The sequence below is a fragment of the Gossypium hirsutum genome, chromosome D09 (genome assembly GCF_007990345.1).
Source record: "Gossypium hirsutum isolate 1008001.06 chromosome D09, Gossypium_hirsutum_v2.1, whole genome shotgun sequence".
NCBI lineage: Eukaryota > Viridiplantae > Streptophyta > Magnoliopsida > Malvales > Malvaceae > Gossypium > Gossypium hirsutum.
Genome location: NC_053445.1, coordinates 38,186,616 through 38,330,794, shown reverse-complemented (window position 1 = coordinate 38,330,794; position 144,179 = coordinate 38,186,616). Strand labels below are relative to the sequence as shown.

The 144,179-nt window shown below is 33.3% G+C and overlaps 12 protein-coding genes across 22 annotated transcripts; 4 read left to right on the top strand and 8 right to left on the bottom strand.

Moving 5' to 3' along the window:
- The first annotated feature begins 1,795 nt into the window (after positions 1-1,795).
- On the top strand, positions 1,796-3,866 carry LOC107891573 (uncharacterized protein At1g08160). 3 transcript variants are annotated; one of them, XM_016816419.2, is made up of 3 exons: positions 1,796-1,943; positions 2,049-2,745; positions 3,635-3,866. In XM_016816419.2, the coding sequence occupies exons 1-2, from the start codon at positions 1,810-1,812 to the stop codon at positions 2,737-2,739; spliced, it is 825 nt and encodes a 274-aa protein (XP_016671908.1). In that variant the 5' UTR covers positions 1,796-1,809; the 3' UTR covers positions 2,740-2,745; positions 3,635-3,866. The 3 variants fall into 3 exon arrangements, with proteins under 3 accessions (XP_016671908.1, XP_016671907.1, XP_040956498.1); XM_016816418.2 differs by having other exon boundaries at positions 2,031-2,745; XM_041100564.1 differs by having other exon boundaries at positions 2,031-2,745; positions 2,911-3,698.
- Positions 3,867-4,631: 765 nt separating this feature from the next.
- Positions 4,632-5,986, top strand: LOC107891574 (NDR1/HIN1-like protein 12). Its single transcript, XM_016816420.2, has 2 exons — positions 4,632-4,761; positions 4,952-5,986. Exon 2 carries the CDS (start codon positions 4,988-4,990, stop codon positions 5,618-5,620), a length of 633 nt encoding a protein of 210 aa, XP_016671909.1. The 5' UTR covers positions 4,632-4,761; positions 4,952-4,987; the 3' UTR covers positions 5,621-5,986.
- Positions 5,987-40,207: 34,221 nt separating this feature from the next.
- LOC107891571 (transcription factor E2FB) lies at positions 40,208-46,321 on the top strand. Of its 6 annotated transcripts, none has more exons than XM_041100557.1 (15): positions 40,210-40,939; positions 42,506-42,689; positions 42,877-42,933; positions 43,092-43,177; positions 43,250-43,338; positions 43,429-43,483; positions 43,621-43,632; positions 44,122-44,174; positions 44,260-44,310; positions 44,388-44,436; positions 44,554-44,619; positions 44,701-44,780; positions 44,927-45,152; positions 45,560-45,626; positions 45,712-46,321. In XM_041100557.1, the coding sequence occupies exons 1-15, from the start codon at positions 40,832-40,834 to the stop codon at positions 45,840-45,842; spliced, it is 1,314 nt and encodes a 437-aa protein (XP_040956491.1). In that variant the 5' UTR covers positions 40,210-40,831; the 3' UTR covers positions 45,843-46,321. The 6 variants fall into 6 exon arrangements, with proteins under 6 accessions (XP_040956495.1, XP_040956491.1, XP_040956492.1 ...); XM_041100558.1 differs by having other exon boundaries at positions 40,211-40,939; positions 44,704-44,780; XM_041100561.1 differs by lacking the exon at positions 42,877-42,933 and having other exon boundaries at positions 40,208-40,939.
- A 195-nt stretch (positions 46,322-46,516) lies between these two features.
- LOC107891572 (uncharacterized) lies at positions 46,517-48,023 on the bottom strand. Its single transcript, XM_041100563.1, has 3 exons — positions 47,383-48,023; positions 46,941-47,120; positions 46,517-46,815 (listed from the first exon to the last, which is right to left on the bottom strand). The coding sequence occupies exons 1-3, from the start codon at positions 47,623-47,625 to the stop codon at positions 46,657-46,659; spliced, it is 582 nt and encodes a 193-aa protein (XP_040956497.1). The 5' UTR covers positions 47,626-48,023; the 3' UTR covers positions 46,517-46,656.
- An 8,997-nt stretch (positions 48,024-57,020) lies between these two features.
- LOC107891568 (probable CCR4-associated factor 1 homolog 9) lies at positions 57,021-58,207 on the bottom strand. Its single transcript, XM_016816409.2, has one exon. It carries the CDS (start codon positions 57,893-57,895, stop codon positions 57,050-57,052), a length of 846 nt encoding a protein of 281 aa, XP_016671898.1. The 5' UTR covers positions 57,896-58,207; the 3' UTR covers positions 57,021-57,049.
- Positions 58,208-71,671: 13,464 nt separating this feature from the next.
- LOC107891539 (protein GL2-INTERACTING REPRESSOR 1) lies at positions 71,672-72,585 on the bottom strand. The gene has a single exon (XM_016816374.2). The coding sequence runs from the start codon at positions 72,283-72,285 to the stop codon at positions 71,944-71,946; it is 342 nt and encodes a 113-aa protein (XP_016671863.1). The 5' UTR covers positions 72,286-72,585; the 3' UTR covers positions 71,672-71,943.
- Positions 72,586-89,045: 16,460 nt separating this feature from the next.
- LOC107891538 (uncharacterized) lies at positions 89,046-91,255 on the bottom strand. 2 transcript variants are annotated; one of them, XM_016816372.2, is made up of 3 exons: positions 90,896-91,255; positions 90,105-90,287; positions 89,046-89,556 (listed from the first exon to the last, which is right to left on the bottom strand). In XM_016816372.2, the coding sequence occupies exons 2-3, from the start codon at positions 90,261-90,263 to the stop codon at positions 89,389-89,391; spliced, it is 327 nt and encodes a 108-aa protein (XP_016671861.1). In that variant the 5' UTR covers positions 90,264-90,287; positions 90,896-91,255; the 3' UTR covers positions 89,046-89,388. The 2 variants fall into 2 exon arrangements, with proteins under 2 accessions (XP_016671861.1, XP_016671862.1); XM_016816373.2 differs by having other exon boundaries at positions 90,105-90,293; positions 90,896-91,074.
- A 5,903-nt stretch (positions 91,256-97,158) lies between these two features.
- Positions 97,159-98,669, bottom strand: LOC107891537 (NAC domain-containing protein 89-like). The gene is given in 4 exon segments (NM_001326787.1): positions 97,159-97,547; positions 97,641-97,940; positions 98,035-98,288; positions 98,443-98,669. Coding segments are annotated over 4 exon segments (1,116 nt in total). The 5' UTR covers positions 98,642-98,669; the 3' UTR covers positions 97,159-97,184.
- Positions 98,670-99,971: 1,302 nt separating this feature from the next.
- Positions 99,972-105,099, bottom strand: LOC107891536 (ruvB-like protein 1). Its single transcript, XM_016816368.2, has 12 exons — positions 104,617-105,099; positions 103,842-104,030; positions 103,590-103,721; positions 103,338-103,487; positions 102,974-103,129; positions 102,407-102,541; positions 101,674-101,739; positions 101,395-101,501; positions 100,638-100,737; positions 100,442-100,533; positions 100,289-100,358; positions 99,972-100,191 (listed from the first exon to the last, which is right to left on the bottom strand). Exons 1-12 carry the CDS (start codon positions 104,704-104,706, stop codon positions 100,102-100,104), a joined length of 1,377 nt encoding a protein of 458 aa, XP_016671857.1. The 5' UTR covers positions 104,707-105,099; the 3' UTR covers positions 99,972-100,101.
- A 1,979-nt stretch (positions 105,100-107,078) lies between these two features.
- LOC107891535 (nicalin-1) lies at positions 107,079-114,411 on the top strand. The gene is made up of 14 exons (XM_041100556.1): positions 107,079-107,520; positions 107,602-107,759; positions 108,755-108,858; positions 109,505-109,571; positions 110,582-110,674; positions 110,754-110,918; positions 111,046-111,186; positions 111,281-111,358; positions 112,254-112,366; positions 112,470-112,530; positions 112,978-113,145; positions 113,606-113,707; positions 113,900-113,989; positions 114,139-114,411. Exons 1-14 carry the CDS (start codon positions 107,235-107,237, stop codon positions 114,199-114,201), a joined length of 1,689 nt encoding a protein of 562 aa, XP_040956490.1. The 5' UTR covers positions 107,079-107,234; the 3' UTR covers positions 114,202-114,411.
- Positions 114,412-118,661: 4,250 nt separating this feature from the next.
- Positions 118,662-124,266, bottom strand: LOC107891534 (OVARIAN TUMOR DOMAIN-containing deubiquitinating enzyme 6). 3 transcript variants are annotated; one of them, XM_041100553.1, is made up of 9 exons: positions 123,957-124,266; positions 122,585-123,580; positions 122,010-122,171; positions 120,470-120,547; positions 120,009-120,087; positions 119,769-119,914; positions 119,493-119,558; positions 119,221-119,395; positions 118,662-119,118 (listed from the first exon to the last, which is right to left on the bottom strand). In XM_041100553.1, exons 2-9 carry the CDS (start codon positions 123,269-123,271, stop codon positions 118,877-118,879), a joined length of 1,635 nt encoding a protein of 544 aa, XP_040956487.1. In that variant the 5' UTR covers positions 123,272-123,580; positions 123,957-124,266; the 3' UTR covers positions 118,662-118,876. The 3 variants fall into 3 exon arrangements, with proteins under 3 accessions (XP_040956487.1, XP_040956488.1, XP_040956489.1); XM_041100554.1 differs by having other exon boundaries at positions 122,585-123,468; positions 123,957-124,244; XM_041100555.1 differs by having other exon boundaries at positions 122,585-123,458; positions 123,957-124,173.
- Positions 124,267-134,976: 10,710 nt separating this feature from the next.
- Positions 134,977-136,588, bottom strand: LOC107892904 (capsanthin/capsorubin synthase, chromoplastic). Its single transcript, XM_016817923.2, has one exon. The coding sequence runs from the start codon at positions 136,531-136,533 to the stop codon at positions 135,040-135,042; it is 1,494 nt and encodes a 497-aa protein (XP_016673412.1). The 5' UTR covers positions 136,534-136,588; the 3' UTR covers positions 134,977-135,039.
- Between the last annotated feature and the right edge of the window lie 7,591 nt (positions 136,589-144,179).

The window sequence follows — 144,179 nt, the reverse complement described above, 5'->3', positions numbered from 1 at the left end:
ACCAAACTGAACTAAGAGCGCTTTCTTATCATAATAAATAATACAGTAAAAAAGAGGATTCTTTTATTTTGTAACCCCAATACATTGCACGCACCTATACTATCATATATCATATATAATATGAGAAAATGATAGATTATGTATGCTTATAATTTTAATCAATCTAAAACAACTCTCTCTTTACTGCTCAAAGGAGAAGTAATAGGTAGGGATGACAAGACTTGAACCCGTGACATGTTGAACCCAAAACAAACCCACTACCAAGTTGCGCTACATCCCTTTCAATTTGCCTACAATGTCATTGTAGAGAATCCATATCTTGTTTTCCACACCCTTATTTCATCTATTGATATACAAAAATGATCTTTCCATTTCCTCTTTTTGATCTCATATCATATAACAATCATATAATGAATAATAAATGAATATTTTTAACGGGAATTCTCAAGCGAAAAAGGACCTAATTTGTTTTGTTGTTTTAAAAAAGGGAAAATCTTATCTATTGAATCATTGTACATTTAAATTTGATTTTTGAATTAGGAATTTTGGGTACAAATAGACAAATCCAAGTGGGCTTTAACCACACATACATACGATTAAATATGTATTACCATAATGTAATACGATAAAGAAGGAGGATTTTAAATGCGAGATCTAAAAACATATCTTTCCGTAGCACTGGTACTAAGTACTCTCCAATTCGGTTCTTTAGCGGGTTTATTAATAGAGATCAATCATTTCTTCTCGGATGCGTTAACATTCCCTTCTTTTTTAATTCTAGTTATTGCCGCGGGAAGGGGCGAAAAAGATTAGATCGAGATACAATCAAAATTCAAGCAAGCAGAGTCTTAAGTGAAATTATTTTATTTGTACTGAAAAGGTAGTTAGTTAGTTTATCAGGCTTTGACTTTGTGACAAAAAATGAAATTGTCGAAAAATAAATTATGTGGATGAGTAAACCTCTAGCAACAAGATAAAAAGTGAATTTTCCCTTCTGTGAAATGAAACTCGAATTTGGAGAGACAAATAAAACGAATTTTATCTTCCTCTATTATATAGAGTTTTGCATCTTTCTATATCTCCCGAAAATTCTATTTTTACTAATAATTCTAGTTCTTGGATCGGATTTATGGGCAACCCCTACCACTCTTTATTGTTCTTTTTTTTTGTGAATTACAATAACAAGGTAAAACCCGAACAACAAACGCGACCAGCGTGACTTGAACCCAAACCACACCTAGGACAGTGAACACCCTTGACCATCAGACTGTCACATAGTGTCTCTTTATTGTTCTATTACAGATAGAAAACCGTGCACTTAATTTTCAATACTTGGAATTTATTTAATAAATAGATATCAAAATTTATTTTATACATAGGTATCAATATATATAAGGATATTCTCATTAACTAATTAGTAAATAAGAATACTGATAAATAAAATTCCATAAGTTTTAATTAAAATATGTCATAAATTCCTATACTATTTAAAAATTTAGAATTTAATCCTTTTACTTTTTAGATTTTAAAAATTAAGTAATTGTTAACAAAGTTAAATTATTATTAAAGAATATTCACTTAGTAGCCATGTAACTAAAAAAAAGATATTATAATAAATTTGGATTTAACAAAGTAATTTTAACATTGTTAAAAATTGCACTTGAATTATGAAATCCGAAAAATAAAAACTGAACTTTAAAAAGTTCAAATAGTATAGGGACTTATGGCAAAATATAACCTAATTAAAATATGAAATTTGAAGTTTAAGTAATATTTAGAAAATGGTATTTTCTGTTCCGCGTATTTTCCATGGAAATTGAAGACATAAGCATGAATTTCAACGTCACTTCTTCCCAAATTCATAAGATCTTTACTTTGGTTTTACCTAAAGTCCATTTTTTTCAATTTTCTACCTCGTTGAATTCACGCAATCTCTACATTAGGTAATTTCTTGTTAATACCCATTAAGTTTAACCCACTAATTTAGTTTTTCCTGAAGTCTTGATTTTTTATTTTATATATATAAAAAGAATGCAAGATTCTTCCAGGCCTGTAATCGGCTACCCAGTTCACAACGTTAATGGCTGCGCTCCGCCACCACCCGCCACCTCCGCTACTGCCTGCCCTTACGTTCACCCCAACCCATACCCTTACTACCAACCGCCTCCGCCTCAAAACCAACGTCCCACCTTCTTCCGCCTCTTCATCATCGCCATGGCCATCCTCTTGTTCATATTCGGCATCACACTCCTCATATTCTGGCTCGTCCTCCGCCCTCACCTCCCCGATTTCTCAATACAATCCCTTTCCCTCTCCAACTTCAACGCCTCCAACCAGCGCGTGACCGCCACCTGGAACGCTCAGTTCCAAGTCTCCAATCCCAACAAGAAACTCTCCATCACCTATGCGGACGTCGTTTCGTCAGTTTTCCACAAGGACTACTTCTTGACCGAGACGAGGATCGAGCCCTTCTCGCAGGGCACGGGCGACGTGAGAACGTTGGACGCGAGCTTTTCCCTGGCGGATTCTTTCGTGGAGGGGAAAGTGGTGGATGCGATGAATGGGGAGAGGACTCGCGGCGAGGTCAAGTTCAACGTCGGGATGGTGGCGGACGTGGCGTTTCGATACTCTGGGTGGAGAGGACGGCGGAGGGTTCTTAGGGTTTGGTGCGGTGACGTAACGCTAGCCGTTTCGTCAGGGAGGATGACCGGTGGACCCAAAAGTTGCCTCGTTGGTTGATTTACGGTGAGTTTTTACGTTTAGTTTAATTTTATTTGAATATTATGGTACTAGAGCGTTGTATGTGTAGTGTTTTGAACCTTTAACCATTTCATTGCTTTGAGAGTGACCAAAATCCCACCAAATTGGTTGCTAATGCCCGATTCTTGTTTGACTTGTTTCCAATGGTAGAAGCCAATATTTGTAGGGGCCCTTGTTGTTGATAATGAACTGATGTTACCCTTGATCCCGGATGGCCAAAAAGCTGGGATATTTGGAAGGATTTAGTTAAAAATATTGGATGAATCCGGACTCGGTATTTTTACTCTTTTTCATGCATAAATTCGAGCAAATCTAGTCAACCCAGTCATTGATTTAGTGTTCTTGTTGTCAAGTCTCCGATTGAAACTTGGTCTCAGTGCAAATACTGGACAACTCCTGCCTATTCCAGATAGTTTAGGTAACATTTTTACATACTGGATTGGGTTTGGGCACTCATAACTTACATGATTCTAGTAGTTTTATCCTTTTTTCTTTGCTTGTTCGATTGTTGGACCTTGTCTTGATTTCCATATTTACCAAGGAAACCATAGTCCGATCATATTTGAACATTAATACTAATAAGAAAGCTGCTCTTCTTTCTCTGTTTTACTAGTGTATGTTGACTTAGATATGTCTCTCCAGCCCTAGGTACCTTGTTTAAAATCTTTCATAGGCAATTCAATTTTCAATACTAGGAACACTTTGCTTCTTTCTACTCTTTTAGCTATACTTTCTTGGTTTTATCTTCCTCTGGTTTATGTTTTTGGCTTTAACTCCCTATCATGGTAGTTTAGTTCGTAAAACTTATAGACAGGACGATGATGGATATGCCGTAATATCATCTTTTTTCACAATTTGGGTTTGGATTGTGCAGGAGAATGCTGGTACAGTCATACAAACTATACCTAAACTCTACTGCAGATACTTGTTGAGAGAAGGAAGAAATAGTAGTTAGAAACTGAAGCAATTGATTTGGGCAGATATTACTAATCTGCACTCTCCATACTCTTATAAGTTTTCTTATGAATGGATTTGAATAAGCGGTTTGTTTATAATGAAAAAGCTATCTATTTTTTTATAGAAATGAAATGGTAACTTTTTATTAATTTATCCTTCATTTTGACATTAAATTTACCACTCTTCCCTTAAACACGCAATTGCACTGGATGATTTTGAGAAACTGAATCAAAAGACTTAGTAAGGCTTACTTATAAATCAACAGCACAAGAAAAGATTTATTCTGCGGAATTAATTCATCATCTACAAGAACATCTCAACATGTACCCTTTCATGAATTGATCAGTCAACTAATTTTATTCTACCTCATAAACCATCACATGCGGCTGTGCTTAGTGTACCTTTCCACATTCTTCTGTCTACACTTTCCAAGCATCAAGAGACAAATCAAACAATATGAAGATGCACGTACCTTACTTTCCATTCAATTACCCGGTTTTCATCTCTCGAAACCAACAAGCATGCCTTTTTTCCAGTCACCTATGTTTGTTTTTCTCGTCTTCCTTTTTGTGACTCCTTACCCCATTACTGGAATCAATTACTTTGAAATTCAAAATCTGGCCCAATCTTGGAATTGCATGTACAATACATCATTGATGCAAACCCTCAAGAGCAGGTTTGAAAACAAAATTAGATTATCTATTTGTTGCTGATAGAAAAACAAAAACCAATAATATCAATTGTTTTGGAATATTGGAATCAATTTTGCATATGAATTATTGACAAAATATTTTATCTACAGCCACAAAATTCATGTTCAAACTGCACATCATAATTACTAATTAATCATCATGCCTACTCCAGATTGTTATTTAATGTGCCCCGCGAGCCAAGATTTTTTTTATTAAAAAAATTGAGAGTGAAAACTATCTTACCCCAGTAGAAATCAGCATATTTCTGCTTCCAAGAATTGGATTCACGATGGGTCCTAATGGGACAATTGCCTTGAAGTTGTAGAAAGAGTCATGCACCCACCAAGATAAGGTACACACTCTCATATCCCTCATTTTGCACCACCCATCATATCCCCATTTCACTTTAATGTCCAATTCCCAATCATACACATAGCCCAAATCTATTTGCTACCACATTAAATTAGCGTCACTCCATCAAAACCCATACCTTAACACCCATCTAACGTCCATTGTACTTTTGCTTCCCTCTCTTGCTAAAGCTTTCTTCAGCTGCTGCTGGAGTACCACCGGAAACCATGGCTGATGACTGCGGCCGCCACGACGACAAGCAGCAGCTCGCAAAGCGTGTAGCGGTAGCCATTTTCGGGTTCTTAATCGTCTTTGCCATCGTTGTTTTCCTTGTTTGGGCAATTCTGCACCCTACCCAACCCCATTTCATTCTCCAAGATGTAACCATCTATGCTTTCAACCTTACAGCTCCCAACTACCTCACTTCAAACATGCAGATCACTTTAGTTTCGAGGAACCCCAACGAAAGGATCGGCATTTACTACCACAAACTCGATGTCTTGGCATCATACCGTAACCAGCAGATAACTTTACCGACGTTGATCCCCAGAACCTACCAGGGCCACCAGGACGTCACTGTTTGGTCCCCATTATTGTACGGCAATGCGGTGCCTGTGGCTCCATTTCTTGAGGTCGGGTTGAACCAGGACATGAATGCTGGGATGGTGCTGCTCAACGTCAAAGCCTTCGGCCAATTGAAATGGAAGGTGGGGACTTGGATTTCAGGTCGGTATCAAATAAACATTAACTGTCCAGTTCATATTTCCTTTACCGGTCCAACTAAGGCCATCCAAGTTGGTGTAGCTATGAAGTATCAGCTTGTTCAAAGTTGCAGTGTCGACATTTCTCTACTTAACTAGTTAATTATTATTGTTTATATGACTCTTTCAGCATATAATCACATTCTGGTATTCAGTACTTTTACATTAGTCTTTGCCCACAACGTTTTGGGGTACCATATCTGGCCATATAATCTCTATATTCTAGATTTTGGATATCGAGGAATTGGACTCAGGTTTTGTAAGGTTAAATTAAACAGTAAAAATTGGGAAACTCATTCAGTTGAGTTGAGAAACATTGTTCATATTCTGGGGGATTACCCCGTAAGACCAATTCCAGGTCCCAGCAATGTTCTTCAACTGTAAAACATTTGTCAATACGTGTCAGATGCAGTTATTGTATGTCTTGGGACATACTAATGAAAAATGATTACTTCACCTGCTTTACATAGCTTTGGATTTATTGTGGTTTGGTATAGTTGGAACAAGTCCCTCATTGCTACTGTTATGTTGAGAACAAGAAATTCCAATACTTATGAATCCCATTTAAAAAATTTTAACAATTATCACTACCAAAATTTGAGGCAACAGTGACAGACAAAGATGCACTAAATCTGTCACTGTTGATTTAGAGACGGAAATTTCTGTCACTATACCCCCTCACTATAACATCAAGGATGACAAATCCGTCACTAAATTTCTGATGAAATTTCCATCACAATTTGTTTATAATTTCCGTCACTGAAATTTGTTAAATTAAGCTAAATTCTGTTACAATTTTAAATTTTTGTTACAAAAATTTTGTCCCAATTTTGTCTCCTATAATTTATGTTACTTTTTTGTTACATAATCAATCACATTTTAAATTTTTTTTCAGTTATTCTATCTCGGTTTTTATATCTACCTTAACATTTCAAAAAAAAATTCAATAAATAATCTAAGTTGTAAAAAAAACTAAAATACTCATTAATAGATATTTTTAGATAAGATATAAAAATAAATAAATAATATTATTAAATTTAAATATCAAGTTTACATAGTCAATGTAACACCCCATACCCGACCCGATCGTCGGGTTCAAGTTATAGGATGTCACATCTGTTGCCAAAGCAACTACGATCATTTGCAATTAAAATTATACTATTAGATAATTAAATTCAACCAAAACATGCATTTAATACGACATACAATCATTTTCGAGTCTTACACGAGCTTACGAAAGCCCTAAAGCTAACCCAAGATAGAAATAAAACCTAATTGTAAAGAATTCAAAATACAGGATTGATGTCATGGCATTGCCAACAGTTTGTCACATCACAACGTCAGCCACTCGACGTCGTGATGTCACTTACTGTGTTGGCCCTGTCGAGACAATGGGGTTCCTCGTCTCGCTGTGACATTACAGGTCATTCCTCATCGCGATGTCACATAGTGTTTTTGCAATTCATATTGAAAATCAATCTCCAATTTCTTTCCAAACATTCTCTATACATATTCATCTCTTAGGCCGACAATTTACATATCCTTCAAGTATCAATTCAAGCATATTAATCCAATATCTATCAATATGCCTATGCCTTAATACCTAAAAACTATCTAACACATTTCATTCAAAATATGTATACATACATGTTATCCACAAATACCATTTACTAAGGCATCTTTTATACTTTACAAAACCATATAATAAACTCACATACTAACTTTGTATTCATATGATTAAATCCAATGTCAGACATTAAAATTCAACATCATTAAGCATAGCAAAATACCAAATGACTTTACTAGGTACATGTCATTTACTAACAAAAGAGGTTTACAAACATTGTTTAGTTCAAGATTCTGACGGGATATTGAAGTTCATGCTCGAGATCTTGATTTGTACCTAACCTACGTATGGAAAACAAAATTGTACGCTGAGCGGTAAAGCTTAGTGATATTTCAATAATTCAAAACAAGTTAACACACGATATAGTCAATTGCATACCAAAATTTCAATGCTTAATGAATTACATAAATACCTACTTATAACAAATAATCATGCAACCTTTCATTATCAAGTCAAATGATTCATCCCAAACCTTACAGAATTAACTTTTTGACTTGTTATTCATTTTGCGTAATCTTTTACATACCTCGACATTTAATGTCATATATAAGTGCTTATAAATCACCTTAGTAGCATATAATCAATTCCAATCATCATTCAACCAATTCGCAATATATATGCATAATATTATTCCCCTATTAACTTGACTCAGACTTCAACAGATATACGGATCCAACCAACATACCAATTTGACACTTAGTGCTTCATCGAAAAATCTGAAGTAAACAAATTGCACCCAACGCTCATTGGTATAACTGAAGTACAAATTATGCCCAATACTCATCGACATATAGTCGAAGTAACCCGTACTCAATCTATCCTATGACATACCAACTATATCCGACTCTATCCGAATAGTTAATAGGGTAACCAACTACTCAATTTCTCATACAAGTCAATTCACATTTCGTCATTTTCAATTAATCAATCTATTCATCATTTCATCATATAAAATAACACATTTCAGCCCAATTCAATGCCAATTTCATATAATCATTGAGTTACACTATTTTCCATTCATTTCAATTTAGTCCTGTAACACCCCGAACCCGAGACCGACACCGGAGTCGGACACGAGATGTTAACAAACTTTGAAAAATTTCCTTCCAGACACTGCCTAGTCTGAGTACTAGTTGCTTCAAAATCATATCTTGAGTTTCACAACTCGAAAATCAGTTTGGTGATTTTTCCCTGAAACTAGACTCATGTCCCCACCTATGTATTTTTTTCTAGAATTTTTGGTCGGGCCAATTAGTACAGTTTATTAGTCAAAGTCTCCCATGTTACAGGGGTCGACTACACTGACCTTTTCCCATTACGACTTGGATATCTCTCTACACAGAGCTTCAATACTGATGCCGTTTGTTTCTATGGAAACTAGACTCAGAGAGGAATCCATACATATATGGTATGACCCCTAATTATCTCTGGTAAATTTATAGTGAATTTCCAAAGGCGGAACAGGGAATCCAGAAACTGTTCTGGCCCTGTTCCACAAGAACCCGAATATCTCTTACTGTACTGTCCATATGATTGTTTCGTTACTTTCCTATGAAAGTAGATTCTTCAAGGTTTGTTTACATAATTTATTCACTATTTAATTCCATTCCTACTATTTTTAGTGATTTTCCAAATCTACGTCACTGCTGTTGTCAGCATCTACCTTTAAGGTAGGCTTTACCTATTTCATGGTTCAACTAGCCCTTTTTGCATACATAGCACAATTTATGAAAGTGATTAACCATCCCCGTGGCCAATCCTTGTCAAGCATATCCACACTAAATGATTATAACATTATACTTAAACACATATAAGCCATTTTCACATGGCTATCCAAAACTTATACATCACATAAAGTACTCGAAAAACAACAATGGGTCGTCCTATACATGCCATATCAAAATTCAACCAAAAGAGTACCCATAAGAGCCTTTGATAGTGTGGGCGACTTCGACGTCAAGATCCCGAGTCCGATAGCTGGAGAACCAAAAAAATCTATAAAACAGAGGAGCAATGGAACGAAGTAAGCAATTTATGCTTAGTAAGTTTTGAGCAAGAAATTCCAGCATAAACTAAGAATAACACACATTTAGCTAAATGGAATATTTCATAATACGCAATTTACCGATATCAAACTTGCTTCACAACATTCACAACCCTTATGTACATACACAATAGACTAACTTAGCCGAAGGCCGGTAGCTCGTTTATCAACTGAGCGAACATTTATTTGTAAGGGCTCGATTAAATTCAACACATACGTAACATATCCCCATATTGGGATGTTTTTCGAGTATTCGCTGGAATTTTACAGCAAGCTCATTCATTACCAAATCACGTACCTTCGGGATTTAACCGGATATAGCTCCTCGTTCAAATGCCTTCGGGACATAGCCCGGTTTTAGTAACTCACACAATGCCTTCGGGACATAACCCGGATTTAACAACTCGCACGAATGCCTTCGGGACTTAACCCGGATTTAATAACTCGCACGAATGCCTTCGGGACTTAACCCGGATTTAGTATCTCGCACAAAGGCCTTCGGATCTTAGTCCGGATATATTCACTTAGCACAAAGCCTTCGGGACTTAGCCCGGACAGCATTCAATTAATCATGCACATTCATATTTCATTTTCATTTGCGAAACTCAAACACAAGGCACATATCGTCCTTGCACATTCGGCTCAATAGCCACACATAGAGCATGATTTAATCACATTGTAATTTAAGCTCTCTTACTCAAGAACTTACCTCGGGTGTTGTCGAACGATTCCGCTAGCTATTCAACCACTTTTTCCTTCCCTTTATCGGATTTATTTCCCCTTTGCTCTTGAGCTTAATCAAACAAATAAATTGATTTCATCATTTAGGCATCAAAAAGATGAACACAAGGCACTTAGCCCATATTTATACATTAGACATTAAAGTCTCATACATGCAAAAATCATGCATCAACACAACATATTAGCTAATTTCTTTCCCCTTGGCCGAATATGCATGTCTATTTTTGGGGTCGATCTCAACACTTAATACACACATATACACACACTAGTAAAGCATCCTCCCCCTTTTCATCGATTTAACACATGCATTGCTCATCAACATGCAAAGTTACATTCGGCCTTAGCACACATCTTGCTAGCCGATTCTTCTCCATTTAGCAACCAATGCACATATGTGCTCACACAAAAATGCTAAAAAGGAGGTTCAAGAATCATCAAGCCATCATCACATGCATCATTAACAAGCCTCATATTTTGCATGCAATGGCATTAACACAACCTCCACCTAGGCCGAATCTTAACTCATCCTCATGCCTCATCACCACAACATCAAACACCAACCAAGAATGATGCATCCATGGTCAAGTGCCAATTCCATCACATAGCAAGATTTAGACCATGGCCCAAGTAGAACTCAAGCTAACAACTAAAACATGCATGCATCTCATGGAACATCATCAAACATACCTTAGCCTAGCTACATGCATGGCCGAATCTCTTCACCTTTCTTCTTCTTTCCTCCTTAAAATTTTGGCCAAGGATGAACCAAAGGATGAGAAAATTTTTCTTTGTTTTTTTTCTTTCTAGTTTCGGCAAGCATGAAGGTGAGAAAAGGATGAACAAAATTCTCTCCTTTCTCTTCTTTAGCTCACGGCAATGGGGGGGACAAACAACTACACACACATTTTTTTTTGTATTCTCCATACTCCTTTTTATTATTTTATTTGTTTTATCCCAACATTTTATGACACAAATTAACATATCTTATTTGTGCCATACTCATGCCATAATTTCCATAAAATAAATTGCACACTTGTGCATCATGCCCATCATGGCCGGCCACTACTAGTAGGGGGGAAATTTGACATGCAAGTCCCCCCCTTTGTCCACATGCACTAATAGGTCCTCACACATTGACCTATCACATTTTAGAATTTTCTCACATAAGTCCTATTAACTAAATTCACATGAAATCAACCAAATTGAAGCTTGAAATTTTCACACATTCATAATTACATATTCTAGACAATAAGTATCACATTCAAACATTTTGGTGACTCGGTTTAGCGGTCCCGAAACCACTTCCCGACTAGGGTCAACTTTGGGCTGTCACAAGTCCTCTATTCGATAATCAATCTCAAACATAGCATTTCAAAATAAATTAATTATTTTCAACTTACCATGATATTATACCATGCAAAACAGAGTAAATATGCAACAATTATGATGTTTCAAAGTATAGAAATACAAATTGAAAGTTCGAGTTACTCATCATTGATTATTGTCTTTCCTTTCCCTCTCAACATCCCCATGTCATCTTTAGCTACGTATTATAATCCAAAAATACATAATATTAGATTCCATCTCAAATCACAATCAATTACAAAGTCACACATATTTTACAATTTATTCAATTTAGTCCCTAAAACTGAGACTAGCATAACTTTCAATTTAAAAATAAAAATAAAAATCCGATTCAACTATTATTAATTAGGGGTCTCCTATTTCTTATTTCAATATTCAATTTTACATTTCATTCAGTTTGGTCCCTAATGTATGAAACTATCAATTAAGTTTTACAATTTAGTCCCTTTTTCACTTCTAAGCTTAAAATCTATCAATTTAACACATAAAACTTCAAGAACTCAACAATAAAAACTTATTAAAACTTTAAAAATTTTACAAATTGGTAAATGGGCTAGCTAAATCAAGCTCACCTCAAATCTATAAAAATCAAAGGAAAATGGTTAAGGACTTACTTGAATTTAAGGTTAAAAGTTTGAAACCCTTTAACCATGGTGAGGAGATCCTTTTTCTTTCTCACATTCGGTTGAAGAAGGTGGAATTCTCTTTCCAACCACCAAATTTGGTCTTTTATAGTAGGATTATTAGGTTAATTAAGTTAATTAATCTTAGTTTAATTAAATAAAGTTTATTTTAATCATGTTTATGACTATATAACCTTACCGTCCACCAACTCATGATTATGCATGGTCTAATTGTTATTTTAGACCTTGGTTAATTGCAATTTAAGTCTCCATGTCATTTCCTAATTAAAAATCTATAGCAATTGGACTTTACAATATAGTTCTTAGGCTCACAATTTTGGCTAAATTGACTATCTAAAATTCAATTCACCTATGTAATAACTCCATAAATATTTTTATTTAATATTTATGGACTCGATTTATGGAAACGAGATCCCGAAACTGCATTTTTTGATACCATTGGAAACTGGATCGTTACAGTCAAGGTTACAATAATAATATGTTTAAATAGATAGTACATTATAATATTTACGGACATGCAAAAATAAATCATCAATACCAATAGTTCCAACTTCCTAATTTTCATCTCCTGCACATTCAAATAAAAAATTTATATGTTAATTTAGAAGAAAAAAAAATCTTCTTTAAATTTCCAAATACATTATATGTTAATCAAGAAAAAAAATAAACTTTAAAAATTACAATTCCTCTCTACATTAAACATGATCACCTTTGATAAGATGGAGAAAATGTTGCACATTAAACAAAACAAAAAAGGCATACATCATTGTTTGTGTTACTTCAATGTTCAAAAACAACCCTTTTATAACACAAGTTTTGCACTCAAACATACTTGAACGAGAACTAAAACCAAAATTAGGTTTCTTTTATTAGTTTTTGGTTAATGAAGGAAGCCAAATTGAAACATATGGCCATGGCTTTTTCCAACCAAATTCAGTAGTAGCTTATACAATGGTTTTGCACTCAGCAAAATTGACTTGTTAGCAAGGAAAATAGGGGATGATCATTCCAATATCAGCCTTGAGGCGTAATAAAGCTCAACATGAAAGAAAAAAACCATGCAATGCAATTGACTTGTTTTGCCACTCTCAGTCTCTGAGACAATATTAAAAAGATGATCAAAAGTATAGTTACTGGTGTTCAAGATCAATCAACACTCCATTGGAGTAGTCAATGTCCAAAAAAGCTTATTGTAATGACCTAAAATTCATGGGCATCAAAAAAGTACATTATCAGGCCTTCGTCTTAATGAAATGAGTTCGTAAATAATTATTAGAAATATTTATGAGTCTAGTAGTGTGTTTAATTAGGTTTTAATTGAGTGAATTTAGCTTAATTAAGGGTAATTAGGAGAAAGGACTGAATTGGATAAAGGGAAAAAGTCGAATTATAGATTAAAAGAAAATATAAAGGACCAAAATGACAATTATGCCATTTGTCCTAATTGAGGCGGCATAAGATTGTAAAAATCTTTTTTACATGATTTAATTTTATAAATATATAAATTAATTATAAAGTATATTATTAAATTAATTATATTACAAATATTATATTAAGAAATAAATTGAATTATGACAAATGTAGGGTGATGATAAAACACATGTGTAATAATTATATTTGTACAATTGTAATATATTTGTTTAATTAATTTTTATTTAAGTAAATAGATTTTTATTATATTAAAATATTAAATTAATAAAAATAAATAAACTAAGGACAATTGGATGGTGACGATAATAGACAAGTGTATGGTAATAATAATTGCATGTGTAAAAATAATATACATATATATTAATAAAACATGTGTTACTTATTATTTAAGTATATATGTATAATATTATATTATTATAATAATAACTAAAATAATAAACAAAATAAATGAAACAGAGAACGAAACAGGGAGAAAAGAAAGGAAAGAACGAAAAGAAAGAAAGAAAGGAAAAACTAGAGTTTGAAGGTTTAAAGCTTTAATAGGTAAGCCAATTAAGTCATTTTCTCTTAATTTTGATGTTTTAGAAGCTTTAGAACAAGGTTTTGTTGAATTTAAGTTGAATTTTTGAAAGTTCTTAGGTTTTTGAATATAATTTATGTTGAACAAAATGTTGAATTAGGGGTTTGATTGATAGAATTTCTAATTAGACTTGATAAAAGGGATTAAATTGTAAAAGAAGTTATAATTTTTGTGTTATAGGGATTAAATTGTAAAAAGTTTTAAATTAGGGTTTTATTATGAATATTGAATAGTTCGAGGAGTAATCGAACAAATCCGGGTTTGTATTACTATAATTCAACTTACTTATTATTAAATGCTATATTTAAATTTATATGTATGGTAAGTGAAATATAAGGTAAGTATTATTATTAAGTTCAAAGAAATTCAATTGAATGATGAATATATGTGAGGAATTGAAATGAATATTGACTTGAAAATGGAAAAGTGAATTTTGAATTGAATTGTGATTGAAAGTGAAAAAGTGAAATTGAATTGAATTGTGAATTTGGAGACCCTATTAACTAATCAGGCTAAGTCGGATATAGTTGGCATGCCATAGGATTGGAAGAGTTTAGGGATACTTTGACCTTGAGTCGATGAGACACCAGGTGTCACTTTATTTCTTCGGATAGATCCGATGAGGTACTGGGTACCAACTTTCTTCGGCTTTGCCGATGAGACACTGGGTGTCAACTATTGCTTCGAACTATCCGATAAGGCACTGGGTGCCATATTGGAGTGTCTGGCTGGATCCGTGTATTCGCCAAGGTCCGGGTTTTGTTAATAGGGGTAAATAATGAAACGGTAAACCGAATGAGTTGATCAATCGAGCTACTGAAATGAGATGAAAAAGTTGAATTGTGAATTGAAATGTCATATGAGATTGAGGAATGAACCGAAGGTTCATGATGTGTCCAAGTTCAAATTGTGGATATATGATACCAATTGAAGAATTGTTATTGTTGAAATATGAAATTTGAGTTTAAATTTGTATGTATGATTTATGAATTACATGTTTATTATTGTTATAATTTGAATTATGGTAATACCACTGAGTATTAAATACTGAGCGTACGGTTGTTTCCGTGCGCAGGTCAATAGAAGTCAAAGGTCCCGGTTCAGCATCCAGATCAATCCCGACTATAGCATAACTTTGGTGATGTATTTTTCCTTTGGTAAATGTGGCATGTACTTCGATCTTATTAAAGAATCTTGTAAGTTTTGGTTGTAAAGAATTAGTCTTGAATCACTCCCAACTCGTATTTTGGGCCTCGAGGGTCCATCTAAGGGACTTAAAGATTACTTTGTATTATGTTTGATAATTAATTGTATCTTAATTGTAAATTGTCTGATATGTCCAGTAATGCCTCGTAACCCTGTTTCGGTGACTATTTAGGGTTAGAGATTATTACACTTATAAATTTTAGGGATGAGAATGGACCAATAAATTTTTTAGAATATTTATTTTAGAAGTTAAATCTTCCTATTTATGGGTTGTTCTAAGCATTGTGCCAAAATACCTTTAATATTTGTGATGGAATATAATTTTTGTTACATTTCTGTCACAAGCCTGTCACTAAATTTTGTCACAATAAATTATTGGGTTCTACATGTTATTTCTGTTAATAGTTCGTCACTGATCCGTTACTAACAAGCTATAATAGTGACAGAAAATTGTGATGGAAAAAAATTCTGTCACTGTTAAGACAATGAGAATTCATTTAAAACTTTAGAACTTTTAAGTTTTGAGGTGAAGTCTCTCCATTTAAATTTTATTTTAATTTAAATATAACAATGTATGAATTATATTCAGATATATTTTGATTTAAATCCAAATGTATTTCAATTATCATATTACTCATACTTTAAAATACTCCAAACTAATATAAAAACATGAATGGATAAAACTCAAATCGATTTAATGCTTAAATTATTTAAATTTTAAAATTTCAAATTTAGAATTATTCCAACAATAAAAAAATAGTCTACTCAAATCTAGTCGATTGTCACATCTAACTGCTACTTTGATTTTTTCTAAACTAATTTGATGTAATATACCTAAAATAAATAGCCTATAAAGTCATACTATGATATGAAAAAGGGAATAAATTGGATAAATTAAGATTAGAACATTGTTGCTAGTACCAAAAAAAAATTAATAAATGGTTTGGAGACATATTGTCAAGTTGCAAAAGCTTATCCAAACACACATCTGTCTTAAATTACACTAACACAAATTCGACCGTGTATCAATTTAGTGGAATTCTAATTTTTTTATGAATATTTTATCATGAATACTTTTCGAAGAAATAAATAATTAATCATAAAATATGATTCATTTCCAAATAACCATCAATCCACATTTCATAATTTCTGTTTCATGTGATGAGAAGCTACAAAGAGAGGGAATCTCTTCTCTCTCTATCTTTATGATTTCACATTTCAATCCAAACAACAAATTGACAAAAAGCAAGTAAAAAAAAGTGATTGAGGAGGAAAAGTAAATGCATTTGAGTTGAGGAGATTCAGTAGAAAATATAGTGAATTAAATGACATTTACTCCAACAAATGCTACAAGACAAAATCAACTTGTTATCATATTGCAATGTCATGTCATAATCTGTGGTACATCCAATTGATGCTTGCAATTTAGTGCCATTTTATACAAAAATCAATTATTTTTTTAGCAGAGCAGTTTAATGGGTTTCTTTGGTGATTTTCCATCCCGCATTTTGTTTTTATCTAAAACTCTTCCTATCACTGGATTACACTGTCTTTAAGGCTACCTACAATACTCAAATCAGAGATTTCACAGATCCATCACCTTACTGATATCATGGCCCTATGCTTATTTTATAATCAGAGATTTCACAAATCCATCACCTTACTGATATCGTGGCCCTATGCTTATTTTATGATGTGCTGGATGCATATAAATATGGCAAGCATAGATAATACTCTAAAGCTCATAGGAGATTTATATATACTTTTATTCAAATAAAAAAAGAGGGAAATTTAGAAATACATAGGTTTTGAAAACACACAGAAGTTTTTATTTTTAACCCGTTTTTCATCAATATTACAATCTTCCTCCTATTTATAGAGTTGTAACAACAAACTCTCAAACAATAAAGGCATACATTCTCAAAAAAGCAAATAATAAGGATTATTGACAGATAGGATTCTTGACACATTCTTTTTCTTTTTTGTTATCATGCATGTCTATTTTACAGTTTATATTCGGAGTTCATGACGATTCTTGACACATTCCAATAAAGTAAACAATAAGGATTCCTGACATTTTAACTGTAAAAGCACAAGATTGAAAGTACGAGGTCCCTAGTGAATGAATGTGAAAGCGGATTTTGATTTGATAAAGAATACTAAAAGATGTGAGCATTTAGGATGTTAGGGTTGATAGGGATTAAAATGAATAAAAGGCAATCAATGTTTAATTGATGTGTTTGTGTGTGTTTGTGTGAAACTAATACCATTTCTACAATCAAATTTATTGTGCGTAGCTAAAGATGACATCTAGATGTCGTGAGATAAGAGAGAGGCGAAGGCCATAGATGAATATCTCTATCCCGATTTGTGCTTTAATAATTTGATTTCAATACATAACTTACTATGAGTTAAATTAATTAAAGTAATGTTTAAATGTTGTGTCTCATGATAGGTGAGTATACTTGTGCTGATGAAAGTATATATGATGATCTGAATATGATGATTTGATGCAAAAAATATAAGTATGAATTTAATGTGATAATTAAAATGAGAAAGTATGATAATGTTTTGTAATGGTATGCTAATGATTTGAGTGTGATATGAATTTGCTATGTAATTGTTTGTAACATGTGAAACATATATGTTTTGAAACAATGAATACTCTATTAATGGTCTCGAATAGAGTTGGGTGTAGTTGGCATATCATAGGATTAGTATACGATATTTTACTTTGGTTTATACCAATGAAGTGAGGAATGCACATAATTTCAGATGTACCGATGAGGTGCTAGGCACACGCACCCATGCACGCGCGCACAAGCACACACACACATATTACTTCGATTTATGTCAATGAGGCGCAGAGCGCATATTACTTTGAACATACCGATGATCCACTGGATGCAAGTTATATTAGTATAATGGTTGATCAATTAGTGTATCCATTTTAAGTCCATGTCCAATTAATAGAGGCTATAAATTATGTAACAAATGATTGATCTTGATATTTGACATTGGATACTAATATAACATGTTCATTTGAGAAACTATACAAAGATGCTATAGTATTGAAAGGTAGCAGGTAAAAGAGTCGGGTACTTTTAAGCCTAGAGGGTTGACAAAATTATAAAATAATCAATGAATTTGATTGTGAAATAAGATATGAATGTGTAAATGAATTGCATTATAAATTATGTAATTAAATTGATATTATGATAAATTGATGCTTGAATTTAGTTATTGGTAAATGACATGTTATCACAAATCATGGAAACATGAAAGTAGAAAGCATGAGACAAGGATTCTACACAATGGTGATATATGTCTATATATGATTCCATAACTAACTTAAATGTTTAATTTAATTATGCTTTCAAATCATGTTAGCACTACTAAGTTTTATTATTCAGCGTATGATTTGATTTATTTCAGTGCGCAAGTGATGTTAGAACTCGAGGATTCAGGAAGTACCATAACATTTAGGACTCAATTTTCGGCTTAGCAAAATTTGTATAGCTTTTGGTATTTTTTGTTGCAAGTTGGCATTAGACCTATCCAAGGGTTGGGTAGCTGCTCAACCTGTTAGGCCCAATCCATCTAGGGCTAGGTTGGAAAAGAATTTTCATACCTTGTTTGACTTGAATTTAATTTAAATAATAAAATTAGTTTTTTAAATATCAATTAACAATATAATTTGATTATTTTATTACTTTTTAATAATGAAATGAGACGAGACTAAAAATTTTGATGATGAAGAAAGCAACTTCACAGGTACTGGAGTGTTAGCATTTAGGTGACCAAGGAACACTTTTCCGAATCCTCGCTCTCCGATCTCAGTCTCGAAGTTAGGAGATATCTCCCCTGTTAATTTACTTGAACTTAGGTTCCTGCACAGAGTCAACTAATAAGGAAGGAGAAAGTGGTACCATAGCCATCTAACAGTTTTGTATTGTTAAGACAAGCCATCAACTTGTCTTCAGTTTCTATAAATACTGTTTTGGATGCTTTGAAGAGAACTCACAATGAGATTATCCTTGGAGTAATGTCAAAACGACAGCTGAGACCACTCCATGAAGTCTCTTTAGGGTGTAACGGGTCAATTTTGACCTGGGTCTAAAGGCCCAAAACAGATAAAAAAATAATAAAGTCCAAATAATCGGCCTTAAATTCAAATAACAAACACCAATTACATGTCAGGTTTAGTACGACCTAAGATAACAAAACCCTAACCCAATTCAGCCCACAACCTAACTGCCCTAGTGCTCCATGTGCACCGCACTTCCCCTTCGTGTCTTTGCAGCTCACTCGTCGCCCGAAGCATGACAGGCATCAGTGGATTTACACCAAAATGGCCAGGGTTATCCCTCCAATGCCCGTTGACCTTGCCAAAATCTGCAAACGGGTACAAAGGAGACAGATACGGAAGCAAAAGCAAAAACAGACACAAACAGCATGTAAATCGACTACAAAAGGCCGCATTAACCATGTAATTTTTACACACGGACAATCGAATACTAAGAGAACAAAAATCAATCAAAAAATCCCAAAGGTTTATATCTATTGTCATTTTAGTTTTTGCTTCGTTTTGTAGTCTACTTTTATTTTATTTTATTTTTACATACGAAAATAAAATAAAAAGAAAAATGGAAGGAACTCACCTGTGTTCCGGTTTTTAACACCGCCAGGACAATCGAGGGAGCCACCTCCGAGGATAGGTGGCCGGAAACTAAAAGGTTTCTTGAGTTTTTTGGGGCTTTTGTTAATATTTTGGGGATTTTGAACCTAGATTTGGGTTTAGGGGGTTTGAAAAGACCGGGTAAGAGGTTTTCCTCTTTTCAGGCCACTGCATACGGCGGCGCCGTCGCCGGTGACCGACAACTGACACGGTGGCCCCTTTGACGGATTTCGGGTCGGTGCCTAGAGAAAAAAGGGGAGGTGAGAGCATTTCCTTAGTTTTTTCTTTGAAGGAGACAAAAAATGAAATTTTTTGAAGGGTTTTTGGCTTAAATAGCCTAGTGAAACGACGCCGTTTCACTTGGCCTCCACAGGCGCTAAAACGGCATCGTTTTGGGGAGGCCGACCCGAAACCGACCCGACCTAGGCAAGATTCGCATGTTTTTTAAGCGGAATGGATAGTTTTGCTTTCAGCCCTTTCGCTTTTTAATGTTTTTTCAATTAAGTATTTTTTTAATTTTTTTTAATTTTACCCCGTAATTTTACTACGATTTCAACTTGGTCCTTTCTGGAACGACGCCGTTTGGGGGAGAAGGGAAAATTTCTCTTTTAGTCCTTCCATATTATGCGAGCGCTCATGAAGGTCCCCTCTTTTATTTTTTCTATATATACATATATACATACGTATATTTTTTATAATCTATATATACATATATACATATGTATATTTTTATAATCTATATATACATAGATACGTACATATTTTTTATAACTTATATATGTACATATACGTACTCATATATATTTTTATACATATTTTATAATTTGTTTACATATCTATATATATATATCTATATACGTATTTTCATCTTCATAAACACATTAATACATACTCATATATATACTTTTTATACTTTATAATTTTAATATACATATATATACATACTCATATATCTTTTTATGTTTTTATAATTTTATTCATTTTCTTTATTCAATTATTTATTTACGTTTTTATTATTATTTTAAAAGAATGTTTTAATTTTATTTTCTTATATATTTGTTATTTTGCATGATATTGATTTATCCTTTTATTTATTTTATTTTGTTGCTATTGCTCATATTATTTATGCTCACATTATCGTATCCATAATTGTCATTTATCAATGCGGCATTTATTCGTACATCAAATTTAACATTACATCAATTTTTTTACCCGAATTCATAAAAAGAGAATTTTGAAAATAAAGGCAATACTCGGTATTTGGCATCTTCGAGAGGATTGAGCCCTAACGTATTGGGTTCTAATTTTCTTTGTTGAATCTAAATAATCGAGAATGCTCTTTAATCAAAAAACATAAATAAAAAGCTAATTGTCAGAAATTCAATACATTGTGTCCTAACGCATTGGATGTGAGACGTTGTTTTCTCGAGATGAGGATTTTTCTAAAAAATAATAAAGGCAATATTCAATGTTTAAGAATTTTGAGAAGTTGTGTCCTAACGTATTGGGCTGCGATTTCTTCATCTGACTTAAACAATTGAATATCCTTTTAAATTTTATTGCACGAGTTTTTTGGACAAGCTCATTTTTGAGGAGGTGAAATATAATGCCCTAACTCATTGGGTATGACATTTTCTCTCTCCGAAATGAGAGGGTCTTAACGGGTAATTTGATTTATACAATTTTTGTAAATACAAGGATCGTATTTTAAAATCTTTGCATATTTTTTATATTAAGACATTAATTAATCAATAAGGTACCAATTTTGGGTGTGTCGAGGGTGCTAACCCTTCCTCGTGCATAACCGACTCCCAAACCAGTTTTCTGGATTTTATAAGACCAAAAATTATCGTTTTAGTAAATCTAAATTTTTATTAAAATGATTTGATTATAAGGTGACCCGATCACACCTTATAAAAAAAATTGGTGGAGACTCATGTATTCGTTTTCTTTTTCAAAATCCAAGTCGACCCCGTTTTATTAAAAAAATAATGTCAACAGCTAGGCGACTCCACTGGGGAGAAACACGAGAGTCAAGCCATGAGTTGATTAATTTTTGTCTTTTTTTTTCGAAATTTGAAATTTTGATTTTTAACATATGATCCTCTCATTGCATTTCATCTGTTTTGAGTTATAGTTTTCATCATGTTTTGTGTTTTAATTTTTTTTATATATTTCTACACATTGCATTGCATGACCACTCGGTTATACCCTTTTAAGTGGGAGTGAGAAACTAGTCCTTCGTGAGGTCTTCACCTCCGCGCAGGATAGTAAATCACTTTTGGGATACATCTGTACCTATGTCTTCGTGAGATTTTCATCTCCGTGCAGCCATAGGGAAATGTATTCCCCTGAACTGAACTCGGTCCATATGATCCTATAATGGGTGAGGATTAAGAAATCTACTGGTTCAGGTACCTTTACTTTAGAACCGAACCGGATATAGTGAGCCCTAAGAGCCTACCCTATGTAAAACCACGTCAAACCCCTAGTGGTCACCCGAATAGGTGCTTTATTTTTTTTTCTTGCTTGCTTTTGTTTTGTACTAACCTATTTTCTTTTATTTTGGTTATAATTGCTTCGCATTCTCGTCATAGAAAAGACGTGTTGATTCAAATTTGAATGCTAAATAGAAAAGTTTGTCATAGAAAATGGGTTTCTTGATAAAGTGGAAAATAATACGGCTGTCCTAATATGTTCCGAGAAAACACAACAAGAGAAGGGTGATAGTTTAATGGAGGACTACACAACTTTGCTTCCTTGCTTGAGGATTCAAGTTGAAAAAGATTATTTGAGAGTCGTCAATATCTCGACCTTTTGAAAAGAAGCTAATGAGCATTAGGAGGATGAGTGAGCAATGAGTCGCGACCTGGATCAAGTAAAAAGGAGCAAGTAGAGGCATCCATTGAAAAATTCGCGAAATTCATTTTAAAATTCGGATGAAGAAAGGGATCGTTGTCTTCGCTTAGAATATGGGGGCGAAGCCGTATATATTCGTTTTATGTAAAGAGATTTATTTTCTAGTAAAGTTGTTCTAATAGAATTGAATCAAAATCAATGCCTCTTTTTGCATTCATCTATATTACATCATATGCATTAAACTTCACAAAAAGACTCTAATTAAAACGAGATTATTTTAGTTAATCTGGAAACCAACAAGAGTCAACCAACCGAACATCGTTACGATACCCTTCTCAAGATGAAAGCAATGGATCAGAGGTTAGAAAGATTAGAACAATTGCAAAAGGAGATGCAATATCAGATGCAGGAACAACTAGATAAAATTCAATAAGACATGCAAGAATCCCAAATGAGCTTGATGAGCTAGTTAGCGCAGTTATTGGCTAGAGATAAAAGGAAAAACCCTGTAGTCAATTCTGGGGATGAATATGAAGACCCTATCTATCCCCTAAGTTTTACCCCAATAAGCGTCCAGGCCCAACCCGACGCGCATCTACAAGGGGCGCCCGCTACTAACAGACCCCAATGATATCAGTCCGTACCTCGGTGCCAATGAACTATCTGATAGGCTCAGGTTCCAATCCAAGGAACGATTTAACCAATCTTGTAGTTCCTGATTTAGATGAAATGGCAAAAATAGAAAAAGTAAGGGTAGAACTACCAAAGCAACTCGAAGATCGGTGTAGGTGGTTGGAAGAAAAACTCAAAGCAATAGAGAATGCTGATTATCATTGCGGGGTTGATGCCATGTATCTAAGTTTGGTCCCAAATCTAGTACTCCCGCCTAAATTCAAGGCTCCAGAATTTGAAAAATATAATGGGACTAGTTGTCCTGAAGCTCACATCACGATGTTCTGTCGAAGAATGACAGGACATGTTGATAACGATCAACTGTTAATTCTTTGCTTCCAAGATAGTCTGATCGGGTCGGCTACCAAATGGTACAACCAGTTGAGCCGTGTCAATATTCATTCATGGAAGGACTTGGCACAGGCTTTCATGAAGCAATATGGCCACGTGACAGACATGGCACCTAATAGAATTACATTACAGAACATGGAAAAGAAGTAAAGTGAGAGCTTCAGGCAATATGCCTAAAGGTGGAGAGAGGTAGCGACACAAGTCCAGCCACCTCTTCTGGAGAAAAAAACCACGGTGCTTTTTATCAACACTCTGAAAGCGCCATTCATTAACCACATGTTAGGAAGCGCTACCATGAGCTTCTCAGATATGGTAATGTCTGGAGAGATAATTGAAAATGCCATAAGAAGTGGGAAGATAGATGCAGGGGAAGTTGTCAAAAGATTAACCCCAAAGAACAAAAAAAATGAAGTGAGTAACCTAAGCTTGTATAATAAAGGGTATTCAAAATCGGCCACTGTAGGCCAGCCAAGGACGGTAGCTGCTAGCTATCAAGGCCCCTCAAAGCAAGAATCTAACTCAAAGCCAAACACAGAAAGGCTCCAGTTTACACCCATCCCAATGACGAATAAAGAGTTATATCAGAATCTATTTGATGCGCATGTAGTAGCTCCGTTCTACTCAGAACCCATGCAACCTCCGTTCCCGAAATGGTATGATGCGAACGCCCAATGCGAATACCACGCGGGAACCAGGGGACACTCGATTGAAAATTGTGCTACATTTAAAAAGTTAGTTGAAATGTTCATCAAGATAGGCATCGTAAAATTTGACGATCCATCCGGACCTAATGTGGGAGGAAATCCGTTACCTAGTTATTCAAACCCAAGGGTAAACGGGATAATTGAAAATGGAGGGAAGAATACCAATGCCAATGTTGCAGAAGTAAAAACCCCACTGAAATGGGTTTTGAAACAAATGATAGACATGGGATTAATCATTCAGAATTTGGAGAAGAGACCAAAAGGGATGAGGAGCTACTGTGAGTTCCACGCTAAAGAAGGCCATGAAATCCAAGAGTGTGCAGAATTCAAAGCTTTGGTGCAAAGCCTGATGGATGGCAAAGAGTTGGAATTCTTTGAAGAGATCAAAAGCCCAGAAGGAATATTGGGGAATTTGAATGTTGACGCCGTATCCGGAGAGGGAGCCGGGGAAGAAAATTTATAAGGCATCTGCCCTTACATGCTTGGGAATGTTTTGAACAATGGGACTGTGGAAGAGATCCTATACTTTTTAGACCTAACTCGGAGTAATATCTAAAACACGCTTATTGCTCTAAGCCTAGGAGCAATAAGAATCCTTTTGTGAGATAGGCTTATGTTCAATATCTTTATTTCAATAAAATGCATCTTTGTTTCTCACTTCGAGCAAATATTCTTTTATTGTTTCCATTTCATTCATAATCACACTATACAGATAAATATTCTTAGATTCTTTTATTCTTTGGATTTACTTTTGTCCCTATAACAGGTCTCCGGATATCAATGATATAAGCGACATTACTATTGACTTAGAATCTCCTTTTGAGCAAGATATGTGTCCAAATGAGCCTCAGGACTTTAAAGATAACTGAGACTGTAGCTTATCCCTTGATTTGTTAAGGATGGTAGAACAAGATCCTACCTTACAAAGAATTAATGGAACCATGTCATTTCTCTATTTGGGCCAATCTCGCCTAAGGTTTTTGGCGATTATCAATTCATCTTTATGGTCGTCGATTACCTCGTTAAGTGGGCAGAAGCTGCTTCATATGACGATGTCACAAAGTCGATAGTCAAAAAATTCTTGAAAAGATCATATGTCAGTATGGAATGCTAAAAAAAGATCATATCTGACAATGCACTAAATTTGAACAACAGCTCGATATCAAAAGTTTGAAGTTTGTTCAATATTAACGTCATATCACCCTGAAAACAAGGCACAAAAAAAACTTTCACCGGGGAAACGCCTTTCTCTTTGGCTTATCGCGGTTTCACCCATTGAGGTCAAGATTTCCTTCTCTCTGAGTTTTTGGATCCAATCCCGATTCAGAAGAAAAAGCTTCAAAGTTATCCGTCATGGTCAAAAGTACCCAAAAAAAAGAGGAAGAAATTATGCAAGTTCACCAAAAGGTTCACCCCAAAGAATTCCATGATGGGGACTTAGTATCGAAGAAGATCCTCCCCATATAAAAAGGACTTTAGAGGAAAGTGGACACCAGACTAGAAAGTACCTTATGTGGAAGGCTCTATCTAGAGAAGCGTTGATTTTAACCAGAAGGGATGACAATGACCTGCCTAATCCTACGAATTCAGATTTAATCAAAGAATGTTTCATAAAAAATGAAAAAAAAGAAAAAAAAAAAGAAGAAAAAAGAAAAAGGAGATGCCAAGGTGAAAACCCGCAAAAGGCGCATTGAGACCAAATGGGTTTTGAATTAAAAACCCAAGAATGGGCAGTTCAAATTTTAATGGAAGGTGAGGCATGCGGTAGTCTTCCTCTCTGAATTAGCAAGAAGGTGAGATGCTACATCTTGGGGCATCAACAAAGTTTTCTAAGACTTCTGAACACATATCAAGCTCGAAAGGGTCCTCACGAAGTTTGGGGCAGAGAAGCTCATACTACGATGTCTGGGGGCACCTATTTCCATTTTATTCATTTTCGTATTTTGGAAAAATCTGCTTTCTTGATCAATTTATTCTTAGCAAAATTAGCTATCTCGATTGATTTATTCATTTTGAGCTTTGCTCTCAACAAAATTTCATCTTGTCCATTTTGATTATCTTTTTCAAGCATTTTTCATTTAAATAACGATTAATGAACTGAAAATATTCAAGTAAAAGGAGTTTTGCATATTACTCTGAAAGCTTCTAAATAATACAATGACCTGAAACAGGGCTATTATTTAGAACTAACCAAACCTAGGGGTTGGAAGCATTTGAGAAAGAATAGTCTAAGTTGTGACTATTTCTTTGGATTCTCTGTTGAATTTACCAGCTGATCAAGAAGGCATGGTGACACATCAGTAATAGAACCTTGACGAACAACGAGCAATGACAACCTAAACATTAAAAAGTGATCATTCTCGAAAAATGACATTCTGCATTCATGCAAATATCATACACACACATCTAGTTAGGAGCATTTGAGTCATTTTAATCATGACATCCTAAACACTGGGCATAAATAGGTCCATAAAATGGATTTTACAGGTCATGTTCCCTAGAGAACAGATCAATGAAGTTACCCATACCCCTGAAGTTGCAGTGGGATTGAGTGAAATCATTACGGCGAATCTTATCTTCCCAAAGTAGTAGGGAAGCAGATTTAAGCCACCAGCCTTATCTCCTTGAGCAGCAGTGGAGTAGGTTGAAAATTGCAGATCCTGTCTCCCTAAGCAGTAGTGGAGCAGATCGAAGACAGCGAATCTTATCTTCTCAAGGTAGTAGGGAAGCAGATTTAAGCCACTAGTCCTATCTCCCTGAGCAGCAGCGGAGTAGGTCAAAGATTGTAAATCTTGTCTTCCTATATTGGTAGTGAAGCAGATCGAAAGCACCAGCCTTATCTCCCTGAGCAGCAGTGGAGTAGGTTGAAAATTGCAGATCCTGTCTCCCTAAGCAGTAGTGGAGCTGATTGAAGACGGCAAATCTTATCTTCTCAAGGTAGTAGGGAAGCAGATTTAAGCCACCAGCCATATCTTCCTAAGCAGCAGCGGAGTAGGTCGAAGATTGTAGATCTTGTCTTCCTGTACTGGCAGTGAAGTAGATCGAAAGCACCAGCCTTATCTCTCTGAGCAGCAGTGGAGTAGGTTGAAAATTGCAGATCTTGTCTCCCTGAGCAGTAGTGGAGCAGATCGAAGACAGCGAATCTTATTTCCCTAACGTTGCAGTGGAACAGACTAAAACCAAAACCTCATCCCCTTGAAGTTGCAATGGAGTAAATCAAAGCAACAAGACGCGGTGGACTGGAAGGAAGCTACCCGAAGAAGAAAAACACCCAAAGAGACCAAGATTCGACAAAACCAGGCAAAATTGACCTTTCAAAAGTCTTTGCTCCATTCTCATTACACGACAACGAGCAAAGAGGGGCAGCTGTAACGGGTCAATTTTGACCTGGGTCTAAAGGCCCAAAACTGATGAAAAAATAATAAAGTCAAGATACTCGACCTGAAACTCAAATAACAAACACCAATTAAATGTCAGGCTTAGTACGGCCTAAGATAACAAAACCTTAACCCAATTCAGCCCACAACCTAACTACCCCAGTGCTCTATGTGCGCCGCACTTCCCCTTCGTGCCTTTGCAGCGCACTCGTCGCCTGAAGCATGACAGGCATCAGCGGCTTTACACCAAAATGGCTAGGGTTATCCCTCCAATGCCTGTTGACCTTGCCAAAATCTGCAAACAGGGTACAAAAGAGACAGATACGAAAGCAAAAGTAAAAACAGACACAAACAGCATGTAAATCGGCTATAAAAGCCGCATTAACCATGTAATTTTTACACACGGACAATCGAATACTAAGAGAACAAAAATCAATCGAAAAATCCCAAAGGTTTATATCTATTGCCATTTTAATTTTTGCTTCGTTTTGTAGTCTACTTTTATTTTATTTTATTTTATTTTTTTACATACGAAAATAAAATAAAAAGAAAAAGGGTAGGAACTCACCTGTGTTCGGGTTTTTAACGCCGCCGGGACAACTGAGGGAGCCACCTTCGAGGATAGGTGGCCCGAAACCGAAAGGTTTCTTGAGTTTTTCGGGGGTTTTGTTAATATTTTGGGGATTTTGAACCTAGATTTGAGTTTAGGGGGTTTGAAAAGACCGGGTCAGAGGTTTTTCTCTTTTTCAGCCACCGCATATAGCGGCGCCGTCGCCGGTGACCGGTGGCCAACACGATGGCCCCTTTGCCAGATTTTGGGTCGGTGCCCGAAGAAAAAAGGGGGGTGAGAGCATTTCCTTAGTTTTTTCTTTAAAGGAGAAAAAAATGAAAATTTTTGAAGGTTTTTTGGCTTAAATAGCCTAGTGAAACGACGCCGTTTCACTTGGCCTCCCCAGGCGCTAAAACGGCATCGTTTTGGGGAGGCCGACCCGAAACCAACCCGACCCAGGCAGGATTCGCGTGTTTTTTAAGCGGAAGGGATAATTTCGCTTTCAGCCCTTCCGCTTTTTAATGTTTTTTCAATTAAGTATTTTTAAAATTTTTTAATTTTACCCCGTAATTTTACTACGATTTCAACTTGGTCCTTTCTGGAACGACGCCGTTTGGGGGAAAAAGGAAAATTTCTCTTTTAGTCCCTCCATATTATGCTCACGTTCATGAAGGTCCCCTCTTTTATTTTATTTGCAGATTTGCCCCCAAAGCTCTGTTTCCAGTTCAAATTAGTCCTTTTTGTTTTATTTTTGCTATGAAACTAATTAATTTCAATAATATTATCATTATTTTTACTATCATTGTTTTTAATATTGTTATTGCTATTATCATGTTTATTATTTATACCTTTTTAATTTTAGACTTAATTATATACATATACATGCGTATCTTTGATTTATATATACTTATTTATATATTTTTATACTTTGTAATTTATATATACATATATACATACGTATATTTTTTATAATCTATATATACATACGTACATTTTTATAATCTATATATACATAGATATGTACATATTTTTTATAACTTATATATATGTACATATACGTACTCATATATTTTTTTATACATATTTTATAATTTGTTTACATATCTATATATATATATATATATATCTATATACGTATTTTCATCTTCATAAACACATTAATACATACTCATATATATAATTTTTATACTTTATAATTTTAATATACATATATATACATACTCATATATCTTTTTATGTTTTTATAATTTTATTCATTTTCTTTATTCAATTATTTATTTACGTTTTTATTATTATTTTAAAAGAATGTTTTAATTTTATTTGCTTATATATTTGTTATTTTGCATGATATTGATTTGGTCTTTTATTTATTTTATTTTTTTGCTATTGCTCGTGTTATTTATGCTCACATTATCGTATCCATAATTGTCACTTATCAATGCGGCATTTATTCGTACATTAAATTTAACATTACATCAATTTTTTTACCCGAAATCATAAAAAGAGAATTTTGAAAATAAAGGCAATACTCGGTATTTGGGATCTTCGAGAGGATTGAGCCCTAACGTATTGGGTTCTAATTTTCTTCGTTGAATCTAAATAATCGAGAATGCTCTTTAATCAAAAAACATAAATAAAAAGCTCATTATCGAGAATTCAATACGTTGTGTCCTAACGCATTGGATGTGAGACGTTGTTTTCTCGAGATGAGGATTTTTCTAAAAAATAATAAAGGCAATATTCAATGTTTAAGAATTTTGAGAAGTTGTGCCCTAACGTATTGGGCTGCGATTTCTTCATCTGACTTAAACAATTGAATATCCTTTTAAATTTTATTGCTCGAGTTTTTTGGACAAACTCATTTTTGAGGAGGTAAAATATCATGCCCTAACTCATTGGGTATGACATTTTCTCTCTTCGAAATAAGAGGGTCTTAACGGATAATTTGATTTATACAAGTTTTATAAATACAAGGATCGTATTTTAAAATCTTTGCACATTTTTATATTAAGACACTAATTAATCAATAAGGTACCAATTTTGGGCGTGTCGAGGGTGCTAACCCTTCCTCGTATGTAACTGACTCCCGAACCCGTTTTCTGGATTTTATAAGATAAAAAATTATCGTTTTAGTAAATCTAAATTTTTATTAAAATGATTTGATTATGAGGGGACCCGATCACACCTTATAAAAAAATATTGGTGGCGACTCCCGTATTCGTTTTCTTTTTTAAACTCTAAGTCGACCTCGTTTTATCAAAAAAATGGTGTCAACATAGGGATGCATGGGTCTCCTTGCCACTCATCTCTGTTTATGTTTTACGTTTGCTTGATGGACATGATTGCATCAAATATGATTGAATTGAGAATGAATAAAGAAATCCAAGTATTGTTAGCAAACCATATTTTCTTCAAAAAAGAAAAGGTACCATCTGATGGGTTGTAGCAGAAAGTGGGAATTGTTGAAGTTGGTAAAACTCAGGCGCATCTAGGATTGGAGGAAGGGCAGAGTCCATTGTTGCAGCACTAGCAATAGTAAAAGTAATTTCCACTTTAATTTTGTGGAAACTTATGGACAATGGCTTCAAGATTCCACGCTTTACACCATTCAAAGCTATGCTTATTTCTCTTACTTTATCTTCAAACTCCTCAACTTCAGCAAAGTGGAAGTAGACATTATATTTATAGTCAGAATTGAAAGAGAGAGAGCCCGTCGAGGAATTGGATGGTTGGACAGCTGTTCTCAACACCTCAGCTGGTAGTTTATACAAATTACCACTGCCTTGAATATCAATATTAGAAGAGGTATTAATTGGAACAGAACTTGGAAGTCGGAAAGAAAACCAGATACGGTCATAAATATACCTATTTAAGGAAGATGCATTAGCTTCAATACAATATACTCCTTCAGTTCAACACAAAACATCCATATTCCATGGTGGAAAAATGATTCATCACTCTCAACACAGAGTCATTTCAGAATGCCGAATGAGTTATTTAGTCCATCATCAAAGCATGCCATTGATGCTTACAAATCTGACTGTTAATCAGACTCACGAACCCTAGTGCTTACAAATGTGCTAATGAATTTTTAAACCTTTTCTTTTCAATTTTTTTAATATTTAACAATTTTTTTTCTTTTATTATTATTTAGTAAAATCAAATTCGAGTCAGGATACTATTCAATAAAGTTAACTTCAAATTCAAATTTAATTTAAATACTTAGAAAAAAGTCCACTTCTACTTCTTCCTTCGTATTTATTAAATTTTAAACTTAAAAAAATTTAACATATATTTAATATTTTACATTATAGTTTTATATATTTAACTTTTATATGATATAATATATATAAAGTCAAATAAGATAATACTTATAAAGTTAAATTTTGCTATTAGACCCTATACTTTTTTGTGGATTTAGTAACTTTATTTTAATTTGATCAAATTTAGTCTTTGTGCTTTTCGAATTTTTAAATTTTAATCTTGACCCAATGGTAACAGGTAAATATGTATGGTTAAATTCTATTATTAGTCATGTATTATGCGTAAAGTTTTAGATTTAGTCCACGCTTACCAATTGGATCATTCTTAGTGGTTATATATTTTGAATTTCAAAATATTGATCTTAATGCAAATGACAACGGTTAAATTTATTAACTAATTTTTTGTGAGTAATATATAAAAATAACAAGCAAACATAACATTATAGATATGATAATATGTTTGACATATCAAATTTCAAAAATAACAGAACTTAACTTAATGAATTTAATAATTATCATTTAGTTAGGACTAAAATTTTTAAATTCTAAAAATATAGGACTGAAAATAACCAGTATATGTATTAAATCCACAATCTATACAAAGTACAAGGTCTAATTGCAGAATTAGACCTATTTATAGAGTTGGAAATCAAACCCAAGCTCATACAGAATTTTTTTAAACCAAACTTATTTTTCAAATATAATATTGCTTATGAATAGGTCAAGGGTTTTGATGCTTGATGCTCTTAACAACTCTGTTTGTTGATAGATATAGTTCCTTGCTGTTTTTCCTTGGAAAATCCTAAGCCCTCGATGCCGGGTTTTGGGATCAGCTAGCTTACCTGACACCAAAGGGACCAATGTGGGCCCCAGGTTGTAAATCTCGACATAAGTTAGTTCCGACGAAGACCCATTTTCACAACAAGTGGAAATGTTTGAAGTAGGGGTGAACATTCGATCAAATTGAATCGAATCGAATCGAAAATTTTTGAGTTAATCGAGTTTTCGAATCTCATTTTATCATTCTAACTTTATTTGAAGTTTTCTCGAATCGAGTCAAGTGAGATGGAATTCGAATCGAATATATTTGTTCGAGTTAAATTTTAAAAAATAATTTTGGGTCCTTGTAACCATTGTCACCTATCGTAATAAAATTTGTCCACCTTAATCAAATTTTTTATTAACTTTCATCACTTCATAATTTATTTATTAATTTTTTATATATTGATTAGCTTCATTGCTTGCTTAGTTGTTTCAATTATCTTCAGATTCTTGTCACTATGTATTTTAGAATTAAAAATATATTAAATGAAAAAATATAATTTTTTAATAAAAGTTATTTTAAAAATAAAATGTGAAATTGATACCAATATAAAATTTTAACACAAATATTTTATGGCATGATTAATAATTCAATTTTAATATAAATATTCAATATGACTAAACAATTCAATAATATAAATAATATAAAATGTGAAATTTAATTTAATAATATAAATAGTAGATATAAATAAAATTATTACTATTTATGTTTAGTGATTTTTTTTGGATAATTTTTGTTGAGAAGTTAATGTAGTTAGTAGTTAGCAAAATTAGGCAGTTACAAGATTAGTTAGTTAGTTAAACAAATAGTCTATAAATGTAAACATACTCTGTGTATTAAACAAGTAAGTGAGAATATTCATTTCTTGGAATCTCCTGTTGCATGTCCATTAGGGTCACCAAGTGTTAGGCTTCCAAATGGGTCTTCAGTCTCCGTTACTCATACTGGCACTTGCACAATTTTACCTAACCTTTCATTGACAAAAGTTCTTTATGTTCCGAATTTTCGTTACAATTTACTTTCTGTTTCCAAACTTACCACCGATCTTCATTGTATGGTTTCTTTTTATCCTCATTTTTGCCTTATACAGGATCTCTCCAGTGGAAGGATGAGGGGGATTGGTAAAGCACGAGGTGGTCTTTATATCCTGGATCCGTCTCAACAGACTATGGTTTTACCTCCTTCTTTTGTTGCAATGGCTTCTACAGATTCATCCATTCTTTGGCACCATAGACTTGGTCATGCGTCGGTTTCGAGACTGAACAAGGTTCCTATTTTTCTTGTACAAAATCTGTTGTTGATAGTATTCATAAGTGTCCTGTTTGTCCACTAGCTAAACAAACCAGACTTCCATTTCCTATTCATAAGTCTCGTGCTAATACTACTTTTTCTCTTGTGCACATTGATTTGTGGGGACCTTATCGAGTTTCTACTCATAGTGGTCATAGGTTTTTTTAACGATTGTTGATGATTACACACGAATGACTTGGGTTTATTTGTTGCGCTCTAAGAGTGATGCTCTTATATGTCTCAAACAATTTTTTGTGTTGGTTAAAAATCAATTTTCTACTGTAATCAAAATTGTTCGTAGTGATAATGGGTATGAATTCTTTAAAAATGAATGTACTGAATTTTTTAATATGTCTGGAATTGTTCATCACAGTTCATGTGTTTATACTCCTCAACAAAATGGAGTTGCTGAACGAAAGCACAGACATTTACTAGAAGTCGCCCGATCCTTAAAATTTCAATCTCACGTGCTTAGCAAATTTTGGGGTGAGTGCGTTTTAACTGCCTATTTTTTGATTAATCGTCTTCCTACGCCTATTTTAAGCTGGAAATGTCCTTTTGAGCTATTGTATCATAAGTCACCTGATTTTTCTCGATTAAAGGTCTTTGGTTGTCTAGCTTATGCTACTAATCCTAGCTACCATGATAAATTTTCTCATAAAGCTATTCCATTTGTATTCATGGGTTATTCTCTTGTACAAAAAGGATACTTGCTGTTTAGTCTTGAAACCAAAACCTTTTTTGTTAACCGAGATGTTGTTTTTCATGAAACCATATTTCCTTTTAAGATTCCCACCAAACCGGTTTTACTTTTTCCTGATGTTGATCCTTCTATTTTTCTACAACTTGAACCTTCCTCTTCTTTGTTTATTCCATCTTCTTCATATTGTGTACCCGAGCCATCTTTTAACCCTTCTATGCCTACTGTTGTTCCTTTACGACGTACTACGAGGTCTGTTAAGCAGCCTCCTTGGATGAAGGACTACGTCTGCTCTAACCAATCGTCCATTTCTTGTGCCACAGGTTTGTTTCCTATAGCTGCTGTTTATTCTTCTTCTCATTTGCCTATTCATACTCAATTGTTTGCTGCTCATGTTTCTTCTTTACTTGAACCCCGTACTTATTATGAGGCCCTTTTGGATCCTCGGTGGGTTGATGCCATGCAACAAGAGATTCAAGCTTTGGAGGCTAATGGTACATGGGAGATTGTTCCTTTACCACTTGGCGTTGTTCCCATTGGCTGCAAGTGGGTTTACAAAATTAAATATGCTTCTGATGGTTCGGTGGAACGCTTTAAAGCACGGCTTGTTGGTAAGGGTTATAATCAAAAGGCTGGTATTGACTTTCATGACACTTTTTCTCGGTCGTTAAACATGTCACGATTCGGACGGTGATAAGCATGGCAGCCATTCATAACTGGCATCTTTTTCAGATGGACGTATACAATGCGTTCCTTCAAGGAGACCTATTCGAAGAAGTTTATATGGAAATTCCAGTTGGTTTTCGCAGCCAGGGGAGTCTCATGTATGTCGTCTGCGTAAATCATTGTATGGTCTGAAGCAAGCGTCCAGGCAGTGGAACTCGAAGCTTACAGAGGCTTTAATACGAGGAGGATATGTACAAAGTAAATACGACTATTCCTTGTTCACAAAGAGGGATGGAGGTAACATGGTTGTTCTACTCATATATATGGATGATTTATTAATTACAGGCAGCAGTGCTAGCATGATAGATGAATTGAAGCAGTTTCTGCATTTGAATTTTAAGATGAAAGACTTTGGTGTATTGAAGTTTTTTCTTGGAATTGAAATAATGAGATCAAATAAAGGGATTATATTGAATCAAAGGAAATATGTTTTGGAGTTGATAGCTGATTTGGGATTAGGAGAAGCGAAGTCAGTATGTACACCGCTGGAACAGAATTTGAAACTCACATCAATTGAGTATGATGAGTCGGTACAAACAAAGGTGGATGGAGATGATTTAGTCACGGATGTTACAATGTACCAAAGGTTATTGGGAAGATTGATATATTTGACAAATACACGACCAGACATAACGTTTGCGGTTCAACATTTGAGTCAGTTCATGCACAGACCAAAAAAATCGCATTTAGAAGCTGCTTTTCGGGTGGTACGATACATAAGGAAAAATCCTGGTCAAGGTATTCTATTATCTGCAGCAAGCAAGACACAGTTGATTGCTTTTTGTGACTCTGATTGGGCTTCATGCCCCATGTCTAGGAGATCGGTGACTGGTTTCTGTATAAAAATTGGAGAATCCATTGTTTCGTGGAAGTCAAAGAAACAGACCACAGTTTCCCGATCATCGGCAGAAGCGGAGTATAGAAGTATGGCAGTGGTTGTAGCAGAGGTTGTATGGTTGAACGGTTTATTGAAAGAAGTTAGTCCCAATCAATTTGATAAATCATTGGTTCTTTCAGATAGTAAAGCAGCGTTGCAAATTGCTGCTAATCCCGTTTTTCATGAGCGGACAAAGCATCTAGATATTGACTGCCATTTTGTAAGAGATAAAATCAAGGATGGAACGATTCAGATGCAGCACATTGGAACAACCGAGCAACTTGCTGATTTGATGACAAAGGCCTTGAGCATTAAGCAACATGAGTTTTTAGTATCAAGTTAGGGGTTAAAGATATATATCAACCCTCAACTTGAGGGGGAGTGTTGAGAAGTTAATGTAGTTAGTAGTTAGCAAAATTAGGCAGTTACAAGATTAGTTAGTTAGTTAAGCAAATAGTCTATAAATGTAAACATACTCTGTGTATTAAACAAGTAAGTGAGAATATTTTTTTCAACAATTTTGATTTTTTATTTGAGGGTAAAGGGTGAGAAGTAAAAGTTTAGGAGAAAAATGAAAAGTTTTGGGGAATAAAAGTTTGAGGGAAAGTAAATAAAAAAATTTGGAGGGGAGGATTTGGGATAGATGCGAATGGAATAAAAGTTTTAAAGGAAAAGTGGGAGGGAGTAAAAATTTTGGGAGAAAATAAAAGGTTTTGAGGGTTTTTGAGAGTAAAATTTGGAGAAAAAATAAATGGGAGAGTAAAATTTTGGTGGAAAATGAATTTTGGGTAGATTGGGAGGTTGGGAGGGGAGGGGAGTAAAAGTTTTGAGGGGAAAGTGGGAAGGAATAAAAGTTTTGAAGGAAAAGTAAAAAGGTTTGGGAGTTTGGGGTAAAAATATAAAATATTATAGTTTGATATTTGAATTATTCGAATTATTCGAGTTATTCGAATTCGAAAACTCAACTCGGTTCGAACTCGAAATTTGAAAAAAAAATTTGAGTTGATTCGAATAACTCGATTCGTTTAACTCGAAATTCGAATTTTTTTTAATTTTTTCGAGTCGAATCGAATTTTACTCACTCCTAGTTTGAAGGTGGAATCTCCGTTGAAGAAAAAAAAAGGAGTTCCAGAACCAGTGTTGACAAGACACATCTACTCGGTATCTGCTGGGAAAACGTGGATAATCTCGTAGCATACGTTAGACCTGGAATTGACGGTTGCCCAGTAATTAACCCCCAGGTACAAGTCGAACTTGGGGGGCTGATTGCGATCGTAATTTCCATAGCCGAAGGACGCTCTAATGCGAAAGCTGTTGTTGTGAGCATGGTTAAGCGTCAAGGTGTAGCAATTCTTTGCTCCATTCGGGAAACTCCTTAGTGTCTTGTATCGCTTCCCGTATTGTTCGTTCTCCGATTGGTATTCTGGTAACGTCTCGTGATTTTCTCCGGTGCTGATGAATTCTTTATCTGGCTTGAACCATATCCCCGTTGGATTGTCCAAGTAACTTTCCTCCACTCCACAATCAATGCTTACTGATAACACATTTAAACAATTTAATGATTTTGTACATATGAAAAAATAACACTACTACAAAAGTATAGTAGAAACTTATATAGTATAGTAAAATTTAAACTAATTTTTATATGTTATATTAAAAAATAAATTCATCATTTTTAGTAAAAATTTCATCTATTTCTACTATTAAAAGTTGATATTGTTGAAAATATAACAAGACACATGTCATAAATATAGGAGCAAAACTAGGAATTTTTTTAGGAGGGTCGAAATTAAATTGTAATTTTTACGATAGAAAATGCAATTTCACTATTTTAATAGATTATATTTTTATAATTTTTTAACAATTAAATTAAATTTTTATATTTTTAAGGGGACCAAAGTGCAATTTTACCTTTACTAATTTAAAATTTTAAAATTTTAAAATTTTTAAAGGGGTCATATTAAAAAGTTTTCATTTTAGGGATGTCATGCCTCTACCAGCCCTTAGTTTCACCACTGCATATATACATCATTCTGACATACAAGAACCGATTATTAATAGTAAAAATTAATAGTATTTTTAATAGAATGATCAATTTACCTTTTGATCTAATGTAAAGAAATTAATTTACCTATTTTTAAGTGAAGAGGACAAAATGTAATCCACCCATAATACAAAAATTTTTCAAAAATTTGGAATTTTGCAAGAGGTTATATTTGTTAAGAAGGCTACCATTCAAGCTAATGTTCTACTCAAAGTTGAGTAAAAACAATATGTTTGTTTAATATATCTGTTGGATTTGGTTCTAGCCTAAGATTAGTTGAATTCGATTTCAAATTTATAATTAAGGGTGAAAGCAAAAAGTTTGAGATGTCAGAATTAAATTGTTTATTTTTACGATATTAAAAATGTAATTTCAACATTTTAATTTTTTAAAATGATTAAATCAAAATTTGATATTTTGAGGAATCAAAATGTAATTTTATTATTACTAATTTTAAATTTTATAAATTATAAAAAAGTTAAAAGTGGAATTTTCTAATTTAGGGGAGACTAAGGCCTATACCAACCTTTGCCCCGCCCTTGTTTATAATATATTATTTTCTTTTACTTATACTATAAAACTTATATCAAATGAAAATTAAAATGCTATATTATAATGTAAATATAAAAAATGTTAAAGTTGTTTATGTACAAAATTTTAATAAAATGAAAAAACAACAATAGTAATATATGTAATTATTAAATATTAAATAATTATAATTATTATTTTTAAATTAGTATATACAAACTTAAATAAAATTGAGCTAACTATTTACAAATATGATAAACATGGATAAAATTTAAACCTAAAATTAAAAAAAAAAAAGAAGAAGAAGAAGCTAAGATTTGACTACCATAAATGATATCAAAACTCTAATCCGTCTCAACCTATCCCAAACGACTCTAGACAGTGATGGAACGCGATGTACTCTTCCCCTTAACAAAGCAGTATATACCTATACACAAATATTGAGGACTAACTTTATTCCCACTCTTATCAATGGTTCACCAATTACACAGTATAGCAGTATGGTGGAGATGGTACTATTGGATTTGTGTGGTATGTTGGACCTTGTATGGATTGTTTGTTTCACAAATTAGAGATATAAACGAACTAGAAACAATGAAGTAGTACTTGAAAAATAATTATGATTTCAGGTATGATTATCTGGGATTAGTGGTTGCTCTCATTGTTAGTTTTGCACTTCTCTTCCGAACAATCTTCGTTATCGGAGACGTTTTAAATGTAGTGATAAGTTAACAAGTTAAATAAGTTTATATATGTTATGTTTTATTCTATAAAATTTATGTGTAAATTTCGGTAAATGTGAATAATTGGTGATTTTTATGCTACAAATAAATTAAAAAAATGTCACGTCAACAATCCGATAATGGATTAACAAAATTTTTAATGATAGTAACCAATTTAAATAATTATCTTAATTAAAATAACTAAATTAATAAAAATAAAATAAAATAATTAAAATAAGAATGACTTTTTTAAAGCGATGTATTTACCCTTTACAAAAATAAAAAATCATATGTAAACAATGAAATGGTGAAACATATAATATCAAATTTACTCAAAATCTAAATACATATAACATAGATAATGATGTATACATTTCATTCGAAACCTACAACGTGGACAGTAAAAACTCGTAAATTTTATAAATAATATTTTTGATGAAAAAGGCACTCCAAAGCAAACTTTGAAATGAATTTGTGAATAAAGCCTTGTTTGCTGCATATCAGTAATTAATAATATGACACATTATTAATAAATTAAATAAAAGGTACAGAAGATTTGTAAATAAATATTTATAATCTTATTTAAATATTAATCATAATTATTATAAATAAATATTAATGACTCAAATTTCGGGTTTAAATTTTAGTATTTATTTTTAATTAATTATTATTTAATTATATTAATAACTATATAAAAATATAGATATTGGAAACATGGAATTATATAATAATAATAATAATAATATAAGCGTGGCCAAGTGTTTGCATAAAACAATGCATGTGTCAGTGTATTTGCATAATGCACTTACATAACATATCATTTAAGGGTATAGAAACAAAACAATTCACTGCGAAATGCACAGATACAAACATTGAATCTGGAATTTTCCATAATCTCAAACAACTAACCTACTCATTTCACCTTATACAAAACAAAAAATGGTGAAATAAAAGAGTAGATCTGTACCACCACCTAGAATGGCCACACGAGTAAGGGTTGATGTTCTCCCTTTTTGTTTTGTGATTTGGTCCTTCTCTTTTGATGGTAGGCGAAACAACAAAGGGATCGATTTTCTCCTTCTCACCATCGAGGATGGAGGTGACAAGTTAAAGGGAAAAAAAGAAAAAATGGGGAAGAGCATGGGGCAAAACATGTATTAACCCTTTGTAAAAATGAAATAAAATAAAGAATTTCTTATATTCGTTGATTTTTAATCCTCTGGAAAATGGATGGGGTGGAGAAATAGAAATTTCAACATTTTAGCAAAAGAAATAAATATAAAATATATAAAATATTATTTTCCTCTCCCGCTTTTTTCACTTTCCATTTTGCTAATTACAGGTCTAACCAATTCCCCCCCAAAAAGAGTTCCCTTTTTCCCACAGTTCCGTTACTCTTCTTTCAAAGGAAAGGGTCCCCAGAAGCCCAATTTTCTTTTCAAATTTAATTTTCTCAAGAGCCGTTAAACCAATCCCTGCAGCTGCAAAATCAGCAGCTGCCTTTCTCTATGAAGCCGCCGTTTATGTCTCCTGGAGGCGATTATCACCACTTTGCTTCCACCGAGTCTCGCCGCTTAGCCGATCAAAAAGGCGATGCCATTGTCGTCCAATCTCCTGTAGCTTCTTTTCTCCACTGTTTCTAGTTTTGTATTTTCTTCTTTTTTTTTTGTCGTTGACCTGGATATTTAGTTGAGATCTGATTTAGGCTGTGAATTTTGTGATTTTCTTTCTACTTGTAGTTGCTGGAATGGAGTTATAATTCATGGAGAAAACTTGTGTGTTTGAAATGTTAGTTTGGTTTTTAGTTGATGGGGATTCTCTTTGGTTCTTTTAATTGGGAAATTTGGCGGGTTTTTGGCAAAAGTGTTGGGTTAATTGTTGTTTTAATTTGGTATTAGGTTTATATGAATAAATAGGTTTTTATTAATCAAAAAAAGAAAGACACAGTCAGGAAATTTAGTAAAGAATCTAAGAATAAGAACAAGGCCAGAGGCGTTAAAGTAAACAAGAAAATAAAACAAAATGATAAAACAGACTAATACATCAACTTCTATATGTAAAGCCTATTGTGTTACTGCTGGACGTTCAAGTAGATGCCCTGGCTTTTTCAGAGTTTTTTTTATTGGATCTATCCAACTGTCTTCAGGCTACTGGCTTTCATAATGATGTTTGCCACAGTAGAATTAAGCATAAAACTTGTCTGTCTTGACTGCTTTTAATAGTGCAGTATGTTACGGAGTTTCATGCTAACTCAGTTTGAGCCAAAGTTGGCAAGGAGCAAGTAACAGCGCACTTTAACCTGTGATGATTTCATATATTTGTCTATCTGTTTTTGAACTATAATGCTGATTGGGACAATGATGTTGTGAGTAGTAAATGTTCTTGAAGTTCACTTGTTTGATAAAGGATTATTGCTGCAATGTTAAGCTATTAGTATTCCAAATACATAATTAAATCCTTCATGTCACAATTTCTTGTCAAACTAGTTTGACTTTTTCTCCTTTTCGGACAATTGTTCTTTACTTTCTTTTCTAAGTTTACTGTGTTCTGAGCAATATGTTCTGTATAAGTCTCTTCAAAGTTTGGATAATATAGTTCGCTAAAATAAAAGAAAAGAAGGTTATATTGCTTTAATTGACTCACAATTAATTTTCATTAGGGGGCACTGGCTTTTGTTTGTACTTAGTGACTGTGGTTTTCAATGATCACTATAAATTCAATTATTGATGACATTTTTATTATGAACAACAGCATAGTCATCATGATAATTTTCAAAATGTAGATTATTGATGTTTCCGGTAAAAAGGCTGAATCTTTTGGAACATGTTGATTTCAACTTACCAATTGAGTACTAGAAGCTGTCAACTGCACCTGGTTGAAAGACACACACTCTTCCTTTCCCTTCTTCACCCTTCTCTTCTTTGTATTAATGCTTTTAAGGTTCTAGTCTAAATTGATAATGTCAGCAATGCAACTATGCAGTATTTCTTTCTTGGTGCATAGTTCAACTTCTTGTATATAAATATCCTCTATTTTTCTCCAGTCAACTTTTATATTCCAATATATTGCTCTTTCCTGAATGGAGCCTGAACTTTCTTTCTTCTTGATTTACTTTGTGCCCAAAAGTTTATTGCCTGTCTTTCTAATTGCAATTTGAAAATGTTGTGTAATATTTGCTAAAGAGGAAGAGTGACGTAGCAGATCGAGAAGTTGAGTCTGGTGACTGGGCAAGGCCTCCAGGGTACACTGAAGTTATTGGCAGTCCTCTCCAGACACCTGTATCAGGAAAAGGGGGAAAGGCTCAAAAAATATCAAGGCTAACAAAGAACAGTAGATCTGGTCCTCAAATTCCTGCTTCAAATCTTGGTGAGTAGTATCTTGTGCAAGTTATAAGGCTAAGGTGATGTCTTTGACTTTTCTATGTACCTTACTTAGTGACAACGTTGTAAATCCACTAGGTTTTCTTCCGAAACCATTAACTTTTGACTAAGTTCTACCGGACTATAGGAGTAAAAGTTGATATAGATAATAAGGAACTTCTGAAAATTTCCAGGTTCTCCTGGCAATAGTGTCACTCCTACAGGTCCCTGCCGTTATGACAGCTCCTTAGGTATTTACTTTTGTCCCTTTTATGTATTTTGCTTGATTTTTTTAATGATTCCAAAACAAGTTAATTGGCTAAATTATTGTTTGCATTGTTACTAACTGCTTATGGAGTTGAGCAAGTGAATAGTAGGACTGATATAATGTTCTCTGAATTTAACCCAGGGCTTTTGACAAGGAAGTTCATCAATTTGATTAAACAAGCTGAAGATGGTATTCTTGATTTGAATAAAGCTGCCGATACCTTGGAGGTAACTGTTTCATTGCTTGGCCAAACAATCCAGTCATACAATCCTATTCTTAATGGCTTTCTGTTCCTACAGGTGCAAAAGAGGAGGATATATGACATTACCAATGTTCTTGAAGGAATTGGTCTCATAGAAAAGAAACTCAAGAACAGAATTCAGTGGAAGTATGAGCTACATCTTTTGTTCTCTAAACTTTGTTGGCACTGACTAGTTTTCTGCTTAAGAAAACACTTCAATCTTTTATTTAATATCAGGGGGCTTGATGTCTCAAGGCCAGGCAAGATTGATGAGAATGTCACTACTTTGCAGGTATGAAATTATATTTGTCGACAAATTGTTAACTAAATGCAGATTCATTTATGGATTAAGCTTCAGCTGTTATGGTTTTTTATTTCGTGTTTGTACTTAATAGAAAATTAATCCAATTTTACTTTTTCTTCTTTCAGGTACATGCACATGTAATGGTTCATTTTGTGCTGCTCTCTGGTTTGCTTCATTTGCTGTCTTTGACTGTTAAATCCTACATCCCTTGTATATCCATCTTAAATGATCAAAGTGTATTTTGGTTGAAATTTGAAAAAGATTAATCTTTTTTAGTAAAACCAGATCTGCCGTATAACTTGGATCCTTCAGTGCCTCCTTGATCAACTCATATAGGCTACTGGAAATGTTCTTTACAGCCTTTCAGTCCCGTACTTTGTCAAAAGCCATGATATATTTTCCACCTTTCTCTTTGTCTTCCTTGCCCTCTAATTTTTAGCTTGGAAGTTCAGGCCTGTTAATTGAATGCTCTAGCACAAATGATAATACTTTGTAGAGTTGTATTGAGTAAAATTTATCATTAACAAGTACAATACATGGAAATGATGGATCAAATGCCTTTTTCTTTGTGCTTACCATCGGCCCAGTTTGTAATGAGAACTTCACAATGGTAACATTCCTTGTAGGCAGAGGTTGAGAACCTTTCTATCGAGGAACGCTGTTTAGATGAACAAATCAGGTTAAGTTGCTATGGTCTCCTCCTGTATCTCAGTTCAATTCATTTCATCCTCTGGATTGTTGTAGACATTTCTATTATCATACAGAGAAATGCAAGAAAGATTGAGGAACCTCAGTGAAGACGAAAATAATCAAAAGTAACCTTCACTTACCCACTCAAGATGTTAATATCTCAGCAGATCAACATAAATCATTTCATCTTTTCCCATCTCAGGTGGCTCTTTGTCACCGAGGAAGATATCAAGAGCTTACCCTGCTTCCAGGTTTGTTCATTGGTCAAATTTTATATATTAATGTTTTTGGTATGGTAATTGTAAGGTCATCTAGGCGTTCCTAATGCTAAGGATGCTTTCTACTTTCTGTTAATTTGCCTTCTTTAGAATGAAACACTAATAGCCATTAAAGCTCCACATGGAACCACTCTGGAAGTCCCAGATCCTGACGAGGTAGTCTCAAAAGCTTGAAGAATTTAACACATGGTTTATGATTTTATGTTCTTTCTTGACTGCAACATTTTCCCTTTATAGCAGGCTGTTGACTATTCCCAAAGGAGGTACAGGATTGTCCTCAGAAGCTCAATGGGTCCTATAGATGTTTACCTTGTCAGGTATCACTACTTCTTGTTGGTTAAAAGATGGCATCCTAAAATGCAGTTTCAATCTTTCCGCGAAACCTTTGTGCTAAAGAAAAATGTCCATCTAAGCATTGAAGTGGTCAGCTTTCTTTATGATTCCTGTCTCTCTGATATTATAGTCAATTTGAGGAGAAATTTGAAGAGATACAAGGAGCGGATCCACCTCCAAACTTTTCATCAACTTCAGGCTTGAATGAGAACCCAGCAACAACAATGGTACCAGAGGAAAGCAGAGGGAAGGAGATTGAAATGCAGGGGCAAGATGATAATAGAATGTGCTCAGATCTTAATGCCTCACAGGATTTTGTGAGTGGGATCATGAAGATCGTTCCCTCTGATGTAGACGTAAGTTAAATTTTTTTTTTTTTTGGGGGGGGGGGAAGGGACCAAAAAAGAAGCCACTTCAGGGGATGGAGACAAATTTTAGGTGTTTGGATTTGAGCCCCATGCCAGTAGAAACTCTCTGTTAAAGGAGCTTCATGACATATTAGGCTTTTACTGAATGGATATTGCTCTGCTTTTTGAGAAACAAAAAGCTTTCAGGAAACAAATATATCATCTGTAGATCTTAACCTAATGAATGTGTTGATTGTCAACTAAAGGGGGTTTGGTTCCTTTTTAACATTTTCCTTTTTTCTTTTGGTCAAAACAAGATCGATTTACCATTTCAATATAGTCAACTGAAGTTTTTAATTCATATGCTATTTTGATAAATTGATAATGAGTACTCATTACCTGGTATTCTTTTGCAGTGTGATGCAGATTATTGGCTATTATCAGATCCAAGCGTTAGCATCACTGACATGTGGCGGACTGAATGTATCCTCTACTGAGAAGTACTCAGATTAATGCCAATTATTTTCCTCTTTCTTACTGTTTTGCATTCCATGACAATTGACTACAGCTCTGATTGAGTGGAGCGAGCTTGGTACACTAAATGAGGGCTATGGCATTGCCACAGTTAGCTCAACATGTCCCCAAACACCCACTTCAAATGCAACAGAAGCACCTTCTGCTAACTCAACCGGGAAGTGAAAGGCATGTTTGCATATGTGAAAATGAAGTTTCGGAACCTTTTTTGTTTGTTGAGAGCATTCCTGGCACTTTGGACATTAATGTGAAGGTTCGCAAAAGTTGGCTACTCAATGTTCTTCAAAGTTAGACGAACTAAAAAACTGGAAGTGGATGTTCCGATCTCTGTACAGGTAAGTGATACTAACAACCCAGGTTCTCTCGTATGAATAAGGCCATATTTTATTTTGTTAAGTCCATGTATATTATCCCATCTTTTGCTTTTATTGCATCATGAGATGACAAACAAATGATCTGATGTACCTTGTTTTTACTGTATTGAGAAATTTTATGATGAAATAAAGATGTTATAACTCGTAAGAAATGCTTCAGTGCATGCCAAGCCTGTTCTTTGAGAAGTTTCCCCCCTCAACATACCAGAATTATGCAAGCATGATGCTGGCTGCAATGAATAGATTCATATCGTCTTTGACAGATTGAAATCTGATGCCTGATGAGTTAAAATTCAGTTCCTTGATCTGTTACTTATTTGCAGAACTTGTAGATGGCTATTTTGATGTGATATGTTCCTGTAAGCTGAAGTTATATTTAGGTTTAAACTTTTTATTATTACAATCTTATGTCTATTTTCAACAAATGAATGCTAGTCTTTGCAATTAACCCGATTGCAAGCACACTGAAATCAACCAAAATCATTTTTGGAGCTTCAAGAAAAACTCTTCAAGCCTCCATGGGAAACAACCAAAGAAAACCATGTATTACTTGTACACTAAATATGATGAGACAGGAGCATTGAATTTGGAAGTACCCAAACATTTCACTTATCTTTTTCAACCTTCTTTCCTATCCAACCCGCAACAATGGGAGTGAGAGCCACAGTTGGAGGAAACCTTATAGGAGATGCAGCTTTGTGTGCAGCATATGCCAAAGCAAAGGTCCCGACTTTCTCTCCAGTAGCATCAGTTGAGATTCCCACCTGGAAATTCCATCTAATGGTTAGTCCTCTAAAACCTTTCATCATCAGAAGTCATGAAATGAAGAATTAAGGGAATTTTACAACCCATACATATATATATCTCCTCCCCTTCTCTTTTAATTTACCTTTTGCAGCAGTGCTTGAACATCAACGCCTGCACTGATTAGTGCATAACAAAGGGAGAAGGATATCAAGGAGAGAGTAATAGAGGTTGCCAAGTATGCCCCTCCATATTTTGCTAGAAGCTCTTTTGCTTGATCCCCTTTCGATTTCTTTTGTCCCCCTTCTTCCTTTGAGCTGAATATCTTCATATATTCACAAAATACATGAAATCGTAGTAAGAAGTTAGCTTCCCATGCCCCAAAACTAACAAACACTGTATGGTAGGTAACCATTAAGATAACATATAGTATGTTTGGGGTTCAAAAAAAAAATCTGGTGCAGACTTCTTTTTGTACTCTCCCTACTACCAAGCTGAATTTGTGTGATAGGGGGTTTCTTAGCAATTGAGTCAAGAAAATTAAACATAAGAAAATATTGAGAAAAAGAGTAGAATTGAGCAAGTACCTTCCATAGCCCAACTTCAAGGCCATACTTCTTTGTAACCTCATCCACAGATGATGACGATGATGATGAAGGGGGGGTTTGAATTTCTTCAGCTTTTTCTTTAATAGCTTTGATTTGATAGCTTCTAAACTTGGGTTTGATGGAAGTTGAAGTTAATGCAGAGGAAAGCTTGGAGTAAGTATGGGCAGTCAAGAAAGAAGTGGAGGAGAGAGGAGTAAGTGTTAGAACTGCTGTCGTGGCCATTGTTGTTTAGCTAACCATAGAGTTTTCTATCCAAACAAAAGGGGGGGCGGGGGAATATCTGGTAAAAGAAAAACAGAGATGGATAGACAAACGAACAGGCCAAGTCCAGATTAAAAGGTGGTTCAGCTGTAATGGTTGCTTGAGTGACGATATTGGCCCTGTAGTTTTGATTTATTTTAGGTTACGGACAAATCTGGGAAAGCCGAAGCGGGCAGCTTCTGAAATTGAGGCCAAACTTGAACGTACGTGTCTTAACTTCCATTCATTGTTTCGGGACACAAACAAATTCCTAAAGGCTAAGCCATGCTCATCGACCCGTGCTATTTCTACATTATATGTTTTCTCAAAATATTTGTCTTCTATTTTTTTATATGATTCTGGTATTGAATAGAGTTTTTCATGGCCCGGGCTGAGCTAACTAAAAATGTTTTAGGCCCGTTTAAATTTATTTAAGTCTGACCTGAATAAAAATGTTAAAATTTGATCTCGGCTTGCTCATATTAAAATTGTTTTATATATTTTTATATAAAAATATATTTAAAAAATATAATACATCAATTTCACTAAAAATATTAAAATAAATGTTTCTCTAAAAAATGGAAAAAAATTAAAAAATATGTATTTAAATAACTGTAAAATAAATACAACTTAACAAATAAATACCTTTACAATAGTAGTAAAAGTAATAATTAAACAAGAGTTATACAATATTTAAAAAAATAACAACAAAATAATAGTAATATAATAGTGAAATGATATAAAAATGAAAAAAACAGTTAAAAAACAGCATCAGTTTTTTTTTTTTGCAAATTCGGGTTAGGTCGGGTTGGACTTGGGCAAAAAAAAAGCTTACTTGAAGCCTAATCCGTTTAGAAAGCAGATTTTTTTTTTATCTAAGCCCATTTTTGGGTTTATATTTTTATCTAAATCCTTCTACTTTTCGAGCAAGCCTTCGGGTTGAATTGAATGGCTCGACCCATTAACAAGTTTAGTACTGGCACAATATTGTATTTGGGGAGGATATTATAGTATATATTTAAATAATCGAAATATTAAAAAGCATAATTAATGCTATCAAAATTTATCAATGTTATTCGCCGCCCTTGATGGTTATGTTCCATTCGAATTCTATAGCTTTTGTTTCAAAATGGTTAGCTTCGGAGAGTGATTGGGTTAAGCTTAATACGAATGGTACAGTTTCGTCTAGCGCTTACTTGGTTGCAATCGGGGAGTCATTAGAGATGCTGATGGTAATTGGTTATATGGTTACTCGATGGCATTAGGGAAAGATGAAGTGTTTAGGATTGAAGCGAGATCGATGTTAGAAGGAGTAGTCGACAAGAGTTATCGACCGGTTAAGCTTGAGTCTAATAACGCTTTATTAGTGGAATTAATGTTAGCCGGTGAATCTATTGATAGTCATATTGTAGAATTACGGGCTATTCATAAGCTGTTACATAGGAATTGGAAGGTTCGTATTTATCTCACTTTCGGAGCTCACAATGAAGTTGCAGATTTTATGGCCAAACATGTTGCTATAGGATTTACAAGTATCAAGGTGTTCTCCATACCTCCTCAGTGCTGTGCGAGGTTTAATTCAAAAAGATATATTGGGCTTTTGATTTTATGTTTTTTTATTGTAATCACCTAGTGTTGTTCTTGTTTATAAAAAAAAACATTATAAATTTTAAAAATATCTTATATTAAAATAATTCCAACTTTATTTTTTAAAAAAATCAATTCAAGCATTAAAAGATGTTATATATCTAAACAATTAATTGATAAAAAATTCAAATGAAAACCCAGACGTATAATAAAACATGTAAATATAAAATTTAATTAATTTTTAAGATATATAAAATTCATTCATAATTTATGAATCAATAAAAATAATTAATTATAAGTAATAATGTGTGAAAAGTACTTATTTATAATAATTTTATAGTAAATTACATACAAATAGACAATTTTAATGCAAAAATCATCAAGTGTAATTCTCATTCTAAAATACAGGAACTATTTTTAGGAATAAAACTTTACAAATAGTTTACAATCCAAAACACCCATGAATTAAAAACATCTTAGATACATGTGTGAAGTGGTGGTAAGCTAGTTAAATAACCCAATGAAACTTCCAGAGACTGCTGATCTTAGAGTGAATAGGAGATAATATCCCAACAACCATCAACATTAATGCTCATAGGTTGGCTAACGTTGTTGCTTACAAGTCCTCGAGGAGCTTTGAGAACTTGATGAGGATGAGTTTTGTTGCCTGAACTTTTGGCTACCCATGTTTGAGGAGTCGCTTCTTTTCTTAGCTGTTTTCAATTGTTTTAGACCTTTCTTTTTCTTTTTACTTCTCAATACTATATGAAATAAAACATAGGAAAAGTTGTACCATCAGGCTATGGACATATTTTATCCAGTTCCAACTTCATACCCTAACATATTCCTTCCTTTAAATACATCTTGCAACTTTCATGGTCAAATCTAAAGATTACTGCATCAAGAAACAATAATCTCCTCGTCATTAAATTCATGAATTCTCATTCAGGCTTAATTACAAAACTTTCACTAAAAGCTTTTCCTTCCGTCTTCATTCAAATAACAAATGAAGTCTTTGTTATCTCATCACATATCTCAGACAATGTATACACATGGGCTATCATTATTGTCCTTTAACAAAACTTTTAAACTCTAATATTTCATTCCATATTATTTTTGTTACCAATCTCATACTGCAATCAGTATTTTGACGTTGTCTTGCGTGCACATCATTTTAATAACAACCAATCATGTTTAATAATAATTTAATTATATACATTTTCAAAGGGCCCTAGATTTGTAGGATTTTCCAGTTCGATGTTCCAACTGATGTTTTAATATACATTGGAACAAGGTAGTTTTACAAAGAGAAGAGTCAGATTCACCAATCCTACTCTATTGAGCCTCAATCAATGAATGATTTTATTTAACAATGGAGCTGGAACCTATTGATTACAGCTCGATTTACCTTTACACATTAGATAATTGCAGCCCCGACAAACTACCCACAATATTACACTCATTCACCCCAAACAATTTCACTTATAAATCGCAATAACTCTAATAAAATGTCTAACACGAGTGCAAAAATACAAAGCAAAAAAAAAAAGCACAATACTTAGTTGAAAAACACTACAAAGGCACACAAGAGCAAGTCGCCTATTTATAGGCTGATACAAGAGCTCTTCATCAACATTTCATATAAAAATTGAATTTTTCTCTTGAATTATCTCCATAAATTATCAAATAAATTACTCTATAAGCAAGTCTTCCATCAAAAAAAAAAGAGAGAGGATAAAGTTTGCTGTCAAACGAACTCTCTTCTTCCTTCTTCCATTTGAAACACAAGCTTCCAGCAATATTAAAATTAATCCAAGCAAAAACTAGATATCATTTGCTGATATGAAGTCAACTAATATTGTCCAAGTAAAAAAATGTTAACAAACTGTCCTAAGTGTTATCCCAGCTTGCCGTCCCAATTGTTATCCCAAGTGTTATCGGAATAGGGAATGAAAAAATGACATCCCAAACACTTCAATTCCAATAACACATTTTTACTTTAGCTAATGATTAATCCCTTAGCTTTTACCAACTCTCACAAAAGGGTTTTTATTTATTTATTTTCCTTTTCATTCCCTAGGAAGATTAAGGGGCAAAAAAGAATTGTTGTCATGAAATATTCAACTTAATTTCATTGTTTACATTCTTAATAAACCTAAACTCTAAACTATGACTCAGTTCCTTTATGATTAATTAATCATTACAATTTACTCTTTATTTTTGCATAGAATTCTCCTATAATTTGGATTTTAGAATTAGTAAGAGGCTCATTTGTGTATTTTACACTTCTATTAATCGGTGGTTGTACTTCTCTTCTTACCTCTTAAATTCTTTAAGTCAATCCATTTTAATTTTCAAAAGGTTGGGTTATGGTGTATTAAGCTCTTGTAAAAGTTGAACTAAAGAAGCCCATGAATCATCATGGTGTAGTACTAGTGTATTAAGCTCTCTTTCATCTTCGTTGATCATTTCACTTCTAACAACTACATCACACAGATCCTCAACATTCAATTTTTTTTTTATCGATGCAGACCTAATCACACTCGATATTATACTCCCTTTTATTTATTGTTATGTTGGGCATTTAAAATATTTTATTTCATTCTCTTCCTCTTTTGACTTTATACATGTTAAAAAAAAGGAATCTGAGAGGATTCACATTTGGATTTGGATGGGATTAAAAATTTTGAAAAGAGGCTAAAATTGGCTAATGTCACAATTTAATCTTTCAAACTATGTTCATTTTCTTTTTTGTCCACTTTAATCCTATTTAGTCCCTATTTGCCCAAAAAGAGGTTACCAATAAGATTGTAAGAGCAGCAAATTTGATAGCCGGCGCAAGTAATTTTTAGAGTAAAATGGATTTAGTTTAAGAGTGAAGTTTTAGGTTCCTTCCTGAAAATCTATCTTCCTAGCCACGACTACCGGAAAATGACTCCTAATAGCAACTATCACCTTCTACTTCTACCCTCTCTTTTCTAATTTCTACCTAGAACAGATCCATCCAACTGTTACTGAGCCCTGCAATTTTTTTTTTTAAAGTCCATTTCTTTTTCACTTGAGAAACACACACAAATTAATTACTCTTTTCTCTCTGTGTTCTTCACCCTTTTAATGTCTTCCAACAAGAAAAACCTGTTTAAATCCTTGTTAACAGTGAATGCAGGATGCGGGTGTAGCAGGCCTAAGCTCTCCGATGCTTATGAACCCAAACCCAAACCCAAATCTTCTTCTGCACCCCGAAATCCAATCACCAATGCCCTTCCAACCATCGAAAACGATGATCTCACATCCACTTCTTTCTCTTTCAACAATAACGATACGGTATCATCATCACCCACTACTACTGATCTCTACTCTGAATCTGAACCTGATCTTCCCACAGCTAAACTCAGTCGCCCTTGCCCTAAAATCATCGATAGCATCGCCGTTGTGAAGGATTCCGACGACCCGTACAAAGATTTCGGGCATTCCATGCTCCAAATGATCGTGGAAAAACGAATCTACTCGAAACATGATCTGGAGGAACTTCTTCAATGCTTTTTGGAGCTGAATTCACCATGCCACCACGATGTTATTATCAAGGCTTTCATGGAGATCAGGAAGCGGGTTCTTCCCGACGAGATTGTTACAGCGCTGCAGGATCAGGAACCATGCTTTGTTCATGGAGGAGAGAAACCTGGATCCTAGCTTGACGCAGCTTTCGACACGCGTGTGTGAGATGACAACACATGTGAATACATTCAATTCGCACGTGGGAAGGAGCGACTAGGCATTTTGACGAAGTCAGGTGCTCTACATTACCATTGGTATATTCTTATTATATTCGTTAAGTTTTGCATGTTAATGTTGTTGAGTTTAAGATACTATTAATTCATACAAATTTTGATATGTTATGTATTAACACCATATTTTGTATTAATTTTTTAATATTAGAACGTGTTATTATTATTATTGTTTATTCTTGTTGAGTATGTTTTCCGTATTGTTCACTAATATGACATATTAGGTAAGTTCCATACGTATTAACATGTTTCATATTCTAGACTTAAAATGTATTTATATAGTTTCATGCGTGATCTCATGTGTGACTTCACAGGAAAATATAAATACCCCTCCTGCGAATACCTATTATTATGCGAGCTCAGTCTACTATTATCATGCGAGCTCAATAGCATCAGACCCAAACCCATTCTGGTTTTGGGCCGGTAATAACAATTATCATAACAATATTGTAATCATATTTTGGTTCAAAGTTGCCGCGAATGAAGCTGTGTGTAAGTTCTTTTGCAAAAGTTATATTAATAATTCACAGTAATTGATGGTAAGAAGTGTTTACGGTCTCCTTTGAGCATAACCGAGTTTGGAGGTTGATGGGAGGGACTTAAGGTTTACGAATTCTGGGGTTTTTATGATGACAAGCTAATGAGTAATGATGTTGTATTGAACGTCTATTTCACCTTACTTTTGGTACAAGAACGACTACTATTGATGAATGGATAAGTATTCTCTTTTTTTGGTTTTCTTCTTATCTTATAAACTCATTGTGGTAACCAGGTTTAATCCTATCAAGCTCTTGCTCTCTAGACCTGCTTTATCCGGAAGAACTGTAAAATGACTTCTTTTGTCGGGTGAATTTAATATTTCTATTGCTTAGCTGAAATCTATCAAATCTCAAGTACTCTCTGAATGAATTTCATGAAGATGTGAAGGTTGTATTCTTAAAAAGCTTTCTAATGATTAAGTTAGTAAGATTAGAAGAGCTTAAGAGAACAATAAAGAAATAGAGTGATAGAATGAATCTTAGAATGCGACTATACCTTTCTCTTTATACCTAAATTTGGGCTTCCTTCCTTGGGCTACTTGTGTCATCCCTTTGCATAAGAATGAGTGGTCTTTTCCTCATTGAGTTAGGCATCTTTGCTTGACCATGTCATGTTCAAGGACTCTTATGTTTATTATCTTACTTTCTTTTTTGTTTGTTTTTTTTTATGTAAAATAATCAGCATTCTCAATTGTTTTACAATTTGAAGTTAATCTTATTTGAATTCTAGTGGTATTCAAATAAAGTTTTCTCAATAACAATGCTTTTAAGGTTTCAAACTCAATTCAAATGTATGCGAGCTGGGCAAGGACTAGCGTCTATTGCCTTGTTTGTTTTGGCTTAGGTGCTTCTAAGGGGTGTGATGCTTACTAGAAGTGTGAAGTGTAGCACTCATTCGGCCAAAAGTGAATGAAATTTAAACACTTGAGTCTTAGGTTGGTAATTGGTATAACAAAAGGAAATTTTGATTTTTATCTCATTCTATAGGAGCAACAAGCAATTTACAAGAGATTTTTGAATTGTGATTTTTTAAAAGAGAATTTAAAGGTAGGCTTTAAGTTGAATGAAAGGAAAAGAAAAAAGAAAAAGAAGTTGGGGAATTAACAGCATTTAGCTTCATAAATTCCATCACTATTTGCTCACTTTTGTTGGTTTGTTGGTTGGTAGGAGTATTGAAATGTGCTTTAGTGCTTTTGATATAAGGGTACACCATTTTTGTTTTTGTCATGTCTCATGGGAACTTTATGAGCCAATCTGATTAACGTTTCAGGGAAAAGCACTTCTTCAAGTTACATAATTTACTATTTATACTCAAGCTTTTGTTAATTTCAATATTATACTTTGAAACCCTCTTATTAAAACAAAGAATGTTGGACCTACACATTATAAATGTGATGGCAGTTCCTGGCTAGATCAATAATTCAAGAACTTGATTAGGTTAAAATCTCCACAAAAACACAACACACATTGAACTAGTCTTTGGTGGTTGGATTTATTTATTATTCAGAATTAGAACTTAGAAGTCAAAGTCAATTATTGCTTAAGCCGGCCTACAAGACTATTCCTTGGTCAGCTACCCCTTTACTATGATTTATGAAGTTGACATATAACCCTCCAAATTTATCATCTATTTATTTTTCTTCCACCCTACCATAAGTAGATTTGTCACATATTTCATATATATATATATGAAATATTAATTTTTTAATATATCTTATATGTCTTTGTCATCAATCCAACATTACTTCTAAAATTTTAAAATTATATTGATAGTATATCAATTATTTTTCCTTAAAATTTATATAAATATCACTTTCCATAAATTTATGACAAAAAATAATATAAATAAAGCTACCTTTTTAATACAAAAAATATAATTAACAAAGCACAAACAATTTCATACACATGTTATTTACATAAGATAAAACTCGAACTTGAGTGCTTAATGTCTCAATGTTACAACTTTATTAACAAAGGCCAGATTTCATTAGTTTTGAGTTGATTTTTAAATTATGAATTTCATTTTAATTAAATTCATTCACTTTTTATTTATAGTTTATATTGTCATTCCAAAAATAAAAAATTTTGAGTTCAATTCTTAGTAGAGTCATCAAATATAAAGGATCCTTTGATGGAGAGAAGAGGTGTTGCTAAAAAAAGTGAACAAAATATACCGGGAAAAGGCAAAGGGTAAGATTGGTGTAGACATTGTAATACTAAGAGCAACAATATTTGGTGGTTTGCAAAGTGGAGAAATTTGGTGGTTTTGAGGGCAATAACTTGGGTTTTGTTCAATATGGAAGGGAAATAGGAGATTAGTTTCAATGTATCTGACTCTAGTTTAACTCTCATTGAGTAACAGTTTCATAAGTGTGAATAAAATGTGTAATCAAAATTTTCACTGAGAATCTCCATTCATTAATTATACCACACTAAGCATTATTATATTGTAATTCAAATTTCAAAATTATTTATTTTGTTCAATATCGGAGGGAAATAGGAGACTAGTTTCGATGTACCTGGCTATGGTTTCGACTCTCACTAAGTGACAGTTTCATAAGTGATGTGTCATTTGTATGTGAATGAAACCTGTAATCAAAATTTTCACTGAGAATCTCCATTCATTAATTACACCACACCAAGCATTATTATATTGTAATTCAAATTTCCAAATTATTTTTTTGTTCAATATCGGAGTGAAATAGGAGACTCGTTTCAATGTACCTGACTCTGGTTTCAACTCTCACTGAGTGACAGTTTCAGAAGTGATGTATTATTTGTGTGTGAATGAAACGTGTAATCAAAATTTTCATTGAGAATCTCCATTCATTAATTACACTGCACCATGCATTATTATATTGTAATTCAAATTTCAAAATTATTTTTTTGTTCAATATCGAAGGGAAAAAGGAGACTAGTTTCAATGTACCTAGTTCCAGCTTCGACTCTCATTGGATGACGGTTACATAAGTGACGTAGCTTTGGCTTCGATTCTCATTAAATGACGGGTTTATAGGTGACGCGTGGTTCTGGAAATCTGGCTTCGATTTTCACTGAACGACGGTTTCATATGTGACATATGGATTAGGTGTGAATTCAATGTGTAATGTGAAATCTCGGTGACAATCTTCATTCATAATTGCACTGCACCGAGCGTTATTATATTATAATTCAAAAATTTTTAATTATTTTTAATGATATAAATACAATTATATTCATCTACGGTTACACCTAAAAAAATTTAGATACAATTCACAGTATATAAGATTTAAGTTAAATGAAGCGTACGTATGTATGAGAACCTTACTAACAAAAGCCAAATTTGATTAGCTTTAAATTGATATTTAAATATTTTAATTAGTTTTTAAATTAAAATTCATTTTAGTTAAGATGTATCTTAGTGGGAAGCAGAATAATGTATTAATTTTCAACTTAATCCATGAATTAATTTAAAAGAATTATTATGTTTAAGTAATACACAAATTAATTAATTAATTAATAAATTTCCAATCCATACAATACACCGGCATGCTTTTCCGGGCCATCGTTCACAAAATACACGTCCCTTATTTTCTGAAACGCGTGCCACGTCAGCAAGGAATCTGACCCGGCTTGGTGACATTTCCCAACCGCCCGGTTCACATCCAAGGTCCTAGCGACCCGGTCCAACCCACCGTACAAGCTTTTACAGAATTTCATCATGTGCTTCACATCATAAACTCTGTTTCCGAAAAACACCCTGAGAACCCTCAAAAACTCATCTAAGCCCCCGGGCAAGTCCCGGCGCGTGAGAATCTTAACCAGGTACCCAAAATCATACGCGCTGTGGAAAGTAACCCAACTCACCGACTCATTACAAACGAGTCCAGACGACATCATCAACTCAGCGAACCGTAACGAGTCAATCCCCTTTTCCTTGTTCTTCTCGAAATCAATCCCTTGCCTCCTCAAGAGCTCGATGGAATCAGGCGCGTGAGCGTCACGGTCAACGTCAAAGTCGCGGAAATTGAATTCCCAGATGAACTGCACGTCGTCGGTTCCTAGGGTGGGCAAATTACCTGAAGAATCGGTGAGGGTGAGGCCCACTTGGATCAAGTTCAAAGCATCAACGTTGGATTTGAGAACCTTGTAATGATCGGACGGCCGGAACTGGGCGCCGTAAGGCCGGGTTGGATCCACTTTGGGTCTGAAAACAAGACCCGGAAACTCAGTGTCCATGGAGATGAAAGGGTACTCATCGATTGCTTGACTGATCAACTCGAACTCCGAATCTAAATTATGAGACCAAACTTCTCTTATCTTTATATGTCTTGAAACCCTGTCTGGATCTTCAAACCCCATGTCGGAAAAACAGAAAACTGAAGGGAAAAGAAAAAAGAAATAGAAAAACTGGATTCTTTGTATCGTACAAGCCTCTTCGTTATGGGAAAGAAAAGAGTGAGGGAAAGGGGGTTATATAAGAGTGGATGAGGGTAGGAGAGTGGTCAAAGTGAGGGGGGGGGGGGACACCGTGAGATTGGGTCTTTTTTGACTGAGAGAAACAACGAACATAGACTTGGTTTTGTGTAATCTTAGTTTTTTGTACAAAAGGAGGCGCCACGTTTTTCAGTATTCGTTTTAGTTTAGTGGGAAAGGGTTGGATGGTAGGGTCGGTTTTGGTGTTTCCCAATTTCGGTTTGTAACTTGGGTTTTTGTTCGGTATTGGAGATTAGTTTCTATGTATCTAGCTCTAATTTTAACTCTTACTGAATGACGGTTTCGTAAGTGACGTGGTTTTGATTTGATTCTTACCTAATCACGATTTTATAGGTGACGTGTGGTTCTGATTTTGACTTTTATTGAATGACAGTTTCATAAGTGACGTGATTTTAGTTTTGATTCTTACTGAATCACGGTTTTATAGATGATGCATGGCTCTGATTTCAACTTTCAATGAGCTACGGTTTTATACATGGCGTATTATTTAGGTGTGAATTTAACGTGTAATTTGAAATCTCATTTATTAATTGCAGTGCATCGAGCGTTACTATATTATAATTCACAGTTTAATTTTTTAAAATAATATAAATACAATTATATTCATAAACGGTTACAAAAACAATAATTTGCACCCCCAGATGTTGTCTTGAAAATTTTGCCTCCCTTAGTTTAAGTTATTTCTTCTCTATGTTGCTTATCCAAAAAAAAAAAACTCTATTACAAAAAATAAATTCGATATTACCTAGAAAAAATTTAGATATAATTCACTCGAGATTTAAGTTAAAATAAATCTAAATGAAATTTACATATAATTTACAAATGACAAAACCTAAATTCTTAATATATCAAGGAGAAAACCTTGCCAACAAAAGCAATGTTTCATTAGCTTTAAATTGATTTTTAATTTTCAAAAATGTTTTTAATTACTTTTTTTAATTATGAATTTTATTTTAGTTAAGTTGATTCACTTTTTATTTATAACATCTCTAAAAGAGGTTTTGAGTTTGATCTTTAGTAGAGTCGTTAAAATATAAATGATTCTTTGATGGAGAGAAGAAGCGTCGTAAAAAAGTAAATGAAATGTACTGGGAGAAGGTGGAGAGAAAGATTGGAGTGACCCTGTAATACTAAACGCAACAACATTTGGTAGTTCTAAAGATAGTAAATTGGGTTTTTGTTCCATATTTGAGAGAAACAAGACACTAGTTTCAAGATACCTCGCTCTGACTTCGACTCCCATTGAGTGACAATTTCATAAGTGACGTGACTCTGAGTTGCTCTCACTGAGTGACAGTTTCATAAGTGTCATGACTCTGGCTTCGACTCTCACTGAACGACGGTTTCATAGGTGACGTATTATTTCAGTATGAATTCAATATGTAATATGAAATCTCAATGGAAATATTCATCCATTAATTGCATTACACCTACAGCTATTTTATTATAGTTCAAAATTATTTTCTAATAATATAAATACAATTATATTCGACAGTTACAAAAATAATTTCATTTTAATTAAGTTGGTTCACTTTTTATTTATAACATCTCAAAAAGAGATTTGGGTTTGATCTTTAGTGAAGTCGTCAAAATCTAAATGGTTCTTTGATGGAGTGAAGAAACATTGTAAAAAAGTGAACAAAATATATCGGGAGAAGATGGAGAGCAAGACTTAAGCAAATCATGTGATACTAAGCGCAACAACATTTGGTAGTTTGTAAGGTGGAGAAATATTTGGTGGTTCTGAGGACAGTAACTTGGGTTTTTCTTCAATAACGAAGGGAAACAATAGACTAGTTTTGATGTACCTAGCTCTTTCACTGCAAGAAACAAGGAAAAACATTTGACTTCGACTCTCATTGAGTGACAGTTTCATAATTGACATATCATATGTGTGTGAATAAAATGTGTAACCAGAAATCTCAACAAGAGACTAGTTTCAATGAACCTGGTTTTACATTGAGGAAAACAGGAGAAACATCTAGCTTCGACTTTCACTGAGCTACAGTTTCATAAATGACGTATCATTTGTATGTGAATGAGACGTGTAGTTAGAAATCTCACAGGGAATCTCCATTTATTAATTGCAATGCACAAAGCGTTATTATATTATAATTCAAATTTTAAAATTATTTTTAATAATATAAATACAATTATATTTATTGATGGTTACAAAAACAATGATTTGGAGCACTATAAACAAAGTTAATTATTACAAAAAAAACAAATTAGAGATTACCTAAAATAATTTTAGATACAATTCACACATTATAAGTTATAATAAATCTAATGAAATATGTAAACATATTATTTACCTAAGATAAAACTCAAATTCGGGTACTTAATGTCTCAAAGTCACAACCTACCAACAAGGGCCAAATTTCATTAGTTTTAAGTTGATTTTTAATTGCAAAATTTTTTAATTAATCTTTAAATTATGAATTTCATTTTAATTAAATTCGTTCACTTTTTATTTATACTAGAAATTATTTATATTGTTATCTTAAAATAAAAAATTTAGGTTCAATTCTTAATGGAGTCACCAAAACATAAACGATCCTTTGGTGAAGAGAAGAAGAGTTACAAAAAAGTAGTGAACAAAATATGTCGGGAAAAGACAAAGAGCAAGACAAGTGTTGATCCTATAATACAAAGTGCAACAATATTTAGTGGTTTGTAAAGTGGAGAAACATTGGGTGGTTCTTATGATAGTAGCTTGGGTTTTTGTTCAATACCGAAGGAAAACATGAGACTAGTTTCGATGTATTTAATTCTAACTTTGAATCATATTGAGTGATAATTTCATAAGTGACATATCATTTGTATGCAGTATAATAAAAAATTTTATGGGAAATTTCTATTCATTATTTGCACTCATCAAAAATTATTATACTCTAATTTAAAATTCAAAACTATTTTTTAATAATATAAATACAATTATATTTATTGATGGTTAAAAAAACAATAATTTGGACAACAAAGAGCAAATCAGAAATTACCTAAAATAATTTTAGATACAATTCACATATTATTCTAAAATTCACATATTGCGAGATTTAAGTTAGAATAAATCTAATAAAACATACATCTAAATTACATAAAATAAAACTGGAACTTAAAGAGAGGCCAAATTTTTCATTAGATTTAAATTGATTTTTGAATTTCAAAATGTTTTAATTAGTTTTTAAATTATGAATTTCATTTTAATTAAGTTTCTTCACTTTTAGTATTTAAAAAATTCAAAAAATTATTTGAAAAGTATAAAAATTATAAAAAAAATTAATTTAAATAATTTTTAATTTTTTAAAAACAATTAATTGTTAATGTGGTATACATGTGCATGTTGAAAAGTCAAAAATGGTGGGAGGTGCAATTGGCACCGAAAGAAGAAAGTAAAAAGTGGTTGGCAAGTTGAGTTTAAAGTTGAATGGTATAATTGCAATTTTGGTCCCTAATTTTTTAGGCCATTTGCAAGTTAGTCCCTGAACCTCAACTATAAATAGGCCTAACCATTTCTCATTTCAACCATCCCAACCAATCTTTCTCTCTTAGTTTTCTCTCTTCTCCCATTTGAGAATTCTTAAGGAATTCTATTTGTTTGTAATATTTTGGAGATAGTAAATTTATCATCTGGTGTTAGTGCCCGAGGACGTAGGTATAATTTACCGAACCTCGTTAAAACTCTTGTGTTCTTTTTGTCCTATTTTTCTTTCAATATTTGAGGGTATAATAGTAGTATTTAATTGTGCTATTAAGTTAGGGATAGAAGGGATATTCTGACTAAGGAAAGACTTGGTATTTAAGAGATCATTGTGATCCACCTCTCTTCCCTGGGAATTGAACTTTGTGTGATTTTTTAGTACAATAATTTACACGCTTCCGACCCTATTGGAACAACAAGTGGTATCAAGAGCTGAAGGTTAATCGTAGTATGCTCTGTGGTTGCAGTTTAAACTGATCTTCCACATCAGAAAAGATTTCCTTAGGTATATTGAAAGATTATGGAGAAAACGGTCGGTGTAGGAGCTTCAACATCGTCCATGTGGACAAGACCGACAATTGCAAATACAAGATTGGCCGTGGAGATCTTTGATGGCACCGGCCATTTTGGTATGTGGCAAAGTGAGGTTCTAGATGCCCTTTTTCAGCAGGGTCTAGACATTGCCATTGATGAAGAGAAACCAGATGATGTACAGGAGAAAGATTGGAAGGCGATCAATCGGTTGGCATGTGGCACAATTCGATCATGCCTTTCTCGAGAGCAGAGGTATGCTTTTTCAAAGGAGACTTCTGCAAATAAGTTGTGGGTGGCACTTGAAGAAAAATTTTTGAAGAAAAACAGTCAAAATAAGCTCCACTTGAAGAAAAGACTGTTTCGCTTCACATACGTCCCAAGTACCACAATGAATGATCACATCACCAAATTTAATCAGTTAGTCACTGATTTGCTGAATATGGATGAGACATTCAAAGATGAAGATTTGGCTTTGATGCTGTTGGGGTCACTTCCTGAGGAGTTTGAGTTCCTAGAAACTACTCTACTTCATGGCAGGAGTGATATATCTCTGAGCGAAGTCTGTGCGGCCTTATACAGTTATGAACAGAGAAAGAAGGACAAACAAAAAAACTCAATCAGAGATACAGAAGCTTTAGTAGTCCGAGGTCGTTCATACACTCGGAAGAAAACTCAAAAGGGGAGATCAAAGTCAAAGTCCAGACTCGGGAAAGATGAATGTGCTTTTTGTCATGAGAAAGGCCACTGGAAGAAAAATTGTCCAAAGCTGAAGAGTAAGGGAAAAGCTGCTGTAGATGCTTGTGTTGCAAAGCATGATACCAGTGACTCTGAACTATCACTAGTTGCATCATCATCGTTGTTCCACTCAGATGAGTGGATATTGGATTCGGGTTGTACCTATCATATGTCCCCTAACCGGGAGTGGTTCTCTGATTTAGTAGAACTAAATGGAGGAGTTGTTTATATGGGCAATGACAATGCCTGTAAAACTGTTGGGATAGGTTCAATCCAATTAAAGAATCAAGATGGATCAACCAGAGTTCTGACTGATGTTCGGTACGTGCCCAGTTTGAAGAAAAATCTCATCTCATTGGGAGCCTTGGAATCCAATGGTTCAGTTGTTACTATGAGAGATGGTGTTTTGAAAGTGACATCTGGCGCACTTGTGATATTGAAGGGCATCAGGAAAAATAACTTGTATTACTACCAAGGTAGTACAGTTATTGGAGCAGTCGCTGCAGCTTCCGGTAACAAAGACTTGGACTCAATGCAGTTGTGGCATATGAAGTTGGGACATGCCAGCGAAAAATCCTTGCAAATTCTGGCAAAGCAAGGATTGCTGAAAGGTGCAAAGGCTTGCAAATTAAAATTTTGTGAGCATTGTGTTCTGGGAAAGCAAAAGAGAGTGAAATTCGGCACTGCTATCCATAATACAAAAGGTATTTTGGAATATATTCACTCAGATGTGTGGGGGCCTTCCAAAACACCTTCGTTGGGAGGAAAACACTACTTTGTTACTTTTGTTGATGACTTTTCCAGAAGAGTTTGGGTGTATACCATGAAAACTAAAGATGAAGTGCTTGGAGTTTTTCTTAAATGGAAAACTATGATCGAAAACCAGACTGGCAAGAAAATCAAGCGGCTTAGGACGGACAATGGAGGGGAATATAAAAGTGATCCGTTCTTCGATGTGTGCCAAGAGTATGGTATTGTTCGACACTTCACAGTTAGGGATACACCACAACAGAATGGAGTGGCAGAGCGTATGAATCGAACATTGCTGGAGAAAGTTCGATGTATGTTGTCCAATGCTGGGTTGGGCAAGCAATTTTGGGCTGAGGCTGTGACATACGCTGGCCATCTTGTTAATCGTTTGCCATCATCTGCATTAGAAAGAAAAACTCCTATGGAGGTATGGTCTGGAAAACCGGCTACAGATTATGATTCCTTACATGTGTTTGGATCCACTGCATATTACCATGTGAAGGAGTCAAAGTTAGATCCGAGGGCAAAGAAAGCTCTCTTTATGGGAATCACTTCTGGAGTGAAGGGATTTCGACTTTGGTGCTTAAGCACAAAGAAAATGATCTGTAGCAGAGATGTTACCTTTGATGAATCTGCCACATTGAAAAAGGTAGCAGATAAAGATATTCAGACGAGCAATACTCCACAGCAGGTGGAGTGTACTCCAAAACAGGTGGAGTTTGAGCAGATGGGGATTTGCCCAGTTAATAAGTCTAATTCTCCAGCCACAATGGAGGAATTAGAGGTTGAAGAGGTTCTGACCCAAGAACCACTAAGTACACCAGAACCAGTTGCAGTTGCAAGGCCACGGAGAGAAATTCGTAAACCTGCTCGATTTACTGATATGGTGGCCTACGCCCTTCCCGTTGTTGATGATATTCCTATCACTTATCAAGAAGCAATGCAAAGCTTAGAAAGTGATAAATGGAAAAGCGCCATGGATGAAGAAATGCAGTCTCTCCGGAAGAACAATACTTGGGAGTTGGCGCAATTACCAAAAGGTAAAAGGGCAATCGGATGCAAGTGGGTATTCGCAAAGAAAGATGGATCTCCTAGCAAGAAGGATATTCGCTACAAGGCAAGATTGGTAGCTAAAGGCTACGCTCAGAAGGAGGGAATTGACTACAATGATGTATTTTCCCCTGTTGTGAAGCATTCCTCCATTAGAATTTTGTTGGCCTTGGTAGCACAGTTGAATTTGGAGCTAGCTCAACTTGATGTTAAGACGGCTTTCTTGCATGGTGAGTTAGAAGAGGAGATCTATATGACTCAGCCCGAAGGATACACAGATGCTGGTGGTAGAAACTGGGTTTGTAAGCTGAACAAATCGCTATATGGATTGAAGCAATCCCCGAGGCAGTGGTACAAGCGATTTGATAGCTTTATGAGAAGGCAGAAGTACACAAGAAGCAAATATGACAATTGTGTATATTTGCAGAAGCTGCATGACGAATCTTTCATTTATCTACTCTTGTATGTTGATGATATGTTAATCGCTTCGAAGAGCCAAAATGAGATAGATAAGCTGAAGGCTCAGTTGAATCAAGAGTTCGAGATGAAAGATCTAGGTGAGGCCAAGAAGATTCTCGGCATGGAGATAAGTAGAGATAGACAGAGAGGCAAGCTTTGTTTGAATCAGAAGCAATATCTGAAAAAGGTATTACAATGTTTTGGTGTAAATGAAAACACAAAACATGTAAGTACCCCACTTGCTTCTCATTTGAAACTTAGTGCTCAATTATCTCCGAAAACTGAAGAAGAAAGAGAATATATGGCGAAAGTCCCATATGCTAATGCAGTTGGGAGTTTGATGTATGCGATGGTGTGTACGAGGCCTGACATTTCACAAGCTGTTGGAGTTGTGAGCAGGTATATGCATGATCCTGGAAAAGGACATTGGCAAGCTGTGAAATGGATTCTACGGTATCTTCGAAAAACCGTAGATGTTGGTTTAATTTTTGAACAGGATGAAGCACTTGGTCAGTTTGTAGTTGGATATGCTGATTCCGACTTTGCTGGTGATTTAGATAAACGTCGTTCAACTACGGGGTATCTGTTTACTCTTGCGAAAGCCCCAGTGAGTTGGAAGTCTACCTTACAGTCTACAGTAGCTGTGTCTACTACAGAGGCAGAATATATGGCAGTTACAGAAGCTGTTAAGGAGGCTATTTGGCTTAATGGATTATTGAAAGACTTGGGAGTTGTTCAAAGTCACATTAGTCTATATTGTGACAGTCAGAGTGCTATTCATTTAGCGAAAAATCAAGTCTATCATTCAAGAACCAAGCATATCGACGTAAGATATCACTTTGTGCGGGAAGTCTTTGAAAAAGGAAAAATTCTACTTCAGAAGATTCCGACAGCAGATAATCCCGCAGATATGATGACCAAGGTGGTAACAACAATCAAGTTTAATCATTGTTTGAACTTGATTAACATCCTGAGAATTTGAGCACCTTTAGGTGTATGGCGCTCGAGAGCGCATTTGGAGGCACTACAAAAGATAGCTTTATCAAATTTGGGGAGTTGAAGGAAGTGTGTGAAGATGTGATTATCCTAATCAAATCTTCAAGGTGGAGATTGTTGAAAAGTCAAAAATGGTGGGAGGTGCAATTGGCACCGAAAGAAGAAAGTAAAAAGTGGTTGGCAAGTTGAGTTTAAAGTTGAATGGTATAATTGCAATTTTGGTCCCTAATTTTTTAGGCCATTTGCAAGTTAGTCCCTGAACCTCAACTATAAATAGGCCTAACCATTTCTCATTTCAACCATCCCAACCAATCTTTCTCTCTTAGTTTTCTCTCTTCTCCCATTTGAGAATTCTTAAGGAATTCTATTTGTTTGTAATATTTTGGAGATAGTAAATTTATCATCTGGTGTTAGTGCCCGAGGACGTAGGTATAATTTACCGAACCTCGTTAAAACTCTTGTATTCTTTTTTGTCCTATTTTTCTTTCAATATTTGAGGGTATAATAGTAGTATTTAATTGTGCTATTAAATTACTATAGAAGGGATATTCTGACTAAGGAAAGACTTGGTATTTAAGAGATCATTGTGATCCACCTCTCTTCCCTGGGAATTGAACTTTGTGTGATTTTTTAGTACAATAATTTACACGCTTCCGACCCTATTGGAACAACAGTGCATTGTGTTAGCAAAGTTAACAAATGTTAACTTTTCCATCCAATTTGAGGTATTTGACATATAATGCAAGTTGAAGGGCTAAAAATGGCAAAAAGAAAACAAATGGAGGGCTAAAATGATTTTTTTTTTAAGTTGGAGGGCCAAAAAAATTATTATGCTTAAGTTTTTTTTTCTTCATTTTTTTTAAGAACATAAAATCATATTATAGCCAAATAGTAACACGTGTTACCGTTAACTAGAATTAGAAAAATTATGATAATGATGACTAAGAGAACCTAATTTGAACTCAACTTTAATAACTCGTTTAAAATTTAGTTCATAGTTTGAAGGTATTTAATACAACTAATGCTTAATGATATAAAAACCCACAACTTTTAAATTATTACAACAAGAATGAAAAAAATTAGATAATTCTAAATTTCTATATACATATATATATATGGTAAATAGAGATTTGTATTCGAGAATTGATACTAATTAGTATAGCTTCACGTGCTAAAAGAAATATATATTCTTTTGTGGTTAACCTTCTAGATTTATATTCCTCAAAAGATTTAGACGAGTCAGATACATAATGAGTCAATGATAGGCAAATTGTGACTCACTCATTCATCTCTCCGCTTCCCCTGGACTTGTTCTCCTTGTTGACTTTGAAACTTCTTCTGCATCTCCAACTAATAAGTAGTTTCGAACCTGTTATAGGGAGCTTTTCTTAGTTTACCTTCTCTGTTGCTGGTCTTTGGGGAAGCTAGAGAAATGTTGTCCCCAGATGCACGCATGCATGGGGATTTCACCTTTGATCATCATGCAGTGGTGAAGGGCATAAATGGTTGAATATTGGTTCCCTCAAGTTCTTCAATATGTATCTATGTGCTTTCTCATATTGGACCTAACAACCTTCATTCATTCCATAAATCCATGGACAAACTCTCTGAGGACTTGATCACTTTTTTGTTTAATGGATAGAAGGTAGCATTTTGTTAGAAAGAAATCTGCTTATAAATAAGTCCACCAGCTCCTTAAGGAAATGGATAGAGCCTTTGGGCAAATATAGATGCCAAGCCCTTGCGCAAAATCATTGAGAAGGAAGCACCTAATATGTTCATGTGGTTGCTGTAATGTGCTAAGTGGTCTTGAGGCATTTTTCTATTATTCATTTTAATCTTTCAAGTAAATTATTAATATTTTCTCGTAGTAGAATGAACATAATATAATTTTGATTTAATGCTCGAAAAATTTTAAAATTTCAATCGAGAAAAGTGTTGAGATTCTCTTTATTTCAAACCCTCCAAAACTGAAAACAAAATTGAAAAATGGTGGAATACCCAGTATTTTTGCTGGTTGCCTGTGGTTGAATCGCCATACCTACTAGTTTATGGGCTTAACATCATAACAATCTCACGTGAAGAGATAGTGGTTCACATTCTACACGGGTGTAGCCGGTGCACTTTTTTATTTAAGTCATTTTAAATTAATAATGATAAATTTATATTTTAATTCTTTAAAAAATATAAAAATTTAATTTAACTTTTTAAAAATTATAAATATATAAACTGTTCAAATGATAAAATTATATTTTTACTATCGTAAAAATTAAACTTAAATAGTTTTTCTACCAAGTCAAAATCTATGTTCGAAAGTGTCGACCCATATAACCGTCCAAATTCATCCAACGATGAAGTCATGTAGACAAGTAATCATGTGCTATTAACTTTAGCTTGTTTCTTCTTCAATTATTTTCTTAATTTTTAGAAAAAATTTAATTAGATATTCTTTTGCATTTCCAAAAATAAAATTTTAAATTTTGAACAAATCTTAAATAATTTTTTAAATTTCTAGAATTTTCATGTTCTTTTATTAGTTAATTCTGAAGAATTCTTTTTTTATAATTTCTGGAGATATAAATTTTATTTACAGTTTTTATGAAATTTAAAAAAAAAATTAGATTCTTTATAATTCTTAAGTTATTTGTTGGCGTGTTATATATAAATAAAATTTTTTAAATAAATTTACTTCAAATAAAATAATAAAAGCCAAATCAAATAAATACAAAAAAAAAATTAAAGACTTAGCATCTCAATTTTAATGGAAGGATTTAACAAATCAATTTGTACATTTTAGAGAAAAGAGAAAAAAAAATGCAATCAATTAATGAATATTGATTTGGATTTCGCCTCTAAAATTATCCCTAATTACTTGTTCCTAATTATCCCTAATTTTTAGTGAGATAGTGAAACTTCTACTATCTCTTTCAACAATATTATTTTTTTAATATTTGAATTTGCATTATCTTAGTACTATATTCAATGCTTGTTAATATATTATTTTTTTAATTGTCTGTGTGTATATAATATATATAAAGGCACGAATTTGAAAAAAAAATTGAATTAGAATCTATTTTATTTTTCATCATATTACTAAATTCACATTTAAAAATAATTATAATATTTAATTTAGAATTATTAGTTAAAAAAGTTATGATAAAATAGAAATTTTGATAATCATACATCTAAAATAATTAAAATTTAAATTACAATTATTAATTAAAAGAATTGTGTTAATTTCAAAAAAGAATTATTTCTAAGTATACAATATAGGGAAAAAATGTTTTGATAATTATAATTTATCTATATTAGTTAAAAATTTTATGTAAGCAAAAGTTGTGCTAATTTTATTGATGTAAAACAAAATTATTATTTGAATAAAATTTTAAGCATATTAATTATCAGTCAATTAATATTAGAGTTAATTATGTTAATTAGTTATTATTTTGAATAATGTTATTTTGCATTAATTAAATAAAGGAAAACTATATTGTATGTTGAATATATTATAAAAATGTTTTAATTATTATTTGAAAATTTCTATTATAATATAAAGGAAAACACATGTGGCATTAGAAGCTAATATTTGTAAATTATTAAATAAAAATCACTTAAATTTAGTTATATCTAATTAAAAGTTTGTTTGTATGATCATTGTCTATTCTATATTTCTATTTATTATATATTATTTGACAATTATACTTTTTTATATGAAGATACTTGGTATGGAGATACTTGGTGAATTGGAAAGCCGTTAGATGTGTTATACCTCATTCATAAGGAAACACGTGGCAAACCGAAAATTTGCCTGAGTAGCAAACCAACCGGCAATAAATTGGAAGGGGCCAACCATCCAGACAAGCACGATCATCTGATGCTCAGACCCTTAGGCATCCGTGAGAAGTATGATGTCGTTGGTCATCAAATACCACGTGGGTTCAACTACTCTATACCATCAAAGTTAAAATGAACGATAAGGTATATCCCATCACAGGCATTGTCGTCCCATTGAAGACATTCACCCCACGAGTTCCATAATGATGGTTTAATGGTAAGTTCAACATGTTAACACCATCTTACACAAGACCCTCACCTATAAATACCCCTAGAAACGATGAAGCAAGGATCGACTCTCTCAAGATGCCAAGCCTACACTTTGACAAATTACCTTCAGCATCTAGCCTTAACACTATCCTCCCTTCACTCTTTATAACCTTCAGCTCGCCGCCTCGACTAGGTGAACCGACCTCTATGACAACCACCACACCTTCTCCTTGACCTCTTCCTTATTCTGCTATATTAACAAGATGGGAACTTTATATCCAAGTCATTAGGTTTATCTAATACACCCATCCTCTCAATTTCAGTTGAAATAGTAGAACAATCCAATAGCAAAAGATCAATAAAAATAGAAGGACAATCAACATGATCCGAATAGTTCGCTTCAGATAAAGTTGCCCACGTCAAAGTGTGGGCAGCTTTAATAGCGCATTCTCGTGTCCAATGAAAGAACAAAGAGCAAGATATGGAACTCAAACGAACACAGTCCTGGATCAGTAAACCAGGGTCCGAAACATCGGTATTTCGACAAGTGAAGGACTACCAAAGACGTTGGCAATCAGTCTCTAACACAATGTTATCCGCATGCTAAGATGGAAGCTAAGAAAGAGTCTTGCACATTGCAAAAAGTTCTGCCATGAATGGGTCGACCACATGTTTCATATAACCTATAGCGCAATGAACGAACTCCCACGATTCGTTCCAAACCAGCGCTGCCCAGCCGGTTGCCTGAAGAACAAGGAAAACGACACATCTATGTTGCATTTCAACTTACCAGCAGGAGGCTTGCACCATTGTAAATGTTTTAATGTTCGGCAAAGTGCAAAGCTGCAACGTATCTAGATCCGGCTTTAATCGCATCATTTGAATTTAAATATTTCAATTTTCATTTGTTTTGAAAATTACCAACATAACCATAAAATAAATGCCAAATGAGGCTTTGAGTTAAGGAGAAAGTTTTTTAAGTCGTGCGTAAATACTATACCTGAATTTTCTCTTAATTTTATTTTGAATTTAAGTTTCATTATTCATGGATCATGTTTAGATTTATTTTTTAACTGAAATAAGAAAAAAAAATCAAAAATCAAGATTTGGCAATGACATTTTTTTTTTACATCTCAAGTGAAATCTTATTATAATTGGATATCGTGAAATCTTTTTTAAATCAACTATTGTGGTTCAATGATAGAAATGAGAAGACGTAACTGTTTGATCAAGCCATGTTAGAAACTAAAAAATTGTGCTGATAATAAAAAATCTGTTAAATCAATCACTGGATATATTACTTTTCTATATAATTTAGAATTTCTTCTTCTTTAATGTTGAAATAAATTAAATTAATTAAAAAATAAATTCATATTTCTCTATACAAATTTAATATAACACCATCAACGTTAAATTAATATTTTTTCTCTTTTTATTTAATAATTAATTTAAAAATGTCTCACAAAATCTGAATCTTTAAATAGACGCTACCTATCTTCTTCCCTAAACTTATAAGCTAAACAAAAGGAGGAAAAGTGGAACGCTTGGATGTTCTGTAAAGGAAAAAACTCATATGAAAGCCAAGACAAAGATCGCAAAGTTCCCTTTGCCTCAAAGGAGGAAAAGTGAAACACTTTGGATGTTGTGTAAAATGATTTTCTTGCAGGGAAATCAAACCAGACATAAAAGAAACAAAAATATATAATTAGCACAAAATTTCAAACATTCAGAGAGAGAGAGAAACAAAACCAAACCAAACAAACAAACAAAAAAAACCCCACAAAAGAAGACCTAGGAATTAAGTAAGGTGTTTGTTTCATGAGAAAAGCAAGGAAAGAGAGAAGAATCCTAGAGGTTCATCGTTTTAGTTCCTTGTCTTTTTGGTATTCTCTTCGTTAAGAAAATCAAGCAAGACGGTACTCTTGCATCGGGGGCACTTGGGATCCACTTCCAATAGCATAACATACATGAGGCATCGAGGGCATCCCACCAGCACCATCGAAGTTTCTTCAGGACTGCTCGGGCATTGCATCGTAGTCGTGGAGTCGTCGGGCTCCGAAGACACGCACGAGCTTTCAAGAGACATTTCCCACGACGAAACCGATGTGTTGGGCGACCCTACTTGTTGGATGGGCGCCGCCCTTGGTGGTGGTGGTGATAACTTCAGCGTCAATTCCAGCTTTGGACTGTTTGCTCTCCGACTCATTGCTTTCTATGTATTTCAACTGTTTGATAACTGACCACATACAGCAACAAAAACAATCAGTTGTGAGAAATCGTTGAAACAGGAAGGAGGAACTGAAAATTGAAAACATGTATAATTTCTCACCTCTGGGAAATTGAAAGAAAAAACTAGAAAAATATATAGGGATCTTGGAACAAGAAATGATATTCCCTAGAAACTAAACAAACATTTTTAGTTTGGATTTCTCGTGCAGATTGATTTTGGAAAGGTTTAGACCATTATATATGCAACGATTTTCCGGAGAGAAAGAGAAAGAGATGGATTTTTCTTTCCCTTATTTGTTGGTAATTAATTATGGGTAGGCATGGAGGGTAAGGAGAATTTAGAGTCGAAAACAAGTTGGATAACATTGAATCGTACTCGACAGTAAGGTTGAATGGTTTGCCTTCTTTCCTAATGTTTTTGTATTGCTTCACACAATGTTTGGTTTAAGGAATTTAATTTTATTGATTTTATATTTGTATAATCAACATTACATGGTTATGTAATTTTAATTTTTTTTAATATTAATTGTTAAACAATTAACAAAATTAAAATATAATCTTGTGTAATATATTAGTCTAAAAATAGTCGACCATATGATTACAAATAAAAATAACAAGAAAATAAACCTAATATGCAATTTTATCTAATTCGTCAAACATTTCATATTTATTCCGTTATTCCCTCCTAACATTTAACATATATTCATTAATTTGTTGGTCCTTGACCAATTTCCTCATCATCTTAATCGTAATTCAAATCTGTATCCTTAAGATTACCAAGATCGTGATATCATATTACATATTTCATAACATCTTTTAAGGTGGAATTAGGTCCCCAATAACAAAACATTTTTTATCCAATAATAAATATATAATTATATTTAAAAATAAAATATTTTATTATCATGCGAAAATGACTTTTGTAAACTTAATGTGTGTTTGGAAAGCCATAAGGTGATTGTTAATTGCTTGTAATTACTCACGTAATTACTCCAATTCTAAACCTACCCTAAAAATTGGAGAGTGTAATTGAGATGCTCAAATTCCACTCAAATTCACCGGTTACATTGATTATCTAAACATGTTACTCCGAGGTAGTTACAAGCAATTACATTCAAATCCAATAACTAGATGACTTTCCAAATACTACATAATCGCTTTAAAATTTCACTGTGCAATTACAAACAGTTACTAGATAACTTTCCAAACACTACTTAAATAGTTTTACATTAAATAGGTAATGTGGAATTTTTGACCATTTTACATCTATTTTTAATAACTTTAATTCATTTTACTTAAATCAAAATAAAATAACAAAAAAATCTAATGAATCCATTTTTAAATACAATCAAGAAAAATTAGCATTCTGTCTATTACATCCAATTCGGAATATTTTTTTTTTATATTTATTAAATTTATCATTAAACCATAACAAATAACCTGATTTATTTATAAAAAAAAGTATTTATGTTCTTTCTTTATGAAATATATTACTTAAAAATAAACGTAAAATCAATTAAAATTATTGATGATTCCTTCATTTTAATTTCCTTTCTTTTACTACAAGTATCAAACTATAAAATTATTTCCATTAATAATGCTTTCGTAAATTCAAAAAGTATATATTCAATTTTCTTTTATAAAATGCATCTTATCCAATACCTAGCATTTCTCTTTTTTTGTTGTTAACGTATTCAAGCCAAATCTCCCAAGTTGCTCATCACTCCAAATTCTAAAAAGGGAAAAAATCACATGACCTTAAAAATTTTATCTTTTTATTATTAAAATTTAATTTTTGTACGTTAGTATGAGATATAACTGATGCACCGCATGACCAATTGATGTGATGTTATTTAGTTCTATAATTATAAAATTTATAAATGAATTAAAGTTAATATTACTTACCTACCAAAATATGGATTTATTTATTACTTTTTAAGCAAAGGTTTTGAAATTAATGAGATTCAATAAATTGCAATCAATATTGCTTAAATGATAATCTAAAACAAATTAGGAGCATTTTAAAATTTGCTTAATATTAATTTTCTTTAAAAAAAATTCTAATTATTTGAGGGGCTATAAATGTGAATTTCCGTTTCAAATATTCTTTTATCTTTTTTGTTAAGGCAATACGCATAAGTAATTAGAGTTGTCAGCTAACTTAGTTGAGCAACCCAAAAAAATTAATTATTATAAATGAATTAATAAAACCCAAATTTATGAGGATAACTAGTTTTCTTAAATTTCTGCAATGCAAGTCTCCAATTAAAATATTTTTTAATTTTTGTCTTTCACTTAAGACTTTTTATAATAAAGTTGATCAAAAAAATTCAAACATGAAATACATTAATAGTTTATAATATAAATAAATATCTTTACTCCATTCATTCATACTTTTAATTTATTCATTCAATTTAATTAAAATAAATCATTTTATTTATATTTAATTATAAAATATGTAGATAACAATATAAATTTATTTTAATTTTATAAATTATTAAAAACAAAATAGAGGTAAAATAATATATTGTCTTGTTTAAAAAAAATCAAATGTAAATTAAAATAATATTTACTTTGTTGTATTTATTATTGAAACTTAATTTTAAAAATAAAACTCATTTTGAAATTTAAACATTATTCTTGCAAGTTGGATATAATTTAATTGGAAAAAAAATTATAATGTAAAAGTAAAATATTAATACAATGGCGTCTCTGCATCTTCATTTGATTAATTTTAGTTTTAACCTAAACAGTGAAGATAATTTATTATTAATCTTATAATATGTGTAAGTTGTGGATGTAGTCCCTACTTTCTAATTTGATTGTTTTTATTCCTTATACTTTTTTTTTTTAATTTTAAAATTTTAATACTAACTTAAATATTTAGATAAAATGTTGTGACAATTTTTTTTTATGATGGTTATACGGAAATAGCAAGTCGACATGATATTGCATAAGATTTTGAAAATACCTGTTGTTTAGATTGAAACTGAAATTTTAAAATTAGAAAGTATAAAAAATTAAATTTATAAGTTAGAAAGATAGATAATAAATTTGATGAAATATTAGAGAAGGTAAGTGCTGAAATTGTAGATATGGGAATTTTCAACTACCTTATTAAGATGGTTTGACAGTTTAGGCATGGACCATTACCATTTGGAACATAAATTTCAACAGCTGGAATAAAGACACAGTTCATGTATTATGAATTAATAGTGTCAATAAAATGGTTTTAATGGCATCAAATTAGCCTTATGCAAACATGCTTAGGAAACAAGTAAATGAGGGTTAGTTGCACACGTCTCATGCTCTGCATTCTTGAACAGACACTCACGCTAAATACAACTCATTATGACAAACAGACAAACCCTTTGTACTAATACACCAATGCAACAAAGAATACACTCTCACTACTCAACAAATATATGGTTAGAAAGGATGATCCCCTTTCATGCAAGTCACCCATTTCAATGGAGAGTTCTTTCCAACTTCAATTATCTTCGTATCATAGTTACAAGAGTTATTCATGAATAAAGATTGTTCTGATCTGTTCCAAACATGAATTGTTATCAAAATAATTGTTCTTGATAGAGGTTATTTCAAATGAGTTATTCCAAGCACAGTTGTTCTTTGTAAATGTTGCCTCGAAGTTTGAAAGAGAGCTATTCTTAAACAACAATTGTTCCAAGCAAAAACTATTCTAAATAAAACTTGTTCTTCTAAAAGAGATATGAAGTGAAACAAGACTAATAATTATTTTGAATTACCAAGCATGTCACAATTATAGGCAACCAACCAACCCAAAATCACTTCATATGCATATTCAAACTATTAGCCATATAAAAAATTTAGCTAAACATGGACACTAAGCATGCAAAATCTTCATATCGACCACAACATCCATTTTTCAAGGTCAATAACAAAGTGGGGTTAAGAAGTTCTCAATAATGGTGGCTCAATATTGGTGAAGTTGAAGCTCAATCTCGTCTATTCTCCCTTCTAATCTCCAACTTTTTGAGCCCAAAGAACATAAAGAAAACTATATTTTATTAATAACTAAAAAGAGTTATTACATAAAACTTTAAATGAAATACAATGAAATTAAAAAGTAAATACTAAAACTATTAAGGGTGAATTTGAATGGGTTGTGCGGTGCAGGCGGTACGTTTAGTTTATTTTTTGTTTCACGCTATAATATCACTACAGCATCTAATCTCACCGTCACCGCTATTTTTACACTACCTGCAAATAAACGGTACCTCCCATCCAAACCTACCCTAAAAATACTCTCTAAACCCTATTCTACTCCATTAAAATATCAAAAGTTTGCTGAAAATTAGCAAAAAGCTCATATTTACATGGAAAAAAAAGTACAAAAATGCCCTGAAAATAGTTAGAAGGTCTTTGATATGTGTCACAACATTCCTTTGTGTTTGCCGCTAGGGGTGAGCATTCAATTGAGTTGAATCGAATTGAGTAAAATAAATAGAGTTAGTCGAGTTAACAAATCCTATTTTAGCAACTGAATTCAATTTGAAATTTTTTCGAATTGAATCAAGTAAAAAAATTTCAAGTCAAACCGAATCGAGTAAATTTAAATCTTGTTGACAATGTGACTAAATTTCAAGTTAAAGTACATAAATTTGAAATCATAGATCTTTGAAAACTCTTTCAAAGCAAAATAAAAGAAAGATAAGATAATATAGTATGATAAACTTGTTATAATTAAATATTCTTATAATTTTTGGAATTTTTTATTAAAATTTTGAATTTTTGGTAATTTTTAAGGGATCAATTTGTTAATTTTTGAAATTGATAGGGACCCAACGAGTATTTACATTAATTTTCTATTCAAGTTGTAAAATTCAACTTGACTTGAATCTAAAAAACCAAATTATTTATTGAAGTTGATTCATAAAATCAAATAATTCGACTTCATTAACTCAAAATTCGAAAAAAAAAACTACTTTGTGTTAAATTGAGTTTTGTTCACTCCTAGCTAAAAAATAATTATTTTACTATTTAAAATATATAAAAAATGACAAATTATTTTATATTAATATTAACTTATTTTCCTAATTAATTTTAAATAAAATATTTTACCCCAAAATTAGGCTACTGGGCTGACAATTAATTTGAACCCTAAACCTTAACAAGCTAGGTGAAGGATTCCAAGGGTTTCATGGCATCCCACCACCCTATTTGGACAAACTTAAGAGATTCTCAACCACTCTCAAGGATAATTTTTTAATGAACTAAATACAAATTTTTACTTTTTCTCACTATTTTTTCCCCAGATCCAAACAAAACATAATATGTTTTTTTAGTTAAGTATCTAGGAAGTCATGGGTGCTGGATTAAAGTAGTCCATTTATTATTAAATAGATCAGTTTAATTCTTATATTATTAAAAAGAATCAAATAAGCCTAAATTGTATCAGAATTTACATTTACGGTATAAAAATGTCTTGAAAATTATTATTTTTTCAATTGAAGTTCAATTTCAAACAAAATATTTTATTTGCAGAACTATAAAAAAAATTAAAAATATTAACTTTGTTAAACAATAAATTATGTTTTTTAAACAATAAATGTTAACTCTATTCCAATTTGATTTTATTTAATTTTTTAATAATAAAAAAACTTAATTAATTCATTTAATAATAAATGGACTAATTTAATCAAGTCTCTATAAAAAAAAAACCACTCAAGTGTATACGCCCATCTTTTTTTAGGGCATGTGTTGTTTAGAAAAGGTAAGGAAGTATGAAGTTTAGCTATTAATGTATTGGATATTTACTTTTTACCTCTATTTTTAGCCCATTTAATTATATTCCCAATCTCAATACTTTTTATATATTTGAAATTTGATCTCTTTACATTTACTTTTAAGAATTTAATTAATATATATTTACTTATAGAGCTTTCACTTGACTTTAAATTAGTCACAGAAACATTTATTTTAAAAATGACACATAATCTAATTTAACGGAAGTTCTTTGGTAAAATTAGCAATTAGATTTCAGTTATTAAATCAAAAGAGCACTAAAATTAAATTCTTAGAGTTAAGGCTCTGTTTGGTAGAGTGAAAAAAAATGGAAGGATGAAAATTTGAAGGGGTAGAAAACTAGAATGATGGAAAACATAAATTTTCTTTCCGAATGTGTGCTTGGTAGGAAATATGGAAAAAATGAAAACAAAAGGTAAATTTCTTTCCATCCATTGCTTGGTAGAGTTGAAGAACGAAAGGAAATAAAACAAAATATTTGAAAAATGCATAATTTTAAAGTAACATACATCTCTCTATAATTTGCTCTCATCTCATCTTTCCAATTTGGAAATTTTTATGCATTAGGATGGAAAGTGATTATCTCTCCTCTCACTTTTCTTCTCAAACAAACACACTCAAATTTATTTTCTTTCCACTTTGTCATTCCCTTCGCTTTTCCACCCAACCGGACACACGAGACTAATTCAAATATTCAAAGAATACAAGAACTAGAATTAGAATTAAACCTTTATAGCCTCGTACATAATCAAAATCTTAATCTCTAACATTGAATATGATATGAATTACCATATATCTTACATAATTTTGAGTATATTTTTACAATCTACATATAAACTTCAAATCGGAATCTAATAAATTATAAATAACATTTAATGATCATAGGTGGAATGATTATGGTAAAACGATGCAACATAAATGCTTCATTCAATAAATTTTATAGTTTATCCCTGCAGTCAGAGGTCTTGGATATTTTAGATTTAGAAAGAAAAAAAAGAGGGTAAAATTCTAAGTTTCACAAATAAAAGTAACATAATTTTGCATAATATTTAAAATACATTAATTACAAAAGAAATGAGATATGTCGGTTCAGCAAAATTAATATTACTGAGGTTGATCATCAATATATTATTTATGATTTAGTGGTTCAGATTATTAATGCAAACCTTATACAATAAGGTTTCACAACTATGTGATCTTAATTATATTTATTTATATAGGAATAGATCAATGAATTTATTTATTCACGTGTGTACTTCAAGCCTACGTATCCTATTTTGTAAGTCCTTTGAGGATGAAATTAATATCTCAACTTCTAATATATTTAATACGTTGTCTTGCCCCTCTCTCTCTCTAGGGTTTTGCTATTTTGAGTGCAAGGTTTTGTCTTGCTAGTCAAGGTTCTTCTATTTTGATTCTTTGTTTGCTTTGTTTGTCCTCTATTCCAATGGAGGAAGAGTTTCAACATTTGTCTATTAAAGAAGAGGCAAAATTGGTCATTGAATCGGATGATAATATACTTGATGATATTGATTACGATCTATATTTAGTTGGTAAGTTTCTGGGAGAGTGAACCATTAATTTCACGGTCATGGAGAGACCACTTTTTCCTTGTGGCGACCTCTTCAAGGTGCTTGTATTAAATCTTTGAGTGACTCAGGACTTTACTTGATTTAGTTTCATCATATAGTTGATCTCACCAAGATGACCTTGGGAGGTCTGTGGTCTTTCAATAATTGTCTTCTATTGATCCATCAATTGTCGAAAGGGAAGGACTCGAAAAATGTGGAGTTTTTGTATACTGATTTTTAGGTCTAAGTTTGGGTGATGTTATGAGTATGTGTATTGAATATGACACGATTCAGCGCAGGAATTCCTTGAATAATTTTATGCGGATCCGGGTTCGTCTTGACGATAGGAATTGTTAATGAGAAAGAAGAAGATTTGTGAGCCCAATGGAGATTATTTTGAACTTCCTTAGTTATGAACACATACCTATTATTTGTTATATATGTGGAAGGCTAGGTCATAGTGAATCCCATTGCCATAAGTTGTTGGAAGCAATAGATGGCGTGGTGGTTCATGGCTGGTTAGAAGAAATTAGGGCTGAGTATAGGAGGCAAATCAAGAATCCGGTGGTACCATGGCGTCGTGAAAGAGGAAAGAAAATGCTATGGGATAATATTGCTAAAAGCTCGGGAGTTGAATCTTCAAATGATAATGCCAAAACTTAAAGATTAGTAATTAGGTTATGGTAGTCCCTAAATCATAGGTTTTTATTTTTCCAGTTGCCACGAATCCTAGCGTCTGGGGCCAAGTCTCATCTAAAGTGGCCAAGGAAATGCATGGCCCATGCGTGGGCGATAACATGGGGAAGGAAAGTATTGTAGTAGACATTGATGAGAATAAAAAAAGGCCACAACAAGAATAGGTGTGTAACACCCCTAACTCGTCACTGTCGCCAAATTAGGGTTACGGAGCATTATCGTACAATCAAAAACATTTAACATCATAATATTTAAATAAATTAAACTCATTATAAACCAATCAATCATATACAATTTTTCCCTAAATTAAGCCCTCGAGGCCCTAAAAATAAGTTAGAAGCGATTCGGGACTAATTTGAAACAAAACAGGAATTTTAAGAAAAAGTTGCAAAATTTGGAAAATAGGGATCACACGGCTGTGACATGGCCCAGGCCGTGCAATATTCAAATAAGGGACACATGACCATGTCCCAGCCTGTGTCCTCACCCATGTAACTCATTGAGATGCCACACACACCCGTGTGCTAGGCCGTGTAACTCACTAACTTGGAACACTAAGAAATTTCAAATGACATACGACCGTGTGATAGCCTGTGTCCCAGACCTTGTGAATCTAAAAATTTACCTCAAATCAAGTCATTTCAAGTTCAATTCATACCTAACCATTCAAACCATTAGAGCACACATTCAAGGGATTCAAACATCATTCAAACACACATAAACATGTCATTTCAAGCATCCTAAATCACTTAACTAATATGTCATTCAAAGGCACCATAATTGTATCAAACATTATGAATCAAACCAAAGAAATTTGACTATGCCTCAAACACACAACCTAGTTCACTTAACTACCATACATGACCATTTGCAAGCCACCAAAACATACCATAAGAACCTTATTTACAAGCACTTAAAAGCGACCAAAATGACATAACTTTGTAAGGCATTAAAGTTTACCAAACCAAAATTAGCTCAAAAGCTTAAACATATCAAAACATACATTATAAAGATCCTATACATTTCTTTCTAGAATCTTATTATAACTATTTCTTTCTAGAATCTAATGGAAATGAATTAGTTAGGAAGTTTGTTAGACCAATATACATTTCTAGATAGTTTTTACCAATTGTATAAAAAGACTCATATTCAGTTGAGGATATTAAAGTTGGATTATTAAAATAAGTAAACCCATTTTTCCCTTTTGATCATACTTTGTTTCTTTTGGATTTTCAAGTTTTCTTTTATTCATGAAATACTTTCATGGTACTAGAGCTTTTACCTAATAACAAGTCATTAATTCTTTCATGAAATTCTTTGTTTTCTTTAATTCTTCATGAGTTTCATCATGTTGCAATGTTAATTGTTTCAATTCTTGGAGGTCTGTGTGGTGTTAATTCTTGGCCTTAACTTAGATCTGACAATATTTTTTTTGGTTTCTTGTGGTTATTGAAACGTGTTTGATCTAATGAATCTTTGGTTGTGAAGAAAACAAGTTGTTAAGCAAATTTGGAGATCCTTAAAGCTTATATTTCTTCTATTCATTGAAGATGGCTATTGTTATCTTATATTCCTATTAAAACGAACAGTTGATAATTGCTAAGAAAAATAGATCACTTGAATGGAAATAATGGCTACAATTGCCATTATAGATGCCACTATAATGAACACAACTAAAAAAATAGAACACACGGGATTGCTTATGCAATTCAATTTTCCAACATTTGTAGAGCCTAGCTCAGTGAGTTAATCCACTATCTTTAATCTCAATACAACAAGTGATTCAAGTTTTATCACACCCTAGTATAACAACCTCACTTTTGTGTCTAAAGACATAAATCAATCATCTTTGAATTCTCTCTTAAAAACTTAGCCAGTAAACAAAATATGTTTGGTTATGACTCGATTGTGAGAGTCAATGGTTTTACCGATTCAACTAGGTCAAAACGGGGTCCCTCCCTTGTTTTGAGTTGCTTCGACCCTCAAAGGCTCGTACTCAATCCTGATCACCTCTGAACTCCTAAAAATTGTTTAAAATGTTTCTAAATTGTTTTAAATGTCTTAATAATGAATTTAAGCTATTGAAATGGTTTGATTTAAATGTGTTATTGATTACTTCTCATGTTGAATTGAAAATATTAAGTAGTTTGAGTTACCCCGATAACAACTGTGGTGTCTTGCATTTGGACCCAGTCAGGTGTGAGGTGTCACAATCTCGTAGGGTTACTCGCAGGTCCTGTTGCAATGGACACTTCAAGAACCACTTATGCAGTCTCATTAGCAAGTTTTTCCTCTTCAATTTCTGGTTTATCAACAGGGTCTACGGATGCATGCTTTCCTTCAAGCCATTTAGGATAAAACTTTAACTTAGTAACTAGTTTCTCAACATTCTTAGTGGCTCGGGCAAGTTTAGGATTTTTGCTTTAAAAATACTTGAAATATCAAGGAAGGAAATGGTAGAAGGTACTTGGTATGTACTCTTTCAGCATGTTTGATCACTTCTTCATAAACAATTTGGACTAGGTCAAACTCGACCATTTCAACTACTTTCCTGATGAGCATTGAGCTTTCACGCTAACTATATCCCTTTAACTATTTAGCAACCAGTTTCTTGTGCAAATGGCAAACGATGTAGCATTAGTAGTACTTAATGATGAGACATGAATGTTACCTTCAATGGCCAAGTTGGGTGGATATTGTTGGTGATTATTGAAGTTGTAGTATCCAAGGACTTATTAAGCTCCATCATGTTCTAGAAAATAGCAGTTTATTAACTTCTTGATCACAACAAGATTGGAACCGTACCACTTCTTTTTTATGTGAACTTCGTGAAAAAGCTTGTTTTGATCATCGTTTATACTATGTAATGGGGTTCTATAGAACTCAAGCACACCTATATAATATATGGCTTGACAAAACTTACATATCCCATTAAAATATTTTTTTCAAGTAAAGAATCGACCATATGCTCAGCAAAGCTAGACTCATCAATATTCTATTCCTTAATAAAGTTCTTTCTCAAAATAGAAAAATACCTCTTAAGAATCGACCATATGCTCAGCAAAGCTAGACTCATCAATATTCTGTTCCTTAATAAAGTTCTTTCTCAAAATAGAAAAATACCTCTTAGAGCATGCATGAGTAAGAAAGATTTCGTCTCGTTTTTCTAATAAAGCTACTTCTCCTATGGCTTTGGCTACAGCAAGCATTGAGGGTACTCCAACTCGCTTAAACGTTTTTTTTATTTCTTGAGCTACCTTAGGAACATCAGGACACCTTGTTCTAGCTTTTTCTCCAAATACCTCCTTTAAAGAAGCATATCCATCAAAATTAGGGATAGTTTAAGTTTCTAATTCATTAGAAGAATTAGATGAACTTTCTGTCTCAACTCTCATTTTCTTGGAAGCTTTTAGTTGAATGGGTGCTTTCATTTATTAGACTTGGTAGCAAAAGAAAACTCTGAAATTCTTTAGCCATCATAGAATGAGTTTTCCTTTTCTCTATTTATGTAGTGCTCTTGTGAAAGTGGGCCCTGCAGGAGTAACTGCGATGACTTAAACCTCTTTTTCATATGTATCAGGTTCACCATCATCCCCAATGAGATTAAGATTAAGGTTTTCAAAGGCGTCAACATCTTGCATTGTATCTTTTTCAACTCTCTTAGATACAACATCAAACTCAATAATATTAATGGTAAAAGCATATGCATCAATAGGACTATCAGATGTAGTAAAATCAAAATTGCCAGCATTATTAACCAAGGTTTCATTATGGTTGAAATGATATTACCTTGGTTGGTAACGGCTTGAATTAGGGCATCTATCTTCTCCTTAAGCACAGAAGAGTGCTCAGGCACGGGTGGATTGCTAAAAAAAGTATCAATTTTAGCAATTGCATGTTGAATCTGTTCAGAAGGTTGAACCTTTGCAATTTTAACATCTATGGTAAAAAAAATTCTCCGCCTGTCTCAATAGTCATTACAGCATAGGCTCCTCTGAGGAAGCGTAAAGGATAAGAGTAATAGAGGCCTTCTGGGTAACAACCTCCTACAATGTGTCTACGGTAGTGGCTATTACAGCTACCATTGTGAATATTACCTCTTGTACTCAAGTCTGAGACATAAAGGGCTCTCTCATTGTTTTACCTCACTTGTTGAGATTTCTCATAATGTTCTTGGGAAGTGATTTTAAGATGAGCCATTGTGAGAATTAAGAAAAATTCTTGAGAAAGTTGAAAACTTTGGAAGAAATAATCAAGAAACCCATTAATAGGTCATATATTCTTTCACATAGATTATATATTCTTTCTTTCCTTTGGTAATCCCAAACATGTAGGTGTCTTACGCTAAGTTTTCTTCCTGTCCACAACTCGAAAGGAGTTTTAGGAATTATCTTACCAGGAACTTATTTAACAAGTATACAACGATTTTGAGTTCATGCATCCACAATGAATAGGTAATGAGTTGCTCATCATACTCCTGACCATATTTATTAAAGTTTGATATGCCTTTTTGCGACACCATTTTGTTGAAGAGAAATTTTGTAAATGGACCTAGACATTGTCTCGATTCAATGTGTGTTATTTCAAGAAGTCAGGTACTTCTTGTGTTGTCTTTCTTGGTATGTTTGGCTTTCTTTTTCTTAATGCAATCCTCACTCACCAAGATCAATAAAATCTAAATTCGATAGATTATCATTTTTTTTACTAAATTTCCTAGTCTTTCTTTGGATGCATAGCCCAAACATTTATGCCACAAATAAGTAGATATTTCATTTAGCACACTACATTTAATTCCAACATTGCTATGATAAACAAGTACGAATTCAACAAAAATATTATCAAGTTTCATTTTATATAAACCATCAACAAGGTTTCATAGAACCAACAACAATGTTATTCTTATACAAACCGAAACAATCATGTCCAAACTTAATATTAAATTCAATAACATCAAGTTTTGAAATAATAATAAGGTTCCTAATATTTAAAAGTAATAAAGATTCTAAAATAGTTTAATTGATACCCAATATGCAATACCAAACAATAAGTCCCCATGCCTTCAATTAAAGCTTTCATATGATTTGTGGTTTGAACCAAAAGGAATCTCTACATCATGTTGAATACATTAACGCTAAAATCAAACCATCAAGTATTATAAGAAACTTCAACTAAGTTTGATTCAAAACATACAAAAGCATAAAAGTTACATTTCTTTTCAGACTAAGCTTTACATTTTTGAGAATTTTTCTGAACTGTCCTACTTTCTTACATAAGTGACACTTATTTGTCGTTCATTCCTTTTATTTCTCTATTAGATACATTGACTTGTGTGTTTTTCTTCGCAAATTTGTTGGTTTTCACCTAAGTACTTTGTCAACTCCTTTACCAACAAGGTTGATGGAATAACTTCCTTTGATTCTTTATTCGTGATTCTTTTTTCTACATGAACGAGCTTACTAGTTAATTAATTAACATTCCACTCAACTTTAATAGTGTTATAGCTAATTTGAATTTACTCATAATTTGAAAATAGTAAGTTCAAAATGAATTACACTGAGAAAGAGTCATCCACCATCACCGCAAGGTCTTTACCTTATTACAATATCAATCATCTTGACGATATGTTCTTGCATTCCCCTTGACCCATCAAGCATCATGGGCATGAGTTATGCCATTAAAATACCAGTGAGTGACTTGTTTGCATAACAGGAACATTCTTTCACAAACATAAGATATTTTTTTACACTCTTAATTTGTGGAATTATAATCTTAATGTTGTTAACAATATTCATTTGCAAGAGCATAAAGATCAATTGTTTGACCGTTCTCATTGCTTACGGTACAACTTCTTTTCCTAATTGCTTAAGTTAGCGATAGCAGCAATTTATCTTCTAATAGTGACAAGTTAATATCCAAACACCTAAATGGAACTTAAGTATTTCAGTCTAGTCAAAGAAGTTTAAATGATGAACTAATAGAACATATAAGTCATATGAATAAAGAGAAATAACTAAATATTAAATTTACTTTATTGATTCATAATTTCATATAATTACAATATATCATAAATAAATATGGATAATAAACAATTTCATCAAATATATATGATGTCTTCGAATATTCAAATAAGATCTTATTTTGTCTCCATAATTCACTATTCAATAAAAATGATTTTTGATAATTAAATAAAAATATTTTTAATTAAAGAATTAATTTGGGATAAGTTTTCACGACTATTGCAACCCATAAACCAACATATTTCATATCTTTTTTTAATATCTTGGTCCTTTTAATTAAAAAGGACAAATTTTATAATTAGTCCATGTATTATGTGTAATTATGGATTTAGTTTTTATATTCCAATTTAGATAATTTTAGTGTTTGTATTGACTCAAACAATAACAATTAAATTTGGTAGATCAATTTTTGCTATTGGTCATGTATTAATGTAATCCATATTACGCTGAAAAATCAAACATTAAAAACTGAAATTATTAGAACAAATCCAAGATGCCAAAGTTGTGAAAAGGTTTTAAAAGACATTAATTCAAGATGATGTGTTGAGACTTGGAAGCCTCCTTTTTTGAATTTGGAGAAGAAGGGAATTAATTTTTTTGTTTTAAATTCCATGTGAATGTTTTAAATCTTTTGCTAACATAATCACAAGCATTATTATCATGATAAGTGAAGCCTTTTCTAAGTTATGCCCCCATCTTGTTTGCATCATCACATTCCTCAAATTTTATCATAAATAGTATCTATTATTAAATTTTTTAATACTCAAAATATTTTTATTCAATGGTATTGGTTATAATAATTTATTATCAAAATGATATATGAGATATTATTAATATATATGTCTATGTTTAGTAATATTGAATATTGTAATACTAAACTAATATCCTATTAATTTTTAAAAATTAAAAAATATTAAATATAATTAATTTTGTTCAAGTTAACTTTTGGGGAATATCTGGCACCTCATTAATTTATAAAAAACATAAAATTAATGTTATACACTCATCCATATTTAATATCTCCTCCAATCCAAATTATTGAGGACCGGTACAAAGACGACGTCCCACCTATGGTTCCATTATTGATTGATAAATATGATTACAACCTACGGTTTCATCTTCGCGAAAATAACTTTCAAAAGAACAAAAAAAAATTGACTCTTGGGTACAAAATTATAATCGAGTTCTTTGTTAATTGATGTTGGATCATTTCTGTATTTGACAAACTCAAAGTTGGATAACATTTAATGTTAAATCTCCACGGGTTATCTTCCTTGGAGACAGATTTAAATGGAAACAATATTGAGAACTTGCCCATAAGCACCAAACAAAATTTTAAGTTTTTAGGGAGTTTATTCTGAGTTTTGGTACAAGGTTTTCTTTTCTTATCTTTGAGTTTAAGGAAATGAGTTAGAATTTGCAATAGGGATGAATTAAAGTTGCTTGATTTGAGGTAAGCAGTGACAAATAATTAAAGATGAAATGAAACTTCAATGTGGATGGAAGTGAAATTTATTCTCTCCCCATATGAAACCATTGCAAGTTACCACTTATTTTTCATTTCAACTTGCAATGCAAGATTTTGAAAAACAAAATAGAATTACAGATACAACAAATTTATTCCCTCCCCATATGAAACTAAGAACTGAGTGAGAGATAGAGAGCTGGGATGGGGTATTTTTATTTTATTTTATTTTATTTGATATTGATATAGATATAATTATTTATATTTAATATTAATATAAAATCATTTTTTATTTTTATATATTTTTTAAATTTATTATATATATTTTAAATATTTATGTATTTTTATAGATTTCTTTATTTTTTTAGAATTAAGATCAAATTGAGTTTATAAAATTTGAAAGTTAATTTTTTTAAAATTATGACTAAACAGATATAATATGTAAAAGTTAAAAACTAAATTTATTATTATACTAATTTTTTAACTATCATGTCACCCTCCCGTTACACTCTTAACGGAACTTAACAAAAATGGACCCAAAAAAAAATCTTGATTATTTGGGCGGCCAATTTAAAAAATATTCATAGTTAGATGGCAAAAAAAGAAACAAACCCATAATTGAGTGACCAATTTTTATTAAAAAAAATTTATAGTTGAGTGACAAAAAAGAGATAGGCAAATTTAAAAATCCCATAAATCTCTAATAATATTAAGTGCTCAAACTTTTGTTCGTTCAAGTGTTATGCTATGTATTTAGCACTTTGATCAGTGTTGGCCTCTTGAATTTTTCATTTAGAGAGGTTCCTCAGTACAGAAGAAACCTTTGTCCATCCAAATACTTCTTGAACTCCACTCCATGTGAAATCTGAACTATTCTTCTGAAGTTGTCATAAGTATATGCAGATGCAGGAGTTTGAAATTTCTGCTTAAAGCCCTAAACATGAGGCAAATTGAAGCAATATATTGCGGCTACGATATATGCAGAACACAGCAGCGGAGTCTCTGCTTATATTCCGATGCATGCATGACAAGAAGACTACATCATGGGAACAGAGCAATATATCATGGAAACAATACATCCAGAGCAAAATAGCAGAATCTATGCTCATATATGAGAACTTTTGGAGTCAACACACAAAATCATGTAGCATGTAAACACAGAAAATAACTTTTTCTTAGCATCATATATGAGCCGACTACCTACACCATCAAACTCATCACAGCTTTTTTTTCATTCTCAATCAGCTAAATGTTGCTGATAATTCTAATACAGTATAATAACAGAAGATTGGTTTCAAAGTAGCTAAGTCAAATAACAGCAGCCACTTAGCAATGACTAAGGATTGTAAAATGGATGATTTATACTGTGTGCATAGCTTTCACCGCTTCCATTTGGAAGAGATGGAGTGGACACAAATGAAGGGAAAAAACCATATAACTTACAACAAATGAAATATTGAACTTACACTTACATGGATAAACAAGGATTTTAAAGCTTCAATGCACCACAATCAGAGCATATGTTTTGCGATATAATAGCCTGCCTAGTCCTCTAAGATCTGTTGCCTCTCAAGCTCAAGAATCCGTTCAGTCAAATAGCTTACAGTGCCATTAGTTGTCTTGTTATCACCCTTGCACTGCAGCAGTTGCTGCTCAAGACTCCGCACAAGTTCATTAAGTCTCTGAATCTTCTTCTCTTGTGATAAGATGATCTGCAATTGACAAATTTCCACTCAAAGTCAATCAGAAGTTAAATTGCTAGTGGAAGATATGGATCAAGACAACGCCCTCGTTATACTTTGCTACTGAAGGCAAACATTTCCCAAGTACCTAGTTCCTGCCTTTTGGCATATCAGAGGTTGCAATAGCACAGTTCCTTCTATGCTATACCATGTTTTGAGCAAACATAAATCTTGAATATAAAGATAAAACTCAAACAAAACACTGAGAGGGAAGCTTACAGAAGCAATTGCTAAACAAGGGTATAAAACATTTTGCTTTGCATTTAAACGAACTAACTTCCTACACTGAATAAACCAACGGTAGCAAGCTTATTAGAAAATGAAAAGATTAGATATAAAAAAGGGTTTGCATTTTGCAATTCAGCTTAAGTTTACATACCAACTATACATATAATATGTCACGTAAGACGTATGCATTTCAATGAAACTAATCTCATTATTCAACTCTTTTCCATCAAGAAAAGATAAACTTGAAATTTTAATTAGAATTGGTAAAAAAAAAGTACAAGGCTTGTCACCTTTTCTTTCACAGCTTCTTCCCTCCTTGAAATTTGTTGCGGCTTCTGCGATACACTCAGGGTCGTGTCAACATCAACAACAAGTGGTTGCCTCCACTCAAATTGTGAGGCGATTATGAGTATAATAAATAGGAAAACAAGTAACATCGGTCTCGACATTGTTATCTAACTCTCTTATGAAACCTGTAACTTGAAAAAAAAAAACCCACATTCAACATTCAATGAAACCATACCATAAACATTCCTATTAAGAGACAGTGGGAATGCCGAAAGAACTATTTATAGTTTGTTCGATCTAAATTTCTTATTATAATCATTTGAAACGCGATTAACCAAACTTATTAAACTAAAAAATCCAACCCAAGATTGAGATGGATATTCATGAAGAAATGCAGTAATTTCATACAAACCAAATCCTAACACGTAAAAATAACTCAAAAGCAACTATTAAGGATTAAATTCAGCTAAAAAAACTCAACTTTCTGCTTGGTTGCCGAGAAAATTAAGAAAAATCCAAGTAAAACAAAATTTCCCACGTTTTTATATATTCAAATTAGCTAACTTATCCCAAAAAAAATTTTAATAAAGTAAAAATAATTTTTTATATAAAGCCCCAAATGGCATTTCCAATTTCTTTTTTCTTAAAGAAATTCTCGGAAATCGGCACTTCTTGTTTTCCTAAACTATCTTAACAACCAAAAAAGAAACTGAATTTACTATCTTCGACCAAATTATTTGAAGAAATGAAGAAAATGCCCAAATTAAAAAAGGGAAGTCGGGAAAAAACTTACAGATCAAAGTTAACGAGGAAACCCTGAATTCATGATCGATCAACACATTCTCGACTCCTCTTCGGAGAGTTCTAAGTGAGTTTTGAAGCTAAGGCTTTTTTTTTGTCCTTTTTCTGAGTCGGTTTTCATTTACTTTCGTTTATAACAACGAAGGAAGCAATTATCAATGGCGGAAAAGAAAAATAAAGCCCCAGTTAATATTTATTTGGGTAAACTACACCAAGGTCACTAAACTATTGGAATGTTACAAGTTGGTCGCTAGCCCCTTAAGTTACTAACGGAAGATAAAATGTGGGGATGGGTAATTTTACAATTTGATCACTTAATTATTAGTAAGTTTACAATTTGGTCACTCTTGGAATAATTTAATAATTTTTCCATTGAAACAATTAAATAAAATGTGGTATTATTTTCTCAACCAAATTAATATCCTAGGGTTTTTTTATTTTAATTTTTGTCAATTAATCAAATAAAAGTAAGAGTTGATGAATTGTATAATGAAGTAATAAGTCTTTAATTGCTAGTAGCAAATCTCTTTAGTTATTAATTAGATAAAATAATGATGATAAAAGTGATGTGAAGATAATTAGGTGCTAAAATAAGAAGGAAATCAATCATTATAAAGAAAGGTTTTCTTTTGGGTAAATTACATCAACAGTCACTCAACTTTGGGGTAGTTGAAAAAATAGTAACCTTGGTTTCATTTCAGTTACGCAACTTTAGAAAAATAATAAAACAATCACTAGCTTTATCAAAAAGTGACAAATCAGTCACCCACTAACATTTTCCATTATAGACCTAAAGGGATAGATGACGTGGCCAATTAACTAGCCCAAAGTCTCCAACGACCCCAATACAACTGACCCTACAAACAAACCAGCAACACCGACAAGTACTCTAGCCGCCGCTACTTGCACCACCATTAAATTGGGTTAGGGTTTTTCCCCCCAATATTCTTCTTCTTCTATTATGGATAATTTCAATTGCTAAACTTTGTCCCGTAGAGAAATTTCTTCTTGAAATACTAAATCGCCAAAAAAAAGTCTTATTTGCCTAATTTTGGTCAATAACAGTAAGTAACCAAAACAAAAAAAAACAAAGATTGAAGGACAATAAGAAGAATAAAGCTGGAGAAAGAGAAAGATATTGGTTTTTAGTATTTTACCAGTTTTTAAATCCTAATTTTGGTTTCAATTTCTTTTTATTGTCTTCTCCTTTCTTTTTTGCCTAACAAGTTTGACAAAGTGATTAGACAGAGAAAACAAACAAGATGAAAAAGAAAAACACTCAACACAGATAAGAATAAAAAATGAGCTTTCAAATTTGGGTTCTCCCCTTTCATCCTTTGCTTCCGCACTATTTTTTTTCTTTTTTGTTCTAGTCAAATTCTGGTTGCTTCCTTGTTTTTACAGTTGTTTCATATTAGAAATTTGGCAGGGTCTGGTTTTGGTATCCATCTAATAAAAAGAGGATAGGTAGGTCTGTTGAGGAATAGGTCCAGAGCAGTGACTAACAAGTAAACTTTAATGGCAGATCACAGCTCTCAAGCATCCCCTACCCAGAATTGCACTAAACCAATCCCATCTTTCTTCTATTCTCCACGATTTAAAGCTTTCACTTCAAAAGCCTTTCCTGACACTGAATCTCTCAATAGCCCTACTTCAATCATTGACAACAAACCCTTCTTTCTTTTTGATAACCTCTTTGCCTTAAACAGAAACCATCCTAAATCCATTTTTTTTCTCTTCTTCTTCTTCTCCTCCTCTTCCTCTTCCTTCTCTTTTTCTTCTTCTTCTCTTCTTATTCTATTGCATAAACCCTAATTTGGTTCTGAAGGAGCTATTTAAATTGGTGTTAACCGGCCAACTGGACGATTAATGACACCAAGCAAGCTGTCATTGTATTCGTCGTCGAAATAGGGTATGAGGCATTACCAAATTTTATCAAACATATTTTTTATTACGAGTTAAATACTATTCATTTATCGAAACATGTCATGATGTCCCTTGGATAGGCCTCCGAAGCCCAAAACATACATCAGGACCAAACCGAGATTAAATCGGAACCATAATTTTTTTTGCAAAATCCCAAAGTCTTTTTTTTATGAACTCAATATAACCCCTTTATAAATATCTAATCTTCCCTGCAATTTTTAAACCGAGACCAATCCAACACAACCAATCCTTTTCAACATATTTTCAAGATAGATTTAACATATTCATAAGATAACCTCATCACATACCAAAATCAAAATTTGTTAGCTATACCAATGGCTAACCATACATTCATTTCACATTAACATTTACTTTACTAGCTTATACATGCCATTGATTTCCAAAATAAAGTTTCTTTATATACCGAGATCTTGAGGTTGATAGTGTGGTGCGTCTCCGACCAAATCCAACCTCCGAGCTCTTAACACTACAACACAGGGGAAAAGGAAACAAGGTAAGCACTTTGTGCTTAGTAAGCTCATGTAACAAGAATTATCCTTACCTAATATTTTCAATACAATGCAATAAACATTCATACATCCATTCAATGCATTATTCCCTTAACATGCACAAACTCAACATTCAAGTTAGTTCAATAATTTTCATGTATCAATAATATATATACTATGATTGATGAGCTCATCAATACCATGATTTCCATCTCCTTGTTATTTTTCCATATTTATCCCGTTGAATTTCTCGGAATTTCGATGGATTTTCAGAGGTACACTTTAGTGTACAATTCTAGGTCCATCAATTCATATTCATGTGCGCACATTTCCATTTCAGAGAGCACACTCCCGCGAACCTCATCCTTACAGCGAGATTACCAATCCTGGCTAAATCCCCTGTAATATAAACTCATAGAGTATTGTCAGAATTACTAGTCCAGGCTAAATCCTCTACAATGACAATTACTCTAATGAGCTTGGATTTGAATTACCAGTCCAGGCTAAATTCAGACCCTCATTCGGATTACCCGTCCGGGCTAAATCCATTTTCCACATATTCTTCGGGAGGGCTATATCAGGATAGGATCACCCGTCCGGGCTAGATCCTTTTTATCGTCAATTCCTTTTCAGAGATCCATCGAATTTTCCTTCTATTCAACCGGGATTTCTTCCCCTTTTTATCAAATATATCAATGTTTCATCAATTTTCATATAATGAACATTCAAATCATATTCACATCATTAACAAACATTTCAAGCATTTAAGAATATAATTCAAGTTACACGAACTTACCTCGATACTTGTTCGTAAACAAAAATGTACTAATCCCGAACTTTTTCTTTTCCTCGATCTAGCTTCGTATTTGAATTTTTTAGATCTAAATAAATAAATTTAATCATTAATCTAATACATTTCATGTTCATATGTAACATTCTCTATAATTACATTATTATTTATAGTGCATTCAAAGTTGTCTCATTGAGTCATAGTCACTAAATTATTTATCTCTTGAGCTATGGAACTCCAAATTAAGATCCGCTAATTTTTCCCGAAACTAGACTCATATATCTTCTTACCATAAATTTTCAGAATTTTTGGTTTAGCCAATAAGTAAATTTTATTCTTTAAATTTTACCCTATTTCACTGTTTGACAGTTCTGACCCCTCTTCACTAAAAATTAATTATCTCATTGTACAGAATTCGGATGATGTTCTTGTTTGTTTCTTTTGAAAATAGACTCATTAAGAATTTTAAACATATAAATTTAAGCCCCTAATTATTTTTAGCCAATTTTTTTATGATTTTCCAAAGTCAGAACAGGGGAACCTGAATTCATTCTGACATTGTCTCACAAAATCTATTATATCTCATTATTTACAATTCCATTGCTTACACCGTTTCTTTTATAAGAAACTAGACTCAATAAGATTTAATTTAATATTTTATTCATTCTCTAATTAGATCTATAAAATTTTTGGTTATTTTTCAAAGTTAGACTACTGCTGCTGTCCAAAATTGTTTTAGTGCATGATGTTAATTACAATTTTTTCCCTAAGCTTTCAATAAATGATCCCTGTTCAATTAACCTCTCAATTGAGCTAATTTTTCTCAATTAAGACTTTATTATATCACTTTAAACTACTTTATAACCTTTGGAAATCATAATTTTAGCACTAGACTTTGATTCCAAACTTTTTTCACAATTAGGTCCTACAAATCAATTTCTATTGAAATTACCTAATAAAATCATCTCATAAACAAATTAAAGCTTCAATTTCATGCTATTTCTTAATAAAATTCCAGCACATATTCATAGCAACTTTCAATTTCATTCATAAAATAAAAAAACTAATGAGTTTAATAATAGAACCTAGTTGTAAAAGTCTTAGAAACAAAAAAAATTACAAGAAAAAGGAAAGGATTAACTCACTTGGTGCAAAAAATTATGAAGTACCAGCTTGAATAGACCCCTAGGATGTTTTTGGCTAATGATAATGAAGAGAATATGAAGAGAATTCTAGATATTCCAATTTGGTCCTATTTTTATGTTAGTAAAATTTGTTATTTTCCCATTTTACCCTTATTTCACCAATTCTCCTGATTTTTCTCAGCTTATGCCGCCCAAAATATCTCATTTTGGGCTTATTTGCAATTTATGTCCCTCCTCATTTAACAATTGAGCTATTTAATCCTTCTAGTAACTTTTACACCTTTTTTAATTTAGTCCTTTTCACTTAATTGACTAACCAAACATTAAAATTTTCTAACGAAATTTTACTACCATATTACTAAAATTTCATAAATATTTATAAAAATATTTTTGACTCGGTTTTACGAGATCGAGGTCTCGATACCTTATTTTTACCCAATTTCTTCAATAATTTCTTTTTCTAACTAACCACTAAATCGGTAAAATTCTTCTATCTATATTTTCATACGATTTTCCTATCATCTCAATATTCATGCAAAAATATTAAAATAAATTTATCTTTAAATCGAATTTGTGGCTACGAAATCACTGTTCCGATAACCTTGAATTTAGGCCATTACAGTCATTTGCCATGTCATTTTGCCGTTAATTCTGTAACAGAAAATGGTAAAAATGATTGTTTTGTTATTTTTTAAAGTTGAGTGATTGAAATGAAACCAATATGATTATTTTGTCAGCTATCCCAAAGTTGAGTGACTGTTTGGTGTAATTTACCCTTTTTTTTTCAGAGTAATGTTCAGAACCAAATCAGTCAACAAGATAAAAGCTAGTCAAATTTTTTAATTTCCTTCAAATATCTATATATAACATTTAGCTCTATTTATATTAGTTAACATGCTATTGAGAATGATTTTATTTTTTTGGTTTAGTCTATAGAATATATATTCTTTTATTTAGTTGGGAGAATAAAAAATAACTTAATTGTATGCTTTATTAAACTACGTTGAGGGTGACTAAATTATAAATTTATTAATAATTGAGTGACTAAATCATAAAATTATTAATAATTTCATGACCGAATTGTAGATTAGCCGTCCCCACATCTAACATCAGATAGAAACTTAATGGGCTAGGACCAACTTGTAACTTTCAAATAGTTTAGTTATTAATTTGTAATTTTTTAAAGTTAAAAAATTATTATTTAAATTTGTGACTAAAAAGGAAATTTAAATAAATAAATATATTAAATTTAGGATATTAAATGCAACCTAATTGTTTATCATAATATTATTATTTTTCTTGAGTTGGTATCGAATTAACTTGTAACACTAACTCAATCGGCGATATTATCAATATATATACAATGTGTAATAATATTGAAATGTATAAAAATATCAAAATAAAACTTTAACTAAAGTGGTAAAGAAAAGATTTTATAGATGTTAGGGGCACGACTTTAAAACTCAACATTTGCAACTATTTTTATTGGTTGTTTTAAATGAAAAAATAAGAGTATTCTCATAATAATATAATTTAGTTAAATATGTAAAGGATATTTTAATAATTAACTTGATTGAATTAGTTTATTTTTAATTATTTGTAAATTTATTGGATAATATATTTTTATGAACATGTTTTTATCAACAAAGCTTCTCATGTAAGAACAAAAGACTAGGTCCTGGGTTGGATGCCTAGACAGCCTCACCCATAAACAAACAAATGTTGGCTAGCTTTTAGACTAAATATGAAAGAAGAACAACTTGAATACAAATAATTATATTATTCATGACCATTTAAACTAACCAAACTGGATTCTTTTACACCCCCAGATAAAGAACTCAATGTTGAAATAATCAAATGCCATCAGCTATGAACGCTATTCATTCCCATAACTTCTGCTGCTACAATGCATCATATTTGAAATACTTTGCTGCTTTTGAAGTTGGAACATGGCAGCAACAAAGCCAGTAAAGTTATCAGGATGACTAAAATGGCAGTCCTCGGTGAGAATACAGATAGCAAACATTTTGGTGGTTCCTCCGACTTCCATTTCTTGGTCGAGATCCCACCGATGCCATGTTGGATGATATCTGCTTTAGTTCTTGTCAATCTGATTCTCCGGTTTGCTCCGCCCTGGAGAAGGGATACACGGTGGGTAGTGGTGGCTATCATAGGCAAAACCTCAGGTGTTGAGGCTGACAATGAAGCTTCATCAAGCCTGATTATATCATCTTTCAGTATCTCAGCGAAGAAGTCTTCTTCATCATCAGAATCCTGTAAATTTTAAGCAAAAAAACATGATTATAATCGTGTTCATATGCATTATGATTATCAATTAAAACCAGCAATCTTGTTGATTTTAACAACCTTCTTAAGTGTAGAAGACTCTGTTGGTGCAACTTCATTGGAAAGCTTTTGCTCGGATTCGGATGCCGAATCGATTTGCTCAATAGAATGAGAATCGTTACTGCTAGTAGCCTTCTTTGAATAGAATTCAATTGCCTTGTCCCCTTCAGAGATGCCAGTTAGATCAGTTCCACCATCTGAGGTAGCATGGTTACTGTCATGCACGATTGACAACTCCCTGTGATTCCGAGCAACCCGATTTGAATTGTTATTCAGACGAAACTCGCTGTTCTTCCTAAGACGGCATACCACTAGGGAATCCTAAAAATCACCAACAGCAAAAAAGAAAAACACTGTCAATGACTAACATGAGCAATTATTGTTCATATGTTAGTATTATAAGAGAATTAGTAACCTGGGATTTTCCTTTCATGCAATATTCATGCATGATCCATTCGGTCCTTTCCCCTTTCGGAGCACGACCTGTGTGAAAGACGAGAGTCCTCTTCGTGCCGATCACATTCGAACCGGCCTTCACATTACGTTCTTTCCCTGTGGCTTTCCAATAACCCTGTTCGGTTGCCCGTCTACTTTGTGAACCATTTGGGTACTTCCTTCCTCGAGCACAAAAGAAGAACCATTCATTATCTGACTTTATGATGGACTTTACTGATACAGGGAAAAAAACACCAGAAATCACACCACCGAATATATAACAAGAACAAAGTAGAATCCTCCAGGCATGTATTACTAAAACCTAAATGCAATAGCATCATGTATAATATCATTATAAGAAATTAGAGAATTAAAATGGGCAGTTAACCTGGCAAGTCCCAAGGCTCATATCTGCAAATTTCAATCTCAGGAATGACCTCAACACATTTGTCATAACCATCCAGTTTCTTTTTCAAGTAATAAGAAATGAGCTCAACATCAGTTGGTGAAAATCTAAACCCTGGAAACATTGAAGAGGCTTGAATAGACATTTGGGTTTCTCTTGAAACCCCTTCACCTGCCGTCATGATCCAACCGAAACACAAACTTTTCCTTGTTCTTTTTCTTCTTTATTTGGTGTAAAGAAGAAACAAGTGTTTTGTTTGTCTTGGCTTCTGGTTGGGTTTGCTTGGAGGAAAGGGATGGATGATACGTTAAAAGTTGTGCTTTGCTTTGCTTTGGCTTCTGGGTTTGGTTTTTTGAAGTTGGAAACTTGGTTATTTTTGTTTCTCAGTTTTTTGCGTATGGAAGGGGAAGTGATGTGATGTGATGTGATGTGATGTCGGATTGTGGGACAAGTGAAGGACTGATTGTTTTGACAGTTGGTACGGACCTGTATCGTCACGTGGCGTTGCGTTACGTTTGAGGTTAGGGATATGATAATAGTATCGTACCATTAAAGTACTTGATTAGACCTCCATCACCGTGTTTAAGGGTTCATCAACTCAACTTGAGCTTTACTCGTAGGTTGTCTCGTCTTCCACCGCTCTCCTCAAGGTTCTTCCTTTGCTTAATCCCTTTGTTTAGGATTTATTTTTAAACACTGATAATATTTTTTCTTTTTCACTAACATCTTCTGTAGTTGCATTCAACTCTCAACTAAGGGATACCGGTTTAGGTTTGAAAAATCCAACCATAATCTGACTCAACCTCAAAAGCATCGAATTAAACCGAATTTTATTACTTCAAATCGGTTCAATTCATCATTTTTTGATATTTTAAAATTATTTTTTACTATAAAAATAATAAATAAATAAAAGAATTCAACTCAGTTCCTATAATAAAACCAAAAACCAAATAATAACCAAACCAAAACTGAGTTCTTTTTTTTTTTTAATTTAATAAAACTAAACTAAACAATACAATTCGAACTGACTTTTGGTTTTCTCGATCTTTTACTCTAAATAATGTCAAAACTCTCCAAAAATGATTTTTCAGAAAACTTAGTTTAAAAAGACTTCGAATTCTTTACCACCGACCCAATCATAACAATATGATTTTCACCTTCTATCAAATGCAAGTTTTACAAAAGCTTGACAAAATGGGTTATATATTTAAGCACATGTAAACCCTTTTTTGTTATAATTAAAGTTATCAGGATTAATTTCTGATTCCAACATCGATAACTCAATGCCACCCCACAACCTGACGGACCGCTCTTTGCTGAGGTTTACCAGGGTGGCGACACCTCCACCCTTAACATTGGAGCTACCGTGGTTCAAAGCTTCAGCCGTTTTCTATGACACCTCTGCTACTTCTTATAACGGTGGAGAGGAGTTGGTTGAATTTTATATGCGATTTACCTGGCCTGAGACATGAGGTTGTTCAAAGAACCCTAGATGACTTAAAGCAAATCAATAATAAATCATTTAATCATCTTGCATTGCACATACTAATGATCAATTGTCCAACTGAGAGAAAACAATGCACAACAAAATTCAACCTAAAACTGCAGGGCAAGAGGAAAGAAGATATAAAAATAGGATTATCATGAAATGAATTTTTCCTGTTGCTCTTGAAGAATTTTTGCCGAAGACTTGGCATCTATGTATAGCTTGCTTACTTCCTCAAGATCCGCCTAAAACCAAATACATAATAACGGATTTGCATTTACTCCTTGCATTGATGATAAGTAAACAATCATGAAAAACAGCTTCTTCTGAATATTTAATTACCTTGCATATGTTGTCTCGACCATTCATTTTTGCCACAATGCTAGCAGGTGATAACAGTTGAACTGCATGCCTGAAGAAACTGTAACATGTAAGTATGCTTCAAGTTGGAAAAGTGCAACTGATAGTGGAGTAAATCTATATTTTAAACCTGACCTTAAAGATGTGCTTTGTCCAATCTCTCCAAGGAACGCCAGACTTTCTTCATCCACAACCAGTTCTTCCACCTGTGCACGGATGGCTAAAATCTGCATACACCAAATAAGTGAAAATTTTGGCTGGGTTTTCATTTGATGCTTGCCACAGGTAACAAAATGCCGATGTCAAAAATTACATATAACCAGGCCATAACCTGTATCATTTCAGAAGGACCATAAATCTGTGTGCGGATGATCACCAATCTGTCCAATAAGTCAACAGGTATGCCATGAGGACTATTCATATCAGTACCCCTGCAAAAATGCATATTCATTTTTCACAAACTAGAATCAAACCAATCAGGCAATGCATAAGCAATGTAGAATATATTATAAAATATAAAAATTGACATAAGTTCCATCTTCATGTCAAAAAAGAAATCATGTTATAGAAAATATTCAACATTATGCAAGGAAAATGAACATGTAAAAACTATGCCAACCCAAAAATATAACAGCTGACATGAAATTTATCTTCAGGTATTCCCAGAAAAAAACAATCTTGCAGAAGATGACTCATTTTGATTCTTAAATTTCAAGCCTGGGACATTTATGCTAACCCTATCACTGTTCCTCAATTATGAGAGCCTAAATTCTGTATGAACATCTAAATTTTGTATCACATTTATGTTTCAATCTACCACTGCTCCTCAATTATGAGAGCCTAAATTCTGAATATATACAAGAAAAAATTGTCCCCAATAACCAAATCCCTTTAGGGATGATATTATTGTTGCATCAAGCTATTTCTGCATGCTATGATTTATGGAAAACAAGACTAAACCAATGACATTGTTTCATTATGATTAGAATAATAGCTCATCTTGTATTTGAGTTAAAGTTATATAGATGTAATTAAAAGAACAGACGATAAACCAAAAATTCATACGGCTCAGAAACAATTTTCATTACCTTACGTTACATATTCCTCTATTTGTAGCAAAAATTACTATTGGAGATAGTGAGCTCTCTAAAGCACGATTCAAGTATGAAAAACACTCCATGTCCAGCATATGAACCTGCAAATCATGACTTGGAAAGCATAAGCAAACCTGATGTGCAAATGTGCTTAACATGTGCACAGGTCATGATAAATATCTTTGATCTAAATATGTGCATGCACATAAACAGAAAATATATATTGTATCCTTGCATCTACGGACATGTATCATAAGCAGGAAAGAACTCAACCTCATCAATGAATAGAACTCCTGGGACAAGCTCTGCCACACCTTCATCAATATACCGGTTAACAACCTGGCACAAATAACATTGTCATTTCAATCAAAAGGCATGCCATTTTTCTAGCAAAGAATTTAGCCTAGAGGCCAAGTTCAAAATCCAAATCATAAGCTTGAACCAACTTGAATAACCAATCCATATGACTCTTAATGTCACGTCCATGCAGGATAGCTATAGCTTCTAGGGAGCATAAAATAAGCCACCAACTAGCTGAAGAGAGTTAAAAAGTAAGATTTAAACCACTAGGATTTGAGGATTTACTCAAACAAGAAGGGATGAAGAAAACATAAACCTATTATGGGAAACCATGGCAGGTAATGAAATTCAATCACATTAAAATTGCATCAATTCATCTGTTTCACTCTGGAGTTGTTCAATATTATGATTGGGGTGCAGAATGAGGTAAATCTCAATCTTTTCAATAAAGGCATATTGTTTTTTCTTTGCTTTTAAAATATTATGATCCTACCATTTTCTAAAACCACATAAAAAATACAAGCAAAATTCTAAAAACTTAACAAGAAAAATAAAATACATATAGAGTTAAGTGAAGTTTTGCAGGGCTCCTACTAATGGCTATTGCCCACAGAAATTATAGCATTGGTAAAAGGCTACTCCCCACAGATTGTCCACAAAAAAATCATCATATAGGTGGATGCCAAATGTGTTTGGAAAATAATACCTTATTTATTTCTTGTCGTAATTTGTCAGTGATTTCTGTCTTCCTGGGCTTCATCATCTGACCCATTAAAGACAAAATGTCTTGGCCCCCTTGAGGTCGTGCGTTAGCAGCATCCAAATCATGTAATGTTACATCCTGATGGTGAAGAAAATAGAAAGTTTCTTTTTGTTTTTTAATGAATTTCAGCATGGGTAGAAAACCAATAAATTTAGAACCAGAGAAAGGGAAATGACACCAAGCCCACCAAAGCATATTTGTAACATATCAGGCAAATGCAGAAGGCATCAAATTCATAGACTTGTTTTCCCTTGTTTCTTCATCAAGTGGGTTGCAACTCTTAAGCAAACAAATAACAGTTTGTAATTGGCAAAATGTTGGTAAGAAAATTCATAAAAGAATCCTCACTTCTCATATGAAATCAAAGGGACGATGATAACGGTCATTAATATATACAAACAAGACTTGTTGACAAAGTAGGAAAACGTCCAAGCCCATCAGTATAAAAATATAAGCAGAACCAAGTCTTCAAGGCCAAACAGGAAAAGCATAATATCAGTAGCGTCAAACCTGCACTATCTCCTTCTTTTTGTGAACTTCTCCTTTGGGAAGCGGCACATATTCTTCAGCTTCAAGGTCAAATTCTGTGGCAAAAGCATCACTTCTGCCCACCCTTTTAACGGCTCCACTATTTGCTTCAATATATATAACATCTCCAACAGCTACCTGCCAGTCAAATTAAAAACCTCACAAGATTTCAAATCGAAGCCAAAACTCTTAGGCAGATAAGAAACATAAACGTCGAAAAGGTCCCTAAGGAAAGAGACAAATATTTTAATACGCTATAGTGCCTCATACAGTTTAGAAAAAGCCAGAAAATAAAAACTTGAACAATCTTTTCCACATAATAATGCAGAGAAACTTAAAGGCTTACCTTTTCTTTAATCAAGGCATCATAAATTGTAGGGTCCAACTTCAGTTGCTTTGTTCCTTTGACAGTTTTCAATCCAATAATTACGTGGCTAATGCTTTTACCATAACCACCTGTTACGCTCTCTGTTTCTTCAGGAGAGAGTTCAGTAACCTGAAACAAGAACAGCCAGGATTCAGGGTCTATCCCAGCAGTCCAAAGAGAAAACAATCAAATAAAATCAGGGACAAAGAACTGCCATTAGGTGTAACTTACCTCTCCTTCATAGACCTCTTTATTTTCCTTGATGCGTAGACCAATAGCCCGTCGGAAGTTTTCCATCAAAACTTCAGTTTTCTTTACTTCTGAAGAGTATACTTCAGATCCAACCATTGGACAGAATGGAACCTGAAAATAATGTAAGAGGAATACATATAGAAAAAAATTGCCAATCCCTCCATAAGAACTGGCACACAATAATGCAAATTTCAAATGCATTCAAAAATAAAGGGAAAAGACAATGAGAACCTTGCTCCCAAGCTCTTGGGAAATTCCTAAGGCCAAAGCTGTTTTCCCAGTACCGGGAGGCCCAGCCAGCAAAAGTGCACGGCCAGCCATCTTTTTTTGCCTTATCATATCCACCACAAGACCAGCTGCTTCCCTTGCCTCTGCTTGCCCCACAAAACCTGCAGCCAAAGGAACGGCATTCCCGGTGGGCTGGTAAACAAAGGAAAAGAAATGCTCGTAAAGATTAGAAATTGGTCAAATTGGTAAGCATAGGTTTCAATTTTTCCAGTAAAAACAACAAGTGAATGAAAGCAAAAGATATGGTTCAGAATATATAAGCAAATTACTATGTTCTATCAATGAAACTTCATAGTGAAAATGCATGAAAAAAAACCACTTATTCAACTCATATATGCATTGAAAACTCATACAATTAACAAAAATCTACGCCTCAAAAGCCATCCAATTCTTTCCATAGTCCGTAATTGAGAATTAGTTGGTTCAATATTTATTATTATCTCCATTTCTGGACATTCAATTTCAGTTAAACTATATTTTTGTCCACTCTAAAACTGAAAAAGTATACCATTAACAACAAATTTCCAGTAATTGAATTAACAGTTGACTATTTAAGCTTAAAACCCTAAAACCAAGAAAAGGTAAATTTCCATGGCTCAAAAAAAAAACTTCAAAATGCTGACAATTACAACAATATTGCAGAAATACACTAAAATGCAAAACATTTAAGCTCAGAAAAAAAAAATTTAAAAAGGGGAGGAAGGAATGAAGAGAATACATCGAGACCAAGGCCTTTGATGTGAGTATGAGTAGCGATTCTTTGCTTTTTGGCCGTTGATTGAACCTCTTCTATCTTCATTTTATCCATCTATTTGTATTTTTTGGTTTGATCGTATAGAAGAAAAAGGAAGAAGCTTGAAAGCTTGAGGAGCGCTAGCGGCAGCAAAGAAACCTGGCTTTTTCGTCAAGAAATAAAGGTAAGGTTTTTCTTAAACCCTTCTCCATTTTGAGCAATGAAATGGTGGATTTATTTCCTTATATATTCTTTTTATAAATTTTAATCACTTACTTTACAATCATCTCTCAACCAAACCCTAATTACAGGGAGAAAATGTTAACATTACCAACAAAGGATTGAAGTCAGTACTTCTCTCAATTAAATTCGAGTTATTATTGTTCGAAAGATTTTATAATAAAGATGAATTATACATATATCACATAAAACTCACTACAATTGAAATTAATAAAGATGTGCATGTACAAATTATAATGTTTCCTATTTATTTAATTATTTTATTCTTTTTCTCGCTCAAATAGATATTTTATTAAAAATTAACTGATCGAATTGATTTAATTTGGTTAATCAGTCAATTAATCGATCTAATTCGGTCGAAGGTCGATTAATGATTTTTTAAAAGTTCAGTTATTGGTTAATTGATATAAAATCGGGTAATTAACCGAATTTAATAATTAATAATACAAATTATATGTAGTTTTAATTCGATCAAATAAACATTATCAATAAAAAATTGATATGTTTTATACTTGTTTTAACAAAAAAAATTTAATTTGATTAAAGGTTAAATGATTAAAAAATTAATTAATTCAATTAATACTAGTTTAATTCGATTAACTGTTGAGCTAAGCCCAGTTGGAGTAAAAGTTGCCTAAGATGAGAGGGTTGGTAGTTCTTGCTCCTCCAAATTCCGGCCTCTCCTTGTGGCATCTTTCCCTACATCAAAGATAGAAGAAATAAAAATATATATCATTAAACAATACAAAAATAACTTGAGAATTTGAGCAAAACATAATGATTAATGAGACTCATCAAAATATTTACCCAGAGATTAAATAAAAACCATTGCTAAATCATAAATAATACAAATATTTATTAGAAAAAATAAACAAATTTTAAAGTGGTGTCATTAACCTGCCGATATTTATCCAAAAAATATTCTTATACGATACAAAAGGTTGAAAAATCAAATTGCACAAAATACTCTTCAACAAAATTTGTTTGAAGAGTTTCCATTTGAACCTAAATTTGGTATTTGTGGCAGATAGACATTATGTATTTATTTCAGATTTTGCAGGCAAATGAAAAACAAAAAGCATGGAATCCATTTCCGAGGCTGAAGCAAAAAGCCAAATCCTTGATGCCACCAACCTACCGCTAGTCTTCAACCGTCCCTTTTTAAGATTTTAGGTTAAATCTGGGTTTTGGTCCTTTTACCATTATCAAATTTGTGATTTAGTTTTTCTAATTCAACCCTCTTACAGTTATGATATAATTAATCCAATTAACTATTCTAATTAAAAACAAATATTTCAATTGACGATGACGTCGACATAATTTTTTTTACTAGAAAGGATGCTTTTAGTAAAAATAAAAGGGAGCACTTTAATTAAAATAATTAATAAATTTAATTATTTAAACTAAACAATGACACTATAATAATGGACCAAATCATATTATATTATATTATATTAATTAAAATTTTATTTTTAAATTTAAACAGACCAAAACTAATAATTGGTAATTTTTTTTTTATCTCAGTGTTTCTCCATTTCTCTTTCGTACTAACTAATGGAATCCTCGTTAACACTAATCTTCAGCTAAAATTTGTTTAGCATTTTTGTTAACGTAATTTTTTAATTAAAATTACGTTTTATTATAACAATAATAATAACTTATAAAAATCATAATTTAGAATCCAAATAAAAGGTAAATAATTTGTGATTTATATGAAAAGTGAAAAGGTATTCAATTTAAACTTTTTTTTAGTTCAAAGGATGTGTTTCGTAAATTAAAAATTTAAGTGTTAAAAATTAAGTATTAAATTTTCACTATTAAATTATAAATACAAAATTTATATTAAAAAATTGTTTGATAAATTAGTATATATAAATATAGAATATAAATATATTGTTTAATAAAAATAAATATTAATTTTAAAATATTATTTAATTTTAAATTTTAGTCATATTAGTATAATATTTTATATTGTTATAAATAATTTTGGATAAAAGATATATATATATATATGACAATTTGATTATTTTATTTTCTTTTTATAAAAAATAATAATTTATTTTAAATTTTTAACAAAATAAAATCTAACTTAATATTTTCTACAAAATTTTCCATAAATAAAAAGTTGAAGTTAAATGATTTATTATTTATAATAATGATGTGGTATTATAAATAATAAGAATTTTAAAAAATCATTTTCCATGCATTTATTATGTATAATCTCACTGCTAAGCTGACAATTCAGCGACATGATGGAATCAGCTCCACTCCATTAAACAAACACCAAAAAGAAAGATAAACCCCAAATTCTCATTTTTACTCTATCCAAACCCTAGATTCAATCGTCGCCCATCTTCCCTCCGATGGCAAATTCAAAGAAACCGGGCGGTCTCCGCGAGATGCTGGAATCGATGTACTCTGTCATCGCTCTGCTCTTCATTTTAGTAGCCTGCGTCGAACTCTGCGACGCCGCCGCTGCTGTCGACGTCTACCGTCTAATCCAATACGACATGTCCGGTTCACCTTTCGGATCTCGATTCGCCGCCCTCAACCATCACGCCGCCTCCTTACATTTCCCTCCCGGTGTCGATCTTTCCAGAACCGTTCTCATCATCCCTCTACGTGAACTGAATATCACTTTCGTTCGAGGTTCACTTTCATTTCATCAATTTAACTTCTCTCTATTTTTAGTTCTTTATTTTAATTTCCTTTATTTTTTTTTATTGGCAGAATATATCAATCAAAAAAATCCGTTGGGAGGATTGTTAGTTTTGCTTCCTGAAGTACTTAGCTTTAAAACTGGAGGGAATAAGCAAGTTCATGAAAAAGAGAAAATGAAAATTTTATTGGCAGAGCTCGAGCGATTGCTTGTACATTCAAATATACCTGTGAGTATATAGAGACATATTAATATCTCTATTTTGATATAAGTTTCAGATCAATTTTGCAGTAGTTACTTTGTATTGAGATTGAAGTCTCCTTGTTGCCAACCTAATTTTCAGCAAGATCCGAACTCTGTTAATCTGACAGTTCACAAGTATTGCTTTTTGTTGCTTGAGACTGAATCGTGTTTAATGTCTTTTCCTTTATGTTATAATTCATTAACTTCACAATTGGCATGTTCTAATTGTGTTGCGATATTTTTGGGCCCTTGTTTACTGATAGGAATTGTATTAATGACTTTCCCTTCATGTTGTCATCATCTTTTGACTTAATGCATTTCTTTTTTGTGTAAATCATATATGTTACTGCATCGTTGTTATTTACACTGACATTTTCGTCTTTATCGAATTCAATTTATACCTTGTTTGAATTATTCAGCTTTTGATCCAAAAAACCTGCTGAGTCTAAAAGATTTAGGTTCCACATTCATGATCCATGCTTCCATCTTGAAAGAATGCCTGTAGTCTGTTATCAAGTAATTGAATGATTGGCAAATAGCATAAACCATGAAATTTCTTCTGACACATGCTTATTGATAACTTAGACACCAATAAATATTTAGGATTTGAGCCTACTTTTTTATTGCTATTCTTGCATCTTCAGTAAGACTTTTTCTTCGGAAAGTATTTATACTATGGTATATACTTAGGCCTCATCCTCATTGGTTTCCTGAAGCATGCCATCAATCTGTGTTCCACTTGTGCTTAGCTAGGGCAGACACTTTTACTACTCTATTTCTAAGTTCTCGTATGAGTTTTAGAATTGAAATCCAGCTAATAAGGTTTTTTTTTATTCCAAACTTAGTATTTGCTACTTGTCATTTACAGGGGAAAGACTGCCAGAAAAGAGAGAAAATTTTTCTACTACTCTCCTCTTGATTCTCTTTTGTCTACTTTATGCTTCAAATTCTTAACTTTATCGTGGGATTTTTCTACTGCAGTATCCTGTCTATTTTGCTTTTGAGAACGATGAAATTGATACTGTGTTGGCTGATATCAAGAAGAATGATTTGATGGGTCAGCCTGCTACTGCAACTACTGGCGGGTCAGTTGAAAGCTTTCTGTTATCATTTCAAAAATTGGGTTCTCTTGTTCTTAAAAGCTTGTCCCGTGATGTGTTCAGTTTGTTTTCTCATGAGTTGTTTTCGTGACACTTTTACCTTAACTGGAAAAGCACATGCTTCTGATCTGCCAGTTATTTCTCTGGGAAGGTGGAAAGGGTTTTGCAAAATGAAATAAATGTTTTTTTGGATTTCGCTTGTAATAAGCGTTCTTTTGAAACTGTTCCAGCAAAAGTCTACGGGGACATGACACTATCAAATTGTTCTGTAAGGATGCCCATTTGGTATTAGGAAATGGGTCTAATTTGCTTCTATTGAGGGAGAGAACATATTACTCCCTGATTTTATTTAAGTTGGAATGATCATTTTCTGAGGTGAAGGTGAAAACAAGCAATGCACTTGTGAACAAAATGGGGGTCCTACATTAATCTTTCTGCATTTTTCCTGGTTTAGTCTTTCTGTTGTTTCTTTTACCATGTTTGTGTATTTATGAATAAACATGACTCTACCTCTAATGCTTCTTTGCCCTTTCGTATTCTCTGGCTCATTTCTCTGTTGAGATTGGTAAGAAAATAATCCTGTTTTGTAATTATTCACATCATTTTCAACTCTTATTGTGTAATAATGCAGATACAAGTTTGTTATCCCAACAGCAGAACCTAAGAAAGTTGCATCTCCCACAATGACTAATATTCAGGTTTGTGTCAAGTTTTACTCTTCCAAGTGTAGGAAACGAGTTGCAACTGGTTACATTCACATAGTTTGTTTTAGCATTTGAAAAGAAACCCCTTTTATTGCATTCGAACTGTTGAGGCTGAGGTCAAGTTCAGTGTTGTTAAGGCATGTGCCTAGGTGCACCTGGGGCCTTTGTCTTAGAACCAGACAACACAAATGCCTCAGATCCTTTCAGACAAGACATATTTGATCAAGCACGCGTCTATTGTGTAATTGTGTTTTTTTAAGTCAATAGTTGGTAGAAGTCTGCATGATTGTAATTCTCTCTACTATTATTTATTTTCAGATTTTTTATTAACTATACCTTTACTAGTATGAAAGGGATAATATCAAACTCTCAACTTCTTGATGTTTGAGTGTTAAACAACAAATGTGGGACCAAAAAGAAACCATGTATATTGATTGACCAACAAAAAATAAGATAGTTTGGTATGTTTTATAAGATAAAGTGGACCTCTTTTTAGATTTTGAGGTCACGATTACATATCTTAAGCCTATCCTTTTATATATATGCATTGGCAAGTACAAAAACACATACATATTGCACCTTACATCTCTCTGGTGAGCACTTTTTTTGTGCCTTGCATCTCTGCCAATGTAACGGTTCTAACCCCTAGAGTCTGCCTTGTGGCCTTAACATACTCGCCAAGATAGTAGTAGTGATGTAAAAGATGGAACTTTATTGACTTCTTCCCCCCCCCCCCTTTTCTTTTCTTTTTTTTTTGGGGGGGTGGGGGGGGAGAGGGAATCAGGGGGTCTTGAAAGTTTCATGGTTTCCTTTTCATGCATTTCATGCCCCATCTTCATGTTATGTTTTTGTTTAGGAAGTTGTTTTGATATCAGATATTGGTATGTTTAAAATTTATTGTGCTAGATTTTACTCACTGCATGTGTTTTCGAGGAATCTTGAATATGCTATTAGTGGTGATTGCTACAAGTTTTCATTCTGATAGTTCTGCTCTGTTACAACAGGGGTGGTTGTCTGGATTAAAAACTGATGGAGATGCAAATCAACTTCCAACCATTGCTATTGTGGCATCTTATGATACATTTGGGGCTGCTCCTGTACGTATATTATAAAATTTAGTAAAGAAAATCATCTTCGATTATCGAAATGAACGTGTGAATTTTTTTATACATGTAGGCATTATCGGTGGGAAGTGACAGCAATGGAAGTGGCATTGTGGCTCTTCTTGAAATAGCAAGGTTATTCTCTCTTCTCTACTCAAATCCTAAGACAAGAGGAAGGTACAATTTACTTTTTGGCCTGACATCTGGCGGACCATATAACTACAATGGGACTCAGAAGGTGATTAGTCTTCCTTAGTGAACAGACTTTTGTTATCTCTCTCAAAAGGCTTGTATATCTTGTTGGCTAGCTACTTCTGCTATCAATTTTGGTTATCATGATCATATAAGTACCATATATGGTGCAGTGGCTTCGGAGTTTTGATCAACGTTTACGTGAGAGTATCGACTATGCTATTTGCTTAAATAGTATTGGTTCTTGGGATAATGAATTGTGGATTCATGTGTCCAAGCCTCCAGAGAATGCCTACATCAAGCAAATTTTTGAGGTAAGCTGGTAACATCCAGCAAAATAGGTTTTTAAGGCATTAAATGATATTTTCTTTTCATGCTTAGTAATCTAATACATAATGTTTATTGAAGGGTTTATCTAATGTAGCAGAGGAGTTGGACCTCAAAGTTGGCCTAAAGCACAAGAAAATAAATATTTCTAATCCTCGAGTAAGTTGATATACGCATGTTTCAATGTTTGATCCATCTTTGGGTATCATTTTCCGAAATGAACTTATTTTTAATGTGTTGATCAGTATATTTTATTGTCAATTTCATCTATGAGGAAGGTGATCATGGGCCGGGCCCAGACAAAATTTTAGGCCTGTTTTCTAGGCCCGAAATATGGGCCTAAAAATTTGTCCAAGCCCGGCCCGAAAGAAAATTGCTAAGCCTGAGTCCAGCCCGGCCTTGCCCATATTAAATTTTACAACACCAAAAAAGTATATATTTAATATATATTTGATTAAAAAGTATATTTGATTAAAAATAAAATATATATTTAATATATAATTCGGGTCGGGACCGGGCCAAAAAAGTTTTACCTGAGGCAAACGGGCCTCTTTTTTGTCCAAACCCAGATTTTGGGCCTATATTTTTACCCGAACCCTCCCATTTTTCAGGCCGGCCGTCTGGCCGGGCCGGGTAGCCCAACCCATGATCACCTCACTAAGAAATATAAATGAATTTATTTTTGTGGTTAATTATCTCCCCCCCCCCAAAAAAAAAGGAAAGGGAAAAGAAAAAAAGAACTTATTTTTGTGGTTTCTACCTTGTAGCAGTAATCCCTTTGTCCTTTATAATCTTTTTTTGTTCAATCCTTTGTCCTTTATAATCATGTGGCCTATTTGGGCAGAATATATTTTCTGGACAATGTTTAACTTGATATAAATGTGTTAAATCTGTTCTTTTTCCTGTTTCTGGTAACATTAGACTTTACAACATGACACACATGAAGGTGCACTAGATATATTTATGAGGACATTCTGTGCGTAAATATAAGAATGCTCTGTGTGCTTTGCATTTCTGCTGTTTAATAAGTAATAAAGCAGTTGAGCTGCTGTAGGTAGCATGGGAGCATGAACAGTTCTCAAGGCTGAGAGTCACTGCTGCCACTCTTTCTGAACTTTCTGTCACACCAGAACTCCTAGAAAGCACTGGTGGTCTGTTTGATACCAGGTCATATTTTCAAATCTAAGCCCTTATTAATCCAATTTTCAGTTGTGTGCGCGTGTGTTCGTGTGTTTGAGACTAGTTGCTGAGAGCATGACTCTTTTTGCAGACAATACGTAAATGAAACTGCAATTGTTAGAGGTGTGAAGCTAGTTGCTGAAAGTCTTGCGGTAAGATCATATGATTTGCTAGCATATTTTAATTATATAGTGTAAATTAATTACAATTATCTCAGTAGGATAGTAATAGTATTTTGTTTATTTTGATTATTGTTGAGATTTTAGTCTTTTGGACTTAGGAGTTAAGGGCCAAATATGCTCTTGTAAGGTAGTTGACTTGGGGGATGCTCATGTCAGAAGAGGAAGGGGAAAGACCAAATGAAGCATGTGTAGAAAGTATGAAAAGAACCATTCTTTTACTGGTCATAATTCTATATAGAGAACCTGACCAACTAGTCAGGAAAGGCTGTGTGTTGGTGGCTGCTGTTTTGTTATTTCATATGTATAGTAAGAGTATGTAGATAGTTGTTAATTTGTGTGTGAAGACATTAAGCTTTAATAATTGGCTTGGCAGGGCCATGTACTTTGTCTTCAAAATTGTCTTTCCTCTTTTTGCAGAGGCATATCTATGGCCACCAGGGAAAAAATATCCAAATTTTTGCAGATGAGAGCAGTTTGGCTGTCAATCCTGCCTATATACGATCTTGGCTGGATGTTTTATCACAAACACCTCGAGTAGCTCCATTTCTTTCAAAGGATGACCCTTTTGTCATGGCATTGAAAAAGGTTCATGCTCTAATCTTTTTCTTTGATCTTGTTTCTTTCTATAAGATTATGATTTGCACTTTTAAGGATTTTATGATTTTCCTTGAGAGTTGAATTTAGGTTAAAAGAATCAAAATGAAGGGAAAACAAAAATATGATAATTAAGATGCAGGGATTGTCGATGTCTTTGGTAAATACTTTTTTTGATGATAGGAACCCTTGCTTTGTGAAGAATAGTTGCATTTGCCATTACTCAAAAGCAGAATTAAAGAAGAAAGTATTTGTATTTCAACCTAGATCACTTCAGAACTTTTACTCTCTTCTACCAGTTTGATAAACTTTCATGTATCTCTGTTGGTAAATATAACTGAACAAGCTTTTGGATAGGGATTTAGGGTAAATGGTGAAGACACCGGAATGACTTGCTTTGTACTTTCTATCACTTTCAGTTCTGACTGCTTTTTGTTATGCTCAATGGCAGGAGTTAGCTGGTCATGTTGATGAAGTGAATGTGCAACATGAGACTCTTGAAGGGATTTTTACTTTCTATGATTCGACTAGCGCTAGGCTTAACATATATCAGGTATTTACCATGGTTACTTCCAACTGGTGAATATTTCATTTTTTTTCTTAGTTGTGCGACCTCTTTCTAATGATTGAATTAACTCTTATTTAATTATGTATTGGGAAAAGGGGGAGGGGGTGTTGTTAATACCTGGACCACTGACAGATTGGTTGAGACTGCATAATGACCGGTTTAAATGTGTTGTCACAGGTTGCTAGTGTAACCTTTGACTTGCTGTTACTCCTTGTGTTGGGATCTTATTTGATAGTGCTCTTCAGTTTTCTTGTCATCACAACTAGGGTAAACTCTTCGCTATCAAGAAAATCTTAACATTTATGTTAATGCTATATGCATATATTCACCTTTTTTACTACTTGTGTTTAGAACCAAAAGGACAAAACATTTATTTTAAAATGAAATGCTAATCCGATGACAATGCTGTTCTACAGGGTCTTGATGATCTAATCAGTTTATTTCGCCGACCCCCTTCTCGAAAGCTGAAAACTGCTTGATCGCTTATAAGCAAAAATGCATGGTATGAGTATGACTGGTTTTCTGATGTAGCATAAACTGAAATTTCTGAGGTTCTCAGGTTGTTCTCATTAATGATTTTGCTAGTTTAGTTATACTAGGGATTGTTTTAAATGTTGCTCCAAAATAGATGGTAGACGTTTATTTTTTCCAAAAATGAAATCAATCCAAATGTTGGAAATTTTTGGTCAGATCTATTCGAATGGTGAAATTTCAGAGAAATTAATAAGGGTTCTGCATAAATGGTGCAAAACTATCTGCAGGGTGAAGACATTTGTTGCCATGCATTTGATGGTGATTGAGATTTGGGGTTGATGATGGTATTTGAATTGGATTCTATGGTTGGTCCATGACCCTTGGACACTGAGGGTGTGCTTGGGGTGATCTCATAGTTACTACTGGGTGGATTAGATGCTTTGCTTATGCAATTTCATCCTTTACACATACATATTACATGGTATTTTTGGGGGGGATTTTAAGGTTAGAACATGAGATGCTATTCTAAATTGAACAAGCTACGCTGACCTAATAAAATTGTTAGAAATCTACCACCCAAGGGACAACCTTCTTAATTCAGTTGAGTCTTAATTTTCATCTATACTTAGGTGGGCTTCCTAATCGTTGTCAAGTTCAGAGTTTGGAATCAAGAATGAAAATGAAACTTGTTTTTAGTATATAAATTTGCTTAATCAAATGAATTGTTATGTTTCGATTCCTTCTTTTTTGGTCGAACATAATATTTCATTGAACCAAGAACTGGTCGAGTGAGGGGTTAGACTGGTGACATGTGATTTGTTTGGAATTGGTTAAGTTGGGTTAAAATTGGTTGAACTTGAATTGGTTTTTTTTGTTAAAAATACTTGTAATTTTATAAAATTCGACCAATCGAATTAGAAATAAGTGGTTAAAACTACCCGTTAGATTTTGAAATCCTGTTTATTCTCTCTCTTATTCAAATACAAACTAAATCGACTGTGGAATAAGACTACTGATACAATCTAATACCAGAATTTGTTGTCAAATAAGACTTTTGATACAATCTAACACCAGAAATTTGTTGCAATATTAGTGAGGCAATAGTCACGTGCTTCATTTGAGTGTGATCAGATTCTTACTGACATACAAAACATTTAGTGTCATCGATATATACCTAGTTCGTGCTACACGTGACCTTAGATACAACATTGACAACCGCTTTAAACTCAGCCCCGGCGGACTATTGTGCCGTTTTTTAGAAGACCAGCTGATTGGATACAGTGTTTATGCTGGTAGGTTCTCAATAGTTTTGCATGTACAAGCAAATATGGCTAATTGATTACTTATGTTAAACTAATAAAAAGTTGCATCATAAAGGTTGTTTTGTATGCGGACTTCTTCTAGACTTCTTCTAGTAGATGATCTAGAAGTAAAGTCCATAGTTCATGGAGTCACGGCAAGCAATTGACTCGATTATAATGTTATCTAAAGTCCCAGAGAGGAAGATAATTTGTATTGACTATCAAAGTAGGAGTAAATCTAAGTACAGACATAGATGTGTCAATATGGGACTTTAAAGTAGGTAAACCTTAACAGGTAGAAGTTAATTTTGTTTTTATAGTTTATCATTATAAATGATAAAAAAAAAAGTTAATTTTATATTTAATGGTCAACTATACGAATAGTCATTAAACTATGAGAGTGTTCCTATTTTATATTTAACATTATGGGTAAATTACGCTCAAAGTTACTAAATTATTAGTAAATTTATGTTTTGGTTATTCAACTTCAAAAAGTTACAAAATGGTCATTGAACTTTCGAAAGTTTTCATTTAAGTCATTGGACTATTAAAATCACTTTTGTATGCCTTTCTCTGTTTGTATCGTTTGTACCAATCGAAAGCTCTCATTCCCTTTCTCTTCTATGGTTTAATTTTTTTCATGAAACGACTTTGAACATCATGAATCTACGAACCAAAATTTAAACAACTTGGATCTAATGTATATTCTTCTACTCATTGATGGGTACAGGTCCACCATATCGATTGCTGAACCGTTGCTTAGAGCTCACTAGCTAGACTTTTTATTTTAAAAAAAACTTAATAGCTCAGTGATTTAAATAGAAACTTTCTAATAGTTTAATAGCTTAAATGAAAACTTTCAAATAGTTTAGGGACTATTTTGTAACCTTTTAAAATTGAGTGATCAAAACGTAAACTTACTAATAGTTTAGTAACATCGAGTGTAATTTACCCTAACATTATTCACACACTAGCAGCTCCATAATGATCCAGCCAGTGTAAGCTAGTGCAATTAGTACATGTTAGAATTTTTATCAATGTGAATAAACAATACATTTTCATATAATAGATATTCAGAATATCTATCTGCATCCGCCTTAAATTTATAGTGGGTATTAATTTTAAAATTTGAATTCGAATATTATTCGAATTTGCAATACCTGAACCCGTAAAAAGCAGTCAAAATATCTTTAGGTATCCAAATATGCAATTTGAATTCTCATCCGTACACTAGCCAATATGGCCGGAACCAGTGCGGAACTAACTGCATTGGGTGGAATGCAAATCAAATCAACACACCCAAGGAAGCTGCCGACATTTTCAAGTACGTCATTCAAATGAAGCCAGATTTCAGATTTTGGTTCAAAATAAAGCAAACCGAAAAATTAAGCCTATTGGTGACCTAGGCCTGTCCATGCCACAGCTAAGGTATGTGAAAGAAAACCAATTTTTATGATTTCTTACTAGATTAGATTTTGGGATTATGGCTTTGTATAAATTCTGTTCTCAGTTCAAACAAATGAGAGTCTTAATTTTTGAAGTAAAATCTAGAATTAAAGGTTTTGATGGGTTTTAGAAAAATAATGTTAAGGTTTAGAAAAGTTGCCCAATCACATTTCATAAACCTTAGTTTATAAATAAAATGGGTTTTTATGTAGTTTAAAGCAAGTTCATGTGGGTTTGTGATGGTATGGTCTGTCTATATACAAGGATGTTCGAAACTCAAAATATGTTTTGGTGAAATTTTATGGTCCTTGGGTGAAAGCATGGTAATGCCTCGACCCGATTTTCCCATGGTCAGTAGGTGCTTATTGATGCCGATACACCAAGAAAATTCTTGGATACAGCAACAAATTCATGTATATTTCTATTAAAGATTGCCCTGTGGTAACTTTAATAATACATGAGATGTTTTTCATTGAGTTAATGTTACACACTCAAAATTGATTTAATTATTTACTCTTTATAAAACTTTGTTAAGTTAAATTGATGGTCGAAATAATCATTTATTAATATGTGTAGTTTCTTTATGTGATTATAAATTCACGTATTAATTAGATAAATTATAATGTTATTACAATTTGCATTATTGATGGAAAAGAGTCGAACAACATTGCTTGAGCTATGTAAATGCAAACATAAATAATTCTTTGTAGAAGCACCATAAAGAGCTATATGATTGTTTAGGGAAATTGAATACACTTTGGGTCATGTTATCGGAAACACAACAATATGAACAATAAAATTTTGCACATAAAAATTGTTACGTAATTCGGACTTGACTTACGCCTATGAAACTTTACTCAGATAATCAATTCATGTAGTAACCAAATTACAAAGAACAATTATTTAAGCCCGAGTCTAATATTTCCAAATTGCGGTCTCACATTTGTACATAAAAGATTGAAGACTTCGCTAAAATCTTATCTAATGAAGATAGTAAAACAAAAACAGAGAAGCCTACACGAAAATATTTGGATATCAAGAAATCAAGGCCAAGGAAAATTGCTACCAAAAACCAAGCCCAATGTGAAGATTGGATGCTTTAAGGGTAGAGCTCCATCATCGGGATCGTGAATTTAGGTAAAACCCAAATATTAAATAAATAAATAAATAAATAAAGGGGGCGGGGGGGGGGGGGAGAAGCAAAGAAGCGCTCGAAAGAAAGCTTCAATCATAAGTAGAGGATAAACATTATACGAAGTAAAGTGATGAGAAAGGAAGAATCCTAATCCGAAGAAGATGAGGAGAACTCCAAAGAAACAAACCTCAAAAAGAGAGTACCAAAGACCTAGCAACACAATGATATATAGATTCATTTTATCAATCTAGTTAAAACAGTTGGATTTGTTACTTTTGAACCTCGATCGTGAGTTTCAAGTTAATTACGAATTCAAGCTTTTTACTACTCGAAAGGTAGACTCGGACTGGATTCTGGGTGCATGAGCTATTGCAAAGGTAGCCTTCGAGGGAACTCTTGCATTTGGATGTGTTGTGTAGTTTCCATTTGTTCCTTTCATTCAAGAAAACTACATTTATGATCTATCGTCTAATGATTCAAAACTGATGAACGCACTTCAAATTTCTACAAACCATGCAGATGCAGCTAGTCAACCTAATAAAATAGATGAATATACAGAAGCATATAACCAAAAAAGATGATATTGGATGCTAAGCTAATAATGCATTTTATTGATTTGGAATTTAGTTCAAACACATCTAATCGTTCGATGTTTTGTTCTCAGTAGATAAGAATTGTTCTATCTATTTTCACCAAGGCTACAACGAGGGAGAAAGAGGCCAATATTATGTTCAATTATACCACGCTCTGCACAGCCAGCCTGCTACTACTGTTTGTTCTTTTAAAAGTTTTTGGGGACTAGTCTATGATTAAATCTGTTGCCTTGCCTTTGCTTCTGCTGCTACTGCCGGTTTCTATGAGATAACAGACCATGGAATCTACGTCATCCCCAAATATGCTATAAGCTTCATTTGCCTGCAAATAACTGAATCCCATTGACAGTAGTAATTGCATGCCACTGCTGAGAACACTATCCTGCAAACCATGCTCTTTTGAGCCCTCCAGTTTGGTTTCACTGCCTGCAGGCCCTGTCCCTGTTCCTGTCCAGTGTCCACAAATAATTCAGAACAATGTATGATCATATTCATGACAGACAATAAGAGAACACCAACATGATGTTTTGAAATCTCTAGAATACTCACTAGCTCCAGACGATGATGGTTCAGCAGTTGAAGTAGACGATTCTTTATGGCCCACTTGTGGCTTAAACTTGTCACTGGCAAGGTATTCAGCTCGAGATGCTTCCATAACCATTCGCTCAATTTCCTTCTCAGTAAGTTCAAGATCAGAGTAAAATCGACCCTCAGCCAGGAGTGCCTGATGGTATACAAAGTTGAAGCAAGATTCTGTTAGTTACAATACCATCCTAGACACACAGTAAAAAACTAATCTCAAACTATCAAAAACTACTTGCATTGTCTATCTGCTGGTCTTGTTGAGATTTAATAGCGGCCTTGACTTGATCCTTGTCCACATTTGCCTGCACATCCGAGCACAGTCGATACCATAAATCCAATTTGTGATTCTAATTCATTCAAACTCCATATTCAAATTGAAAATATTATGCCATTGAAGCCTTGCATACGAATTCAATTCCATAGCATGACCGAAAGCAATAAGCATGTTCTAACCGAGAAACAAAGAACCAAGAAAGCAGAAAAAGAAACATGTGAAAGGAATTTAGACGCACCCCTCGAAGACAGCTAAATCCAAGCCCAGCACCAACTGTCAAACGACGAGGATCAACAAGGGAGTTGTAATGATTCCCATGATGGTAGCTCAGTCTTATGGGAGGTGTGTCGGAATTATAGCTTCCATGAAATATGTTGATAGGTTCTGCATCAAATAATATTTGTCCGTAGAAGGTATGAAGATGGAAGAACACAAAACTATAAAAAATCAATCATCAAAACCATCAGTTGAGCATCACCTATGCTGTAGGAATAGATATGGATAGGTCTGTTATACATTTCAGATAACGCTTGAATCTCCACGTTGTTCCCATAGACCTGTATCCAAGATAAAAGAACAGATGCTTTCAAAACATTTAAATAGACAATGCACCTAACCCAGTAAAAGGAAAATGGATTAGACAAAGGGAAATGGATTAGCAAACAAAATGGTGATGGGAGAATCAAGATATTACTTTGGCAGAGAAGAATGCATCATCTAGAAGGTTACTTGACTCAACATTTTTGAATTCATCAAATAGAGTGCTAGCAATCTTGGATATGGACTAAAAAGTTCAAAATAAAATATCCAGATCACCATTATCAACGGAACCAAGGATGAGCCATAACCCTCATGCAAATTTCAAAAACAAATAATGATATGCTCTCAAGTATGAACATTAAGTTAGTACACAATCAATTATAAAATGCCTCTGCATACCTTATCTCTTCTTTTCCTCTTACAATAAGATGTAAAACCTTCTGTTATAAACTGAGAAAAGTGATCCCTCTCTCGCTCCTGGATGAACAATTAAAGATAAGCATTCATCCCAAAAAATAATCATAATCATGCTACTCAAGCACCTCAAAATTAATGTGATTGAAGCACCAAAAATAATGCAAATTGTAATCAAGAAAGCTAGGAATTATCTACACTTCAAAACAAATAAAAAATGTTAACAGTGGTCCAAAATAAAAAATATATATCATGCTCCTTTTTAGTCACATCCAAAAATTTAATCTGATTCAAATATTAAAAAAGAGAGAACAAGATCATTCTTTGTTCTACAATTATCCCTAGAACCAAGTTACATTTGATGCATCAGCATGGGGTTTACTGACGTGGACAAAACATGCAGGCAACCAATTATCTGAGTTTGACAGGTAACAGAGATTCAACTAACAAAGCTTAACAGGAACTAGAAGAGTGCTTAGGCTTTGTTTACCATTGAGGTTGAAAAGCACTTTTCAACCCAAACCATGGTTTAAAACAAAAAAGTTTGGTAAACAAGCGGCTTTTTAAACCAAATCTTTATTTTAATCTAGGATTTTAACCCAAGCCAAAAAGTAAAAATTTTTAGCTTTTGGCTTTTGGAGAAGTGTTTTTCAATGAAATTACCAACCCCTGATTAAATCTTACACTTTACAAAATCATGTCTACAAAAATAGGCATTTTATCTCCCCAAAAGCACTGTTGACAGTAATGGTAAATACTATCAAAATTTTCAAATGCACTGTTCTAAAGCACTTTTTCACAGCACTTTTCAACCTCAATGGTAAACTAGCCCTTAACAGTGCTTAGAAGAGGAATATACCAAAGACATTGCAACTGCATGTTGATAAATCCATTTGCTTTCAATCATCCCTAAAAGCCTAAGATTTGGTCTTACTCATTGGACAAAGATAACAAAGAAGGATACTAGATACAGAACTGTGTTACTGTAAATATAAAAAAAAAAAAAAAAATTTGTTGCTACAACTCTACGACACCACTGTCCTGTAATTATGCTCAAAACTCTAAGCTAACTAATGACGATAGTTCTATTTATATGCTATCAGAATTTACAGCTGAGGATTTGATACTTGAGAAAAACAGGAACATTCAGCCTTCATTTTACGATGTTAATTTTGGAATCCCAGATTAATGAAAGTCTATTCCTCTTTCCATATTTTAGGATTCACTATTCATCTCCTGCATCCAGAAAATGTGAAGCGAAAATCTACTTATGTTGCAACTAACCAAACGTGAATATCACAAGTAAACAATTCATTAGAAACTCCAACTCTCTAATCAACTCTAGAGATGGCGTTGGTAGCTAATAATTCATGGTTTTCCATTTCTAAGAGAATTTTCACCCAACTGTTTCATTCAAATTGAGATTAGCATGCCACAGAGTGACTGTCTAGCACCTATAATAAAAGTAATAGAATCTTATGGCACGTAATTTAAAAATCAAAACTCAGGTAAGAGATATACATACCATGTAATCAATGCACATTTGTCGAATTAAATCATAAGCTTCAGAGTCCCCATACACTTGATCAGCAACAGCACGGAAGAGGCAGTTCCCATCTTCTAGCATCCGTTTAACTTCTAAGCCTTTTGCTCGTCTGATATCTATTTCGAATTGGCGTTCTCTTTCCTGGACCAGGTGCAATAAACCAGAAAAAGGTGAATCTGATGTCGAAAACCAAACCACAAAACTAGGCATTAACTTCAGCTCATATCACTTCAAAAAGAACAATAAGTGTACAGAACATTTCATTCAAACATAAGAAAACATCATAAATTACAAGTTCAATATTCAATATAAGAAAACATGGCTTATCTACAACAAAATAGAAAAATGCACGCAGAAGTAGCAACCTATTATATACAAAACTTAGGAAACTGAAGTCAACTGGGGTAGTCTTACAAGGAAAAAAAAACATGGTACGATAGCATATAATTATATCAGATTTTCCCATGCCAGTGATATGAGAATTTCCGAAAAAGATGATATGTAGATAATCTACATGAAACACACTAAGGATTTGATTATTCAGAATAACTTACTGCATCATTGTAGGAGGATACAAAGCATGGATTCTGCTCATCAGCACTATTGTAACCCTCACTCTCACCATGAGATCTAGGAGAAGATGGACGTGACCCAGACGGTGATGTCCTTATTGAAACAGTGGGCCAGGCAACAGCTCTTCTAGATGATCCAGCACGAACAGGATTTGAACTTCCTGAGGCAAATCTTCTTGAATTCGAATTAGCTGCTGAAGGTTTAGGAGGTGGAACAGGCGGTGGAGGCGGATATGAACTTCCATTTCCGAAAGGTAAGGGATCATTGCTTGAACCTTCAGTTTCAGCCACAACTGTTTTTGAAATCCTCAACCCACCCAAATCATTCATTACATCGCACGGACCTGAGGCATCAAGCGTGTTCACTTGTTCAGCCTCAGCAAGTGCATCACTTGAAGTTATGTTCCGATCATTACGCAAGTTTTCTGGCGAAGGATCATCACTTTCTGTGGCCTTATTTTCATTACTGTAACACTCTAAAATTTCATCCGAAGCAATTTGTTCCTGCACTTCCTCACTAACTTCATCATCTCTTGAAGCTGGTGGAACCTGAAGGGAAGAAACTTGTGGCTCTGCCCGAGAAGAAGATGGCCCAGGCAAAGAAGAAGATCGGCTTGGATTTGAAGAAGAGCTGCCAGTGGAACCTCGTTGAACCAAAATGCGAGTCATTGCTTTTGATGATAATTATTCTCAATGAGAAGCACTAGCCCTAATTCTTCCTTTCCAAAACCCCCTAAATTTAGAGACCGAGACTCATAGTTTTGTCTCGTTTTCTTGCCTTGGGCGCGGTAATGCCAATCCCTTGGCTGAAGGATTTCTTCCAGCCCAGCACGTTTGCCTCCTCACGAAACAATCTCTGCATTCCCCTGACAATTCTCATGAGACCCAGACCTCGTACTTTAAACAATAAAACCCTCAAAGTACTCGATATTTTATACCCAGAAAAAATTCCCCAAAATTCACCTTCACTAGCCCAAGCTGCAATCAACAACCGCGCAAATTTCCAAGAAAAAAGAATATCAACCAAAACATGAAAACTATATCTACCAAAACCTTGTTTGATTCCCAAGAAAAGGTAGGAAACGGCTAAAAATGATCTTAATAACCACAAACCCTCTCTATTATCCTATCATATATATAATTAATAAAAAAATTTCTCTACAATTAAATTACTGATAATTTCCTACCATTTCTCAGCAATCAACCAAGCATACAAAAAAGGGTAACAAAATAACACAAAAATCAAGCAAATATCAAAACCCAAAAGAACCAATCCCCGATCAAGAAAGTCCCAGAAATAAAAACCAATCAATAAATCGAAATCAAAATAAAAAGGAAAAGAAAAAAAACTCACCTTTAAACAGAGAGAGAAAGGTTTTGGAAACCCAGTTTAGATCCGCAAGAGAAGAAAAAAAAAAGATGGGTATTTTATCTATTTTCTGGGTTAGGGTTTTTGTTTTGACGAAAGGCAACAAGGCAAATAAAGGAGATAAGTAGGAAGGCAAAGAAGAGTATTTAAAGGCAGAAAAAAAGAAAATAAAGAAAAGAAAAAAAAATTGAGAAAAGTCGCTTTATAAAGAGAAAATGGGAGGCTGGCTGCTTTTTAAACGTCGACGACGGGGTGGCTCGTCGCCGAGAAGCTGACACGTGGGGAGTAGGCCGGTGGAGCAGGTGTGGGATTTGTACATCAGGGGATTAAATTGAGGAGTGTGACGTGGCCGTCTTTAATTGGGTGAGAAGGATAGTACTTTGTTGTTTTCTCAGTTTGCTTTATGAGACTTTATTCCTTGCTTTACTTCCCCTCAAGCTAAGACCATGCTAAGCTCCTTTGTTTGTGGATGATAAATTTACATATTCAAATTCATTTTTATTTTTTTTTATTTTTTTATCAAAAATATTTTTATATTTACTAAATACAAATATTTAATTATTTAGTTATTTGATATAAAATTTAATTAATCTGAATCCAAATTAGGATAATAATATCATATTTAATGCGAATAATAAATCAAATTCGTAGATATTATATTGTATTGTATTATAGTGTTGAATCGTGAATTAGGTTTGAAAGATATTAATCGTACTTCTATAGTATTGCTTCCCAAAGTCTCTAATCTTTTTAGCATGCCTTAGTTGCGACCAATAAGTTTATGCTCAGTGCTATACAAAATTATTTCTAAAGTTATTTTCAATAGATTTCAAGGTGTGTTGGATCACTGTATAGATTAAGCTCAAAAGTGCTTTCATTCTAGGAAGGCTTATTTCTGATAATATTCTTATAGCATATGAAGTCTTATGCTCCCTAAAAGATAAGTATATGGAGGATAAATGTAAAGGAGCATTTGCATTGAAGTTGGATATGAGTAAGTGACACAAGATTATCGAATAATGTGCAAGCGCACACAGTCATCAATATGTAATAAAGTAGTAAGTATAGAGTTATCATCTCCATAAGGACTATATAAGTCAAGCAAAAATTGTGAAACTATCAGTTTGGCAAGTTGGTGATTGAAATAATTAAAAGTGAATTGAAGTGACTAATTAACCTAATTAAGATTACTAAGTATGTAAGACAAATGAGAATGTTAACACAAAATAATAAGCAGTAAACAATTGAGCAATCTTAGAAAGCATGCTCAACATTTTCCACTTCGCCTATACATTTGGGATAATTCACAGATCTTACCAACCTCCTTTGGTATAGATTATATTTAGTAGGAAAATAACTGTTAAATATCCTTTAATTCATCATTTTTATTTTAGAAGGTAGATCCAAGAACCGAAGTCTTTTGTAAAAAGTGTTGTAATCATGTTGTTCATTGTTGAGAGTAATCAGTATGTTTCTTGTATTAGTATTTTGTATCCACTCCTTACCGAGTATTCACCAGAAGCCTTACATCACCATACCAACCTGTCCTCCTGTGGTGCGCATGGCAGAGGAATACATAAGATCCTATCAACCTCTTGTTCATTAAATGTAGCTTTAATTAACCCTTCCTTCCAACAATTAGCAATTTGGTTGATTAAATCCGACACATAACATTTATGCTGGTCATTTGCTCGTGTTTGGATTTTGAAATCCACAGCACTTGGCACACACGCGTCCTCCCAAACCAAGACTTGATTTCTTGATCTAATTCGCCAGCACAACCCCTTCTTTAACAACCCTTTCGCCGCTCACACACTTTTCCAGGATATGAAAGTAAATTGCCTAAACTAGCACTTAAAAAATCTGATTCTAGATAATATTTAGCCTTTAATGATCTTGCCAATAAATAATTAAGATAACAAATTAGACGCCAACCTTGCTTTGTTAATAATGTCAAATTAAATTCTGATAGGCATTGAAATCCTAATCCCCCATCCTCTTTCAAATTGCACAAATTCCTCCATTCACACCAATGAATACCCCGCTTGTCATGCCTCTTTTGCCATCAAAATTAGATAAATTAATTTTCTAATTAAATAATCTTCTCAGTCAAATTCTAATCTTGTTAAAGTCATGGCAACTTTACGGTAAATGAATTTATGAGAAACTATATTTAATTTTCATATTCAACGAACTCGCAATGACTAATTAATTTAATTTCATTTTTTGAACGTCAATTATTTGATTGAATAATAATTCAAAAAAAATTAAATTAAATCTTAAGTCATTTCCATACTTAGTGAGAAAGTACATTAATTTCTTAATGTGATTCATTTCTTTAACTTTATCGTTTTCATCTATTTATGTTCATTTGATTTTGTATGCAATTCATTTCTGGTTTCAACAAGTTAGCAGAGGGATTGATTGGACAAATATAACTAGGGCTCAAATGATTTATAATTAAGTTTTAGCTTTTCGCCTTGTACTTATAAACTCATTCAGTCATGAATTCATTCTACTATAGCATCGTGACTGCGTTCTCCCTAATTACATATCATTATGAAAGCTACTCGAACAGTGCTCGTCCAATGGCCTTGTCATAAGTGTGTTACCCTCACAAGATATTCTTAATCTCTTTGGGATAAATCTATTCTTCCAATATGATCATATTCTATCTTATGGTAACGATTACATCTTTCTTTCATGAAAAGTCAATTACTATCAAATAATAATTAAGTTATGTATCAAAAAGGCAAACGACCCATGACCATGTTAATAACATATCACCACTCAACATCCTTGTGAAATTGGCCTATGTAATTTGACTCAATATGATGTATACAAACCCATAGTGTGTATGATCCCATAGGCTTCCATGTTGATCAATTGCAACTTGTATTTCGGGTGCCCTATAGAAAATGATGCATATATTGAGTTACGGCACAATATGCCTTAATATGCCTTCTCAATTTAGTCAAGAAGAAGTCTCAAGCATCAACGATTTCTTGTTCAACAATTGCAAAAGCTATTGGCTGGATTTTTCGGTTATTATCTTGTGCAAAAACCAACGACAATTGATGCTCGTGTCTCTCGTACATGAATGTGCGGTCAATTTGGACTAATGACTTACAATACTAGAGTGCTTCAATGGCTTGAATGTCTAAAAAAGACGATGGAAAATTCTTTTCCCTTGGACCATTTGATTTCTATCATACGCAGGTTCCGTGTAGACCGATGACAATACTTGGGACATACTAATTCGGTACCTTCAACTATTTCCACAAATTATTATATGGTTTATCACACCCGTTATGCATATTTTTCATAGCCTTTTTATTTTGCAATCCATGCCTCGCAGTACGACACAATGTAATCGTACTGACCATGAATATTAGCAATCAAAATCGACATGAAAATCCTAGGACTCGTTTTCACCATAGGTAAGATAATGTCAAAGGTCAAGTTGGAATCCAGTTTCAGATGATCTGTAACATACATGCAACAACACAAGTATTTCACCATACGTAAGACAACGCTAGCGACCAGGTTAGAATCCAATTTTGGTTGATCCTGTGACATACCTATAACAACACAAGTATGTGGAGCGTTATATTTCTTAATTGTTTAGAACCTCATCTTCTTTCTCATAGACGTCATGATTTTCTACTGAAATCTATTGTCACAAATTGCGCACTTCGTTTTATATTTTTTGGCTTGCAATTTTCTAACATGGAAGTTGACCCTATACTTTATGCTATACCACTTCACTGCAACAACAAAAGTATCTTTATAGGGAAACTTCATTCTAACTTGTAAATTGCCAAATTTTGTAGAAGAACTCGTATGGCCTGATCTTCTATGAGAAAGTTTTGGAAATTCTAACTCATCTTCAGCATCAAGGTCGACATTAAGCATGTGGGGTGAAAGTGTACATGTTGTAAAATCTGGATAGGTTCCTCTAGTATTGTTTGGACCTTCACCGTCAGAACCACTCCTTTCTGGTTCAATAGGAATGACCTATGGTTCAGATAATAATACTTCCTCTTTGTTATCGACCCCAATTGCAAGTATAGGGTTGGATGTCCCTTCGTTGGGTAGGTTGTAGGGAGTATATCACCCGTTCTCGTAAACCTTATGTTAAAACTAATGTTACTTGCAGATTGCCCACCAGTGTAACTTGATGACATACCCGCATAAGTATTTCCAACATAGAACATCAACTTTCAGAAATTGAAATCAAAAGCACTGACGGGATGTCGTGTTGGGGTCTCCAAGTTCAGGTTACCAACTAACCTCGATTATACGCCAAAGTTGAAACGTAACAACACTGTGGAACTTTTGAGCTCAAATATATCATATTTAACAAGATTGGACTTTCTACTTCCTATTCTCAAAACAAGTTTATTGAAACTGTTCTTGAATTTAGACCACCTTCCTCAACATCGACAAAGTGGACAAATAACTCTAGTATAGCATTTTCACTAGAGTAGTGCGTATGGAGCATTGCATCGACATCTTTATCACTTTTGAGCTTAAATATATCATATTTAACAAGGTTCAATGACGTTAGATATCTATATTTCAAGCTTGAAATTATTCTCCGTCTTGAAGTCGACACTTTCCTTCTAATTATTAATCGAAGCTCGTTCAATTTTATGCTTCGGCTGAAAGCCAATTTTGTAAATTGGACTGATACAAAAACGACCCCAATATCAGTATTGCAAATTTGACCGTCGTAATAAATAAGGGTTGTAGTTCGTCTACTCATCTTTGCCCAAAAAACTCATTTCACAAGTTTAAAACGAAAACATTATACAGAAGAATAAGTATACATTATCCAAATTCAAACAACGGCACATACTTGAACTAATTTACTTTGTTGGGTCAATTTTTGAACTATAGGTTTTTAACATCAACAATTTTCTCCTTATGAAAATAATCTGCTCCGAATTTAACTATAGATACCTCTCCACAAAATGTCTTCATTTTATAGGAAATTCTACCACCGAATATGAAATATAATTTCAAAATGTTGAAAAAGATTGGATATGATAAGTAAAAAAAAAAGCTTCTAACAAGAAGCGGTTTCTAAAATATTTTTAAAGATAAAAAGATTGGATGAGATGTGTGAATTTTATCTTGGGATTTTTAAGTTTCTGAAATTTTATCTTGGGTTTCTCGATTTTAGGGTTAGGATTTAGGTTTAGTGATGGTGAAGGTTTTAAGAAACACCTCCTCTAAAAACAGCCTATTTCCTTACATTTCCAAAATAACAGGCCTAAATTTGTCCTTAAGTTTCCCTTTAATCAGTCGTTCCTCTCTTTTGAGAACCTTAATTGTATTACGTGTATAAAAAAATGTTTTCTCTGGCTTTCATTTTTATTCATTTTTCGCGTAATTTTTAACGTAAACTTTCGTTTTCAATTGAGTGAAAAGAGATATTCAACACATGTTGAAGAAAAATATTTGGGTTACAATGGGAATAGCTTTGATAGTTTTGATGGTGATGATAATTTAGTATAAATTAAAATCTAATAGCACATTCAAATTAAAAGTTATAATCAATTCATTCATAAAATTTTAGTATATTTTACATCAAAAAATGTGCTTAATGTTAACATTAATGGAAGACAATTAATAATGGTTGCCATTAACATTAATGGGAGACAATCAATAATGACAACCACCAACTTTGGAAAAGTGGCAAGGGATAATTTTTTTTTGGTCCTTGAGATAATGGGCTATTTATTGTTTGGTCCTTGAACCTCAACTATAAATAAGCCTTCTCATTTCTCATTTCAATTCATCCCAACCAATCTTTCTCTCTTAGTTTTCTTTTTCTCCCATTTGAGAATTCTTAAGGAATTCTATTTGTTTGTAATACTTTGAAGATAGTAAAGTTATCATCTGGTGTTAGTGCCCGAGGATGTAGGTATAATTTACCGAACCTCGTTAAAACTCTTGTGTTCTTTATTGTCCTATTTTTCTTTCAATATTTGAGGGTATAATAGTAGTATTTAATTGTGCTATTAAATTACTATAGAAGGGATATTCTGTCTAAGGAAAGACTTGGTATTTAAGAGATCCATGTGATCCACCTCTCTTCCCTGGGAATTGAACTTTGTGTGATTTTTTAGTACAATAATTTACACGCTTCCGACCCTATTGGAACAACAAGTGGTATCAGAGCCGAAGGTTAATCGTAGTATGCTCTGTGGTTGCAGTTTAAACTGATCTTCCACATCAGAAAAGATTTCCTTAGGTATATTGAAAGATTATGGAGAAAACGGTCGGTGTAGGAGCTTCAACATCGTCCATGTGGACAAGACCAACAATTGCAAATGCAAGATTGGCCGTGGAGATCTTTGATGGCACGGGCCATTTTGGTATGTGGCAAAGTGAGGTTCTAGATGCCCTTTTTCAGCAGGGTCTAGACATTGCCATTGATGAAGAGAAACCAGATGATGTACAGGAGAAAGATTGGAAGGCGATCAATCGGTTGGCATGTGGCACAATTCGATCATGCCTTTCTCGAGAGCAGAGGTATGCTTTTTCAAAGGAGACTTCTGCAAATAAGTTGTGGGTGGCACTTGAAGAAAATTTTTTGAAGAAAAACAGTCAAAATAAGCTCCACTTGAAGAAAAGACTGTTTCGCTTCACATACGTCCCAAGTACCACAATGAATGATCACATCACCAAATTTAATCAGTTAGTCACTGATTTGCTGAATATGGATGAGACATTCAAAGATGAAGATTTGGCTTTGATGCTATTGGGGTCACTTCCTGAGGAGTTTGAGTTCCTAGAAACTACTCTACTTCATGGCAGGAGTGATATATCTCTGAGCGAAGTCTGTGCGGCCTTATACAGTTATGAACAAAGAAAGAAGGACAAACAGAAAAACTCAATCAGAGATACAGAAGCTTTAGTAATCCGAGGTCGTTCATACACTCGGAAGAAAACTCAAAAGGGGAGATCAAAGTCAAAGTCCAGACTCGGGAAAGATGAATGTGCTTTTTGTCATGAGAAAGGCCACTGGAAGAAAAATTATCCAAAGCTGAAGAATAAGGGAAAAGCTACTGTAGATGCTTGTGTTGCTAAGCATGATATTAGTGACTCTGAACTATCACTGGTTGCATCATCATCGTCGTTCCATTCAGATGAGTGGATATTGGATTCGGGTTGTACCTATCATATGTCCCCTAACCGAGAGTGGTTCTCTGATTTAGTAGAACTAAATGGAGGAGTTGTTTATATGGGCAATGACAATGCCTGTAAAACTGTTGGGATAGGTTCAATCCAATTAAAGAATAAAGATGGATCAACCAGAGTTCTGACTGATGTTCGGTACGTGCCCAGTTTGAAGAAAAATCTCATCTCATTGGGAGCCTTGGAATCCAATGGTTCAGTTGTTACTATGAGAGATGGGGTTTTGAAAGTGACATCTGGCGCACTTGTGATATTGAAGGGCATCAGGAAAAATAACTTGTATTACTACCAAGGTAGTACAGTTATTGGAGCAGTCGCTGCAGCTTCCGGCAACAAAGAATTGGACTCAATACAGTTGTGGCATATGAAGTTGGGACATGCCAGCGAAAAATCCTTGCAAATTCTGGCAAAGTAAGGATTGTTGAAAGGTGCAAAGGCTTGCAAATTAAAATTTTGCGAGCATTGTGTTCTGGGAAAGCAAAAGAGAGTGAAATTCGGTACTGCTATCCATAATACAAAAGGTATTTTGGAATATGTTCACTCAGATGTGTGGGGGCCTTCCAAGACACCTTCATTGGGAGGAAAACACTACTTTGTTACTTTTGTTGATGACTTTTCCAGAAGAGTTTGGGTGTATACCATGAGAACTAAGGATGAAGTGCTTAGAGTTTTTCTTAAATGGAAAACTATGATCGAAAACCAGACTGGCAAGAAAATCAAGCGGCTTAGGACGGACAATGGAGGGGAATATAAAAGTGATCCGTTCTTCGATGTGTGCCAAGAGTATGGTATTGTTCGACACTTCACAGTTAGGGATACACCACAGCAGAATAGATTGGCAGAGCGTATGAATCGAACATTGCTGGAGAAAGTTCGATGTATGTTGTCCAATGCTGGGTTGGGCAAGCAATTTTGGGCTGAGGCTGTGACATACGCTGGCCATCTTGTTAATCGTTTGCCATCATCTGCATTAGAAAGAAAAACTCCTATGGAGGTATGGTCTGGAAAACCGGCTACAGATTATGATTCCTTACATGTGTTTGGAACCACTGCATATTACCATGTGAAGGAGTCAAAGTTAGATCCGAGGGCAAAGAAAGCTCTCTTTATGGGAATCACTTCTGGAGTGAAGGGATTTCGTCTTTGGTGCTTAAGCACAAAGAAAATGATCTGTAGCAGAGATGTTACCTTTGATGAATCTGCCACATTGAAAAAGGTAGCAGATAAAGATATTCAGACGAGCAATACTCTACAGCAGGTGGAGTGTACTCCAAAATAGTTGGAGTTTGAGCAGATGGGGATTTGCCTAGTTAATAAGTCTAATTCTCCAGCCACAATGGAGGAATTAGAGGTTGAAGAGGTTCTGACCCAAGAACCACTAAGTACACCAGAACCAGTTGCAGTTGCAAGGCCACGGAGAGAAATTCGTAAACCTGCTCGATTTACTGATATGGTGGCCTACGCCCTTCCCGTTGTTGATGATATTCCTATCACTTATCAAGAAGCAATGCAAAGCTTAGAAAGTGATAAATGGAAAAGCGCCATGGATGAAGAAATGCAGTCTCTCCGGAAGAACAATACTTGGGAGTTGGCGCAATTACCGAAAGGTAAAAGGGCAATCGGATGCAAGTGGGTATTCGTAAAGAAAGATGTATCTCCTAGCAAGAAGGATATTCGCTACAAGGCAAGATTGGTAGCTAAAGGCTACGCTCAGAAGGAGAGAATTGACTACACTGATGTATTTTCCCCTATTGTGAAGCATTCCTCTATTAGAATTTTGTTGGCCTTGGTAGCACAGTTGAATTTGGAGCTAGCTCAACTTGATGTTAAGACGGCTTTCTTGCATGGTGAGTTAGAAGAGGAGATCTATATGACTCAGCCAGAAGGATACACAGATGCTGGTGGTAGAAATTGGGTTTGTAAGCTTAACAAATCGCTATATGGATTGAAGCAATCCCCGAGGCAGTGGTACAAGCGATTTGATAGCTTTATGAGAAGGCAGAAGTACACAAGAAGCAAATATGACAATTGTGTATATTTACAGAAGCTGCATGACGGATCTTTCATTTATCTACTCTTGTATGTTGATGATATGTTAATCGCTTCGAAGAGCCAAAATGAGATAGATAAGCTGAAGGCTCAGTTGAATCAAGAGTTCGAGATGAAAGATCTAGGTGAGGCCAAGAAAATTCTCGGCATGGAGATAAGTAGAGATAGACCGAGAGGCAAGCTCTGTTTAAATCAGAAGCAATATCTGAAAAAGGTATTACAATGTTTTGGTGTAAATGAAAACACAAAACATGTAAGTACCCCACTTGCTTCTCATTTGAAACTTAGTGCTCAATTATCTCCGAAGACTGAAGATGAAAGAGAATATATGGCGAAAGTCCCATATGCTAATGCAGTTGGGAGTTTGATGTATGCAATGGTGTGTACGAGGCCTGACATTTCACAAGCTGTTGGAGTTGTGAGCAGGTATATGCATGATCCTGGAAAAGGACATTGGCAAGTTGTGAAATGGATTCTACGGTATCTTCGAAAAACCGTAGATGTTGGTTTAATTTTTGAACAGGATGAAGCACTTGGTCAGTTTGTAGTTGGATATGTTGATTCTGACTTTGCTGGTGATTTAGATAAACGTCGTTCAACTACGGGGTATCTGTTTACTCTTGCGAAAGCCCCAGTGAGTTGGAAGTCTACCTTACAGTCTACAGTAGCTGTGTCTACTACAGAGGCAGAATATATGGCAGTTACAGAAGCTGTTAAGGAGGCTATTTGGCTTAATGGATTGTTGAAAGACTTAGGAGTTGTTCAAAGTCACATAAGTTTATATTGTGACAGTCAGAGCGCTATTCATTTAGCGAAAAATCAAGTCTATCATTCAAGAACCAAGCATATCGACGTAAGATATCACTTTGTGCGGGAAGTCTTTGAAAAAGGAAAAATTCTACTTCAGAAGATTCCGACAGCAGATAATCCCGCAGATATGATGACCAAGGTGGTAACAACAATCAAGTTTAATCATTGTTTGAACTTGATTAACATCCTGAGAATTTGAGCACCTTCAGGTGTATGGCGCTCGAGAGCGCATTTGTAGGCACTACAAAAGATAGCTTTATCGAATTTGGGGAGTTGAAGGAAGTGTGTGAAGATGTGATTATCCTAATCAAATCTTCAAGGTGGAGATTGTTAACATTAATGGAAGACAATTAATAATGGTTGCCATTAACATTAATGGGAGACAATCAATAATGACAACCACCAACTTTGGAAAAGTGGCAAGGGATAATTTTTTTTTGGTCCTCGAGATAATGGGCTATTTATTGTTTGGTCCTTGAACCTCAACTATAAATAGGCCTTCTCATTTCTCATTTCAATTCATCCCAACCAATCTTTCTCTCTTAGTTTTCTTTTTCTCCCATTTGAGAATTCTTAAGGAATTCTATTTGTTTGTAATACTTTGAAGATAGTAAAGTTATCATCTGGTGTTAGTGCCCGAGGACGTAGGTATAATTTACCGAACCTCGTTAAAACTCTTGTGTTCTTTATTGTCCTATTTTTCTTTCAATATTTGAGGGTATAATAGTAGTATTTAATTGTGCTATTAAATTACTATAGAAGGGATATTCTGTCTAAGGAAAGACTTGGTATTTAAGAGATCCATGTGATCCACCTTTCTTCCCTGGGAATTGAACTTTGTGTGATTTTTTAGTACAATAATTTACACGCTTCCGACCCTATTGGAACAACACTTAAAAGGTGATCCAGAGCATTCAAATAATTTCATACATTCCCACATAAGAAAGAATGAAAAAGAAAGCATACAAAATGGTGCACTCATTGATCAAATCTTCCATCACTAAATGACTTGGAGAGCTAGATTTCCCAACATTCGAACCAAAGGAACAGGGCATTTTGACATAATATCAAGCCTGGAAGAATTGGAGGCATGTCCGAACAAAGACAAGCTAAAAGAAGCAAGTTCATGAAGAGACAGCCTTGAAGAGAGGAACCCATGCCAATAATATGGATCCAAATCAAAGAATGCTTCAAAGAAATTCCTTGTTCCCACTAAGTCAAGCTTCAGCAAGGTTTCCATGCCAAAACAACAAAATTCTCTGCTAAGTCTCCTCTCAATCGGCCACAATCCGTTCCATACTTTATGGTAAAGCGGTTTCCCTCGTATCATCCTCGTCGAACCAAGACATTCTGCAATAGCCTCCGCCACGAGTGGCGCTAACGCCATCGTCTGAGCCACCATGTACCCAGTCGATGGATGGACTACCCTAGAAATCCCACCTATAGCCATTACATTTTGAGGGATTCTAGGGAGAGGACCACCCATTGGAATCAAACACTTTTCATCTTCTATCACTCTCCTAACTCTAATTCCTAGATGTCTAAGCCTTGCTTCCATCCTTCTCTTGATCTCTGAATAAGATAGCACAGGTCGACTAACCGGAGAAGTCTCTTCCAAAAATATTAAGTTCGAATCGAATGGCATTGCATATAGAAACGTTGCTAACTTCGAGTTGTTAACCCGAAAATAAGGTTCGTTTCCTAAATGGGAATCTCTCCAATCCATGAGAACCATCTTATCCAAGTCAAAAGGATGACTATCAACCTCAGCTAAAATACCATGAGCAATTTGATACCCATAGTTCCTAGGTTTATCATACTCAACGAAACTGCTATTGAAACCACTAGCATCTACGATTAAGCTCGCCTTAAGCTCACTGCCATCATCGCACTGAATGGTAGACTCGAATTCCTCATGTTTCACTTGCCAAACCTTAGCTTTATGAAATTTAACAGAATTTGAGACACAATTCTCCAACAATTTTGTCTTGAGTATCTTCCTAGAGACCCTACCATAAGGCCGGTCTAAATACTTGGTCTTATGATCATCAATATAGACACAAGTCATAGGCCATATCTTGTCTAGACATTCCACTAGTCCTAAGCTCTCAAACTCATCCACCCACACTCCATAATTATTAGGCCAAAACGAAAGCGGTGAAGGATCCACACAACATACCTTGATTCCGTATTGGGATACTTGCTCGGCGAGCTGGAGACCACCGGGTCCAGTGCCGATAATGATGACATCGAAGCACGGCCGATCCGAAGGGTTGAACCATGGAAGATCGGAATCTAAGCACCCGGGTTTCGACTCTGGTTTTAAGTGGAGGAAGTTACCAAACCTGCTGGTGTTGATCTCATGATGATGAATCTTCCTTGATGTTGTTAAATGGGGTTTTGAAGAAGGAAGAGAAGCAGTGGGAGAAGGGAAGAGTGGTCGATCCTTGCTGGTTGTAAAAGCTGATAAAACTGGCCCAACCAAGGTTCCCATGAATCGGAGGAAAAGGGAAGTGGATACAGAGAGAAATGAACTGTTTTGTAACGGCTGGAACAAGTGATAAATTTGGCATTTAATGAAGCATGTGATATAGAATAGTTTATGTTGTCATGTTTTGGCCTCCATTATAAATGCCACTTACAGATGCTTCATCTGTGAGAGGTTTTTGGTTTTGGAGCATATGGGTTGGTTAGATAGAGTTGGAAATATGCAGTTTTCTAATGGTTGAATTAGGCAAATAATGGGGCGGCCAAAATTAGGCAAAGGAGAATTACGCGGCGGTGAATGATTGGATGTAAAGCTAGTGCCTTGTCGTTTTCTCATTTTGCTATGTCAAACAGCTTGGACCCTTTTCTACTTCCCACTTGAGAAGGTCATCTTTAATAAAAATATATTTGATATATTACAGTAAGAAAATTAAGTACAATAAATAACTAAACAGTTTGATAAATATAAATTTCAAATTATAAAAATTATTATTCTTATTTTTTTAACATTTTACTTATATTAAACAAAACCAAATTCTAAATCATTTTTAATATAAATACAAAAGAATTGACATAAAATTTATTATAAAATTTAAACAATAACCGATTGAAATGATTGAATCGAAAATCGATCGAGATACACATCCGGAAAAAATAATTAAATTGTTTGAACCACAGTCGAACCATTTTGAGCTACAGTCGAACTGTGAACTGTCACTAGACTTGTCCATGGGTTAGGCCCTAACAAAATTCTAGGCTCATTTGATAGCCTCGGGTCCTGCCCAAAAAACGGGCTTAATTTTTTGTCCAAGCTTGACCCGAATTATAAATGCTAAACCCGGGTCCGGCCAGGCTCGGCCCATATTAAAATTTTTTATATAAAAAATTTAAAATATAATACATCAAAAATACTAAAAATATTAAAATTAATGTTTCCCAACAAATTGAAAATAAATTTTAAAAAAATCTTTATACTTAAATAACACTGCAACTTAACAAACAAATGCGTCTAAAATAGTAACAAAATTAACAATAAGACAAGAGTTATACAATATCCAAACAATAACAATAAAATAGTAGAGCAAAACAGTGGAAAAAATAGCAACAAAATAGCAGGTCTTTTTTTCCAAATTTGGGCTTGGTCCAGACCAAAAAAACCTTACTCGAGGCTTGAAAACAGGCTTATTTTTTCTCAAGCCTATTTTTCGGACCTATTTTTTTTTCCAAACCCTCCCACTTTTTAAACGGACTTTCGTAACCCGACCGTTGACAGGTCTAACAATGACCATGTTTTTATGTTTTTGGGCTAATTTTTTCATGGACAGAAAAAAGCCGAACCATCTAAACTAAGGCTTAGTTTGGATAGGCAGTGTATTTACTTCCAGTGAAGTTAAAAATAGCGGTGGCGGTGAGATTAGTTACTGTAGCGGAGAGATTGGATACTATAGCAGTGAGATTAGAAACAATGGTGGAGTGTGTGTTTGGATTCAAACGCAACTATAGCAGTGAGGTGAGAATAAAAAATGACTATTAAGGACATCAGATTAGAATTGATATATAATAGAAGTTTTTAAATTATTTTACTTTTATAAAATTATTAAAATATGTGAATTTATAAATTAATTTAATAAAATATTAAAATGTATCTTCCAATATTTTATTATAAATATTTTAATAAATTATATAATCAATTTAAATTATTTAATAGATGAAATGATAATTATTTTTAATTTTTTATAGTTAAATATTCTTTTATAACAATGATAAATATTATTTTCACAAATAGTAACATTATACTTGGATCAAATTTTGTAGAATTCGGTTGGGAAAGAAATTAGTTTAACTTTTAAGGATAAAATGGTAAAATAATAAATAAAAGTATGAGTATTTTTGTCTGTTAAAAATACCAATTACCAACTGCCCCAGTGAATTTTAATTGCTGCTGAAATCTCCAGTTGATTTTCAGCATATCAGTGTGGTGGAAATGCATTTTCACTGAACTGTCATGCTGAACCAAATAGCATAGCAATAAGGTTGGTAGCAATTATTTACCCCAACTGCACCTCATTAGCATTAAAAGCCAAACCAAAGGAGGCCTAAATCAACCATCCCAAATTAATAAAAAAAAGAGTAAACTATACCACGGGTCACCTAATATTGTCTCTCATTTTTTTGTCACTCAATTATCAATTTTTTTAATTTGGTCATCCAACTAATTAAGAGTGTTTATTTTCTGTCTATTTCTGTTAAGTGTCGTTAAATCTCTGATGGTAGGGTAACGTGGCAGTTAAAAAATTAATATAATAATAAATTTAGCCCTCAACTTTTACATATTCTATTGATTTAGTCATATTTTTTTAAAAAAATAACTGTCAAAATTTACAAAAGGTCTCAATTTGATTATCAAAATTTACCTTCCTCTTCTACTTCCCCTACGGACACTACCATCGTTGCCTCCACCTCCACCTTTCTCCAAAAAAAAAAACCTTCCTTTCTTTTTTCTATTTGAACCTAAATTATCATTAAATAGTAGCATATATATTCTTACATATCAATATATAATTTTATTATAAAAACACTGAAGTTTTCTAAAATATATCTAGTAGTTCTCACATCTACAGAAAGATTCAATTCTATTAATACTTCTCAAACCCTTCTGCAAAAGGGGCATAATAAACAATATCAAAAACCAACAATTTATGATGTTATATAATAAAACGAGAATATTGTGTTTTCATCTAAATTGTAGAAAAATATAGTTACCAAACAAACAAACAAAAAATGAGAGTAAAAGAGAGATGTTTTACTTGAAGTAACAGTAGAGACAACATTGTTGTGGTTGTCCGTGGCGGTAGGATGGCTGGTGGTACTATGCTGGCAGGTGGGCTAGTTAGAAAGAGTGGGGTAATAGTCATAATTCATCGTTGTCGTTGGATTCCTTCTTCTTAAAGAGGATTTAAATGTTAATGATGCCACCATTGAAATATTCATATTACAAATAAACCAAAAAAAAAAGTGTTTTTGATTAATTATAAAAGAGGTCCCTAACTTTAATCAAAAGTCAAAAAATGTCACGTCCAACAATCCGTTAGTGGGCTAATGGATTTTTTAATGACAGTGACAAATTCAAACAATTATCTCAATTATAGTGATTAAGTTAATTAAAAAAAGGTAGAATAACCAAAATCGAAACAATGCTATTTTAGGGTGACTTGTGATATAGTTTACACAAATCTTAAATACTAAACAAGTTAAACTCGTGTACTACTTCAAATATTATATATAATATTATGATTACGACCTTAAATAACTTTTTTTTTATAATAAAATAAATTTCAAATACTCAAATATTATTATTCAGGTGCATATGTAAAAGATTTTAAAAGAATTAAAGTCTCAGTCCAAAAAATTTCTAATTAAAATAGTGAACACATTAATATTATTTTTATAATAAAAATTATTTTGCATATAAATTTGGAACAATTTAATGCTCTTGATGTTATTACATTTTTTGGTATTTTCTTTGAAATATAATACAAACAATTTAACATATATTTTTATATGTTGTTTATCCTAAACTAATAATTATTTCGAGTTTTCTTGATGTACATTGTAATAGCCTAAATTTGCCCGGTCCACATACAGTTCAAAAATTAAAAAAAAAAGAAGAAAAAACCAAATTAAAGAAAACAGTCCATAAAGTCTGGTTACAATAAAGCCTAAGCCAATACAATAGGCCTAATTCCGAATACCCCATCTAGCCCAACTATCATGGCCCAATGCAGCCCAACATAACCAGAAACCCTAGCTGTAATGGAGAGCTTCCAGCACCGCAATAGTAGCCTCCCACACGCCACCTTCTGTTTTCACCACCACTGCGCCACATTGGTCTCCGTACCGCCAGCTAGACTCCTCCGTACCTACAAGAAGGACAAACAAACAACACAAACAAACAAGCACAAAGAAAAAAACAGATTGTATTTTTCTATTGGATGATTTTTTTTGAATATGCGACTATAAAAAGAAAACAGAAGCCATTGTATTTTTTTTCACGAAAAACTGTATCAAAAAGGAAATCAATACAAAAAAAGGTTCTTTTTTCTCTTGTCGATTCTATTCTTTTTCTGATCGCTTTCTTTTCTATTTGTTTTGTTATTAATACATATATATAAGCATATAAAAAAAAGGAGAGATTAGAGAGAGTGGGTGTACCTGGAGGCCGGATTTTTTCTCTCTCCGCAGTCATCGGAGTTGAAGCGATGATCGGAGGTCTTCGAAGGCGACGAATCGTCAGAACGGCGCTGAAAACAGCAAGCATGTCTTTTAGGTTTTGTTTTAAATGAAATAAGTTGCTGATCGCTCTAGGGTTTAGCCTAGAAGTAGTGGAAGAAACGACGTCGTTCAGAGCCTGTGAAGTGGCCATGATACGACGCCGTTTAGAGGCTCAGACCCGCGCGGTGACCCCGCCCGGGGAGGATCCGCGCGTTTTTGTTGTATGGCTTATTTGCGCCACCGGTCCTTCGTTTTTTATAGCGTATTGCAATCCAGTTCTTTTGTTTCTTTTAAATTTAACCTCTCGTTTTTCTTTTGTTTTGTTTTAGTCCAGTTCAGACGCTGCGTTTCGAGGGCACGAGATTATTTCCCTTTTGGTCCCTTATATTACGCGCGTGTTACCATTCGGCCCTCTAACCCTGCCCAATTTTGTTTTCTTCCTTTTAACTTTCGTTTTGACTTCAATTTAGTTCTTATTAGTTTAATATGCGCAGTTTTCTTTAAATTTCATTTAAATACTTATGGTTATATCATTTTCTTTACATATTTTAACTCTTTTTTAAATCATATATCATTTTAATAACGCACTTAATATTACTTGAACTTTGTGATTAATTTCGTCTAAATTTATTGTTTTATTATCATTTTAAGTTCTCATGAAATTATTTTCTTATTTCTATGTATTATTTATATATTATATGTGAATTCAATATCATTTGCATTTTAATAGTTTTATTTTACAATATATTTTTAAAGTTTACTTTTATAGATTTATTGGTTTTTTAAAATCTACGTAATAATATTTTCATATAAAATACTTTATTCTATATACATATATTATTAATTCATATTACTACGATTGCTAAACAAGTTCTTTTAATGTGACTATAAGTTTTAAAATTCCTTTTTGCATATGTATAGTTTATTTCAAAACTTTTGTGTATAGGATTTATAAGTTAAAATTTCTCTTTTTGCTATTTTTAGTGTAACTTTAATGTTTTTTATTAAAAATTCATTTGATGGTCGACAGTTGATATTGGTATTCATATAATACATGATTGAAATTTTTGTTGTTATGTTTGTTTGTATTTGTTTGCCAATTGTTTGTATTCATTAGTGTATATGTAACTTTACGAGCAATCAATCCGCGTTGTACATTATCATTCTATCGCATTATTTATTCAAAAGATTACGTTTCATATCATTTAAATATCAAAAGCATTTTTATTCAAAAATTTCAAAATAAAGCAAATACTTGACATTTGGAATCTTCGAAAATTGAGCCCTATCGTATTGGGTTCCAATTCTCTTCGTCGAATCTAAATAATCGAGAATATCTCTTTAAATTAAAACAAAAATAAAGAGCTCATTCTCGGGAATTCGACACGTTGTATCCTAACGCATTGGATATGACATGTTGTCTTCTCGAGGCGAGGATTTTTCTAATAAATGAAAATAAAGACAATATTTGATATTTAGGAGTTTTGTGAAATCGAGCCCTAACTTACTGGGTTTTGATTTTCTTATTTGACCCAAATAATCAAATACCCTTCTCAAAATGCATAAGTTTTAAAGGTCAAGAGATAAACTTAATTTTGAGGATTTAAAATGTCGCACTCTAACTCATTGAATGTGACAATTTATTTCTTCGAAATAAGTGAGCCTCATCATCCAATTCATTTTATTCAAAATAAAAGGATCGTATTTTAAAATCTTTTCAAAATTTCGACATTAAGACATTAAACAATCGATTCGGTACCAATTTTGGGCGTTACGAGGGTGCTAACCCTTTCTCGTGCTGTAACCGACTCCCGGGCCTATTTTCTCAAATCTCGCAGACCTAAAATTTATTTTAATGGTAAACCGGTCACACCTTAATAAAAGATCGGTGGCGACTCCAATTTTAATTTTCAAAGTCAATCCCCGTTTTTTCAAAAAAAAAGGTTTCGACATACATTTTCTTTTGCCCATATTGAAGTAGTTTAAAAAAAAAATTTGGAATTGTTTTCTTTTTTATAAATTCTTTTACATAAAACAACAGACTTTATAAAAAGTTATAAGTTGCAAAAACATAATATTTTGTAAAAGAATGCTGTATGTTGGTTTAACAGTTAATGTGTTGTGACTTGAGTTCAAGTTATGTTAGTCGCGTTTCTATTTTACAAAAATGTAATACTGTGTGAAAAAATCTTGTATGTTAACCTGATGGTCAGGACATTCACCGCTCTAGATGTGGCATGGGTTCAAGTCGAGTTGTTAAAATTTTTGTGAAATACAGAATTAAATAACAAAATTTATGTAAAAACGATTATTTTTTACAAGGATTTAAAAACAGCGCTTAAATATGTGTATATATATGTAACTAATTAAACCTGCCTTGTATATGATTAGTAGCTGCTAGGTATGTACGGCCACACAAAAATTGTAGATATTTTATCAAAAACATGAATTAATTTATAGAATCTAAATTACTTTTACAGAATTACGTCAAGTTCTTAAGATATTGCCTGATTATGTATTTATTTTAACAGTAAAGATTCTTTTCAGAAAACCCTAAATAGGGGATTAGAAATTAGGTTGTAGACAAAAGCTTTGAAGGTTCCTTTGATTGAGTTTCGACATTTCGCTTTCTTCCTAGTTAGCTAACAAGCATGGCTACCTAATCTTGATTTCTGTTTCATAGCATGCAGCCCCTCCCATGGTTTTGTTGGATAGAAATCGGTAATGAGTATCATAGAATTAGAGAAGTGTTGAAGTCGCCTAAACAGGTTGAATCGCTAAAAAATTTTAATTTAGAAAAACCAATTCAAATCGATGATCCAACGTGATTCTGCTTTTGAAAACCTTATTAGCTTTCTTTCATTGTTGGTTTTATATTCAATGGAATCGGAAGGCAGATATTAGAGATATTGAACGTATGTTGAAGGAGTGTTGATAGGGTGCTTCGTGATTTGGTCATGTCGTGGAGAAAATCAACTGAAGCACAAGCAAAGCAGAACCAGAAGAAACGCATGTTCAAGCACCAAATGAAGAGGAACACTGACAAGGAATAAATCGTAAAATTTTTTGAAAATATTTCACTAAATATTTTATTTTAAAATTATGTTTGGAATAATACAAAATATGATTCAAAAAATAATAATTACTAATTCATGTATAATATTACTTATTAAAATTATCATAAATATTAAATATCAAATATATTTAATATTAATTACACATATTATTATTTACGAATAATTGCCTTATTTATAAATATTTTTCATTATTAATAATTAATATTAAATATAATAATTTCAATTCCTCTCTCCTCATTATCTTTTATCATTTCCCTCTTCTTTTTTTTACCGCTTTTTACTTTGTTCTTATTCCTGTCCATAT

Coding starts and splice junctions, on each gene's coding strand:
- LOC107891573 (XM_016816418.2), top strand. CDS start 1,810: ATGGAAATTGAAGACATAAGCATGAATTTCAACGTCACTTCTTCCCAA. Junction 1,944..2,030: donor TCACGCAATCTCTACATTAG/GTAATTTCTTGT, acceptor ATATATAAAAAG/AATGCAAGATTCTTCCAGGC.
- LOC107891574 (XM_016816420.2), top strand. CDS start 4,988: ATGGCTGATGACTGCGGCCGCCACGACGACAAGCAGCAGCTCGCAAAG.
- LOC107891571 (XM_041100557.1), top strand. CDS start 40,832: ATGAAGCCGCCGTTTATGTCTCCTGGAGGCGATTATCACCACTTTGCT. Junction 40,940..42,505: donor CCATTGTCGTCCAATCTCCT/GTAGCTTCTTTT, acceptor TATTTGCTAAAG/AGGAAGAGTGACGTAGCAGA. Junction 44,311..44,387: donor GAAGACGAAAATAATCAAAA/GTAACCTTCACT, acceptor TTCCCATCTCAG/GTGGCTCTTTGTCACCGAGG.
- LOC107891572 (XM_041100563.1), bottom strand. CDS start 47,625: ATGGCCACGACAGCAGTTCTAACACTTACTCCTCTCTCCTCCACTTCT. Junction 47,121..47,382: donor TTGAAGTTGGGCTATGGAAG/GTACTTGCTCAA, acceptor GAATATATGAAG/ATATTCAGCTCAAAGGAAGA. Junction 46,816..46,940: donor TTCAAGCACTGCTGCAAAAG/GTAAATTAAAAG, acceptor TGGAATTTCCAG/GTGGGAATCTCAACTGATGC.
- LOC107891568 (XM_016816409.2), bottom strand. CDS start 57,895: ATGGGGTTTGAAGATCCAGACAGGGTTTCAAGACATATAAAGATAAGA.
- LOC107891539 (XM_016816374.2), bottom strand. CDS start 72,285: ATGAGTCGGAGAGCAAACAGTCCAAAGCTGGAATTGACGCTGAAGTTA.
- LOC107891538 (XM_016816372.2), bottom strand. CDS start 90,263: ATGTCGAGACCGATGTTACTTGTTTTCCTATTTATTATACTCATAATC. Junction 89,557..90,104: donor AAGAAGCTGTGAAAGAAAAG/GTGACAAGCCTT, acceptor TGTCAATTGCAG/ATCATCTTATCACAAGAGAA.
- LOC107891536 (XM_016816368.2), bottom strand. CDS start 104,706: ATGGATAAAATGAAGATAGAAGAGGTTCAATCAACGGCCAAAAAGCAA. Junction 103,130..103,337: donor ATGCCTTGATTAAAGAAAAG/GTAAGCCTTTAA, acceptor TTTGACTGGCAG/GTAGCTGTTGGAGATGTTAT. Junction 102,542..102,973: donor AAAAGAAGGAGATAGTGCAG/GTTTGACGCTAC, acceptor CTTCACCATCAG/GATGTAACATTACATGATTT.
- LOC107891535 (XM_041100556.1), top strand. CDS start 107,235: ATGGCAAATTCAAAGAAACCGGGCGGTCTCCGCGAGATGCTGGAATCG. Junction 113,708..113,899: donor CTAGGCTTAACATATATCAG/GTATTTACCATG, acceptor GTGTTGTCACAG/GTTGCTAGTGTAACCTTTGA. Junction 113,990..114,138: donor TTCTTGTCATCACAACTAGG/GTAAACTCTTCG, acceptor GCTGTTCTACAG/GGTCTTGATGATCTAATCAG.
- LOC107891534 (XM_041100553.1), bottom strand. CDS start 123,271: ATGACTCGCATTTTGGTTCAACGAGGTTCCACTGGCAGCTCTTCTTCA. Junction 119,915..120,008: donor TATCTATTCCTACAGCATAG/GTGATGCTCAAC, acceptor TATTTGATGCAG/AACCTATCAACATATTTCAT. Junction 119,559..119,768: donor GATTTAGCTGTCTTCGAGGG/GTGCGTCTAAAT, acceptor TCGGATGTGCAG/GCAAATGTGGACAAGGATCA.
- LOC107892904 (XM_016817923.2), bottom strand. CDS start 136,533: ATGGGAACCTTGGTTGGGCCAGTTTTATCAGCTTTTACAACCAGCAAG.